At 42.7% G+C, this 144,179-nt stretch overlaps 1 protein-coding gene across 8 annotated transcripts; it reads right to left on the reverse strand.

Annotated features, from left to right (window-relative positions):
* Positions 1-10,049: 10,049 nt before the first annotated feature.
* Positions 10,050-85,699, reverse strand: epha7 (eph receptor A7). 8 transcript variants are annotated; one of them, XM_078093991.1, is made up of 17 exons: positions 85,384-85,699; positions 83,705-83,769; positions 82,511-83,180; positions 65,819-65,974; positions 57,741-58,076; positions 30,460-30,584; positions 29,187-29,355; positions 27,853-27,961; positions 26,352-26,407; positions 23,539-23,652; positions 22,908-23,093; positions 21,406-21,467; positions 20,956-21,165; positions 19,754-19,903; positions 17,224-17,417; positions 16,446-16,601; positions 10,050-14,801 (listed from the first exon to the last, which is right to left on the reverse strand). In XM_078093991.1, exons 1-17 carry the CDS (start codon positions 85,475-85,477, stop codon positions 14,687-14,689), a joined length of 2,967 nt encoding a protein of 988 aa, XP_077950117.1. In that variant the 5' UTR covers positions 85,478-85,699; the 3' UTR covers positions 10,050-14,686. The 8 variants fall into 8 exon arrangements, with proteins under 8 accessions (XP_077950117.1, XP_077950113.1, XP_077950116.1 ...); XM_078093987.1 differs by having other exon boundaries at positions 19,754-19,969; XM_078093990.1 differs by having other exon boundaries at positions 23,539-23,664.
* Between the last annotated feature and the right edge of the window lie 58,480 nt (positions 85,700-144,179).

Consider the following 144,179-nt stretch of genomic DNA (forward strand, 5'->3'; position numbering starts at 1 on the left):
AGTCCACTGAATGTGCAGAGTCATTAAACATGAGCATAATTTGCAGAGATACTGCACCACGTGTCACCAAAGACGCCTTGCCACACAAGCAGCCAGCTCCAAATCCAAAGCAGAGGTTGTTGTTCATCTTGCCTCGGATGCTGATGCTGGCCCTTTAGCATCATGCGCAAACACACTGTGCAACCTAGTTTACATTCAATATACCCCGCCAAGGTCATTAGGGGAGTTGTAGGCTATACATCATTGCCGGTGTCTGTAAGCACTCAAGGGGGCTGCCTGCTTTTTTTTTTTTCAAGCGCGGGCCTCCTCAGCTGCTTTTTTTACTGCATCGTCTCGCATCGTACAGCCGCTCGAACGAACCCCTTCCAGGCCAGTTTTGTCTGACAAAGGGAACACTTCTGCCCCAACGTGTGATCCAAATTCTGAGAGTGGAGAGCGGATTTTTTTTCCTTTTCTTTCTGCAGCCTTTTCCATTAGACCCATGGGGTGAACACCATCCTAGGATCAATAAAGGCCCCATTAGGGACCCCTATTGGGGGCTGGCTTTTGAACATCGACCCGCCCACCTCCGGTCGGTGAAGAGACCCTACGGGTCCCATTGGCCTGCTGCGGCGGCTCCTAAAGGTTGCATCCCTGCGCATTACTGACCTCTCACGCATTCTAGTGCACCGTCGGCATTACAGTCATTACTGGGATGCTGTGTACGGCGCGTATTTCCTCTGTGTTTATTTAAAATAAAGCTTCCTGCAAAGTGGGGACCGCCGAGCAGCTGTTCGCCACTACGATCGGACTATTACGCATTCAGTGTGAGAGCCGCAATGAATTGTGGCTGATTTTTAGAGGCTTCCCAGCGCTATTTGCAAATGTGCTTGTGCAGAAATAAAGCAGGGGAAAAGGGACAGCTGTTAACAATCGCTGTTCGTTTTAAAAATCTGCAGAATCCGCGCCGTCTAATCATTCCTAAAGGGAGGCATGTCACACACGTTATATATCAGTTTGTAAGTAATCTCTTGGCAGCATTTCCACTACAGCGGATGCATAAATACTCATCTATTATTTTATTTGCTCGTCTCCGCTCACCCAGGCCTTTGGGAATCCTGTATCTATTCATTCCTCCATGAATAATGCGGCACATCTCATGTCAGATGGAAAGATAATAGTGTCACAAAGCTGGCCCACACATCTCCGGCTCAGCACAATTTACAATAGGCCATTCTGTGATTCTCCCCGCCACTTCATGCCTCACATTGCTGCCCGGTGAGAGGGTGATTTGTTGCGAAGCACGTCCTGACCATACACAGACACACACCCACTCAAATCACTCTTGTTGACTTCGGACTGCTGCAATGCTACTGATCCTTCCTGATTGGACGGATTTTGCTCGCTCCCTGCGTCTCTGCTAACAAGATGCCACTGCCGCCTTGAGGGAGAATGAACTTTGCTCGTGATGAACCAGTTGTTTAAATTGATGTGCTATGAGAGCTTTTAAGAAAATGGAAAACAGACACGAAATATGACATAACATTTAACCAAATAAATGCATTTAGGAGCAGTGGGCTGATGAAGCGCCTGGTTTATGAACACAGGGTTTGGTGACACTCCAGGACCCCGGGGCGCCAGGGACCAACCGTTTATTTCACGCTGTAATATGTTAAATAGTGTATGGCTATAACAATAAATGTTTCTTATTAAAACATGACAAGTTGTTATGTAGTAATAATGTGAATACATTGTTATAATACAAACAACATTGTGTTGTAGGAATACACTTATGTAATCGTACTTCATGCTGAATAGCATATTTTTCATGAACAAGAAAGGTGTCTTGTTAATATAAAAAGTGGATAGTTATGACAATACCTTATCATAATTTATACATATTGACAAGATAAATACTATATTGTTATGATGAGATAACATAACCTGACAAGTTTATATATAGCAACAACATTAAAATACCTTAATATAATGTTAAATGTCTTGTATATAAATATATGTATTAAAGTTTTTAACTGTAAACTATATTATAACGTCATATCAATCTGTTTTTCTTTTCATGGCTTAGCAGACAAAACACTTCCGTGGACATCAATCGAGCATGAACATGAGTATATATATTCTTTTTGGGTGAAGGAGGTTCAGGTGGACCTACGGGATTTTGTCGGATTTTTTACGGAAGGATGTTACTTTATCTACGTTGAGTTATTCGGAGAAATACCAATAGCACGGCTATTACTTGGTTGGGAAAGACCAAAGTATATCTGCCGAACGGCTCCTGTGTGGTTTAAAAGACCTTACGTTTCCCGTTGGTTCCAGGCAGCTCAGCTGGTACCACACAGAAATCACAGAAAACAGCGCTGTTGCGAATGAAGAGGTCTTTTTTTTACAAAACTCATTCAGTCCGCTTTGAGTTCCAATCAAACCAAACATGCAGCACTTGTTATTGGAGTGAATACCAACATATAAACAAATCAGTTTTTTCCAAATGTCACTGCAATATTGCCACCCAAGTGAATCAGTTGAACTTTTCCAAAAATCCCCCCGAGGTGAAATAAAAGTCATTCAGTCTGATCAACAACAAAGGCTCCTCTGCAAGCATTCGAGGCCAGTAAAGATGGCAGCAATTGCTCAAGGCTTCTGTTTATTTTGTACCTGCTGATGATACAATAAGCCCATCACCATTTCAAACCGCATTACACAATTCAGAAAAACAAAATTGACTTTTGGGGATCCTTTTTGTGATTTGTGATCTGTGAAGTTCTAATATATTTTCTGATACCAGGGCTGTGGCTGACATCAAAACCCGACGTTGTGCTGTCATTAATCCCCTTGATGGTAAACAGATCTCATCGTTGATTTTTGCAGGTGATGTGGTCCTGATGGCATCTTCGGTCTGTGACTTCCAACTCTCAGTGGAGCGGTTCACAGCCGTGTGTGGAGCAGTCGGTATAGGGATCAGCACCTGTAAATCTGAGGCCATTGTTCTCAGCAGGAAAACGATGGATTGCCTTCTCCGGGTAGGGAATGTGTCCTCAAAAAAAATCTTAAACAAACCAGTGTTTGTTTAAGATTGTTTAAGACCAATGTTTTAGATTTTAGATTTTTCCAAATAGTAACCTTTTAGTTTGATGACAGCTTTGCACAGTGTTTTTACACTAACGGTTAAGAGTCAATTTGTGGAATTTGGTTGATATTACTTCTATATGTGTCCCGTCATAGTTTTAATGTCTTCAATATTAATGTACAATGTAGGAAAAATACATTGAATGAGGAGGTGTGTCCAAACTTTTCACTGACAAAAAATGGCAGGTTGTGGGGCAGCAGCCCACTTTTCTTCTGGTTGGTAACTTAGCTTTGACACAAATGTCCAAAAATATTAATTATTATTTGTATCATTATTATTATTATTGTAGCAGAACCCTATTTCTTTGGCAAAGATGTAGTGGACTAATGTCTATCTGAGCTGAGAATGACATCCCTCTTCCTCTGTAGTCTAAGCTTTGTACTAAATGGTCTCAATATTTTGCACTCCAGTTACCCTGGGTTGGCTCAAGATCATTAATCTTAATTTCATCATAAATCCTCAATTTTACACTATTACTGTGACAGATTTAGAAGTATGCCTAAGTACCATTAAAAAATAAGTTATGCTTCCAGTATTTTATTAAACATATATTAAAAAGAAGAAGTTGGTTTTCTTTTGAAATACAGTAAAGAATGAGACAAAAATATCATGGCAATAACCCAAACGAGATGCTACGCATGGATTACAACAAGACAGGATGCAAACACTCAATCCATTTACATGGCGGCTGTGGTCATGGTTATCGTGGCAATAATAAACTGTAATACAGACTACATTTATAGATTTCCATGTAGCGCATTAGTCCGTGCGATGGGTTCCACTCTAATGAGCGATCTCCCCGGCTGAAAGCCAAGCTGCGCTACTCTCAGCAAGGAAGCAGGCCAACGGCAGCGGAACCATCACTCACTGCTCCAATGTGTCTTTGAAGAAGCCGTTGTATCTGCCAAATCCATCAACCTTTCCAACAGAGGCATTTGCCAGCCTGTGAAACCGATCATCCACCTCGGGGATCACGGACCGAAGCGGGTGGGGGGATTGGTTGTGGAGCCATGTTTTATTGCCTCCTTAGAATGCTCATTGCAGGAAGGGGCCAGAGCCCCCCCCCCTTCCCTGCCATACAGACTACCTGATGAATGCAAGGCAAGCTGGGGCTTTTCTCAATTAACCCAGACACTTGATGAATCGGACTATAGCTGCAACACTTAATCAGGATACAATTTGGTACAATAGTAAGCAGAATGGCATATTGTATGTATCTTCCATGGAGGGCGTTCAGATTTGCTAGAAACAATAATTGAAATCTACTTGTGGTGTACTTATTTATGCATCCAGCCCGACCTCCACACTACGCAGACTTTACCGCTTCCTTCCTTCTTTATCGTCATAGCTATGTGGTCATAATTACTACGTCCACTGAAGGCAGGCCTGCACGTTCTTTTCAAGAGTGGGCATTGAGAATGCGCATGGAGCACATAGAAAATATAAGCCCCACCAGTGTGGTGGTAGCCGAACTTCTCCCAAACAAACACAAACACCGCCGCTTATTATTCACTCATTTTCTCTTGAGTTGCCGTTCAGATGCCCTTGTCACTCAGGTTTCTTAATTACATCCGCAGTAATTATTTATGCTTATATGTCAACTGAGAGTGCCTTCAGAGGAATTGCAAGTGCTTTGTACTGGAAATAATATTTACCCTCTTAATGATGAAACCAGTGAGAAGATTAAGCCAAGAGACAATGTTTGATTTTCAGATTATTTTGTTGACATCTGACACATGGATCCTGAGTAGCTTCATAGTAAGGATTACATACCAGATTAAAAAGAAAATCAAGGCAAAGTTTCGTTGTTTGGAGAATTTGAAAGCACCTCACCACCTCCCCACCACGGCACACATAGAGTTTGAAGAGCCCTGATGGTGGGCAGCAATGCCAGGGATGCATTTGCTGTTGTTTTAACTCGGAGTTAAGAGATTTAAAAGCACTAAGTACACATTGAATAGTAAAACCCTTTTTATAAATTGTCCTATACAATATGCATACATGTAGCTATTATGCTAAGTTCCCCCATTTTAAAGAAACCAAATCTATTAAAACCACTTACTTGACTTCCTGCCCGTGCATTTCCCCCCTGTGTGATTACCTTCCCTGATTAATTTCACCCTTCCCTGATTACCCTTTGTCCCTTTATGGGTGCCAGTTTGTCTCAATGTTTCATTAAGCAGCCTTCAGTATGTATACTCAGTGAAGGAGGAACAAGCAGTTTTGCAGATGCAGAGCGGAGAGTGCGGGTCGGGATGGAGGGTTTGACCATGTCCTGGATGTAAGCTGGACCCGATCCATTCACAGCATGGTACGGGAGCACCAATGTTTTGAACTAGATGCGGGCAGCCACCGGTAGCCAGTGAAGAGAGCGGAGGAGTGGAGTAGTGTGGGAGAATTTCGGAAGGTTAAAGACCAGTCGGGCTGCTGCATTCTGGATGAGCTGCAGAGGTCGAATGGCAGTGGCGGGGAGACCTGCCAGGAGGGAGTTACAGTCGTCCAGGCGGGAGATGACAAGAGCCTGAATCAGTACCTCCGCTGCCTTCTGAGTGAGAAGGGGATGTATTCTCCTTATGGGATACCGCAATTTTATAATAAACAGCATAAAGTACAAATGTAAACGATATATAAAACATTATTCACAATTTTTTTTTAACAGATGAAATGACTCGTTGTAGATGTCTCCACAGTGTTACATACCAGGGGATAATACAATGCAATTTACCCTTAATACCCTTTGACTTTAGATGTGTTTGTAACTACATCTACATCATTGGAAACACTAACATAACTTACCTGCAAATAGTATATTTCTAGGGTGTATATTGTGAAAGGTAAAGATGGAAGGAGTGGATAGAATAAGTCTGATAAGTAAGCAATAAGGTTGGCAGTCTCGGTTTGGATTGTGAAGCCTCGGAATAGGTTTTGGTGAAACAGTGCAATAGAAAAGAATGAACAGTTCAGACTGCACGCAAAGGGCCTCATCAAGTTCTCACATAGTCTTGTATGCACCTTCAGTACAGGAAGAATGTCCTACAGGTTGCTCCCATTTCCCAAACATGCAAAAAAACAACTGTCTGTTTAGCAAACACCTCTTTGGAATTAGAAACTTTCAACGATACCAGCAAAATAATGAGAATGGATTGATGCTCTCCTCCCACAGGCAAGTCGATGACTAAACTTTTGATGGAGCACCGAATCCTTTTTAGGATACAGGGCCCCTTTCCCCAGAAATCGCCTCCATTTTTCAAGACAAGAGCTACAGATGAGGCATGGAAACTGCACGTTTGCTGTAAATACCACATTATATTTCCCCAAAGGACACACCTGAACTGTGAAAAGCAAAGCCTTTCTTTTCTAAATGGGTCATGATCTGTTTTCCCTGTGGAGTCCCTGTGGACAGGTAAACCATTAGTCAGGCCTGCACGTTCCTCCTAATCAATTTACACAGTTTAAAACCATTCATCTCCATATCCCCGGTTGACTTCTATATTCGATGCAAAATGTCAGGTACTGTAATAATACCAAAGCGGAGCTCAGGATTATTGCAGAATTGCCAAATACAAATGATTTCTTTCCCTGTTATCTTCCTCTGGCAGTCGGCCAGGTTCCACTTTTTTTCTAAGGCAGTGCATCAGGTTATGGGAGAAATGTAGATGAAGACATTTTGATATATGAAGATCCAATATGCGATCCAGTACAGGGTGGTGATAAGCTAACAATAGTATCACAAAAGACTAATGGTTGTCCGCGATAAACCACACCTGGAATGGCTACGGCAGTACCTGCGCCAGAGCAGATGTGCACCACGTGCCCGACGTGCCTCAACAGTAAAATGGATAGTTACAACTTCGGGTGTTGAGGCGCTTACCACACAGAGCGCGTTGTTTGTCGCCCATCGGCCTTTCTGATCTGTAACCAAGATTCAATGGTGGCAGATGGGGGGCGTGGAGGTGGTGGGAGGCGGTGTGTGATGGGGTAGTTAACTTACGACGTTTCAATGTGGTGCTTCAGGCCACAGAGGGGGAGTTGGAACCTGAGATTGATGGCGTCTCCATCGCCGCCCCAGAGTGAGAGGAAGCACAGCAGCTCTTTTGGTTTCAAACCTGATAATATTTTCCTGATATTTTCAATAACCCACCCATCCATCATTTAGCAATTACAAAAAAACTCACCATTATTTTGTAAGAATTCATAGTAATTTGTTTTTTAAATCTGCTTCTGAGAGTGAATTGTTTTTAGGAATTATGCTGTACCATATTATATTACCTATTATACTGTATGATGACAGCCTCCAAAAGGATATGTTTTACCCGTTGTAATATCTAACAATAAAACAAATAATTGTATTAGAAAATCCATAATTTTTTATAGAATTGTTAATGAAGCTTTTCACATATATTTAAACTGGCATTGAGGTGGCATGACCCTTTAAGTTGGATGTTCTGATATGCTCAACCTGATACCAAAGAGGGAAAGGATCATCATCTACAAGCCTAGAGAAGGCACATTTATATCATATTCATCAATTGACTCAGGAAAGATGAAGACAATACCGAACCCTCTTTGTATTATGATTGTTTGGCATATCATGGATCAACAAAGCCTTGTGTACCCTGAACATCTGCAGCATGCGACGATGTGCAGATGTTCAGACCGCAGAGATAACATTTAACGCACATGTCTTTGGATGAATAATCGCCTTTCACAACCTAAGTGGACCATCTCATGTGGAATAATGATGTGAATGTAGCAAAGACAATAAACTTTTCCCCAGGCGGAACACCAAGTCTGTTTCCACTTACCAGTTGTAGTGGGCTTGTTAAATTTGCACATGAAATAATCTGAAAGTTTAAAGTAAAAGTACCACAAAATCTTCAATATTTTTATGTTGCGAGTTTACCCAAAATTCATGATGGACTTGAAATATATATTTTAATATATTCAATGTCACTGTTGGCAGATGGAAATGTCATCACTTTAAAAATACAAAGGCATGACACAAACATATTTCCATCAAATTTCATATTTCCATCAAATTCCATCAGATTTCAACTTGTTTTAGTGGAGCTATTTTGGGCTGCCTTGAATCTGGAGTGGTTCAATGGCGCTGATGGGAGATTTTCAACTGTTCATGTTGAGATTGAGGACATGACATGATCTTCTGCAAAAGAAATCTGCCCTCCAAACTCTCAAGCTACAGCATGGCTAAAGCCTTGGTAATATTTCCATAATGGACCCGGACAGCTATGAACAATCTATAGGTGTAGCAGTCAGGGGTGAAAGAATACGCTCCGTTACTAAGTACTGCTTTAAGTATTTACGGGGGCAACTCGGGAAATGGGACCATCCGAGGAGCACATTAACACACCAGCGTCCATCACGTATGAGTGCCATTGTATTTTTCTTTGAAATATTGTTCAAGAAAAAATTGTTCCAGTGTCGGTGTGTTTTGTGCCCTCAGACGTGCAGGTTTTCAAAAATCTGTTTATTTAGCCTGCTGCTGGCAAACAGAAACTTCTTATGTAACTGACTGTCTGATACCAGGCCTTTGAGGCTTTGCCAAATAGTTGTCGCTTGCAAAAATGACAGATAGAAATTGTTGTGATGGTTCATCGGTTTTATTTCAACAGCGTTACGGGGTGTGTGTGTGTGTGTGTTTGTTTGTGAGCATTTTTACTTACTTCCTTTGAGCACACATCGCCTGTGAACTGCTCAATTTTTGGCTTAAACCCTGTAACTTCTCTAATCCCGAAAAGAAGGATCGGGGTAAAGCAAGTCATTTCTGGCCATAGATTAGTTGACCTTTTTATAACCATCCAGTTTTAGATTTTAAAGACAACATCACAGTACTACCAGACCCTTAGACAGCAATACCTCTGCAGATGATCTATTAAGCAGGATAAGACTGCACAGTTTTACGCTAATGGGGAGGGAGGCGTAGCCACTGAGAAACTCATGGATGTAAGCCAGATTCATGTGTAATCCAAACTCATACAGAGAGTGGAGATAAATTAGAGACAGCACGTTGAGCCATTTCTGGGCTTACTAAAATAAATACAAAAACTGCCGAAAGATATCATCATGAGAGATCCATTCAAGCCTTGAAAGTAGTGGAATTTCTGGAAGATTAAAGAACAAAACAGGGCAGTGTGGATGAGTGTTTGGACAGCCTTATCGTGCATGCATGTGCAAACAAGCTCGTGAGCATGTCCAAACCGCCATGGCAGCTGCAGGGAGAAGATAAATAATAGAAAATAAGTGTTGAATACATTTCCTTCCTCATGAAACATTTGTAGAGCACATGTTCGGAAGACTTTAATTCCTGCATTGTTTACGTGTCTGATGGCATGCATTTTTTTCTTCATCCCTGCCTTCTTGGTGCAATGCTTGGCTTTTCTTTGCACGTTATTGCCGCCAACTGTCAATTAGTGGAATAATGTGAAACCAGCCACAGGCAAAATTATTTCATCGCCAATGTGTGCGCCACCCTTTCGCACACTGAGTATGTGTGTTACACTGCTTAAGCGCCGTATGTAAATGAAGTTGATTATGATGTGCTCTTTTTTTCAAAACAAAGACTCACTTAGATGATTTGCCCTTTCTGTGAGATAGGTGTGGAGGGAAACCTTCCCAGATTGCAATGAGGCAACAGTCTTATGGGCCTAGACCAGAATAAAAAAAATAATTATTTGACACTGTGCTCCACGATGTCTCCAGTGATGTTGTCTGTCTGTACTCATTACAGACTGATATGTTTGTAGTTAAAATGGAACATTTTCGACATTCGACTAAAAATGGAACATAAACTAAAGTAGTTGAAGTTGACAAGATGAACCAAAAAAACAATAGCTCATAAAGTGAACACAACATCAGGTATGCAAATAAGTAGAGATGAAAAAAAACTGCAAAGGACACCCAAAACTTCTATATAGATTGTATTATATTTCCAAAAATATATTTACAGTCTATTACAAAGGTTACAAAGCAAAAAGAATTGTCTATGTAACAAGAAATTGTCTAATTCAATGATCTTACAGTTCTGCTGTTGGGGAAAATACTTTTGACCAGTGGATATTCTCAATACTTTCATCACAAAAAAATAAATAATAAATTGAAATTTGTATTACTGTACAAGAAATTAAAAACGAAAAAAAAACAAAGTCAAAGTAAAGATGGTAATCCTATCAGCGGTCTTTGGTCCTAAATGAAAAAACTTTATGTACAACTAAAATCTTGATGGTTGACAATAATTACTCTGCAAGATAGAAAAATATAGTGCATTTTCAATGTATTCAGAGCTCTCTACTGAGTAATATGTGTAAAAAACAATATAAATAAAATGTACAAGTTTTACAATTAGTTCACATACAAAGATCCCCTCAAATCTAGTCTCCCTCTGACACAATCAACAGTGCTGCACTCTTTGGAATTATTCACCACATTGACCAAAGCGGTGAAACTAATTTCCAACTGCTGAACCACAAGATTTGAAAAATAACTTCATACTCTATCTGCTATTCCTGATTCCAACCTACATCCTGCAGTTTTTTTCTGTTTTACATTTTATATTTTTTTTGTGTGTTTTTTCTTCTTTTTTTGCTGAAATAGAGCCACAACTAAACTTTTCTCCTCCAGAGTTGAGCAACCTGAAGTTAAAAAATGTGGATAAAACAAGCTTAACAAAGTTCAAACCTCTGAATGACTTCTGGCGCTGAAGGTTGGGTGTTGAATTGATTGCATCCCTGGCCTTAATCTCAATTTGGCTCAAACTGCTGTTTCCACAGCACAGGAAAAAAATGAGGACAGAGGCATTCTACCCTGGGGTGTAAAGGGGCCTCCAGTGGCCCTGTCTTAAAACCCAAGCGTAGAGTGAGTGTGTCTGTTGGGGGTGCGGGGTGCGTGGGGGTGAGAGAGAGCGAGTTTTGTGCTGACTGAATGACTTCATGCCGGTATTCAATTCAAAGGTCTGGCCAAGGCCCAATTGCTGAGCTCTGCTGTACGGATAAAGGGCCCAATGTGTGTGACACAGAGAGGGAGGGGTAGAGCTCAGAGCCGGTCGGGGCTAATTCCTGGTGTCTCCTGACAAAGGTGAGTCCCGCAGTGGAAATGGATCCAACTCTATATCCACACTAAGCTGGATTATTCGGAAAACACAGTTTACGTGCAAAGTCAAAATGAAATCCACACCAGCTTTCTCAGGGAACTTTACGTTCACTTTGTAAAGGCAGTGAAGGTAAAGGTGGTAAAAGGTTCCATTGTCATCAAAAATGCTCCGAAAGGAGCAAAAGGAATCGCCAAACACTGAATTGTGATGATTAACCTTTCCCCAAAGCTCTAAACCTCTGACCTTAAGAGATTCGGATTTCGGTCCTGCAGACCAAGCAGTGGGACAACAGGTAAACAGGGCGTTTTGATGCCTTTAGGTCAGTGGGACAACAATGACAGCTAGATAAGCCTCCTGGTTTCTGTCATCACTCGAGTGTTTTCATATAGCCAAACTCAACATTAGAGCGTTCAAAGATGACTATTATCAGACAATGGATCGACTACAGCTACTTAGCAGCGGCTCATCAGTACTAATTTTTGAAAAATCCTACGCAACTATATGAATAATCATTTTTAAAAACGAATCAAGCGATAATGTAAATTACTAATTTAATGTGAATCTTTTTTGGATGTTTTGCTCCTATGCGATCTTATTGGATTTTGGAAAGTTATTTTAAGTTAAGGGTTAGGAAGAAGGTCAAATGGGCGTTGAGAAAAGATAAACCGTTTTTCATTGTTTTATAGATCAATAGATTAACTGGGAAAATATTTCATCATCATCAGATAATCAGCATTATTTTCCAATTCCAAATATGTCAGACAAAAGCAACAGGATGATGAGTGACCGTATGAAAGTTGGGGGGTTGGTTGTAGTGACGGTACTTATTGAGAACTCAAAAGGAACATGTAGGTGTCCTGGTAAAAGCCTTCAATACATTTAAAACACATAATCATCTTTGTCCATCTTCTACAACCACCATTCACCTGAGCCAGCGTTTGGCTGAAGGTCACCAGACATAATGAGGTCACCTGTTGCCCTGAAACCAGATGCTATCAGGATTCTGCGTGTCTGCTGTTGGAACATCACTTCTGACAACCCCCTAAAGTACATTTTGATGCTGGTAATGTTTTAATTCGACGTTTGAAGCTTGCCGACTCTTGCAGATGCGCAGGGCTATTTCGCTTGACGTTGGCTGTAGAAGGTTCTAAACTCTCCGCTTTGGGTCGATGAGGTCTGAGCGGCCCTCAGACAAAGGGGTATGATGGTAACATTCGTTTTAGGGTTGCCCCTTTATAGACTTCATTCAACTGTATCCAGACATGCTTGTCTTTGAAGTGTTTCCGTAAGTATCGGCTTATTCTCGATAACTGGGAGAATGAAGAAAGCTTGTATTGGTTTTACTTTTCGTCCGTGCTTTTTCTATGCATTCAATATGACAATAATTGAAAGAAATGACCGGATACACAGAAGTATCTCAGGCTACTGCAGCAGTAGAAGACATGGTTGTAATGGTTTTTCTCCATGGACACCACTCCTGTTTACGTGACAGCTGAATGAATGCATTTTCTTTTGAAAGAATGCTGCACTGAAAACATGGGAACGTTTTTTTTTTCTTTTTTGCATTTGAAGTGGAGACAGATGGCCTGGAATAGGTTGATTGGCTTTCAGCACATCATCTGCAAAGCCCCCTCATCTCTGTTCTCGTACAAAAGACGTATGGGAGAAAAGAGGAGCAATCTTAAGAGACACTTTAATGCATGTTCCGTTGCATCCACGACGCCTGTGAGGGATGGGTGGCGTGGATGCGTGAATAAATAAAGAAGCTGCATGGCATGTCTACAGATCTGTGGCCAGCGGCGGCGGGGGGTTTAATCGCACCATCTGCGTTTAGACTGGAGCTCCGTCGCTTGGTCCTGATTTCCAGAACCGAAGCCCCGAAGGGGCCCTTTTGATTTGTGGACAACGCCGTAGGTGTCGGAAGATGATGTCAGCCCGGCTAAGAGGCTACTTCTCTATGGTTTCGAATGGGGCCTCTTTCATCTCGCCAGGCACCCAATTCAACATTTCCGTGCCGTGTTTGATTTCCACCAAACGTTTTAGCATATCGTTTGCTACTTTGATGACTTGGCAAGGATGATTTTTTCCCGAGCACTTTTTCAAAATATTTTCCTGGTCAAAGAGGTACATTCCTTTCATTTGCGACGGTGACTGAGTTGTCTCAGCGCAGCACACACATGCAATAAAACCTAGCACCTTTAAAAAAAAAAAAAAAAACAACTCTTCAGGCAAGAACATTCTTTACCTGGTAATTATTGCTCTGTTTAGTCAGTCTCTTCACCGAACGTGTCACTCGTGGCAATAAATTGTGTTTGTGAGCTCCATTTCACCAGTTTAAATTTGCAGATAAAAAGACACTACAAAGGAGAAAAATAAAATAGTGAGCGTGTCCAGCCTTTGAATGAAGTGCCTAAAATAGTGGCAATACTTAATCTAACGCATCTTTTAAGGCAGTATTATGTCTACAAAGTTCTTGGATTCATTCCCATAAAAACTGTACTTGCAGCTTGACACTGTGCAGCAAAACAATGGAGGCTTCAGTTTGAATCAAATTTTTCAGCAGCGCTGCAGAAGCCTTCTCGATAACCATGTAACCGTTCTGCCTTTCCTGTAGTCAACACTAAGACTCTGATATAAAAGTCTTTTGATTTTGAAAAAACATCTCTCCTCCTCAGTGTTGCACCCTTCAGAAAAATCATAATAAACAAACCAAACAATTGAGAGATTGGAACCATGTTGAAAAAAAACTAAAAAAAAACTGCACAGAAAGGTTACTGTTTTCACTTCAACAGCACATGAAGGGAAACACGAGTCACTGCAAACAGTTCAAACAGTCCAGCAGCACAAAAAGTACCCTTTTAAATCTGCCCATAAAAACTTCCCTCTGCGATTGGATAAAAGAGAGTTTACCCTGTAGTCAAGTCCAAATAGAAGAGAAAGAGAGAAAACAAACAAAAACTGCCACGTGGGCCACCACAACCTGTCACTGTGGCAGACTAGTTAATAAACCAGTTAGAGAAATAATTGAAAGCACCGCAAGTAGACACATTTTTTTTGTTCTTTTGAAAGGTAATCCATTGCCTCGGTGTGGTCACTTAAGCCGTTCTTTAAATTAATGAAACAGAAGCGTCAAACTCTATTGGGCGATTTGATATATAGTAGAGTTCATAAGCGCTTCTAACAAAAAAACAAAAAGAAAGCAATGTCCAGGTAGTTTTTCTTTTTTTAGTTTTCCTTCTGCCCTTTTCCACTGTTTAGTGCCCCTTTGAAGAGTTGGACCACAATCCGTCACTGAGGAACAAAGGAATGGTTTCACTCCAGACACTGCCGGAAGAGTCTGACGAAACAGATGTCTGTTTACTTTGACTATTATCCCGCTTACGTCCCAGGCACTGCTCCAGATAAGTTCTGTTTTTGTTGTCCTTTAGGGTTTTGGGCCCGTCCGATGCCGTCCGTCACACCTGGATCCCCGTGCCGTGGAGGTGCAGCATCTGGGCTCTCATTGTCTGTATGCTGCTCATGATCTTTTTCTGATGGCCCACCAGCGTGATCCCCAAGCTCATCACGTCCCTGGGGAGACAAAATAAGACATCGTTCAATGCAATGGACCACGGTGATCACGGCCAAACAAGTTCCAGTTACAGCTTTAGCATGATTGTGAGTGAAAGGCACATACAAAAAAATATAAAAAACGCAGGAGGTATAATTCTCTGTGATCCATTTTTAACATCAATAGCAAGGACTATCTGAAGTTTGATCTTGGGAAGTATGTCTTGTTCATTTGAACCCTTAAGCATTGAATGGGTATGTAGAGACAAATATTGACATCTGATGGTCACTGGGAGTTTTGAGTAACAACTAAAGCGCAAGCAATAATCTGGGCTGACTCTCCGCAGCCGCTGTCAACTAGTAGGAATGCAATAAAAAAAAAAAAGGAGTTCAGACAAGTTTACAAGGCTTAAGATGAGGACACACACTGGATGGGAATGTTTGATAAGAACTGTGAAACATCATGCAACAACATAAAATGTGTGTTCCCGTTAACCACAGAGCATTTGGTCTGTTTTACATTGCTTTACATGAGATGAGATTTTGGATTGTTCGTGAAGTAAAACGTTGGTGCACGGTTGATGAGAGGCCCTCAACAAACTGTACCTCCATACTGCCATTATGGCTTAAAAAAATGTATTTTTAGTTTAAGCTATGATGAAATATAGCTTATACATTACATTGCAGGGCATTTAACTGACGCTTTTATCCAAAGCGACTTACATTACATTTGTAACCCATGGCTTTTACATTTTGCCCGGGGAGCAATTAGGGGTTAGGTGTCTTTCTCAGGGAGACTTCGACTTGGGAGATGGGGCAGCCAGGACTCGAACCACCCTCTGTACACCTGCGCCACGACGATATATGTACTCAGTATATCATATTCACTGCTGACAGTTACTTATTTAATATATTTGGAATTCTCAGAATGGTTACTTTTACTTTGAAGTCATTGTGATGTAAAGATTGATACTACTACTACTATTTATGGCGATCTTTAACTGAAACACAATTCCAATAAGTCAGAATTCACTGATTTTCATCAGTGACACCACAATAATCAAAACTCAATTGTTTAGGTCGGTTAGGATAGGGAGGAACAATGCCCTCTAAACCCCTAAAAGGTTTTTAATGTGAAACATCTGTTCATGTGTTTCATTAAGGGTATCAACGAAAAAAACGCTGGAAAACCTCGTTCGGATGTTAAAAATATATATATACAGAGTGTGTTTTCGATTGCTTTGTTGTCAAAGTGATGGAATTATTGATGTGGGAATGTACATTCCTTTGACTTTGTGAAGAAAGATAACTAGAAAGGACTTGAGCTTGCCTTTGCCGTCAAAGAGGCCTCCTGCTAAAAAATGTATAAGATATACAGTGTTCAATCATGGAAGAAATAAAGGATGGGTTATCTCCAAAGTTTGGTTAAATGAGGCCTGTAATTGAAGATTTATGATAACTTAGAAAAACTTTTTTTTTTTTGACCTTATTGGGTGGCAGCCCAATAAAACTCACTGGCCAAATGACGTAATGCAACAAAGTAGATTGTTCTACTCGTGTTGGGATGGGAGAGAAGAAGTGTAGGTGAGATCACCGTCTTAAGTGTGGCTGGTATTAATGTTCTCTACTGATGCTTAACCGCGTGAGGGCTTCATATCAACTTACTCGATTGACATCCTGGCCACAGATTCCAGGGAACTGTAGCCAGCCGCTGTGAAGTTGTCCCGGTATCGCTCCATCTTGATGGCTTCCAGCCACTCTCCCACTGAGCGGAAAGCGGTGAAGTCTGGTGTGCTCTGATCCAGCAGTGGACTAATTGGTCTGCGGGATGAGCACAGAATGATGTTTATGTCTCGCGTGAAAAGGGAAACGTTCCGCTGAAAACACAATCAAGCAGGCGACGAGACAGAGTGACGACCAAAGGCATCCAGCGGTGCAGCAAATTGCGAAAGGGAAAAATGATGGCTTCAATCAATACCTAAACTCACAAAGACATACAGTGTGGTAGTTTGCCTTGTAAAAATAGTTGTTGTTAATAACCTTTTCAATCCGATTACCGTCTCCATGTATAGTCTCAATAAAATAAAGCACTTTTTAACCAGCTGCAACTTCTCGATCTCGAATGGAATTAGCCGAATTAGATGAATTCTATAGGCACATGACAAACGTCAGAGAAAGGTCTGGAGTTCCCACTGCACTTTCAAAGAACCCAGAACTCATTACAGAGATTGATTTAAAAGGCCTCTTATTGACCATAAAGCCATGGAAGGTGCTTTGAGGTATCGATCCCCTGGGATTCATCTTTCATCTGCCAACTACAAAGGCTAAATCACCCGCTGGACACTTTAGATCATCCACTAATGCACTAAAGTAAAAGTCCAAATTCTTCATTGCATGAAGCCACATTAAAAAATTGGATGAATTGTTGTTGCTCTTTCCTTACCTTGTACATGTTCCCAATGGGGTTTTCAATGTGTTAGGGTTGCGGATCATCTTGTCAAGTATGCCGACTATCTGATCGAATTTAGGACGTTCGGCTCGGTCTTTCTGCCAGCAGTCGAGCATCAGCTGATGGAGGCCTGGTGGACAGTCCATTGGAGCTGGAAGACGGTAGCCTTCATCTATTGCCTTTATGACCTGGGAAATGCAAAATGAGTCATTGGTATAAGCTGTCAGTTTCTCTGTAAACCTGGCCCAAAACATTTCTGTGTCTTCCAAACCCCAGTAGCCTTTAGCACCTACCACATACTAACTCCAAACCCTGGTATCTATCCAAGCCAAAACAAAGGACGTGAGATCTAGCATGTCATGAATAAATTGACGTTCATTTTATAGTCATGTTAAAAAGGTTGTGCGATTCATTTAGACCATGCCTATTACTAAAATCAGATACAGACTCTCATTTACCAATCCTCATGAGACAACACATGCTTTTAGTTTATTTTAGTAGTGAAGCTCTCCTATTGCTGTACTTCGCCATAAAACAATTCAGTAAGTGCTGAACCTTGCGGCTAAGCTTTTATGAAACTCTTTATGTGGTAGCATTCTATTAAAACTGTCTTTATTTGGCTGACATTTTACATATAGCCTTCAAAAAGGTTACCTACCTAAAAGGTACCTTGAATGCAATGTACGTAAAAAAAAAGATAAATATGAACATTAATATATATATATATATATATATATATATATATATATATATATATATATATATATATATATGTTCATATTTATTTGTTGCGTAAATCTTTCCATATTTTCAGCAATTATTTCAGTCAGGGCTGCTGAGACGAGATTGACTCCAGGATGGAAAAAGGTGTCAAAACACTGAAACTGTTGAGAAAAATGCAAATAACGTTCTTTCCTGCAGCCCCCTGAGGATGTTTGCTGACATCTTGATGAAGTGCGAAAAATCCCTGACATTGATGTCTGGCAAGTAGCACCGCATACGGCTCTTTAACGCCCCGGCCATCTTGTTTAGCATTTCTAACATCTGATTGTTCCAAGCCTCTGCTTTGGAGCACCGGAGAATCTTAATCAGGTCTAGGCCTGGCGCTTTGGGTGCTAAACACCATGCAGCATTTAGGAATCCTGAGGACCGGCATAGACTCGCCATCTACCATCAATGAAAATGTGCCAAATGTCCGACAACAAGGGACAGCTTCGAGTGGTCCGGCACAGTTGGTATCGCTCAGTGGGAGTTGGCAGGAAGGCTTGCGACTGCGCTCAGAGAACTGCGGGTGAGTTAATCATTATAGCAATTTGTGGCATTTAAAAAAACAACAAAAAAAAAAAAACAGTTTTGGGACTATGCTTCCCGAGGGAGAAATGTCTGGGCAATGTCAGGAGTCAGCTTGTGGCACTTTAAAGATACAGTTTCTGATTCAATTACGGCACATAAAAGAACCCCCAATATAAGATGTTTCACAACAGTCAGGTTGGAGAAGATTTTAATTTTGTTTTTCGGTTTAAGAGCCGGATTGTTAGAGCTCCAATGTCTTGTTTTGATTGTGTTGTGCTTGACTGAGGTGTGACTTCATTAACTGTCTTTTATTTGAAAAAACACCTGAGATGTTTTAGGAGAGACATTCTCTCTTGCAGTAAGTGACTGTAAGTGACTTGCAGTAAGTGACAGGAGGTCTTTAGACGTATCATCAAGGGGTGTCAAAACACCTATAAAAGGAATAATTAAAGAAGTGCTATATAAACTTTTGCACTGCACTTCACAGAGGTATCCGCTCTCCTCCAGATTGGAAGAGAAAACATGAAGTCAAATCAATGCCTTTACATCCCAATGCCCGTGACAAATGCAATTCAGCCAGCAAAATACGCTGGAGTTGCTGCCTGTTTAATTAGTTCAACACTGCTACTCACAATGATTTCCCATTAACATAAGTCATTAGAAACTTTTAAGGACATTTGAATCAAAAGCCCCCTGCATGACAAGTTCTTTCAACTCCCGTTGTCAGGACTTCCTCTTTATGTGTGTCCCATCGCGTGGCTGTTTCTACTTCCAATGGATTCAGACTGCGTAATCATGACAACACTTCTTGAACTAATTAAGCGCAAGGTTACCGTCCCGGCCGGGCTGTTCTCGAGAGGGTCCCGCGAGACGAGTCTCCAGGCAGAACCAAAAAATGGGAGTTTGGTCCGTGATATTTATGTTTTAGTGGAATGACTTCATGAGAATTAATTAGGGCTGAATCATGGGAATATCCCTGCCCCGTTTCAGTAATAGTCAGTGAAAATAAAGGTTGTTCTCCCACACTGTCCTGATCATTTCTTTTCATGAGCAACACAGGATTTAGGGTTTAGAAACTCACAGTTAATGGAACGGCAAAAAGGCAAATTTTCTTCAGATCACTCTGCTTTTCTTGTTCTTTTTGTCTCTACAGTTAACTCTTTTGTTATGAGGTAGTCCATCAGCAGAATGACAAAGTAATTCAGTGGCTTCATACCAGGCAGTAACTTACATCTTGATTGGACATATCCCAGTAGGGCCGTTCCCCATAGGACATGACCTCCCACATGACAATGCCATAACTCCACACGTCGCTTGCAGAGGTGAATTTACGATACTGTATGGCTTCTGGAGCGGTCCACCGGACGGGTATTTTGCCGCCCTGTTCAGTAAAACGCAGGTCAGTGGCTGGAGTAAAGATCAAATGCATTATATCCTGCATCTTCCCCTAAAGACATCAATTAGAGAGAGTTTCAGAGTTACAAACATGGTCAAAAACACAAAACAAACAACAACTTCCCTAATAAACTGCCAGCAATTTCTAGTAAGGCATTCCTTTATAGGTTTTTTTTGGGCTTTAGTAATGCTTAGTTAACCATTTAGAGAGGCTTTATTGATTGATCATTAATAAGAACAACAATGTTGCAAAAAATTGGTGGGTTTGGTACAGTGCTGCAGGGCAACTAAAGTTTAGTTATTAAAGCATATGTACTATTAAAACTGCAGCGTAAGTGGATCATTGGAATGTATAAATCTCCTGACTCCTTAATAAATTGCAATTTCTTATTCATCTTCATTAGAAGGGCATCGACATGTGAAAAATGCCTTTACAGCCTCAGAAGACAGTTTGGCTTTTTTTTGTCAGCAGTAGTAACACATGCAACGATTTGATTCAGTACATAACACAACAGAAATAAGAAAACGCTAACAATGGAGAAGCTAGCCCCTGCCCGAGGAAAAAAAAAATCAATTAATTGAATGTCAATGGCCAGAATGACAATGCAATAATGTTCAACCACCCAATTTTTTTGATTTTTAATCACTTTTGTTTTGCTTGAGATTGGTCGTCCCCGAATAAATACAGTATTGTTCCATTTAAAAATGTGATGCTTAAAAAAAGCCCACAACCCATATGTTGCATTTGTAATAAACTCAGTTTACAAATGATCAGCGCAAGCAGACACATATTCCAACCCTCAATCTGTTCTTTTTAATAGCTTATTACTGATTTATAAAACGTCAGTTATTGAATCAATGAATTGAATGGGTAAATGGCGAGAGAGTTGCAAGTAGACATATCTTGTTTTGCAAATTAAAGTTCTGCTACTTGGGCGTGCACCAGTGCTCTATCTCTATGTACCGCCTGTGATTCGATTAGAGGATTCAGACAGGGTTCTGGCAGCAGAGACAGAGCAAGCGCTTTAATTGACTCACAGTTGTTGTGTAGACAGCCTCGGGATCGTCGTCGATCACCCTTGACAGGCCGAAGTCAGACACTTTACACACAAGATTGCTGTTGACAAGGATGTTTCGGGCAGCTAGATCTCGGTGGACGTATCCCATGTCGGAGAGGTATCTCATTCCCGCCGCGATGCCCCGCAGCATCCCCACCAGCTGGATGACAGTAAACTGACCATCATGTTTCTGCGCGGGAACACAGAAGAAGAGAAAACAATAAAAACACTGGGCAGGTCAGTCGTCTCCGGTCGCTGACCATGCAGGAAATGTAGGTCACTGCACTGCAGCAGCTCCAGAACAAGATTTATGATATTCACACGACGCACACATCTTGCTGCACACCGCCGGCTCTCTGGGACGCTCTCCAGCAGACGCAAGAGGAAAAGTTACAAGAGACGCTCACGCACTTCCCAAGGTGACACTCACCCTGAGGAACCCGTCTAATGAGCCGTTCTCCATGTACTCGATGACGATCATCACGGGCTTTCCTGATGAACAGAAGAGACGGAAAATAAAGGAGACGATCAATGGTAGAAGGATTGTTTTGTTTGCTCACAAAATGCTTCACAATAAACAACGATGCCGGAACTGTTCCAGAGTTATTTTTAGCCTTGTGTATTAGCTTTTAATTAAAAGTTACCATCTGCTCCTGTTTTATTACAGTTTCTAAATGAGAAAATGTTAAACAAGGACTGTGGCTAATCCAATCAGATCTAATATCACTCTGACTAGAACGCTTTTACGTCCCAAAGCTAAATATGCTTTGATGAAACTGATTGAGCAGCATTTTTAAGGGCAGAAACCCCAAGTGAATAGGGTAATACTTCTAATTAACAAATATCACCGTGAAACTTCACAAGCTCATCACTAACATTCGCTAAACAATTCATGTTCTGAAATTGCATGTTTAAAGAGAAATATTATACAATTTCCCAATAAATATTATACTATTTCCCAATAAATATTTGCTATATATATATATATCACACACACACACACATTTCCATCACAGGAATCACAGGACTTGACGTATTAGATTCAAAGGGGTTTTCACAGACAGGATTTGGGATATTTCTAGAGTAGACCACATTAATCTGAAAATACATCTGCAATACAATTATCCAATTTGTTTTTAGGGATACAATGCTACAGATCAGGCAGTGAATGATACAAAACTCTTGTGTAAAAACCTTCAGAATACAGACAGAAATTAGACTGGAAGGTTTGGTGAAGTGCAACCAAAGTGGAGATTGCAGAATATAAAAATAAATGAATTGTTCATGTCAGACAATATTTCGCGGACCGGTCGAGAAGGTCCGACAGGGGGGGGTGTAGTAGTCGTTGCGGGCGGAACGACCGACGGGGGGGTGGGGGGGTAGTAGTAGTCGCACGCTCTGTGTTCGCTGGTCGGCGAAACTGCCATGCACGGTAAAAGGACAAGAAAAACGGTGCCGCGTGGGGAATATGTCAGAGGAACGAGCGCACATAATTAGGAGAAAATCCGGTCAATTTTCGAAATAAAACATTTTTCAGAAAAAAATTATATATAAGCTTTCTGTGGTGCGGCCCGGTACCAATAGGCCCACGGACCGGTACCGGTCCGCGGCCCGGTGGTTGGGGACCACTGAACTAGATAACAAAAAAAAAGAAAAAAATTATTTAGAAGTTGCTAACTTGAAATGTATATTTATGAAATGAAATGTATATTTAAATACGCCAATTTTGCATTATCAAATTGATCAAGATCAGATTTTAGTAGAATAGTCAACGCAGAAAAATAAACACCTGAATGTGTACTTTGGATATTTTCTTTCCCATAATCTGAAAGAAGACACCTTTCGGGAAGCGAAAAAGCCTTAAAAATCCCCCAAATCCCCAAATTGACAAGTCCATGAAAAGGAATGTTTTCATATTTTCACTGTGATTACCTCTCGTCACGACTCCCTCCAGATGAACCACGTTGGGATGGTCGAACTGGCCCATGATGCTGGCCTCGCACAAGAAGTCCCGCCTCTGCTTCTCCGTGTAGCCCACTTTCAGCGTCTTAATGGCCACCGACACGTCCCGCTTCCCGGGCAGCTTGAGCCGGCCGCTGCACACCTCCCCGAACTCTCCTGTGGTGGGACAAGGCCGTTAGTGAGTGAGTTGTGTGTGGGAACAAAGCCTTTCACAATGACACATTTATTAGTTCTTTTTGAGAAAAAGCAGCTGTGCAGCGGTGGAATACAAATTGGTATTGCAACATCTTGTTCTACTCGGGGGAGTGTGACCAAGACCTATAATAAGACACACTAGCTATGCAGAGATACCGTCATTGACCGCATCTCTAACAAAACTCCATGTGGCAGCATTTTCTCAGCCGTGGAAAAGATCTCGAGGACTGCCTCCCCCACACGATAATTGCAGTGAACTTTTTTTTACCCCCCTTTTCGCAGTGGCACCATCAATATACAATGCATAAAGCTGAGCCAAAGTGTAAATATCTGGCTGTCAGAGTGATGTATGAGAGCACCGAGTGACTAAACAGCGCGGGCCGAGAGGAATCGGGATGGCGCTCACCTGCTCCGATAACCCGCTCAATTTTGATGCAGGAGGCGTCCAGCTCCTTGGCAAACTGATGGACGGCCCTGTTGGGGTCCTCGTAGGTCTCAGGGTCAATGTAGGTTTTGGTGCCTGGAAATTTAACTGTAGAAAGGTAAGAGGATTACTGTTATGAATAAATATGCACGCTACGCACCGGCGGGCACTTGACAGGGAAACGGTTACAAAGACTAGTGAGTCAGAGGGAATTACTGAGCAGCGAGCGGTGTGAAAAAATAGAGGAAAAAAGAAAAAGGGTTTCCATGTGAGAAAATCCATCACAAATGGAAAGATTTGAGTAACCCCGTAACCGGAGACTACCCCGCCAAAGAATAATGTGGTTATGCCGGTTCATCATGCTGGGTTGTTTATTGACACGTGACGTCTTTGTCCAGATGAGTGAGGTTGTTTACAAAGTAGTATGTACTAATTAGAACTATTGCTTAGCCATCTTTCATATGTTCAAGGGCACCTATCATTAAAAAAAAACACACTTTCTTCAGTGATCCATTAATTTATCCAATTTGAGCTTCCAAAATACTTTTTCTGACATGATTTGAACGTCCAGATCCAAAAAGGACCAAATTACTGTGAGCAGCTTGAATATGGTTCAACTATTTGAGTTCAGTCCCCTGAAGTCTCATTGAAAGAGAAGTTCAGTCTGGGCCACGGTAGAAAATTGCATCGCTCCAGTGTTTTTATCCCCCTGTAGCACCGGAATGAGAAGAGTTCATGAAGTGATGGTGAAAGCACTTTTTAACCAATAAGGAAAACAAACAAGGTTAGAGTCGGGCTAGATATGGGATGGAAGGGGGGGGGGGGGGGGTACTCTTTTAACAAATTAACAGCACATTGCAGTATTATGCACTATTAAGCAAACATGTCCACTCACGGGATTTTAAATTCCACCGGTAACAACACGACCTGTCGACTTTAAAATTTAATGAGCAAAGTGCAAAACCGCACGCTCATCCGGATCAAGAGACTCTCAACTCGCCGAAGCGATGCCGCCAATCCCAACGCCGCAAACACGGAATAAACGCATGGTGCCCTGGCGAGGAGGGGACTCCCTCCACTTGCTCCCATAATTGCTTAGTCGGTCCGAGATATCAGCGGAGATGACTTCTGGCGCTGCACGGCGGACAAATTGGGCCAACATGTTGGATTTGCCGTATCTGGCTTCTGTCGCCGTCGCTTGTCATTCGATATTGCTCGGCGGATGGCTCCATTAGGGCCAGACGCCGGTGTTTGGGTCCGTGTGTCTCTCACAGTTGTTTTCTTTCCCTCTACCCGAGCTGAGGTGGATCTGTCAGGTACTTAGCGTCGGCCGACTCGGACTCGCCGGCGCTGCCTCCCACTTTAGCAGTACGCACCGTGGCACCCCCTGACCCTTTTTGTTTCCAAATCAGCAGTTTGCCTACAGCCATGGATCATTACAACTCCACTTGGGGAAGCAGTCTGCAGCTGCATCTCCGGGGGCATCATTAGGGATAGAAGGGGCCTGGAAGGAACCCCTTCGGCTGAGCAAACAGTGCTCCAGAAGCTCTGGTTGCTCGCCAGGGGTGAAAGTAGATGGAAGTTCCTGAGTACTAACACTCCAACCTTTATCACTTCGTACTGCCATCCCCCCACTCTCAGCTTACTGCATCCTTTAACACACACACATTCGTTGTTTTCTGGGTGGCGCAGAAACAATTACTAATACTTCAAATGGTAAAAGTGCCACAGAATGAATCGTCAACTGAGGCCAAACTAAGTAAATCACGTTCTCTAAATAATTCCAGCTAACTTCATCTTCAACCTGCCCTGACCTGCTGTTGGTGTTGTTGGAAATAAGCTTGTAAAGCATCACAACTTATTTTCTATCCGACAGCTGCAGCACAAGCTAACAGGAGGCTAACTGTAGCGTTTTGGAGAAGCAGCACAAACAGATTAAAAAACCTGCAGACACAAAACAAGACGACGCTGAAACTATTCAGAACAAAACTTGAGTGACACTCGCGTTGCTCTTTCCCGAAGTAGAGAAGTTGTTCGTCAGAGACTGACATGTTAATGAGCTTGAAGTCGTAACAAAATATAATCTAAGAAAAGAGGGGTTGTGTTTGATTGCTTCAACAATATTTTTGCTTATTGTGATCTTTTCCCAGTCAGGAATTCGTTTTTGTCAATACATTTCGACAGCACATCAATGCAGAGCAAATTTTCGTGATAGGGTACACAATGATAATGTACAAACCAACGAACCGAGCTGTAAACATAACCTCCTTGGCCGGGGTCACTAGTTGTGTGTTGTTGGCAGCTGTGTCTTCTTGTCGAAATGCGGTTGTGTCGTGTTGTTACACCATGTCCTTGGGTTTGGGAGGCAAGCTGCTGTCCCTTGAGGGACAGAGGTTCCCTTTGCCTCTGTCCCTCACTACAACCACCTGAGTTATGGCACCCTTTTCTTTTTCTTTTTTTACGAGAACACCCCCCCCCCCCCTCCACGAGGTCAACCTCTCCTCCCTGACAGGTGCCCCTTTCGCTCATTTGTAGTTCCCCAACGCCTTCATCTCCACTGACTGAGTCCTGCCAACCAGTGGCAGATGTTCGCCAGATTGTTACCCGGCTCTGACCCGAATCAAATCAAACGCACATGCCTGTGGGGGCTAATGCTATTTTTGTTGACGTCTTTTTTTAAAAGCACCCCTTTCTGTTAGGCATGCAGTAATTGAGATACACCTGTCTACGTGTGTGTGTGTGTGTGTGTGTGTGTGTGTGTGTGTGTGTGTGTACAAGATAACTCAGACACTCACATTGGAAGTAGAGCTCCTCGTCCCCCTCCTGATCTGCTTTGCTGTACCCGCAGTGCCTGCACAGGAAAGGGGGAGGTGGGGAAGGGAAGGGTTGGTGGGTGGGTGGGTGGGAGGAGTGCAGAATCAACTGACTGTGCAGAGCAAACAAATGCCCTAAATCAAAAGAATTTTAAAGCGGAGTATCATATTAATGCATATTGAACATGGCATGCGCTGTTGAGGACAGTTCAACACGTCTTGTAATATCCATTTTTGCGATATTAACGTGTTGAAGGTTCCCTCGAGCAGGTGTTTTGCGGCACAAAGTTGGTCTCTGAGCATGACCGGGGGCAAAAAAGAAAAAAAATAGGTGGACCACATCTGAAAAGGTGGAATGAGCTGCAAGTGCTGGACATGCACTTATTGTTGATGCATTGACACATGTGCAGCATTGTATCCACTGCTCATTCTGTTCGACCAGAACTCTCATTTACAGGCTGATTTCACTGTACGTGGAGCTATTTTTATTTTGGTGGTTTAGTGAGTGGTCCTTGATTGAACATGTTGTTGAGAAAAGATCTTGGTTGCAGGTTACAGTTGTGACCGTCACCAATGGAATGATATGGAAATTATGTGCTGGAGAAAAATCATATATATATATTATATTATATGTGTATATATTTTTTTGGTTCCTGGAGAGATTCACACAACGGTTGTTGAATGACGGGCTCAGATGTGCATTAAACTCCCAACTTTGACTCACTGGTAGATAAGACCAGCAACTACATTGGAAAAACGTTAACAAAATATTAACAAAATAATATGCACATCGAACTTAAAAGGCAGGGTTTGTGGTTTCTAATCTGGACCATAGTATTGTATCCACGTAAGAAGTGGGTACAGTCATTTTTTTATTTGGTCAGTAATTGAGGGAGAATGCTGCAGATGGCAGCGGCTAAATGGGCTGCAATGTATTTCCACTTAGTTTTGTAAAACGATGGTTGCATTGTATTTTGTATGGTCTGAATTGGCCACCTTTGAGCCCATTTTGGCAATTATGCAGCTTTCAGGTCAGACGTATGGATCTTTATCTTCAAGGCTGATTCTAAAGAACTGCATTAAATGAAAGTTCTGACGAGGGGCCGTTGGTGCAGATGAGTGTGTGTGTGACGGAATGATAAAGACCCTCCGGATCTCACACACACACATGCAGAGCCAAAGCTCGCTTTTGCTCTGGAGGACTTGTCTCATAATGGCTCTTAAAAAAAAAAAAAAGAATCTCAAAAAGGGCTTAAAGAGGTGAGGATGTAAAAAAAAAAAAAAAAAAAAGAAGCATCACAGTTCATTAGCACAGCATGCCACAAGATGATGGGTGCGTACGTGAGCGTGCGTGTGCATGTGTGCGCGCATGTGAGGCAACAACCGCGGGAGGGCGCGGAGGCCCGTGATTGGAGAGAGAGGGCTAATTTAACAAGCGCAGACTCACAGGAGCGGAGAGTCAATGGGGCCCGCGAGAGCGTACCTTCTCCCGATGATGAAGCCGAACACCATGAACACCAGGATGATGGTCCCCGCCACGGCCACCACCGCTATGATGATGACGGGGTTCTGCTCGCTGGAGACGATCGCCGCTGACGGGACGGACACACACGGAAAAAAAAAAAAGAACACAAAAGGAAAAAAAGACGTTCAGTGAGAATTTGGGCACATCGAACCACCACAAACGGTGGGATATAACTTCGCCCGACAGGAGGTGCAGAGGATGAGGAGGAAGACGAGGAGGTGGGGGGGGGGTCTGCTTCTATTTTTGAGTCGTCCTCACACTTCACTGTTTCAGAAAGTGGGCTTAATAGACCCAGACGGCGGCGGCGATGCCCTTCATCTCAAACAAAGACACATTCAGGTTGGATTGTTTCCACGTGTGTGTGGGTGTGCGTGTGAGAGAGGTGGGTTTCCAAGTGGATCTACTTGGTAAGAAAGATTTTCTTTGTTTGCTATTGTTGTGGCCTGTTTGAGGAGGAAAGCAACAACATTTGATCAGTTAATCCGAGCCTTGATGGCACACTGATTTAATGTTATATACTTTTTTTGGGGGGGGGCTGTCATTTTGCAAGCTTCCACTCTGCGCTGGTCAAGGACACTCTGACCGGACTGCAAAACGTCTAACCTTGTCCTATGGACACGCTCTGCATGCGGCGCTACTAATCATGCAGGAGTTTGTGGATGTAGGGAAGGGGATGCACGGTGGTCTTCAGAACCAATGAATTAATGAAACTCAAATTCTCCCCCCCCCCACTTCCGAGAAACAAAAACTAGTGAGAGCGTTTCCACAACATGCTGATTCCCCTGTTGTGACATAGCACATGCACCGTGCCTGGGATTTGAATCAATCGTTGTCTCATACCTCATGTGAATCCGCTTCTCTACGGTGGATCATAATGCCAGACATTATGATCCTGAACAGCTCGGAGCAGCAACCCTCACCTACACTCACCGATAACACGCTGCGACACCCGGTGCAGAGCTAATGCAGCTGATTAGATTCAAACAAGGTTTATCCTCATGACGCCACGATGGCTCGTCCTTGCACTCAATGATTTTTCACATGACGTGTCGTCAGCACAAAGTCAAATGCAATTTCTGTTATTTCCCCGGGCTATTCTTAGCGGGGTTGGATACACAATGGGTTGCACTCGAATTTGGAGTCGAGAGTTTGAAAACCATGATAAATATATATATATATACACAAATAACATAATATAGGGTCAGACCGTAGAGGTGAAACACTGTCAAATGAAGCATAATTGAATGCACAAGTGAATCGAAAAAAGTGCGTGGTGGAGCTTTGAATGCTACCTGTGGCCTCCTCCTTGGTGGTTATCTCGAGTCTGGGGCCGTATGTACCGTAGCCTGCCTCTGTGAAGGCCCTGATCTGAAACACGTAGGCTGTGCTGGGCTTCAGGTTGTTCACTGTGGCTGATGTGGACTTGGACCTCACTGTGGAGTAGACCCGGTCTTTCTGATCCTGAAAGAGAAGCAAACCAGTTTTCATGAGAAATAGTATTTTATTTAATCACTTCTTCTTTGCCTTTTCTTTTGATCGCTGGACAGCATTAAGCAAACTGCTCAGATGTTTCAAATTAAAAAGATTTGAGGGGCAAAATCCCACTCCATCACGGCAGACTTTTAAGGTGACACATCGCATCAAATTGATTTGAAAAACAGCTCAAATCAAAGCAAATGGAACTGGAAATACTCAATACAAAATTCAAACGGTGCTGGGAACATTTGCCTGATACTGAATGAACCATATTTATTAAACTAACTTAAGTTTAAAATATATATATTTTTTATATATATAAAAAAAAAAAATTATATATATTATACACACACATATATACACACACAAATACATATATATATATATAAATATATAATATAACATTTATATCTCCATTCACTTTTTGCAAAGGGGCTTTTGTATTAGATTTTACAGAAACAAATTCATTTTTTTTACGTGAGCATATCTTATTTTCACTAGTTATCATCTTCACGGGGGTCCGATTGGTCAATGCTTTAAGCGGGGCTGCCATCTGAGCTCTGCCGCACTCCTAGCCTTTGATTTGACGTCCTTTCCCCCTCGAAGGGTGAGTTTTTCCTGTGCCGATGTGAGGGTTGCGGGACAGAGGATGTTGCATGTGTACAGACGGTAAAGCCCTCGGAGGACAAATTTCTGATTCGCGATTTTGGGCTATACAAAATAAATTTCATTGATTTTTCTCTGGGTTAAACCCGCTCCATTAAACCGTTGCTGTAATGTGTTCGGACTTGAAACGCAGTGACGGTAAAAGCTACGAGGAAGGAGAAAAGAGATAACAGCGACAGATTACTAATTCTGGCAGTGCGGCGGCCGCGGCCTGTGGGTGCTGGTGCGTCGGGGGGGCGGGACGACTGTAAAGGAGTGCGGCCTGATTAAAATCTTCTGAGCATCTTCATCCATTATTGCAATTACGAGACAAAGGACGCACTTGCGGGAGTCTGGTGAATTCCACTCGCAGTGGCATCGCGGATAGAATACAAAATGGAGAGTCTGCAGAAGTGAAGAGATGGTGCCTACTGTGGAACTCACCTTTTCGTAGTATTTGATTTCGTACTCTGTGATGACGCCGTTGGGCTGCCGGGGCTCCTGCCAGGAGAGCTGGATGCTGCGCTGCTGCACCTTCTCCTTGATGACCTCGCTGACCTGCGACGGAGCTGTTTGGACAAGAGCAGATCGATGAGCCGGGAGATGAAAACCAACTCTGCTAACATTCACAGCGACTAGCTTTTTAATGTGTTGCAGCCACTGGTGAAGAGGTGAGAATATGAAATTGTCATTATGTCTTGGATGTATTTCAACATCCAGCGGGAACAAAGCAGACGCCTGCTCTCCTCGACGACGGATCTGTTGAGACATCCTGTCAGAGGGAGAACGGTTACCTTCACCCTCTTCACACCGATTGTCTCCGGCTCTTTGCGTGACTCATTTGAAATGTCTGGTTGAATGTCTGGTTGCCTGGATTAACTGCTGGGGCATTTACATTTGCTCAATAGACCACACGCAGACACCCACACAGAGTTCCATCTTTTAGTTGTCAAGGTGAATGATAGTAACAACCTGAGCTGTAATTTAAAGGAGACGTTAGGCACATTTTCAGGTTCGTGCTTGATTCTGCTTGAATATGTTTACTTGATTTAATGTAAAAAAAAAAAAAACACTTTGTCTAAAATGTTCTGTGTTGGCATTCTCTTTAAATATTTACAGACCACGTTAAAATACAGAGAATTGCACGGCTTTATTATTTATTCATTCAGTGGATACTTGTATGTACATGTTTACACATGTAGAAAGGAGGGGCTGTTGTTGTGTGGGAACCACAGCATCAGTACGCCGCACAAAGCCATTTCATAAGCTTTAGCTAAGCTAAACATATATTTTTCAAGCGCCATCCGAAGGTAAAGTGTAGACCTTTTGTTTTCAGTGAAAAGATTAGTCTAAATTTTCAAGCGCAAACTTCTTCCTGGAAAGTTAATAGAAGCAGTTAAACTTGTCTGAAGACGTTTATTTCCGTGCGTCAGCACAGCGACTAGTTCTGAGCTCCTGGTTCCACCAGCATCACCTTTACTGCCTTGATCATAATAACCATCATTTCCACAGCACTTGTCTTAAAGACCGCAGTGAGAGAAAAATAGGCTTTTTGGCTTACTGAACCTCATCCCAAGGAGATGATTCTTGAAGAAAAAAAAAAAGAGTAATCTGCACTTTTAACAGCCTCAAAATCCATCCTGTAAACACACTGTGAAACCGTCATGAGTCACGCTGCTCTAGGGGGCAAAAACATATTAATTATCGCGTCTTAGCGAGTTTGAAAAGGCGTCCTGGGGAATACGCGAACCCCGAAGTAGAAGCCGCTTGTCAGTTGCTGTTCTTTGATTTCAGTTTTCCCGGGTCTCTCACGAACTGAAGACGTGCTTTTCACATGAAAGAGGAGCTCGTGAATGACGGAATTACACCAAAGGAGGATGTGAATTCGGTTGATTTTGGAGCAATCTGCAATTGATGAAACAGAAGAAGCTCATGTTTCTTCACTGGCATATGTATATTAACAGATCTTCCGCTTGTACAGTCTTAACCATGACGCTGACAACATCCACATCAGACAGGAGCCAACGCTCTTGTACCATGCCCAGTGACCCGGCACTCTAATGCAGCTTGACCCTAGATTGTTCTACGATGACCCTGCCACTAATGACTGCGGCTGGATTAAAACCTCATTAGGCCTCATCGGCATTCCTGACAGCCACGCAAACGACAACGTTCACCCAAGACCTTGTCAAAAAAAACAACAAAAAAAAAAAGAAACTTCTGTTGTGACATGTTCCTTAATAATCCACCCAAAACACGGGAACAAAGCATCCTTTCTCGGCGCAGGGCAGACGGACAAAGGGGCCGATTGAGTTTTCCCTCGCCGAGTCACAACAAGCAGTTAGTGCAGCTTAACCTCATCCAATTTGGCCGCTCTCTCAGTCCCCCATCCACATGGTGTCCTTGATATATGGACCTCTCCTAAAATGTTTTTTTTTTGCGGTTTGTGGGAACTAAAGGATTCTTCTTGTCTGTTAACTGCATTCATTTGACATTTGTCTTCATTCCCTGCAGACATTTTTTTTCATTCTTCTTAACACAGTAAAATGTTGGACTAAAGCAGTCGTTAAATGTTGATGCGTACTGACCCAATGGTCTGTTTAATGCAACATTAACAGGAATCAAATGATTGATTACATCACAATTCAATTTAAAGTTTACACAACAAAGTGTTTTTCTACTACTCTGTACTACTACCACTAGTACTACTGTAAAAATCAATAAAAAAAGACAGCATTGATGCCGATATTAGGGAGTACAAAAACAAAACTACTGATTTAATCCAAAACTGCTCCGGATTCCTGCTGATGACATGGTCCACCGATCAAACTACTAACCGCAGGGCCAGGTGTGGCTTCTAAAATATTCTCCCTTTCACTCCTCAAGCTGCACACTTCCTACGTTGCAACTTTATATGGTCTCAAACTACAACCATGGGACTAGATTTGGCTTCATAAAACCTCTTACACTTCCCATGAAGCAACATTGTCATGTTTTCGGTCAGACCAGGTTCTCAAACTATATTTGTTATGATATCTTCTTTCATTTGACCCTTAACTATATCAAGTATGCGTATAGTCTAATACAAAATGCACAATGTAAGGCTGACACAACAATATCAACATCATTGTGCTTGCAACTGCACAAAAAGGTTCTTGATTAACTAATTGATTAAGACTTAGTATCAATCTTTTTCTGTCTCCATCTTTGGCGTTTTCGTTCCTCAAATCCCTATTTGTATAAATCGCACATGAGCATATGAAACATTTCGTCAGCGGGTTTATTGTCCCGAGCCGGCGTTCAGCACGATGAGCCACCTTCCCGCACACACCTCCTTCTCCCTCAAGAGTGTGACTCAGGCTCAGGTAGCAGATCTGCCCCATTTACTTCCCCTTTGGCCCGCGGCGGGGGAGACAGCGGTGACTCAGCTCAGCCCCGCCCCAACCTTCAGCTCCTTTACCCCTGCCACGGGGCCGACAGTGAGCCGGGGTCCCGCGTGTTTCAACAGAGATCATGGGATCAGGGAGCGGTATTAGCAGACGTGGCGTACCGCGCGGGGCTTAGAGGGGGGGGGTTGGGAGGGGGCGACCATGGTTTGCTCGGAAAGGGAAAAGCGGGGTCATTCTTAAATTCATTTGGAGTTAAATACAAGTGAACACAACAGTAAAAATTCCTCTTGTGGCTTCCCTTCCTCCCCCCATCTTGGTTCAAAGTGACAAACTGGATATCAAGGAGACGGCACCATTCAGCCACTCTCCGACTCTAAGCATACCTGGTGAGCTTAGCGCAGCGGAAAATTGTATAATTGTCTCGCCCGGTTTCTAAGAGACTGTTTTGGGGAACGCCATTTGTGCCTTCATTTTGCAATATTAGTAAACCCTTCAGTGACCCCTAACACCTCCTCCTGTAAAGCTAGCTGATGCAGAAGCCCAGATGCCACAGTCTGAGTGTCTTATGAATACATTATCCTCCTCTTTCACTCAGCCATCGGATTTCTGGCCTCGAAGGCGAGGAGCGAGCGCTGGAGGTAGTTCATTACATAAGCATCTTTCTCCGCCTGCGTGCCTGCCTCACGAACCGTACCAGCGCTACGAGTTCACATTAATTACCGCTGTTGTCAGGACCCCGTCGCAAGTGCAGAACACTGTGTTTGATAGTGTTTTAAAGGTTTTTAATTTAAAAATAAGAGATTACAATGTGTCAGAATATAAAAAGAATCCTTTGGGCCCAACACGGGCACATAAACAAACGTAAGGCACGGCATCGTTTCAATTGAAACAATTGCCATGGAACGTGTTTGACGAAGAAGACTGTTCAGTGCGACACCTAAAGTGCTGGATAGAAACACTTCAACACGTGATATAAGAAATCCTTTTTAATCATTCAAACCCTGTATAGTTCAGGAAGCTGTTAATACACTTAAAGTCGCACTTTGCCGGCCGGCTCTGCATCAAGACTTTCACACATTGACAGCTCTTGATGCCTTTAACATGCTGCATAGGCGACGTTCAGTTTCCTAGTCGCCACTGCAGAGGTGAATATTTGCAGTTCTGGGGAGTGTGCTTGTTAGACTGAAGCCTTTTTCTCCCCCTTTCTCAATACATCATCTCCAGCAGCCCGTGAAACAAAAAGCTTTGGTTTGGCTGGCTTGACTCTAACGGGGTATGACATAATCAAGATTACTTTTACTCTTGTGTTGTGACTCCCATAACTGAGCAGACCAGACTGTTCTTAAACGTTGGCAGCTTTGAGGTGGGAAAAAAAAAAGGCTGTTAAAATATTACGGTATATTTTTTTTCTCCTCCATTTCCCATAATGCCACGAATAGCATTGTTCTGTGTATAGTGTTTGTACGTCTTGCTATAGATTGTAGCCTGATCTGATATAACCCTTGATGACATCATCACAGCTAAATTTTCTCAGACACAATGCAACCTGACAAAGCTCCTCCAGACCGACAGAAGAATGGTAAACTGACGTTTATGCATAAAACTGTTGGGTTTGGCCTTAAAAGTTGATGCCAGGCAGTTTGGCTCATGGATAAATAAAAACCACTTAAGCTGAAAATAAAGACTTTGCTCTGGCTGAGGGAAGAAGAATACTTGCATGGATTGTACGTGGGTTGCTGGATTTGAAAGCACGACCACAACATTCTCTCGCTATCTACTGTCTCAGAGTCCAACTGCTGTCTGCTCCTCTCAATGTAGTGCTCTCGTGGTGGGGGTCGTTTGTCTCTCCCAGGATGCAATTTGCATTCTAAGACAGCCACATCATTTCCAAAAATTTCATGCGACCCCCAGCTGTTTTTTACAGCTGGGATGCCTTCATATGTCAGTGTGTGGGTGTTTTCAGCGGTTTAGTTATCATGCGAACCCCCGTGGAAAGTATGTGTATATGTGTGGGTGGGGGAGGTTATCTGTACCCAGCTACTTTTCACTGAAGCAGCGGCTTAGCTCTGAGGGCCATTCATCCAGTGACAGGCTAAAAAACAGCATTGGGTTTAGTAAACTGCATGTGAGTACCACAGTAAAGGATGAAGGGCGATAATAGGCCCATAATAGGTTGCTCTGATGAATGTGAGAGGAACAGTCAGGAAGCCGCTGGCTTTGGGGCTCTACACGGCATCGCCTTTCAGCCGGCAGCTGCCGGCCTGTAACATGTCACCTTTGCATGCAATCATGGAGATAAAAAAGAGGAATGATGCAGTCATCATTTGTTCATGATCATTGCTTAATGATATTGGCTTTTTCAAAGCATTTTGAGGCCTTTTCAGGATTTTTTTTCAGTTCTAATAACACAGCTCAAAGAACCTCTTTGTTTAACCAAAGGCATATGTCTGATGACGTCGGCTGTAAAACGGCTCAATCGTTTAGGTCTTCTAGCCCATTAACTCAGCAGTTATATCAGAATAAGGTTCTTTGGTCCCCTCACTTCAAAACACCAAACCAACACCTTCGTGCAACAATACAATTCCTTTACAAGCTCGTCCTCACAAAGATCATGTGGATTGAAGCCAAATAACAGCCTGTGCCCATCAGAAGCTAATGGTACCATGTCTTGAATATTTTGATGGCCTGACCATTCCTATTCACCGCCAACACTTCTGGTGGAGGCACGCAGAATACCCTTGAACCAAGAGTGTTTGAAAATAGAGTTTTTAAAGAGCCCGGCAGAGGACAGAGTGCTCGCTGCATTACAATGCCGGTCGAAGCGGGGACACCTTTAGTGACCATGTGGGAGGGTCAAAGGGGGCTCCGTTTCAAAGCAATTAGCTGGGCCTGTTATGAATTAGGTCTAGGCTACGTCTTTCATGTTCCATAGGGCTGACAGCTGCAGAGGTGATGGGATGATTATTAATATATATATTACTGAAGCTTTCACCGCTGACAGCTCAACGCAGCCATCAGGTTTCTCCCTCATTATTTTCCAGTTTGAGGACCCTATATATGCCCATCAATTCTCTCAATCGGCAGAAAGGTATCGAATCCAATTGTCTTTGCCGCGGAGCTGTGTTTTTCTACTAAATTCTTTTTCTTAAGCGCTGCAGTCGTAGAGTAAATGCATTAGATGTCAATGTGAATTCCTTCCCCGGCTAATAGAATCTCTCCTTGAATTCTCCCTGCGCTCAAGCAAGTAAATGTTTCTCGGTGTGTGATTTGCTGAGTGCATCGCCCACACCTAACAGCTTAAGTATAGCCCCATGTGCTGCCGCCGAGCCAGGAATCAGAATCACAGTGGAAGGTCAGTGGGGGGGAATTGCATTCATGCTACACCGACAAGCACACATAAGGTGCACTGTGCATGATTGCCCCTCCAATGCCTCCTGACAAGGAGTTCATTTTAACCCCCGGTGGTATTTCCGCACCCCCCCCCCCCCCTTATAATATCAAAATGCCATATGGTGGTGGAACAGATGCAGAAATCACGGGTCAGCTTTGTTGGATAATTGTCCAGCCAGCGTGGACCCCACTTATTGACGAAGCACTCAGCTCTCCTGTGTCAGTGTCCAAATTAGGGAGCAGGGCTGGCAGCCTATCATCCGCCACTCTCATCACACTCCCTGATTTCTGCAGCCAGAATGGGGATTCTGCAGTCGGGAAGTCTATTTTGTCTTCACGCAGGGCGCGAATAGAGTCATCTTGTCTCCCTTGTAGCATGGGCGACATTTACATAATCAAAATCTAAAATCCATTTCTAGGGAAACCTTTCACAAAGGGACAAGTGAAAGGGCTCACAGAATGTATATGCCTAATTCGGTCGGGTTTTGACATAAACATTTTCACCAGATTGCTGCTCTATGTCTGCTTTTTTATAAATATATATATATAATTATATTAGAAGATATTGCATGTCAATCCAATTGTGATAATGTAAACCACATCAAAAATAATGTACTGTATTAGAAATCTACCTTTACATTCACATAGTTACACTGGATGAAATGCTAAAGAAGCAAGTTAATTGTTGCTTTATGATCTTCGATTATCTATAATTATAAGTCCTGTCATTTCTGGGTTGATTACATATGTACTCTAACACAACATGTGTATCAGTGTGCTACTTTTGAGCGTGCGTACCAAACATACAGAACCATATCAATGTAGTCATGGGGGAGCCCATCCAGCCCTACAATGTAGAAGAATTGTCTGCTATATTTACCAAAAGGATAGCTACCTAGCTGGGGTCCTGAGAGCAGATTATCTGACCACCACACCTTCCTACGGTCAAATGGTTATCACCTCAAAACGCTTTGACATTGGGACGAAACATTCTAAAAGATACTCGAAAAGGTCCATTTGTTTCAGAAAAGATTTTGTCAGATTTGAAAGCTATTAGGAAAATTCTGAGGTAGACCGGGTCACACATAGAAAAGGTTGCTTCCAATCGGCAACTGTATGTTGAAGCAAAGACGGTCACCAGCGATCAGCTGACTTCAATAATTATCAGGTGTGAGCTGTAATTTCCTCCTCCGCCTCGCAGGAAGCAGGTCACATTTCAGAAAGCCATAGTGATCAGCTTGACAGACGGCGAACAGCAGTATGACTCAAAAGACAATGACATGGAATATGAATTAAATGTGCACTGCAGCATGATTGTGCCGCAGTACACTGTAAACATAGCACAAAAAGTAAGGAGCTTGGGATTAGGTTCATTATTTCTCAATGCTTCGTAGCAATGCATCATATAGAGTTGGACAGCTTGCTTATTTCCCTTTTAAAATGGTGCCACATTTGTCAGGAACATGCGTGTATGGGTTGCGCCCATGAAAAAATAGTCAAATCTGCAATCGGCCTGCGAGGTCTGCCGTGACCGGCCAGTGCACGTTTGCTGTCGGCTGCAACCTGAACGTGTGGAATAACGTTATGTTGAGCCATTAGTCCAGATTCTGCCTGGGTCATAGGGTCAAACTGTCGAGAAGACACACAGAAGGCTATGCTGATTGCTGCCCCGATAGAGTTACATCTTTTGGTGGTGGCAGTGGGATGGTGTAGGGTGGAATAGCCCTTGCAGTATAAACAAATCATTGGAGGCAATCTCAATGCAGAGATGTCAAAATGAGATTTTTCAACCAGTGGCCATCCCATATCTCCTAAATCTGGGACCGAACTCTATCCTGGAGGTCAATCAAGTGTTTCCTCTGCAGACATCAATCATCCAATCCACCAAACAACACCGAACACGAGTCAACGGCAGAGAGATTTGGCAAGTTGTTAAATGGGCACAACCCACATTCTCCGCTCTGCTGCTTATCCCACAAACGCATGTTCCATACATATGTGGCCCATTTTAAAATGAAAATAAACAGGCTTTCCCAGTATGAGATTTATTGGCCCAAAGCATTATTACAACATAAAAAGAATTGACCAAAGACAATTTCCTTACTTTTTGTGCTATGTTTATTTTCCACGCACGTAAAACTGAGGCCCTTAATTTAAGATCCTCCACCGCTCACGGAGGAAACGCGTAGCCCCAGTTGTTTGTTATAAGCACCTCCCTTAGGCTGCCAAATAAGACCATCTGTTGACTTATTTTAGCCATCATAATTATATTGACAATACACAGCAGGCCGGCATATGGGTGCACCGTGATGTGAGGGCGTCGCGGCAAGAGGGAGCAATATGCTTTGAGGTGCCGGGCTTGTTTCAGGGAGGTCGCCGGGAATGAAACGACACGGTCAGAAACAGAGGAAAGAGCTTGGCGTGTTTGTATATAAAAGTCGTTTTGTGTTTGCAGACTCAAACGCTTTCCATCTGAACCTATTTAATCAGGCTAAATCCTCGCTGCGAGACGGCCGATGCCTTCATTGTCAAACGTCCTGAGATCGGCGAACATCCATTGCCCAGACGTGCCTAATGAAGTCGTGAAAAGATTGCGAGCTTTGTTATAGTCCTGCTATCTAACTCCTGGCTCGGTGAACCGACCGTCAGGGGAGAATGCGCATGGGGAAACAAACACATAGACGCAGGCCAGATGAGAAATGAAACCGCTGGTACTTGTTATAATGTACACGCTTGGCGTTGCTTATCCGCCGCCTCACTGACCTTTCTGCCTTGAGCAGCTGCGAGGCATGTCTTTCCAAATACATGGCCGGGCTAGGCAGAGATATGCGTCTGCATACACAGTGGCTTTATCGTTTATCTTAATAAAAGCAACACTACGGAGAAAAAAGAAAGAGGCGGTGTGAATATCGAGGTGGATATTTTCGGGAGATGCTAAGCAGCCAGACGGCCTTCCCCACCTCTTAAATGTCAAAGCACAGCCTGAGGGGGCCCCTGGCGCTCCATTCTGACGCCCTGATTGGACATCTGAGCTCCACGGGGATAGATAAGCGAGATAATTCGCGGAATTCACAGTGCTGCGGAGCGATGGCGCACACCGGTCAGGATCCTGAGGCACTGCTATTATTCCGAAGTTTCAACCCCCATGGTCGCACTTATCTGCGGCTTCACACCGAGGCAGCTGCTCCCCTTCCCTTATTATAGCCAAATAAATCTAATGTTTGGCATTGGGCATGGGAAATATTCAAATTACAAATGAAAGCCACCGCTTTCTGCGTAACGCTGGGACATAAGATCGCTGAAGGCGAGCATCGCAAACATCCGTTGATTATAGAAATACCTCTGTCATCGGGATGGTGATCGCATTAATCAGTGCCGGTATTCTCTTTAATCAGGATCTTGGACCGGCTGCGTGCCATGGAAATGATACCCACGGCCCCTCCAGCCGCCTATGTAATTTTGCACAGTCCAGTCCAGCACGCTGCTGATTGCCAACAGTTTGAGGCCAGGCCAGCAGCTGTCGGAGACGCCATGCGGCTAAGTCAGATCAACACCCGAGACAGGTCGGACAAGCACTGGAAATGGCCCTGCTCGCACTGCCGTGGACGGTTGGGCAAAGGGGCAGAATGTACTTTGCCCCGGGGGGGCTGCGGTCAGGTTGCTGAGCACCTCAAGTCCGTGCCTGATGAAGGGACAGCTATTCCAGCAAATTGTGTTCTTGATGTTTCGCGGCATCTCTTTCTAGAGGGATTGTCCTCATGTCAAAAGTGACAACAAAGCAGTTTGAGACAAGAACCAAAAATAACTAAATGAAATCAAAGCTGTTTAATCACACTCTGCAGTGAAGTTTTGTTCAAACCAACAAACCATTATTAAATATCTGCTTGCGACTAGAATGTAATTTATGGAGTTAATAAGTCACAAAAGCCACTTCATGTTCTGAAAAGTGCCCTAACATTGCTTTGGTTCTAATAGCCGTCAGTGGGAAACTACTCTCACGTCAAAAACAAGGTAGATTCTGTGATAGTCTAAAAAAATGACCTACTGTTTTAACAATTAGGTGTTTGCTTACATTGTTTTACTTCCACAAACTATTTTTACTACTTGTTTACAGTGTATAATATGGACGTTCAAGGGATACTAACAAAAATGTTTTATACAGATCCTTATAATCAGGTGCAACTGCAACACTAATACAATTCTCCTGCTAAATTAATTTGAAAGCGCCGAACAGGGCAAGTCGTGTTCTAGGGTTAGAATGCTAGTTGGTATCTGGGCCTCTCGGTAAAGAAACTAAACAACAAAAGAAACAAATAAGTCATATGGACAGCTGAAACCAGAAGCAATGTATTTATATATATAATTTGTAAAAAAATTGTGGAAAAAGTGTTAATCATTGCAATGGAACATCTCGATGAATCAGTGCCTCCTTTTTGACATTTACGTCTATATTATAAAATGGTATTGAAAACTTGATCACATTTCAATCACATTTTTTGGGGGGGGTTTAGCAATGCTACACCGATCCAACAAATGTCTACTTCCAACCTACCAACAAACACTTCTGTCTGAGAAGAGAGAAAGTGCTGTGCGATGATGGCCGGGAAAGTGTCAGACTCATTTGACTGCACTCTCGGTTCGAGTGGACCGAGTGTGTCCGTCTGCAGGAACCCGAGCGTAGCCAGAGTAAAGGCACCCGGTGATAAGGGAGAGCACCGGAACGCCCCGCCGACTCAGCAGCAGTCTTGTAATCAAGGGGACGACCTGATCCTGGCAGCCACACTCATGATGAGTAACCCCCCCTCCCTCCCTCCCTCCCTCAGGGCCAGACACTACAGACAAGCCTCCAGCCAGACAGCATGCGGGAGAAAAAGAAGAGATTGCACAAAAGCCTACTTAGTGACTGTAGTTTTGGGGATTGGCTTTTTCTATGTCTGTCATCAGCGCTGAGTTTTTCCATCACTCATCTGTCTGCCATGAGCTCACTTGACGTCTTCTTTATGCGCAGACAAAAAGCAAATGACAGGACATGAAGGGAACCAGAAGGCAGCGCAACAACGCTCTCGCAACTGGGTGTGTTCACCCCTCGCGCACAATAATAAACACAAGGCAAGCTTATTTGTCCCAGGGGAGCGCTTTTTAAGGTTACAGGCAGGTTGTGTGTGTGTGTGTCACTGCCTGGAAAAGTGTCGTTCCGTTCAGGGATTGACCTCCCGAGCCGCGTCTTTTCTTCTTTACGTTCTGTTAACTTATGGAAGCAGCGAACGGATGGTGATTAATGGCCACCACGCACAGGCAGAGACAAGCAGAGACTTCACCTCTGTGGGACTTAAGTGGGATTTCCACACAACACACAAAAAAAAGTAAACGTGTTGGTTTGCCACAACTCGCTGCTTGTGACAATTGGTGTGGATCAAATTCATAACTACGATTTATTATCAGGTGTCACGGAAAAGCTGTTTTTGCGGTGCTAAAAAGCAGCCGAGTCTAACGAGGGCTGATCATTTCCAGACTCAGGGACATTGCACCCCCCCCCCAAAAGCCTCGGAGTGGCTTTTTTCAACCGAAACTGCGCTGAGTGATCGGCCGCTTCAGGAGACAAAGCCAGCTCTCAGGTTGCCCGGCTGAACTCGGCATGGATCCCCCCCGGCTCCCTGTGCCCTAGAAAAGACATGTCCGCTGTCCTTTGTCTCACCACTGCCCCCCCCCCCACGCCACACACCTCCAGCCAGCAACAGCTTCCAGGGTAAGTGACTGGTCCAATCGCCGGGTACGAAGTCAGATTCACGGCCCGGTCATGCTGGGACACCTGCTCAAAAAAGAATGACTCTTTCCCATTGTATACTGTGAGAGGGCGGTTGGGGGGGGTAAAATGGTGCCAGGCTTGAGGAATGACCAAATGTGACCTCTGATCAGAGACAGAGAGAGAGGCAAGGGATCGATGAGTTGGGAGATGTGGCTGCTCCGATCTGAAGGGATATTCTACCCTGATGCTCGAAACCAAGAGGTCAGTAAAAGCAGATATTTTATATTTGGTTAATCTTGTAGCCCCGTCTTGAAGAGGGGCCCGGGACAAAGTCACATTGTAGAACCTTAATGGTTTTAGTCAACATTGTGCCGTTTAGACATAGCCAATAAGTGTTAGTCAAGAGATTCCTTTCATCAAAATGTCCTCCACATCACACAAACCAAAGGCTACGTCTTCACACGGTTTGCTTTGCTCAACAAAGCCAGAACTTATTACATTTGCAACTAGAAAGCAGATATAATGCCATATCTTGTTTTCAAAATGAAAAATGACGTGTGGATTTGCCCCAAAATGTGAGAAAGGTGCACGCAACACACACTTCGAAAAAGCTTCCCGTAAATTTGGGCCTAATTCTCCTGACAAAGACACCGACAAGAAAAAGGTTCAGCAAAAACTTAATCATGTATCTAAAAAAAGACATGAAGACAAAAATGGTGTGGCGTATGTTACTTTTTAAACATTCAAACTGCACCTTCAGAAAAACATTTCTCATTGGCAGCTGCCATTTTACACCCACGCCCAACAATCATAAGGGATAGATATCCAACCATAGAGGAGACGGCGGATTGTCCAGCCGCAGAAGACAAGAATCTGTCACAGTCACACGATTGTTCCCGTTCAGGGTTGTGACTTCACTCTTTTCGTCCCCATGTTGCTCTCTGCACCTGTGCATAAAAAAACCCCACCGCTGACAGCAACCAGTTTACAGCACCTCTCAGCTGGGTTGTCAAAAGTCTAAGGAATGTAGGAAATCACCTTCTCACAGCATGGTTGAGAATAAACTGTGAATACCACCCCCTCCTCCTCAAAAGACACTAAATTATAGATCCATTGATGTGTTGGACATGACAGCTTGGCAGAGCATCTGCAGCATGGCATGTTCCTTTAAAGCTTATGTTTATATTCATGAATCTTAGCAGAGATGTTTATTCGGAAAAACACTTGGAGCTTCTTTGAACGTTTAGGTTATTTTCTGCGGAATCATTTCGCTGAAAAAAAGGCAATTTCACCGGAGTGTGTGTGTGTGTGTGTGTGTGTGTGTGTGTGTGTGTGAGCGAGTGCTGCGTGAACAAAGCCACATTTTTGAACAGTCTGAGCGGTGACTCACTATCATTATAATGATGTCATTATTGTGAGATAATTAGCGGTGAAAATGTATCTCGGGAAACAATCTCAGGTTCTACTTTCCCCATCCAGCAGAGGGTCTCCGTTTCGCTGCCAACCATTTATTGCACTTGATAATGACTTGTCTCTCTCTTTTGGGATGGTTACAAGAATTTACCTCACAATATCCGCCGAGATCACTTTGCCTTAGTGCGGGTAATACAAATAACAGGCGCCCTAATGAGATGTCAGAGATCATCAGTGAAGCCGGCGAGGGACCGGCAGCGATGTATCGAGGTAGGCTTCAGAAACACAACTGTGAGCTGAGCAACCTAATGCAGCCGGTGCTCTCAAGGTGGCTCCTTGTGGCATTAAACAATAGAGTTTTTGTAACAGCTCTATTAGCTGCACAATATCTTCTCATTTTGTCTGTTTCGTGGCTTTGTGGTGAGCTTAAGGAGGGTGGCTTTAAACAACAGAAGCAGGGAACAGTCTGCAGTATAAAAATGTAATGAAAAACGGCAGGCTGAGCAGATGACTCGCTCTCCCGGAGAAGCCTCTGGAAAGTATTGTACCTCCTTGAAGTCTGATTAAAGTTTGCAGATTGGCCAGACAAAAAGAGGAAAGAAAAAGACTCAATCTGTGCCCATTTTTTTTTTTGCTGCTTTCTATTTTCTTTTGCAAGGGGGATGAAAAACAGGTACCAAGCTGTCAAAGTGGGTCTTTAAAGAGAAGAAATAATAATACAAAAAGAATAATAATATTGTACTCTGGTCAAATATATTCCCAGCCTCCACATGGAATTCATCAGCAGTCAATGCCTTGAACACATGGCATCGACGCAACTCCCATTAGTCACAAGGGGACAACGGGGGGAAAAAAAAGAAAAGAAAAGCTGAAGCCTGACGTGCCTTAATCCTTCATTATTAAACTCAAGAATTTGCTGGGACTGATCCTGCCTAGAGAGCTGGCCGCTCTGAAGGGCTGCTGCGGATCCAGCAAGTAGCAGCAGCAGGGGGGTTGAGAGGGGCCTGGGGGGGGGATTCCACACTAGAAGAAGATGGACCGGCAGCAGTGGGGCGCACTGTGGCCCATGTAGACCCCCCAACCAACACCCCCCGCTGACGTGATGGAAGGTGGTTCAGAGTTTACATTCAGCATTGAGAGCTTTTGGTCTGGTATCAGTAGTGCAGACATCTTGGCACGAAGGTCATGTTTCCATATCGCACGATAGCAAACACTAAATTACACAAATAAAATGACCTAGAAAGGTTTCACAACTGGCCAAAAATATACGCCATCAGCAGAATTAACCAAAAATCAGGTTCAGTGGCAGGAGCCTGCGACCCCCATATATTTGTCTAATCTAATCATTGTCCTTTCGCTCACCTGTTCATCATTTATAAAAGCAGGGAACTTGCTGTGTTTGAGTAATGCTCGTTCACTTGTGCTCAGTCTTCACTGAGGTTTTCTGCAGGGAGGCTTTAGATGGCTTTGAATTGTCTTTATGTGTCTTTTCTTTCCATCTGAGATGTTGAGCGGCTCCAAAGAAAAGGATGTCTACTGGTTTAACGACTTCACTAACTAACTAAGTTGATTTTTGGCTCAAAATGAGAGGAGATTGATGGCAGCTGAGTAAAGGGGCCCAAACAGAGATCCTCCCTGATTGGTGATTGGCCACAGACAGCAGGTGTCGGGTTATTCGGGGTCATAGAAGACATACAACTGGTTGGTCCGTCTGTGCCTTTTTAACTCTCTAGGAAAACTGCAGAAAAGTAGTAGTTATGGTGACAATAATTAATTTTCATCTCGTTAATTATCTGAGGAGAAACCAAAGTTATAAACCCGATGACGGTCGATGTTTCTCCTTTTTATTGGCCGGTCTCTTTCTTGTCAATTCTTACCAACCCCACATAGTAAACATCCTCAAGCATCCAAACCAGACCTGTTTGCACAAAAAGCTTTTTATAAAAAGTAAAAAATCCAAAGCAGCCTCACAAACTTTCGTCCTAACATTAAAATCCAACATACGTTTGGAAAGGATAAGAAAGATGTCAAAGTATTCACTTGAGTTAATAGCTCAGAGTTTATTAGGAGAGGAACAATCCAAATAGTGAAATTGGGCCAAAGCTGCTTAACGTTGTGGGATCGCAAATTGAGAGACGAAGCCCGACATCCCGATTAGAGGTCGACAGCCAAGGTGTCGCATCATTGTCTGCCTTTGTGTATTGGTTGCAGGATTTGCCACTACTGTAATTGGTGATCTCTGTTTGATAGGCGGGTGGGAGAGGGAGACAAGGCTTAAGACTTAGTGGGAGGGCCGGGGCAACAGTTTGCTTTTCGGGGTGGGGGGTCAGGGGGGTTGCAGTGCTTTTCCCCAAACCTCAGTCCAATTACCCTCGGAGGGGACAATGACAGACAGTGGCTTTTGCCACTTTATGTCAGACGTCCGGCGTGTTTGCTTAGCGTAGCTCTGATCCACTTTGTCACCAGTTAATTGGAGACCAGTGAGGTATTCTGATGCAAATGCCAGACGTGTTCACACAATTTAAAAGCAAGCTCTACCTTCAGTTATTATGAGGTGTGAGAAAGGAAAAAAAGAGTGGTGGCAGGCCGGGGGCGAAGCGTTCCCCTCCCGCAGCACACCACGCATATGATTTCAGTGTGTGTGTGTGTGTGTGTGTGTGTGTGTGTGTGTGTGTGTGTGAGGGGAGGGTAGTGGCTTTACAGTGTGCATGCAGTCGTCTCAAACTACTGTCAGATTTTGCACACTGAATTCATCCGTGGGTTATCAACTGCGATTTAATTTTCATCCAGACAGCCGAGGATGTTATCTGTAAAATGTCAGATTAACAAGCCCATGAAGATGAAATGCATCCAGGCGGTGCATTAAGTCACAGAATCTCACAAGCTGGATGTAATTTAATTTAGCATAATAATCAAATAACGTCATGACATTAATAAGTGATTATCTTTCTTCCTGAGCACTACAGGAGTGTTTTTACAAAAAAACTGCTGGAAAGCACGGGGGGCTTTTTAGAATCCAGTCCCTCCATCAAGACACTTACTGCCAAAGTACACCGGTCTCAACACATTGTGACATACTTTTTGGCGGCACTCGACGGCAAGTCGCCAGTGTGTTGGGGAGGCGATTTGGGAGGAATTTACAAATTTAATTAGCTTGGTCTCTAAGGACACAGGCTCTTCCGAATTTCATTCAGATGTAATCTTGCTTCCGAGAATATATTTCAGCACACGTTTCTCACAGAGCGGTAGCTCTGCTCAGTGCCAATGCCATAAGACACACCGTAGACTCTGGCTGCTTAGTGGCAGAAGAAATGTAAAAAAGAAATATAAAAAACTTATTTGGGGGAAATTTACCCTTTAACATAGCGTAGCTTCGTCCAGCTCCAGTCTGCTCATTGTGTTGTATTGATAGTTACCCAGAAGGTTAGCACATCTATGCTAGGCTGGATAATAGTGCATTTGGAGATGGCTCTGACAGCTAAACTGAGGGAGAGCAGGGAGCAGTGCTTAATGTAGGGAACATTCTGGGGTCGGAACTTAGAGCTATTTTGGTGCAGCTGAAGAATTTTGATTTTAATTTCAAAACATGTGTATATATAAACCTATCCGTATAGCTTTAATAGATCAAAATGCAATAAAATCGTATTATGCGATTCTGGGAAGGGTAGAAATACATTTAGTGGGAAAGCAGACAAAGGCAGGTTAAGCAAAACTGCAGAGATGTAACATTGGAAAAGTATCCAAGGGTACTTTTCAATCTGTTTCCTACAAACATGCTTTCTTTTCCCAGAATCCCTTGCATCCCTCCTCTGCCGTTCTCCTTAAGGTTTCTTCCTTTTCTCCCTGTTGGGCTCCATGAAATAAAATTAAGCAATCCATTTCAAGCCAAAACAGGTTGTTCTCTTGCACTCGCTCTTTGTCCACCAAAACCTGGGTAAATGGGCAATCATTTATCCCCCAGTAGGACTCCGCAAGTGCACCAAAACACTTTCCACAAACTCTGTCCCGGCTACGCAGCTGCATGAGCAGGGTGAGATCATCGGACACAAAGGGACCGTTGGCCGCGTTACCCCTGTCACAGCATCACTCACTAACTTCCCCGAGCCCAGATGTGAAGCCCATCTGCTTCACAGCCGATACCGATGTCCCTTTTGCATCCTCGATTGCGGTAACCTTTGAACTGTTGTTTTATACCTAATGATTAAAAGCATCCCGCCAGATGGCCATCATTCGCCCGCTCTGCTTTGACAACAAAAAGGATTTTTTGATGAGCGCTGGTTGTAAAGCAGAAGCCGTGCAGCCGAGGAAGCTAGCAGGTGTGCAGGACCGTATCACGTCTCGATAAGGCCCCTGAAAGAATCGAAGGCGACAGCTTTTGAGGGTCAAAAGGTTGTCCGTAATTGCCAGCGGCCTGTTTGAGTTGAGGAAAATGGACTTTTGGAATTTTTTTTTTCTTCTCCCTTCCTTTCTCCAAAGCCAAAGTGGTCTGCCACAAACTCATTATGATTTCCAAGTGTGATGATCTGAATAAAAGGGGAGGTGGGCGGGGAGGGGGTGAAGCAGGGGGTTGAAGACATAATTAGTTTTCCTCACTGCAGGAGACAGTATGCTGATGAGACAATGAAAGACGGGGAAAAAAAGTCGAGCTGTCAATCTCCCTCGATTCTTTTCATCTCACAAAGCACTGTGCCCCCCCCCGCAAAAAAAGAAAAATCCCAGCGCACCCTGCAGCAGCAACGTGAGTGTGCTTTATGCAGCGCAAAGCTCTGCCAGTTGCACAACCAAAAGCCATTCCGCAGACCTCGGGAAGGGAAGACGGAACAAACGCTTCTGAAGAGGACGCTCTCTGGCAAATATGATCTGGGTTGTGCAAGAAGGGAAAACAAATTTTTAACACTGCAAATAAATCCAACGCTGGAGTCCATCTTTATGGAATGTCTGATAACCTTGACCTTCAGGCATGTATTGAAAGCCAATTTACATTGGCAAAGTACACAATTATGAGTAATAGGACTCAGTATTCATGAGACCTACTCCTACTTAAAGCACATCTCCTTTTAAAAAGGGTACTTTTTTAAGACATCACATGATTGATGACATGTACTGTATGCAAAAAAATGGGGCATTTGGGCGGTGTATTATAATGATCTGGTGACATGACAAGGGGAGCCACGTATGAATGGCTTGTTCTGTCACATGTTTTCTTACCCAGGCAGCCTAATGAGATGTGCACAAGCAGAAATAAAGGTTCGTTTTTCACAGTATGCCCCTTTTAAATCAATGTTCTCTACTAAACGGTTAAGGCCCTTTACAAAGAGGCTGCTACATTATCCATGTCAAAATAAAGGTGCAATTTCTGTTCCACAGACAAATCTACAAAACCCTTGGCTGGCTAAAGGCTCAGGCAGATGTTGCCTTTTCCCAGTGTGTACGATCGATGGAGTCCTACTAACACTCACTAGGCTACAAACAATCCCTCTGTACCACCAGACAAAATACCATCGCCTATGGGAAACAGCGATCAAAGTTTAGCTATTGACTTGGGATTGCTTTTGTGTGTGTGTGTGTGTGTGTGTCTGTGTGTGTTTTTTCCAGTAGGGGGAATTCACTGCTATTGGGCACCTACGGCGCGCAGCCCTGCTTGGCTTTTATTACCCCTGGAAGTCCTTTTAACTCCTTCAGCAGGAAATGAAACACTCAAATGGCTCGATTGCAAAGTGCCGTAGCCATTTGCAGCCAGGGGCGTGACATTCCCGAGCATGTGTTCCATATAAAAAGAGACTCTGGGAGTCACAGGTGCCTGCTGACAGGGTGTGTGTGTGTGTGTGTGTGTGTGTGTGTGTGTGTGTGTGTGTGTGTGTGTGTGTGTGTGTGTGTTTGTTTGTTTGATTGAATGTATATGAGAGCAGAGGGGCAGTGCAGGCGAGTGAGTAGATAAAGTGAGAGAAGGAAAGAAAGTATTTTGGTGTTTACTGAGGCCTTACAGTCACCCGTGGGCACTGAGCGGAGAGCTGCTGCATTCCAGAGCCAGCTGCTGCCGCTGACCGCTCAACGCTCGAGAACACACAGAAGAACGCAGAGTATGGACGTCGAAGTGCAGTTACGAGGATGCTGATTTAGAAATATGGTGTCTTTTTATTTTTTTTGTCTAAAAAATCGTTCATATGAGCTGCTGGTGCTTTACTTAATAAACAATAATTATTAACATAGTGAATTTAAATGTGTATGGTCATAAAGTTTATCATTTCAAAAGGAAAAAAACAGTGAAAGTTTCTTCTAGCGACTTCCAACCTCTCTTATTGTTATTATTACTATATTTTGCTAAAAATAGGGCAGTTCAGCTCAACTACTGTGTGCTGCGAGTGCTTCACAAAACACTGCGAAATGTGTGTACTTCATCTGCCACAGCATTCTGACTACCTCAATTAGTGGCACTCACTGAGAGACATTAGTACGTGTCCAACAAACCTGAAATGGAATATATTAGAGTTCCATTTTTGTCGACAGTGACATTTCTCATCAACTTCCCCTCAGGTCTGTAATTTCACTGAGCGAATACTCTGAGCTTGTGATCTGTCACCCGACAATGGTGGAGGGGAGATTGCTCAGGCACCCACATCCATAGTCTGTTCAACATTGCCTTTTGAACAGGATGCACCCCAAGTTGACTCCATATATAAAAGCAATTCATTTAATTTTCTAAAAGTTTAGATCAAAATTGCATTAGAAAAAGCCAGGCTCAAATTGTAATACCTCTCAGTAGGAATCTGCTGAATACATATATATATATATCATAAATAACTAGGAAGGCACCTGAATGGTTTGCTGTATATACTTAGTGCAAGTTTTTGAAGATTTCTGGCAGTATGAAACAAAAACTAATATTTCTGACTGGGAAAACTGAAAAACTGGTATGTAAAGTGGCACGGCCGAGGATCGGAGACGTCTACAGTGTGTGATCAAAGCCTCCAGGGACATCATTGACAGTCATCTACAGAGCAGATATTGATGACAGCCCCCAAAGGATATAAAAAGCTCACACCCACACCAACCAAAGCCTGTTCACCCTGCTGCTGCCCCAGAGGGACGGAGCAGATGATCAGTGTCTTTAAACAGCCGCCCTGTGAGGTGAAGCGTTGCTTTAGTGGACTGTCACTCTAACCACCAGGCCAGACAGCCGCCAACATGTAAACATGTGCGAGTCTAGTCAAACATTTCAATTTCTGAGCTTCCTGCTTCTTGTTTGCACAGATATCCTTGTTTGTTTTGTAAAGGGGTAAAGGATATCAGAGAATACACAAGCAAATGTATCCCCCAAAACATTGATGAGTGCGGCAATGCTGGGTGAAACTTGTTTGGTGGCCAGCTAATGCAAAAATAAACATGTATGTGCAGATAAATTCCAGCGGCTGACGTTTCTGTCGGGAAGGTAAAACGTGTTATGATTGATAAAGAAAAAAAAATTGCCTCTATCTCTGCTGCCTCGGAGAGGTCTGAATAATTAAAGTCGTGTCTTGTCTGCTTTGGGGGAACCCAGCCCACAGGACAAAGCTGAATGTGAATCAGTGCTCTTTTTAAACTTCCACATATTCCCAACTGGAGTCGAAAACATCAGATTTTTGCAACTTTTCAGTCAGCTTTCAGAATGAAGTAATATCGCTTTGTGCAAATGTTCCAAATGAATAACACGGCATGGAACAGGGTTGGAGAGAGAGTTTCTGTTGACATGGATTAAAATAACCCACAGAAAATGAGGAAGAGTTGAAGGAAAACCTCTTCCCACTCCTTTAACATGCTATTTGAGGGAATATGGTCACTGTTATACCAACACCTGGAACAAAGGAACAAAGATATATTTCTGCGTCCAAAATGCACATCTTTAATCTTAAAACACTTTCTGCCGATGTCTTGGATTTCTTTGTTCTAGATGCTGACTCGCCCTTTCTTTCGGTTTTTCTGTAATATTGCCAACCCTATTGCAGGCTGCATCTACATCGCTGTGATCCCCGAAAAGTTGAAGAAATGCAATTCATTACATTGCTGAGATGTGAAAAGACGGCTACAGCTATTTTTGATTGATGGTTTGTTGATATTATTGAGTTTCTGTGGGAAAGACTAGGTGTAGGCACAATTCTATCCATACTACATGGTAAACGCCAGGATACAGACCCCAAGACGAAAGGTATCTTTTGAACGTTCTGGATGAAACCCTTTGAATGTGTGTTTGGTTTTTGGTAGAACCTCCATGGGTGGATAATAGGAGAAACCCTTAACTTAAAAAGTTCCTGTTAGCATCCTTAGAAGATTGAAAAGGTTAGAACGATTCTGGATGGTACCTTTCCCAGATTGTTCCAGGCACCCAATGTTAAAAGTGGAACCATGTTTCTAAGAAGTTCTGTTCATAATGAAAACCTTTTGGGACAAGTTGGGGAACCATATCCGGATCTAGTTAGCACCTTTTTGTTTCAAAGAGTGCACGTGTGTACCACATTTTGCTTGGTACTGGTGATGTTTTCTAGCACTTTTAAGCAACACTGGAGTTCTGAGGCACAGAGGAATAAGAAATATCAAGCAGTGATTCACCACAATACTTGTTGGTCATCGAGAAACACTCATTGTTTTTAATCTTGTTGAATTGTAATCTTGTTGAACAATTGTTTGGGAAGAAGAAAACCTGTGCTGAATACCAACAAAAGATATCTGCCGCCCTCCAAAGCGGCTCTGGTTGCGCGGGCCTATTCTTGACGCGGCGCTGCATGGATGTGTCCTTTCCAGTGCGGCGTAGCAGTCCGTCGCTCTGACAGGCTGCATGCACAAAGAGAAAGGACTGTCCGATGAATACGATAGGGAGCAAGTGAACGCCAGCTTCTATGAGGGACGACCCATTCAAGCATTGGAGTTTCTTGGAGGAGGGTAGGGGGGGTTTAGGGAGTCCGTCTGCCAGCAATAAAAGGCTGAAACAGGATACTTGGTGAGATTAATTACCACGATAATGCCATTTAAATGGAAAAGTAATTAAAGTGCACCTTCCATGAAAATTATTCATTGCTGAAGGATTGGGTGACGGACAAATCAGGAGGCATTTACAGAAAAGCTACAGGTTAAGTGCTCCGAGCTGCTGCTCTGAGACCACCACAGTTTTATTGCAGCTGTTGAATCTTACCGCTTTGCTCTGCTCTCATCAAATTACTGTGAGCATGTGGAGCTCGGTGGGGGTAAGGGGGTGAAGAGAATGGGTTCCCAGGTAACGTAAAACCCGGGACAAATGCTACAAAGGAGGATCTGCTAAACTAGAAAATGACACTGGCTGGCACTGGTCAGAGGGGACTGCTTGGAATCAATCAATCCTTCTGTTAGGGGCACCATGGCAGATAGGAACACTAAATGGGATAAATCAATGGCCGTATTGTCCGTAAGTGTTACTTTCACAAATTACAGAACATTGTTCATTTAGGGATGATTAAGTGTCAATAACGTTGGCGTATAGATAACCGATGGGGGTGTCCATTTGCACCCACCGAACATTTATTATTTAAATGATTTTTCCCCTTAAGTAGCGGTGAGTTATCATCGAACCACGCAAGAACGTCTATCGCTATCTTCTTTTCTAAGCTTCAGACACTCAACAGCGGGAGGACGGCGACGCTCACATCAACCGACGCAGGGAAAACACAACAGAAATGTTGGCCTCGCACTCGATGAAGGCCACAGAGGATTTTCTTGTTTACCTCAATACCTTTCCCCTTTGCATTGAGCGATTTCAATGAAGGGAATAACCTGTTGTTCTGTTGGAATGTTTGATTAGTTTTGATCTTAAGGGGCGACTGCGGCGGAACATCATCTTGCATTCACAGTGTTGCAAAATCAATGTAGTGAAGGATGGCTGGAAAGGAAAAGAAAAGAAACCCCAACAGCCCCGTTGTCACTGGACAAAAAACCCTAGCAAATGAACACAATCATTGGCTTTTGTACTTTGTGATAAAGGTGACTCTCAGCATTCATTACTGGAGACGAATGTCTCTGCAGTAGTCACAGGTATGTATGGGCAATGGTTCAGAGAGCTGGAAACGTGACAGCCGCTTTGAAGTGCTCATTTTGACAACTTTTCTGCCACGATAGTGTGAGACGTGAGTTGAAGAAAATATATAATAAATTATTTCAGCAACACATTCTATTGATATGCTCTACAAGAAAACAACAAAATATATCCAAGACAATTAAGTCTTTCTAATAATCACCAACTCTGGTTGGATGTTTGGAAAGACAGCTTGAACAATAAACAGATGAATAGAAGAAGTAACCGGCGTAACATTTTAATTGTTACAAACACGTCTGTGTCGTGATGCCAAAAGTGACACACCAAAAAAACTAAAGACGAAAGTCTTTAGTCTTCTTGTCGTACATTTTGTAAAGAGTCTCTTAACTATTCAACACATTTTCCTATTTAAATAAATGTACATGCTAACTTTGGTGGGAGCAGGAATCTCCACACTTCAGTTACTAATATTCTTTGACAGTCTTGAACCATAGAAATAAAAATGGATACATATCTCTTTAAGTCATTCTCAAAGGTTTCAGTAGAAAACACTTCTTTTTTTAATTGAAAAGTGAGAGATGACAAAACTATGAAGAATATTCTGCAAGCATTGCGAAAAGGGGTCAGAATCCTGAAAGACGTCTTCATCTTATCAAGGGTTTTGGAAAGACAACGAGGCATTTCTGGTCAAGACTTGCCGCAGTCTAAATAATGCATTGTCTGTGTCACGCCCACTGTTTTCTGCTCTGACTCACCCGTGGAGCCTGTGGACACATCACCGCACCGCTCAACTATTGTACAAGTTGCTATCTGAGTGTAACAGGCAGTGCGCAGCTGGCTAATGCAAGCAGTCAACATTAAAATCAATTTCTACTTTCTTTCACCCATTATATTGTTCATACCTCTTGCTGATCACCCCTAAACCCCATTTCATTGTTGGTGTGCACACGCATTCACACACGGGCCCTATAGCCATTCCCATAACCAATTTCAAATCCTGTTGCTGTGCCCTTCCCCACAGCGATTTCCCTGGCATAGAGATGCGAACATCCGCTTGAATAAATATTAACGCTTGCTCTATGAGCGGTACTCCCAAGGAGTGTGCTGAAGGAAGAAAAAGGGCCTGTTTACAAGTGTGCTTGAGGAAAGCTAAGTCACGAAGGGCCTCCGAGGGGCGGCTCTGCGGCGCAGGCGACTCACAATGGAGTGCTGATTGAAACCGCTCTTAACTTCCAGCGGACGGCGGAGGCGAAGATGTCGGAAATCCTCAACATGGCGGTGAAAAAATGAAGAGGGGGAAAAAAAAGTATTTTCAACCGCCGCACGGACGTAGCTGGAGAAATCAAGCTTATGAACTTGCAGCCTCCACTTAAACTCATTTAAGACGGAGCTGAGAGGTAATTAGGTTTCTGGGAACAATAAGCACTCAGCACCTCGTGTTGCAGCTCCAGCCTGGCCTCGCCTCTGGTATAATTAGGGGAGGTGTGAATTCCTCATCAGATGGATCGCCATCTGCATTCACACACTGCGCGTTCATCCCCTCCAGGCCCGCCGCCACGGGTCCATGCTCGCAATTACCATGCCGTAGGCAGAGATGGGGAGCTTCTCTTTCCTTTTTACACTTTTTTTTTTAAGGTTCGTTCGGTGCTATGAAAGGTTAATCAATTCTGAATGATGAGCCAGAAAGGTTTTAATAATGCAGTCATTCTCTTATCGAGTGGTCCTGCACGCTCGCTCAGGAAGGGCCGATGGTTTTTGGGAAGCTCCGGAATTCCAATTACAAAGCGCTCGAGCGTTCCCTAACAGCCTAGAGAGTGCCGGACACTGTGAGGGTCCGGCGGGACATTGAGCTAGGCAGTGTGGAGCTAATGCCGGCCCAAGAAGGGAAACAAGAAAGACACATTATATGTTTGTCAATATCAACCGATTGTCTGGCGCAAGTACCTCTCACAGAACTCAGCAAGTGCCCCTCTTTTGGAATGACCTCATCCAATGGCGAAAAGTTTTGTTTTATAGTTACCAATACATGTATAGAGGTTATTAAAAAAGTAATTAAAACAAGTAAGAGTGAGTATCTTTTCAGATGGAAGCCCTGTGCCCATTTGAGTCTCAATTTAGGGGTCTTTGACACAAAACATGGTTGAGAACAACTGCTACAAAGATATCACTCTGTCAATTGAACCGGTAGAGTGAAATAGATGCTTTCCCAGAGGGAATATAATTAGTCTGTGGTTTGCCCAAATACTAAAAGATACTTATAAATAAGTATAAAACAAAGGCAGGTTTTTTCAAAAAAAATGATCACATTTACAAATATGGAATGGCACATACTATTGGAGATAAAAACGTAATGTAATAAGCCAACAAAATTATCAGCTGCCTCATCTATGCTAACCAATTATACTGATTACAGTGTTAACGCTCTTTAAATGGTGCCACTTACTCAAAATAATAAACATGACACCATCTTGGCCAAGCACGCTGCTTGCCTTCCCGACGGCTAATGGCTAAATATTCCACCGGGTTAGCTGAGTAATTGTCTGTTGTCAGCGTGCCACGTATAATCACGAGTGACTCTCAAAGAGCGCAGGTTAATTGTCGGCCTATTTCCCGCCATCCCTATGCCCTTGGCCAGGCAAACCCTCTGCACATTCCAGCGCGTGTCTATGTCCCGGATCTAGCGCGGTGAAATGCATCATCCCCGACACCGCATCCAACACTCTATTCATTAAAATGCCTCTTTCTTACTCGATCTCTCCCAGATGTGGCGGAGATACACTACGTGCAGTAAAACATTTTTTTGTTGCAAACCACAGCTTCTGCAGATTTATGGTGGGAGCGCAGCTCAACACGACATTGAAATGATAACGTGAATGGACAGAGAACAGGGGTTATATATCCAGGCAAGGCTAAAGTTCTTCTTTTAATCACTATAGTCAGAAGACTCTTTTGGGTCAACTGCATTTCATGGATGGCCAAGCATGAAAGTACAATCTTGTTGGGTGGATCCATATAGATAATGACTGAAAAAAAGGACTTTAGTTTGTCAGCATTAAAATACAGCATTTTAATTACGCTGCACTCCCTAGAAATACAACTCTTTGGGTATCACTGGGAGACTGCACCTTTGCTAAGCTAATAATGTTGGCCACAGTAGCACAGTACACTAGTTTTGGTAATATGCATTGTGAATATATTCCTGGATCATATCCGACTATAGTCATTAATGCTAATGAGGAATCATTATGATCGTTTGCATATGAGATGTTTCCTAAATTAAATTGTCTATTGGCCAATGCTCGCTCAGCTGGAGCAGAGGATGAACTGTGCACGGACCGGTGTGGAGCGTTCGCGGCTCGTTTCAGGAGTATGTCATGGGATATGGGGTTTTTCACTTACAAATTTATTTTTATGGGAAATTTTTACTGAGATTCACATTTGTTTTTGACGCCCCCCACCCCAGGAGGCCGCTGTTCATGGCCTGTGTGAAATCAAAAACTGACTTGGACTTCAATAATCCAACAAACTAACGTATTTTAATAACATAACCAAGCTGTTTGGTTTTAAAGTAATTTATTGCGGATTTAAAACTGACTGTAATGCGGAAGAAACTTTGCGTATGAAGTTTATTTGTATGGGAATTTAAATTTTGTAGGCAGCCAGCAGATGTAAAAGTTACATCTTAACACCTTCCTTTCTTTTTGTGTACGTATCCAAACCAAAACAAGTTACTGTTTGTAAGAACCCTTACCTGCTTGTCCCGTAGCGATGCTGACCGCCGCAAACAGCCTCTGCGTGCGACTCAGGTCCGACACGCCGTTGACCGCCTCCACCTCAAAGGTGTAGTTGGCGTGAGCGAGCAGGTCCACGATGCTCACGTAAGTGTCCACTAATCCCGACTGCGCCGGAGAGTATCCTACGTTCAGCCCACACGGCACACACTCCTCGGGTTCCCAGCCGCAGCGCCGGCATACCACCCTGTAGGTGACGTCGTTGCGCCCACCCGTGTCAGCTGGCGGGCTCCACTCGAGGCTGACGGTGGTCTGGTTGATGTTGTAGACCAGGTTCTGTGGCGCGGAGGGAGGCCCTGTCAGAGGTGGACACGGAGAAAGCCAGAATGAAACAACGGAGTGCCAAGGAAGGTGACAGCCAGGAGTGTGCAATGACTGAGTCTGTGCTCTCGCTGTGCTCCGAGAGAGAAAAGACGGGAAAAAAGCCACACACACACACACACACACAGTGCAGGACATGCCAGCTCCAGCCCTGGAGCAAAACACTGACACTCAATTATAGTGAGACTGCTACAGGTAGCCCACACTGAAAGGAAGTCCGCTCTGGCAGGCACAAGGTCAGTGTTGGAGGGCTGATAAATGAAGGAGTGCAGCCCAGAGTTTCAAAGGTGGAACCATTTCAGTGTAGAGTTCACTCATCTTATTCTGTTCTTGAGGTCTAAGTGTTGAGGATGAGAAACACCGTGCTTCTAATCATCAGTTTCCTGTCTTTTAATGAGTCAGGAGGACATGAATTATATACATCGATTAGAGTCACACAGCTTAAAGCTGGGGAAGCGATGGTGCCCTCTGTCCCACCAGACCCATCTTCAAACTCAGCCTTTGTTTGGATTTGAAACTAAACCCCTGTACATTTTCCTGACTGCATCGCGCACGGCTGTTTCCTGACTGCCCCATCGGCCGTTTTGACAAAGATGTCATGAGCAAACATAGCCGCTGCCTCATCCAGAGGGACTTAGGCGTTTTGATTACGTACCAATTCATAACAGCATCCAATCTGCAGAGGCAATGAAAATGATTGAGACTTGGTTGGTCCCATGGGGTCGGCGGGGGGGAAGCACCGTCCCTCCGTAAATCTTAAAAGTTCTCCAAAAATGTACAGCTAACACAGTAGGAAATGTTGCCTTGGAGAGCTGTATCATACATGCAGTACACTTAAAGTTAATGTCCTCCAAAAAAAAAGTCTCAAAGACCGACCACAAGATTTTTGAACAAGATTTAAACCTGGATTATCACTCCCCTGTAACTGCCGTGTAGGGTTTCACTTGAGACACTGGCGAATAGCTCCACGCCATCAAAAGTGTTCACGTAACGACAGAGAGCTTCTCTCGTAAAAACAATGAACAAATTGCTGCTGCCATCTTTTAAATTGCAGGCCGTTGGCTTTTATGGCCCCAGATGTTGATGAATTAACTCCCACCCACCCCAACACAGTAAAGATTATATGACTTGTATTCTTTGTTTATGAATGTGCAAAGAACATCTTCAGCCTGTTCTCCGGGACTGTTAACGGCTCTGTTTTTCTCAGGAAATACTTGGGGAGGGACGTTTCCACTCGCTCAATTTGTCACATTAACTTGGGGTCATTGATATGCGCCGGGCCCAAAACCGCTAGCACAATATTCAGGGTCATTAAAACGGCACTTAGGCGGTTTTTTGCCCTGGTCTACCCTTTAGAACCGAGGGCTCAGCGGGAGGCATCCATATTCATGATTATCCAGCGAGATAACAGACTGTGGACTGAGAAGATGAAAGAGCCACCTGTGGCAGGTGAAGCGCAGAGGAGAGACTGCTGATAGCGCCACTCAACCTCAGCCTTGGAACCAACAAATCGAACCACGCTCTCAATCTTCCACGCAGACAAAAGGGAAGGGGGGCGCCTCGACACGTCCGCACACCTGCCCTCCCCTCCTGAATCTTTTATCCCCGCATTTCCATGGCCACGGCGAGCGCTGATAAAACCTCATTCCGCCCGTGCCACTCTCGTCGGGGTCTCAGGTGCCACAGATCAAAGCGGCGATACCTCGGCAAAACAAGAGGCGAGAGGAAATGAGAATGGACTGACCCTGGATATGTGTGACCTCTCGTTTCCTTATTTTTTTCCGGGTGCACTCTGCCTTGACGGCTTTCTTCTTTCTAAAGTATATTTCAAATGATGTCATCTTACATCCCACTTGTAAGTGATCTGGTTGCAATCGGTACTTGATCACATGGAAGTGACAATGTAAATAGAACCTTTCATTGTGATCCGATCGATCCACATGGTCTACAGCGGCTAGGCCTCAGAGGGGGGTCACCAATGCGATGCGCGAGGATCGGGCGCTACCGGGTGTTTAGCAACGTTCCGGCAGGCGGGTGGGTTGAAATGACCAGCGAGGTGTACTTTGCAGGTCAAGTGCGGTTGTTTGGTTGACGCTGATTGGTTCGATTACGTAAACCCAAGAGCCAACCTGTTATTAAAGCTCGGAAGAATGTTCAGAGCTCAATCAGGTGAACGCTTCATCCGCTTAAATCATATTTGGATGAAACCGAGGCACAAAACGCATGTCAATGCAAGGTATGAAGGACATCTCCCTTTTGGGGTGGAAGCGTAGAGGCTAGGTCCCAACAAGTTGTGTGACTTATTTAGTAAAAATCAAACCCATTAGCTTCAAAGGGAAGTGACGACTAGGCTGTGTTTGAATTTTTGTCATTTATCATGTGTGCATTGTTACACGAACAACGCCACAAATGCTTTTCCAGAGAGACTGTCTGAAAGGATAAAGTTCACATTGCAGAGAGAAAGAAAAAACAAAACATCCGCTTTTGTTTTCAGTAGTAAAGGTTACAATCAGGATTCCTTCCTGGGAATAAAATGACTGCACTTTTTCACCGCGATCCGCAGTGGTGGAAACATTACATCTTGGATACACATATTTTTGCGATGCTATTTTTCTATCGCCTACACAGAATGTCATACAGGCGGGGGAAAAAAGTATCACGCTACCCTCTGCTTCCTCTGCCTTGGCGTCATATTGGTTCTAAGAATATGCTCTGTTTGGACTTTTTTGCAATATGAAACTCTGCCCCCACCTCACCTACAGTACGGATTTGGACTGCAGCTTGAGACCTCGGCTGTGTGTCTGTCTGCTCATTGGTTCATCGCTCTTCTTTTTTCTCTTTATTTTGTTCTCTCATTGCCCCCACTCGTTCTTATCTTTTCGTGTTCCCTTCTCTCTCAATCCTCAAGTATCATTTCAGGGATTAGTCTGCCGCGGCCTCTGCAACCTGAAATGTCTCAATCACTTGCTGGCTTCCCTCCCAAATGCTGCCACTGTGTGTTTTTGTTGTTATGAATATGGAATAGGCACAGTTTGTCCTGCTGGATCATTTGCATGCTAACGTGGGGTAGATTCAGTTGAATAAAACAAAAGTACCACAGTGCGTAAAGCTGGTAAGGAAACAGACCTCGTCTGCACTGAAGTATTCGCTACATCTAATAATCTCCCACATAGAAAACAAAGTGTACCATCGGATCGTTTGTAGGTCACGTTTCAAAGACCTGAGAACTCTGTGCGGAGTTGTGAGACCTGAGTAAATCCAAGCTTAAGAGAGAAGAATCTGGCGCTTATCTGCCTTGAGAGGTGCTCGGGGGCTGCCTTAACCCTCCACAGCCTATTAGCCAGCTCTGCTCTAATTGGGGAGCGGTGGGGATGGGGGCGGCAGGGGTGAGTGGCATTCAAATCGCCCATGAGGTAATCCCGGCTCTACAAATGTGTGTTGCCAACCCGGCAGCCGTGACCCGGCCTGTAATGATGCGGCTGCAGCAGGACCAGCAGGAGGGGATGAAAAGCCCTGAGTTGTTTCAGCAGAAAGGCCTCAGAATGTCGTCGTTACAAAAAAAACTTCAATACCACTCCAGTGCCAAGCTCAATCCAGAAATGGATTTGCCGCTTGTGCGAGCTAAAATTCAATTTTAGCATGGACATTGTCTTTGAAAAATGACCACTGCAGTTGTGTGCAGGAGTACTTTACATGGACTCCTAAATACCACCCCATATAAGGAGAATTTGGATGTGAGAGAAGTTGCTGCAAACCCAAATTTGCATGGCCTTTCGTAGCTTTGATGATGAGTTAGATTTTACACGTGCATGATCTTAACGGGGACGGAGAGGCTTTATGTTTTGATCAAAATCATTTCTGATCATTACGTCTAAGTTAACGTTATTTTATCAATGCGTAATGACATAGAGGATTGCTTGGGTTTATTACAATCTGGGACTTAAGTTTGTAGTTTTAGCTTTCAAGTACATAAGGTGAATATGTACAGACTAAAGGAAATTATGAAGTCTTTATATTTATAATAATAGATGGATTAATCTCCTTCTGGCCATAGTGAGTAACTGAGGCCCAGACCCCTGCAGTCCTGTCTGGGCCTAGTGTCAGTTTTGATTTAGCATTTGTTTGTCAAAAAAAGTTTGAACCTACATCATTAAATGAAGTTGCTTTCAATCCAAATATAACCAAAGCAAGTGGCAGGACACCTCCCATTTTAACAGCAGGCCCTCATCGTTGGTTCATCCAGCGTGTATGCTGAACTGTGGGAGCCCTTTCACAGTCCCCTAGCAACTCCAGGCAGCACGAACCCTCTAACGCACGTCGCAACTTGTTGAGGTGGCACATTTTTATGGGGCTCCGCGGGTGGGGGGTGAGGGAGGGACCTCTCACAACTACCCTTCTCAGCCCCAAGCATGCGCCAGTGCCGCTCACAGCTGTTGCATGATTGATGCCCACTCCCCAACCTGTCAACGGCTTCTTCCCGGGTGTATCCCCTGGAGAAAACGCCTCACCATGGCCACCCCCCCTGTACATCTCTTCTTTTCTCACAACTTTGCATGGGAATGGTGTAGACAAACCTTCCAAAAAAGACAATTTCATCCTTGAGGGCCCCCTCTCCTGTAAAATGCAACCACACGGTAAAACGATGTATCTGGAACTGCATGTTTTTGCAACTTCTTCCCTCATCTTTATTCAGCGCCGATTTGGCTTTCTATGTCCCCACATTACATCTTTGTCTCATTATCCCCTAAATCCGCATAGACACTTTCTTAATCTCTGTGTGCCAGAGATCCATCAAACTGTTTTTCTTAGGCCTATGATATGGTGGCTTTACAAACTCCTATATAAAAATTAAAAAGAATCTGTCTATTAGGCTATTTGTAGAGGCAGTGCAAATTCATTTTCAATTACAATTCACTCATGGTCTGGATAAGACTTGAGAAATAAGTAAATCACAGAGTCTATTGGTCACAGAGACTTAATCCAGCCATGAATGAGGAAATGCACGTACAGAAAGGCGTAAAAAATAGGAAATTGTGCCGGGTGAATGAGGGCGAGAGCGAAGCTATTCATACAAGTTGAAAATACATATTTACATAAAATGGTATAGGGTCATCAAGTGTAGACCCGAACTTAATGAAAATGAATAATGGAAAGTGTGCATTAGGCAACTTCAGTAATTACTAGGCTACTTGGCCAAGGTGATTACCCAGATGGGGAACAGCCAGAGGACACTGCAAATACGTTTCTACTGCAGGCGAGTCCTGCCCTTGTTCAGCGGGAGACGTACGAGTGAAGCGTTGTGGTTTCCTCCCCACTACACAGCGAGACTGCTAGTTTGTGGTCATTGCCAGGCCTCAAATTAGCTTAGCCTGAGTTATGTCCTTGTTTGTGTCTGACGGTGATGGGCATGGAGTTCAGCAGACAAATCTGAGCCCTCTGTAATAACTTTATGTTCCAATTGAGGTCATAGAGTTCATTGAGACAACGACTCATTTACAACTTTTGCAAATGATTTCATCCGACACCGTGAGACAAAACTAGCTTTGCTGCCGCTTCATAACTTTTTTCTCAACAGCAGACGGCCGAAAGTGACGGTTTTAGGATAATGGACGGGATAATGCCTCTTCAGCTGCTTTAAAGACACCGTCATTAGGACGTCTGACTCAGAGCAAAAGGAATCTCACCGCAAGCAGACAACAAACATCTCGCCTGCTGAGCTAGACTGTGTTTCTGTCTTTGTTTAAACCATTGAAATGTTAATCTGTGACATGCTAAGAAAGGACAGGTGGCACTGAGCCATTGTTCTGCAAGTAAGTCTCTGCACTAAATTCCCAAAACAAGCCCCAACATAAGAGAGGCAGGTTCCTGGTCAACACTGACAAGACCCGAGTCAAGTCTGGAAGCTCCCCAAGCAAGTCTCCAGTGAGGTCCCAAAGCTAGACAGGCAACTTCGACTCCGAGACCGACATGTTCAGAGTCGAGACATCAATTACCAAGTGAGGAAGGACAACTCCCAAGTAAAGACTTAAAACCACCACGTGTGAAGTCATTATTATTCATTCTTTGAGCTACGGCTAAGTCGATGTCTCAAAAAGGTAGTCCACAAACCAAATGGGTGACCTCAAGGGGACTATGTCCACTTCTTTGATACAGTCGTTGGCATGACGGTAGCAAAATGTGATTTTACTTTCAACAGCAATTTAAAGAAAAAGTGTAGTGTGGGATGGCACTATTTTTGCTACTTTGGTGGTAAATCCAGCCCAGAGTAGCTAAATGCAAAAAGGAAATGGCTGACTCCCTGGACAGTCCTGTGGGGGGGGAGTAGTTTGAAGCAGACCTAAATACTGAGCATTTTCCTTCCAAGTTGGTCAAAACCTAAAAACAGCCAGCTGAAATGCAGAACAGAAGCTGGATATTTTGATGGCAGATAATGCCTGTGGGAAACCATACGTCAGGTCTTGTTTTTTATGTTTTTCTCAACAGTACACTTTCCCTTTAATGAACCTGCACTCCTTTTCCATACAGTAGTAGACTTCCGAGGCCCATGCCAAATCATTTCTGACTGAAGAGGAAAACGGAACACACCTCTGCGCTAAAAATGTGTTGAAAATAAATGGAAAAGTTTGGCAGAAAGGAGCCTCTTATGCATGACCTTTACCATGGGATATTTAAAGGATCAAATTCATACTTCAATCCATACAATGGGCTCTTTAAAAACTCTGATTTAATGCATCACTCTGCGTGTCTTGCGACGTTCCAATGTTTGCATAATATCTCACCAGCAGTGTCTCTCCGTCACACACACACTTTAGAGATTCTGACGTGGCCTACTTTGGGAGACCTCGCAAAAAAAAGACGCAGTGCTCGGAATGAGAACAAGGAATGCCGGTTTAACCTTGTAGGCATTTCTTTTTTTGTTTCTCATTCTTATAAAAACGCTGCAGAATAAATGGTTTCACTCCTAAGAAAATAATTATGAAAAAGGTATTAAAAAAAAAGGAAAAGGTAAAAAAAGAACAGTGTGTGTATTTAGCAGCCAGAAGCCTGAGAGTCAATCCAGGACTCCTGTGATGCATTATCAGCAGAATGAAGCTGGCACGCGGATAAGCTGCAGAGATTATGTTGAGGGGTGCTGTTTACCTCCAGAGATAAAGAAGAGTGCTAACATCGCCCTGCTGGGGTGTGACACTCCCTGTTGCACAGTAGCTAGCAGGACAAAACGAGAGTGGAGGGGGGGGCACCTCTTAAAAATCTTGTTTGGCAATGTATTTGGAGCAAATCAGCCTTACCCCTTTTAGACTGATCACCCCCCCTGCCCCCCCTCCCCGCCTGTGTAAATAAGCCATCAATGGCTGTCACATAAGCATGACACTGGCCAGGACAGATGAAGACGCAGGCCTCTGCCTCGGCCGCCGCTGCCGAATGTAATTGCAATCTTTCAGACGGGAAATGGCAAATTGCTCCTCTCATCATTAGCAACCAGCTAAGACGGAAAGCAGACACGCGAGCCTGCAAACATAATTATAATGACACACTGGGAGGCAGAGGAACTGCCACGGAGCACATCTGGGGCTCTTATGAGGCCAATGCGGACTGAAGGAACAGGTCTGCCGTGGGCTCTGGAGTGCGTGTGTTTTTTTTCTTTTTCTGGTCCCTGCTTGAATTCGCATCCCAACGAGCGCTGTGTTTGGCATAGCAAACGGAACGGATGACTCACTGGTGCAGGCCACAGACGCGGGGTCCGAGAGCGCCCGGTAGTAGCCGTCCTCGCAGTCGCAGCGCCAGGAGCCCTCGCGGTCGTTGAAGCTGTGCGCCGGACAGCGAGAGCACTGAAGGTCCTGGGAAGAGGACTTGTAGAAACCCCGGCCGCACGCTGTGGAAGGGGAACAAGAAGGATGAGGTTAAGGCCAGGAGGGAAAAGAAGACATTCTCTTTTTGCACCTTTATCTGTTTATCAAACCAACTAATTTGGCCTTCTTCAACACCATACAATTTTTTAGAAATGTCCTTGTGGGTTGTCGTACGATTGTAAAGCCTTCTCAGGCTGTGACACAAAATAATTTGGATTGAAATGCCGATATTGGTGGAAAAAATATTGGTTCAAAGTTGGATTAGGACGTAATGACTAAGCGGTCAATAGAGGGTTAAAACGGGCATGCTGGTATGTAAAACTAGTCAAAAGTTATGACTGGTGTTTATATATGTTTTACAGTGGAATTTCCACTATTTCTATTTAGTAAACCATAGGTAAGCTGGATTCCCACGCCATTATATTCTGAGACAAACGTCTCCAGGCGATATTTAATTCAGTCCTGTGCAAACACAGCCTGGAAGAGTTATAACTTCAAACCTGAACACCCATCATGAAGAAAAGAGAGGCATGACCGACCAAACCACTATGTTGAACCACACAACTTGAATGAGCCAGTATTTAGTCTCAACCTGCAAACTGAGGGATGCAGGGGAAAAAAAACAAAGCATCCCAAATCTCCTGTTGAGGCATCGGGAGAGGCTGACGAATCCTCAGGTCAGCGGAGGGGGTCCGACTTGTTTATGACAAGTCCTATCTCTGAAAGGAAACATTCTTCTGAGAGATGAGCGTTTCCACCTGGAGGACGAGCTGCCGCATCGTTTCGACATTTTTAACCGAGACAACCCCGATAAACTGACATGACTAATCAAGGAGGACTCTTCGCTGTCCGTGTGGAAAACATTGACCTCACATGGTGGCCTCCTGGGTGAGTCCTGCGTTTACTAGAACCATCCATCCAGATTTGTAATGCTAGAAAAAAAGAACACAACCCAGGTCAAAATGATGCGGTTCCATTGCCCCGGAGCGTAGCTTTCAGGAGAATGTCGGACTGGTCACAACTACACACCTACACCCAAATTGTTTACCGACCATTTCTCTTAAGTTACAAATAATTGCCATGAGAGGGAGGAACGACAAAGGAATTTAAATGGCATGAAACTACTGACTCGTAGCACCTCGCACGCCAGTGCAGAGTAAAATATCTATTCTGGGTCTGGCTATTTCCAACTAATCCTCAGTGACCGCCTGTGTGTGCAAAACGGAGCTCAGCCTGTCGAGTGAAAAAAAAAAAAGAAAAAAGGCTGCAATCCAGGCCACAGATTTCTTCAACAATCTGCAAGAAATCTATACTGGATTGGTCTGCATACAAACTATCAAATTATACAAAAAATGCATTTTTCATGAGCCGCAGGGGGAAATGAGTAAAAGTGGTCAAACCCGGGTCTCCCCCTCCATTACAGATCTGGATTCAGCTATTTCTTTATTTCCTTTTTTCCCCCAGGCCAACGCCTCCTGTGACAGGTTCCGGAATAAGAGGGATAAAGAGATTTGAATTTTCTTGTCGTACCACTTCCAGGGCGGCGTGAAGAGGAGGCCGGGGCTTTCTCCGTTTCAGCTACATGAAAGGCCTGTCATTCTCCATTTATCGCACCGCCACGGCCTTGTGGAACAAGACCCTTCTCGCCTTTTTTTCCCCCCTTTTCTTTTCAAGACATGATTTTATCTCTAATCTTTCTTTACCTTTCCAAGCCGGTAATTGGAAACAGAGGCGCGAGGAGGCTCTGCGAGCTAGCGAGGGGTGTCTCGAATGCTGACCGGGCGAAACGTGGACACAGAGTGCTTACTCGTCATATTGAGCTCCTTTTTGACGCATGTTTCACGTCTGATGAGAGAAGGCATTTTGACGGACGGCGAGAGAAGACGCGCGTCCGATGCACGGTGGAAACGCTGCCCCGGGGGATGTTGACGGTGAACCCAGAGGGCTTCATCCCGCAGGTTAAAGAACGGCAGGCCGGGGCCAGTTAAACGTTCCAGCCAGCGTGTATTTTTGCAGCTGGGTTTCTGAAAGCTCATCTGCTGGGTGATGCGACCACCACCACTCCAGCAGACAAGAGCATCCAACACTGGGATTAAGACGAGCAGAATGAGAATGAGAGCGGGACAGCCGTCTAAAATTAACTTTACTGGATAACAATTTATTACCACATAACTTTGTGGCTTTAAGTGGCATTTGTGTTATGCCTCCCTTCCTCGATGCTAGTTTCAAACCCAAACCAAAATTAGAGTGTGCATTTCAATGCCATTGCAGCTTTTCCCCAAATAATAACCAATACAGTTATACATAAACATATAAACTAATGAATTGTTCATCGCCAAGTTTCCTTTTTTTAACTGCAGCTGCTAAAGGCTATTGTTAGTGGGCTTTCTTTTATGAAACTTTTGTTTCAACTTGTCAAAACAAACCCACTGAGAGAATGTGCAGAAGTTCTCTAAACTTCAGAAAAAAAGATAATGTCTTTAACATCTTCAACAACTACAACTTCGACTGTCAAAAATGGTCAACGCTGGGGGCAGTATCGCTTCCATTGTCTACGTGCACCAGGCAGAAGACGTTTCTGAAGTTGAACGGAGCGTGGGAGAGACGAAATAAGCGAGAACGAGACTTTCAACAGTCTGGGAATATTTCATCAGCAAACCAAACCAGACAGGACATCTGCAAAACAGAGCTGGCGTTTCACAGCAGCACTGCGGCAACGCACAAACATTTTAATACGAGTCTGTCCTGAAGAGAGGCTTATGCACCCTTCAGATGGCAAGAGTCTTGACAGAGAGCATCATTAACATGCTTGTCACTTACATGATTGCTATGAGTGCTTGAGTTACTTTCAAAAGCACATTTGCACTTTAATGTTGTATTTCTAATTAATGTATTTATTCCAATGATTACATTTGTATTGACTTTGTGTTACTAAAATACATTTGAAGTTTACATTCCAACATTTCAAGTCATTATTTTAATTTGCTATGGGAAATAATTGTTAGATTAGTCAATTAATCAAAAAAACTGTGAATAGATTAATCAATTAGGAAAATAATTGTTAGTTGCAGTCTTATCCAGCACTGAGGGAGAAAGCAGTGGACGGACAGTCCTGCTCAAGGCGTGAAGATTCATGTCTCCACAGGGTCCTTTACATTATGTTATCAGGCGCTTCTAATAACAAGCCTGATGAAATACCTAAAAACTGACCGTTTGAGATTCAGTCTGGTTCATAAACCACATACAGAAACAACACTGGCACACCAAGAGATGCTTTTCACCACATTTAACTTAAAGCCCAGTCGCTAAATGTTAGCTGTAGGTGAATGGCATTCTCAAAAGGTTCAGAGCCAGAGGCCTATCGTCATCAAACTAAGGCAGGAAGTGGCATGGTATCAGCAATAGCTTTAAACATTGTTTAAAAAATAGTTAGCCCTCTGCAACACAGTAACAGAAACCAAATGTTTTAATTGACCGTTACTGGTGTCGGCTAATCAACTTTAGGCTTGTTTGCAACCTCTAATGTTATATTGTTGCCTCATAGGACTTTACTGTTGCCATGTTCACCCATCTAAATCATTACACCAAAATAAGAGCCTGTTCCTCATGTAACTGACTCGCCCTTTAACTCCAGCAAAACACTGTACATTTTCAATGCTTTTTTCCCCTAAGGGCTTTCCAGCAAAATCTCATGTGGTTATCAACGTGTCCGACTGGGTTTTGGCACCCAGGAAATGTTTACAGAAGCAACAAGGCGGCAAATGAGGCCTCAAAAAAAATTGAATGTCTGGTTGACAAGGGGACAAGTAAGTGCTGCTGCTGCTGCAGCTCTCTCCACCGCTGGCAGAGCATCGAGTGACAAGTACAAACACAGCCGCCCAGGCCCGGCAGCTCACGCTCCCTTCCTGCTGGCGACTCTCACGTTCCTGGCACCAGACTCTGAAGAGAACACCCTTAGTCCGAGATGGGCCCACGATAGCGGGTGAGAGGCTCTTTGTCCAACGTCCCCCTCGGCGGCACTTTTTCTTTCTTGTGGGGAATATCTACCAATGTGATCGCACCCAATCCACCCAGGTGGCAGCTTTCTAAAAGCGACCAAATTGAATGAAAAACCTTATTGGCAAACGCTGACGCACAAACATGTCAGAACGCCGCACTGAACTACTTGCACTGACTTTGACGACAGGGAAACGCGGTGTTACATTTGTAAGGATCAAGTGCATAACAAATAAAAAGGGGCCCTGTTTACGCAAGTCTGGCCGTCTTCTGGCACAGATGAAGTCGGCCTAATGGTTTGCGCTCGTTGACACTGGCGCTTTTAAAAGGAACCTCAGCGGCAGACACAACAGACGGCTTATATACGACTCTGATAAATTAGTCCGTCCTCAGAGAGGCGGGTTGAGGTTTTACAGAAAGAAAAGGAAAAGAAGTCTAACATTCTAGCCAGCTCCTACAAGCATCTGTAATGTTCCTTCCTGCGGTGAAGCATTGTGATTGAGTGAGGGTGGGTGTAGGAGGGGGGGGTGTAGGAGGGGGCGACGCGCAGCAGTCAGCAATTTTACACGGAGGGGGGGGAGAGGAGTCGGTTCATTGGGAGGAGCGGGAAAGACTTAATCAAATGCTCCTGTGACTTTGGTGTCTCAATCACAGCACGCACACACACTGGCCCCGAGAAATAAACAGGCTCCTTATCTTAAGCACACACACGCACATGAATGTACACAAGAAGAGAAGACAAAAAGCTATCTGGGTTTTTCTAAGAACTGTGTTTATTCCTCTCCCCCTCTCCACTCTGAGCTTCTTAACATTCTTGAATCGCGTCCAGGTTCTCATGCGCTTTGGCAGTGTCATGACACTTCGGGGTGAGGGACAGAGAAGGAGTGGGGCGGCGAGGGGGCAGTGAGTTACCGTTCATGCCTGACATCCTGGCCAAAATAGAAAATAATTATTATCCTTGTTTGGGAGATGGCGGTTTCTTTTTTAGTTAGTCTGGCCCCTTGGCTGACTGACCGGATCCCGCATTTTAATTTCAGTGAGGCTTTCCAAGCTTTCGATGTATTTGCTGGTTAAATAAAGTCAAATATGGGGAACAACGCTATGATAAAGAGTTGCAACCTCCAAAGTAAGACCCCACAGCTGTCACCCAGCTGTAGCATAGACCCGAGAACGGTTAGGGGGGGGTTAAGCAAAAGCATCCAAAAAAGTGTTGCAAGTGTCACTACTCAAAAATCCAATCAAGGTCACAACCCTTATTACGACTGAGCGTGGAGAACTCTACAGTCCGAACAGGACAAGGATATTGACCCCACCCCAACCCACCCCACCCCAGCCATGTCTCAATAATTGTGTGTGGGAAACTTGGGAGATTCTCTTTGATTTTTAACAGACCACCAGAGCCGTAGTGCGAATGACTGGTGTGGCCCTTTCTGTCTCCACAGTTCTAGCATGATGATTCCTGTCAACCCGCCCCCCCCCCCCTCGCTACTCTCCCGTCCAGCCTGATTATGTGTTAAATCCGCCCGCGTGTGGGGATGGATGTGGAAAGAATGCGTGAGGGAAGGGGCCGCGGAGACCCGGAGGGAGCGACCTGGAGATAACGCCCCATTAGAGTGATAAAAGAGGCACCGCGACGAGAGCGGCCGACAGGTCCGACGCGCGGTCCCCCCCCCCCCTTCTCCTCCACCGCTGCTGATGAATGCCAGGTGGAGCTGGTCAAGAATGAAGGAAACGGTTTATTTTCTTGTTTAACTTTTTTTATTAATCCTTAATCGTAGCGGAAATGTCTTTATGAATATAAATATCAACTCAGGAATGAATACACAGGCGTCACGATCCTGTGTTTTATTGGAGTATGTTTGCGTCTTACTAATTGAGCTGAACAAGTCTGTTTGAAATGTTCCCGTACCACAATCTTTTGGTGTTCCGGCCTTTTCGGATGCCATCGGAGCCATATCTGTGTCTAGCGTCAGGACAAATCTAGGCTGACGCTGCCGAGGGAGCTCATGTTTGTGCTCCTTGGCGGATGGCGATCTGCCCATGCTCAAATATTCCAGTGCTGAAAAGCTGAGCCGATGCGGAAGTATCTTTATTTTTTTCTTCATCATGGTCCCGTGTGGAGTAAAATAGACCAGGGTGGGCTTACTGTGATTGACAGGTTGCTACCTGCTATGTTGCTGTCATTGGTTCCACAAAGCCAAGACGATGGAATCCAACATGTCGATGGACAAAAACACCCAACAGGCAGTAACACGTACCAGTGGGTGACGTGATGGTGACTTCTTTCACTCTATATGCTCCGGTGCAACATGTGGATGGCGCCTATAACTTTCTATTAAGCTGCGATCCATTGTTAATGTTGTCATAGGCGTTCTCTGTGATCTATTTCAAAACACCCTGTGTACCGCTGAATGTTCAGACAACCATGAAACGCTGTTTAAAAAACAACTTCTGCTTCATGTTTTTTTTTTTTTTTTTACTTCAAGGGCATGCAATTAGAGACCGTGACCAAGCGTTGCGACTATAAAGAGAGGGATGTTCAACGCTCAACGCAGAGCTTATTCCTCATGCGATAATGCAGCTCGGGGGTCGAGTGTGTGTGTGTGTGTGTGTGTGTGTGTGTGTGTGTGTGTGTGTGTGTGTGTGTGTGCTGCTCTGATTAGATTTGACTTATGTTCTTTGCCTCCTATACATGGTAGGTCTGGGTGTGGATGTTCATCAGGCTCTGATCACTGGCATTTTATGCAGGCTGAACTATGGCTGCTTCATTTTTTTCGTGGACTGAAGCCAGTGGTGTTTTCCCCTACAATGTAAGCGGCAGTACATCCTGTGAGTAATTTCAGGGCAACACAGGCAGGCAGACCTGGGATGGAGGGGGGAGGGGGAGGGGGGGCAAACACAACAACTCGTAGCCTAGTGTATTTCTGCTCCTTGAAAAGCCAACGGACACCTCAATTGATCTCGTCTTGCGGTGGATGTGTGGACTTTAGTAGCTGCAGAGGTTGGAGGAGGAATCAAGTGGACCTGGAAGGAAGACGTGCGTTATTTATTGAGCTGCAGTGCCGGCTGACATTTATCTTTTGTAGCTCTGTACCGTCTAAATAGCGTTCAGAGGATTCTGATATCACACTTGATATCTTGTTTTTGATTTGTCTGATCACAGGAGCATCAAAGTAAGCAGGGGAAGACATTTCTTTTGAGTGTTTTCTGCAACCTCATTGCAGAGTTCCAAATCCCACTTCGTTCTTTTTTATTCAATAAAAACACTCTCGGCAGCTGTTGTTTCTTTTTGCCAGCATGCTAATCTCCCACCTCAATCAGATTTTTTTTTTTCATGGGGCAGACATTCTTTCAATGTCAAACCCCCTTCCGAAAAATCAAGTTCATTTCAAACAAGCAACGCGTCCCGGGAGGCGGGCGCCGTAGGAAGAAGGCGACCTAAAAGGGCCCAGTAAGTCAGTTTGAAACGGTTCAGCATCTGATGTCATAGTGTGCTGGATCCTGCCTCCACCCCACGCATACTTGGAATGACTCTGTCTGGCTGCTGCTACACTCCACACATACAGACAACCGGCCCATTCATCCGAGGTACCTGTGCTTAGCGGGAGATAAGTAGCTTTCCATGAGAAACAAAGAGAGAAGATTAGCATTCCCTCAGACTATGTTGGAGGGCATGCAGCTTTGCCCCTCTGAGCAGGGAACACAGAAAGAAGTGCCTGCTTGGTTGTTCGCATTAAAGATCAAAGCCAGACACTTGATTATGTTTTATTCCAAAGTGGAGATAATGCTGCCACGTTAGTGAAGGTACTGCCACTGACTCGACAGAGTCTCTCTACAGAGTTTAAGCTTAAATTTCTTTCAAATTACCCTCAAAGTGAAAGAAGATACTACACAGAGTGATGCAGTATTGTGTCACTGACCTTTATGCTATTTTAAGGTCTTTGACTACATGTCACGCAGCAGTTTTATACGGACTCTACCTCCACCTTATTGACATTTTATGTGAATGTTCCAGAAAACCAATAAAGGTGTTCAATGGTGTTCATAAATCTCTGTCTGGAGACAGAAATCCCAGCAAGAAATAAATCATGTCTTAAACACTACTACATGGACACCTGCCCTAACATGTTTTTAAAAAGGTTTGTTTTGTTAGTGGGTGAAACAACTAAATAAAGAGTAAGGCTGGGAATAACTTAACCTCAGGAAATACCAATATATATATATATATATATATATATATATATATATATATATATATATATATATACTGAGAATATATAATATATATATAATTATATTATATATATTATATATATAATTATATTATATATAATATATATTATTTCTTTTTTCAGTAACGTCTTGAAATAGCGGGACACAGGCTTTTGTGTTTTCATGTGGACTGCCAGAATAATGCCAGTTATTTCCCATTTCATTTTGAGGATACATTCAAGACCATCAAGCAAAGCTTTGAGTAAAATATAAGGATGAAAGACTATCTCACAAAACACAGCTGCTTGTGCTGCGTTGGAGTCTGCGCAACTCTCTGCAACTTCAGTTGCTGTCAACAACACCTGTTTTCTCTCTTTCACCTTTGCTGCTAATTTACTGTGAGGATTTGGCGGTGGACAATGAAGGGCATTTTGAGACGAAACCCCCCTTTACATCTGTGAATTTACTACTCACTCCGTCTGAGCGGAAGCCACATGGAAGATCTGCACCCAAAGACCTCCGACGAGGACCCGCACCTTTCAGCCATCAGCGGCGTGAGCTCTTTGAAATGGAATCTCATTGAAGTGGAAAATGTCCCTACCTAATCATCTTTTTTTTAGTTCATTTAACTCGCATAGAAACAGGAAAGGGTAGGGGGGGGGGCTTAAGGCCCATGTCTTATGGGTATCTTTACTGGATAAGGTGGTCAGCTCAACAAAAAAAGGGAGTTGTGCTAGAAGATGGGGAAGACATTGCATTCAGGGGATGAAAGCAGGTCCTCCAAAGGTCTGAGCGATCCAAAGCCCCCTGCAGCCAAAGCCAAATCGCCACTGAAAATATCCCCAGTCAGCAACTGAGCATTAAGTCTGAATGGTGCCAATGCCTTCCATCCCACACTGACCCCACCCAGCCTAATCCACCCCCCGCCCTCGGAGAACTGTGACTGAGAGGAATGGAACAATGTCGTACTAGCTGCTCGTCACCGCTGTGGTCAGGCCTCCCCTGACACACAAAGATGGGCTTTTTGGGGACCGAACAAGTGATCAAATGTCCTTGAAGTCAATGGCCGTTGATTATATATGCTACCCTCTTGGTTGAATGCACTTATTGTAAGTCACTTTGGATAAAAGCATCGGCTAAATGAAGATATCAGGGCTTTTAAAATGGACAAGGCATCAATCCATGCGATTTAGTCGGCTGGGATTAATGCAATAAAATATTTTATACTATACTATATTATATACTTCCGGTGTTCCGGATTGTTGACCCCAAAAACAAAACCGCCGACAGTGGCAGTAATTGAAGTTGGGGAGGGTTTTTGCATTGGAGGTAAAACAAACAGAAGTGCGACATACAGTGGAGAGCTGTGCAGAGTAATTCCTCCACGTGTCAAACAGAAGAGGGATGAGTGGCAAAAGAAGCACTTTACACACTGCTAGGCTAAGCTAGCTGCTAGGCTACTTCCATCTCAACATCTACCCTGGGACGCACACAGTCTGCAGAGGACTATCCAGGTGTCCCTAAAAGACTGTGGTTTGGAAAACGTCCTGGCTAAATGTTGGGTGATTGTTGCCACTTCAAACACAGACGTCAAATGATGGAGAGTTGAGAGCACAGCAAAGTGCACAAGCACAGCACAAACAGACGCTGGTTGAACATGTTTTTCTGCCATGGAGATGATCACGTGTGTAGTGTTTGTGTTTAAATTACAATAACTGCTTTCTAAATTGATTATTCTTTACTTGCCAGATTTAGTCTTTAGTAGAAAAACAAACTTAATAATGATTAATTGCGATTAATGAATTTCAAAATGTGCTATTAATTAGTTAATTTTTACGTAACAGTACGTGTTAAGTCTCGCTTCCTATGCTCTTGATATCTGTGAAAAAAAAGGTACTTTATATGTTATCGATTCAGCTTTTAAAGTAAGATTGAAGCCCAGGATTCTGAGGCCTCCCAGAGGAGCCGCTCCACCAACAACCAGGGGCCCTTATCCGCTGCCACCTCCTATGTGGCTGGGCCCCGGTCACATATCACTTTCACCCTCATGCCACAGGGACGCAACACGGAACACCGAAGACATTGTCTTCTGACAAGGAGTTTGCCTGTTTCTGCTTGCATTGCCACTCAATCAGTCAGCGGAAAGGCAATTACCAAAAACAGACATCTGTGCCACAGTTTGGATAGCTAAAAAAAAGAAAAGTAAAAAAAAAGGCCAAAAGCTTTGAATTGCAAGAGGTATTGAGGTGCAGATCGATGGAGATGTCTGAACCTGTTAGTGCAAGAGGAGATGAGGGCCGCCGCACCGTGGGGAGGGCTCTTTTGTCATGCAGGGAGAGAGGAGGGGGTCGAGTTTGGGGAGGTGACTCTTCTGGCTATCAGGGGTCAACTGCTGCGATCATCCATCTTCCTTCTTGACAGTGTCCTGTCAGCCGAGGCGCTCATGTTACTAAACACAACGGGCAGGCCTCCATTGTGGCGCTGCATTGGTCTGCATCCATGTGTAAATGAAGTTAATATTCACTGACCTCCTGCATAGCCACATGTGGACCCCTGTGTCACCTTGGAAATAACACTATCTGACGAAAAGTCACTGGGGTCTCTCTTTTTTTGGAGGGAGGGGGGGTGAAGTTGCTCACCAGCATAGCTGATAATATGCCCTTTGTTTGTGTGAGAATGAGAACTGTTTACTTGGATTCTGTCTATTCATTGGACGGAGCGAAGCGCATCAAATTTGGACTGGCAGGTCAGATTCCAAGACCTGGATACTGATTAGTCATCACTCCGTTTTTTGAAATAGCAGATGGCACAATTTGCCCCTGAAAAAGACTTTTTGCACAGAGAAATAACGTCAAACTCGACACACATGCACATTCTCCCTAGGTAATAACAAAATAATCCACCTAGCCCTTCATTCATGTAACAATGTTTGCAACATGTTGAGAGCATATAACTAACCATTTCAAATGTGTAAAGCTTGGATTTGACTAAATCATGTTCCTATCTTACAGAATTTGTAAACTCTGACCGACAAGCTAATTGTAGTCATTTTGAATTGGACTTCTGAAGTCTGAATATAACAATACATGGCATGGCACGGTACAAGGTAATAATGAGTTACATTATCCACTTTTCGTACAATGTATGTATATTTAAAGTTATAAAACGATTGTTCAATAAAAATGACTTTGATCACTTTTGATGATTTTTGATGACATCGCTTGTTGCATCTACATAAGACACCAACATTTTAGCCAACATGTCAGTATTTGTGTTTTCAGTTATTTGTAATATTATGCTATTTTATTATCACTGAAAATGGTCTTAAAATTATAACAATATAGTTCATCACAACTTTAAGCTAAGTAACAAAAGCTTTGTTGTATCTGGAAAATGTACCCATTGCGATTCCTTTTTGATGCGTTTCTATGGGAGCAGTTGGAGCAAATTATTAGTAATGATGGTATTTGGTCTTTGTTTCATGTGAATGTAACTTTGAGACAAATATTTACCCAGCCAAATGATTTTGTGAATTTTTTAGGCTTCCAAAATGAGCCATTTTGACAGGGAGGCCCGATCCCTGCTGGCACCACCTCAAGCTAGTGTATCCCGGGAAACAACTTCTGCTTGCCTTTCATTAAAAAAGGGGGCAAACAATGTGAAAATAAAAAAAAATATGGGTTTATTACAGCACAATAAAATATTTTTCAGACATTCTGCCATCTTGTGAGGAGAGTACTATGGTCTAGTTTCCGTAATGAGAAGGCATCCCAGTAGTGCACAGGGATAAGAAGTATTTTCTGGTCATGAAGACAAGTCTAAATTCTGTTGTCTGTAAAGCAACTTCAGCTAAAATCTAACAACCTTTTAGTTGGCATTATTTTTTTTGTTGGAACCATTGTTCCCATTGGTGCAGAAACTTGCTTTGAAATCACTACGTGCGGTTATTCGGTGGACAGGACAAAGAAAAAGCACAGAGACATTGTATTTCTGGGGCAATGTGTGGAATCAGTACTAGGGTAAGGACAGCTTTTTTGATAATGGGGGCAGCAATAAAGTAGCTGCTTAGGAATGATGACAAAATACAGACAAATTAATGAACTGAGAGAGCTGTCACAATTTTCATAACAGGGTAATTGAAGGCAAAATAATTAAGGATAACAACGTTGTCACAGTATGTGCAGGAAAGTCCATCTTTTACTTTTATTGTTTTTGTCTTTTTATAAAATTAACTCAAAATCCAAATGTGTGCATGATTAGGTGCTGAAATATTCACGCAATATTCTATATATGTGTATTACTAATATAATAATATGTCATGTATAAATACATCCGACCATCACAACCTCCTCACATTTCTTGGAATTCTGGAAACTTAGTACAAGTACAAGACTCAAATAATTAAATCTGAAAAATCCTCCAAATCTCATGTTACAGAGTCCTCCCCTAAGTGATCAATTTTATTACACCGCCAACTGTATTGGAAGGAGCCTTCCGAGCAGAGAATAGCACATCTGTGGCTCTGACTGGTACCTGCCAGCCCAGGACAACGAGGAAGTAGAAGCCCTGGGCTGTGGAAGAATGCTACTCTTCACAGGAAGCACACACTGGCAGTGACGGGACAAGCTCCCATCCATCGCCAATTTATTTCAATCCTGAGTGATTTAGGTCCATTTGGGCCTCTTGTGGATTCAACTCGCACCTGTCATTTGCATAATTAAGCTCCGGAGCGGTTGTAAAAGACAGCCATTTGGTGTATTAAATTCACACCTTATCAATCAGGGGGAGCGCCAAGATGCATGAGGACCTACTGTCTCTTGGCTTCCTGGCTTCATTTGAAATGCTAAATGCAGCCTTTTCTCCCCTGGCCCGGGACCTGGGACTAGCAGCTTCTTAGCTAAAGTACACGTTAGTTGCCGTGGTCAGACCTTTGACAGCTCCCCCCCTCCCCTCCTTATTGCGTCCCCCGGGGGCTCAAATCATCAATCAGTCCCCTACTAACTTCTGTCCAACTCCCTGACAGTGGAGATGGATGGTGCCAGCGTCTACAGGATGCTGTATCCTCTCATTAATTCTCTTGTTAGCATGCACCGATAGCAGAAAGATAGAGCCTTGTTTTATCTAGTTTTCCACCAAACAGACGCCTCTCGCTTTCTCTGGTCGAGGGTCAACAGTTAATCATTTCCCAGCCACTGGTTACTTAGTGCCACAATGATGTGATGTGTCAAAATCGGACAACATACATTCCCGGGATTGAGCGGGAACAAAGACGCCAATGTCCCCGCACAAGGGCCCTCTCTCTGTCCCAAATGACTCCGTGGCTCCACGGCCGCCAGTGGCCAGTGCTAAACAAGACCATCGGATGAATGGGGGCTATTTTCCCAGCACGCACTGCTCCGCAAAAGGCTGAACCCGTGGCAGGCTGCGGGGACACTTCAACTGGCCTTTTTCAAAACCCATTACACTGATACCAGTGAACGCAGCAGGCGGGGGGAATGGGGTGGGGAGTGACATTTGCTGCCAAAGATTTGCCACACAAAGAGTTAAAGACAGACAGAGGGGTGGGTGTGGGGGGGTGAAAGAAAAGGGGTCCCTCATTGCTGACGGTGATGAATGAGTGGATCACTACACGTTCTTGCGTCCACATGGGGGGGGGGCTCTCAAATGACATGACTGACAGCTCAACTTGCTTCTCTCCACCTGCACTCGCCCCCAGGCGGCATTTCTTTTAGTTGGCGGCCATGTTGTAATCACAGGACATGGCGCACTGCTTGGTTGGATGGTATATCGTCCGAAAATCAATTGCAATACAAAATATTATTGTAATAAGGAAATTTCACTACCACTGTTCTAAACATGATGTAATATCGCAACAATGGAAGAAAAGCCTTCCAAAGGGCAACGGACCTTTCATTCCAAGGATAATCGGACAGTGAAATTGGAATGGGAAAAATATCCTTGTAAAATGGGAGTAATATCCTTAATAAATTAAAGAAATCAAATTAAGCCGAACAACTGGCACAATAAATGAAATTGACTCATACAGCGCAGAGGTATATAACAGTAACTGCTTAACAGACAATATCCTGCCCATCCGTAAGATGGTAAAAATAAGCATTAACACATGATGCAAAATATCAATTGATTGGTTCTAAGTTAGATATAGATAACAAAGAACAACACACAAGAGCCGTAGATGAGAGGACGATTACGTAAAAATTAATATTAAACGATGAGTGAATATACTCCTTATTCTCATCCCCCCCCCCCCCCCCCCCTCCTCCACCTGAAGTTGTAAACCTAGGGAAAACACTGTATACTTATTGTCGCTTTGGAAAACAGCGTCTGCTAAATGACATGTAATATATATTTATAGTATACTTTATAGTATATACTAACAGTAAGTATGCTACTGACAGTTAATATATTGTCAATTTGAAGAAAAAAAAATTGCCTTAGCGAAAGGTGGTCAATTGTTATTTTGTGTGTTTTTTTTAAATGTATCTGTTGAGGCACTATTTAGGCACCGCTATCAGAAAACACCCAAACGATAGAACCCCCCCCCCCCCCCCCCCCTATTGGAATTACGGGCTTTGCATTAACTTTATCAAGCTCCCTTTTTTAAAATCTCAAAATGATTTATCTGTTAAACAAGTTTACACGGTTGCATTGTTACCCCTCTGTGTTTTGGAGCACACTTCGTCTGCTAGAAGCATACTGAGCCCTTTATACTAAAGGTGCAGCCTCACCCTGAGGCACCACTATACAAAGATGTGCTAACACAAGTTGGTCCAAGAGTCCAAATGTCAGGATTTCATTTTTTTTAACAGTCACGGATACTTGGACTGTTTCGTCCAACGGCAATGGCTCTGAATGGCTTTTTGGATTGTGCTCGGGGAAACTACTGAACGGACGATTTAACCTCAGTGGAGCCGCTGGAAGAAGTGCTGATGCTGCACCGTGATTCTCATTTTATATAGATTAGCTACCCCTTAATGCAAAAATGCCTCTCCTGCCTCGGTGGAGATGAAGCTCATAAAAAGGTGCATTGTCAAGACTGGAATGTGATCCTCGCGCAGACTTTAAACAACCTGAGGGCCGGTCTGTCGCACTGCCGTCTATCTCTTGGTATTTGTTTTAGATGACACGCAAGCAGATTGATTAACAGGGAAACAGTCCACAGTTCGCAGGGCTCTCCGCATCAATACACGATGAGGAGCGGTGGCTAGGATGCCTTTGCAGTCGGAGCTGTTGTTTGTTCTCCCGGTGCATGCAAAACCGTGTGCTTTCTGCCCATTGAGGTGCGCAACTGTATTTTCCATCCATACATATTAAAATTACACCAAAATATAGAATTAGCTCCTTGCGGTTGAACCAGGGAGAGTCTGGCTAACATCGCAGACGATGCGAGGCGGGCCGCGTTGCTCTATATTACATGACCTAATACATTTCATTAACGCACATCCCTCGGTAGGGTCCCTAATGGATGACAGTGTGGCATAAAAGCTCGTCTGCTAGGGACACTAATTTGTTCTTAGACACATTCCATTCAATTATTGCTGGCTGCTGCTCCTCATAAGCTGCTTAGATCGAGGTTGCCCAGCAGAAGAACAAATAAAAGCTTGGCTGACAGGGCAGGCCACTTAAGTTGTGTGACCCCAACTCAACCCCCTTCTTAATCCACATTGATTTTTATCTTTCAAGTCAGGTGCCCGCTGGAAACAACCCTTTGAGTGACAGTGAGCACGTTATTGTTAATTGTAGCGGCACGATAAGGCACCGCAACAAGGCAGGAGTGAGCTGCGGCAAAGGCTGTGTTTGCCCTCCCCGTTATGCTTCTTCATAAATATCCCCGAGGCCTTAAATGCCAAAGAGTGGACGGCTATTTGTTTTGCCTCTTTGTCCTAAGTCGTTTCGTTCCGGGGGTGGAACAATACGGAATAACATTGGCCGTATTTCTTCTAGACCTGTTTGATTGTCCTTGTTCCTTATCAGCGAGGAAGACATCAGAGACGTCGGGCTAAACTTGAGTTGTTGCTTAATCCCAGTGTCAACACTATCACGGCAATAACGAGCCTCGCCATCAATTAGCACCTCTGTTATTACACTGTTAGGCCTCAGTATTTTTTTCTCAATATCTTTACTGCTGTCAAATCAGCTGCTAAAATCTCATTTGCCAACAAAACTATGGAGCCAAATTGCCATTCACATGCTTTGCCTAATTATATCTCAAATATTCTTCAATCCAAGGCCGCCACTGACACATTTCTAAAAGCTAAGTTGACACAAAACAACTAAGATAAAGAAATAAAATTATTACTGAATAAAATTTTTAAAAAAGAGGTACTCACGTTCACACGCGTCTCCTTTCTGGTGAAATCCAGCCTTGCATATACATTTCCCAATGGGCACGAGCCACTCCCCTTCGGCGCTGCAGTGCATCTTGGGAGAGTTGTCGGCCTCCTCCTCAGCGTCGTTCACGCACACCCCTTCCACCTCCACCAGCGAGGAGAACTCCGACCCCGTCACAGTGTCGGGGAATGTGGCCAAGTTCTCGATGATGGACCAGCACTTCTTGTAATATACCTTGACCGAGACCAGGGCGATGCACGCCCCCACGTCCTGGAAGGCCAGGTAGAAGCCCCGCCTGGTCAGGGGGCCGATGATGCGCACCTCCGTGTTCAGCTTCATTTTTCGCTCGCCCAGGTCGCCCTGGGTGAAGCTCTCGTCCGCGGCGATCGTGTCGATCTTCACATACTGGTTCTCCCGCAGGCTCCGGCCCACCTCCGAATCCGTTTCCTGGTAATACAGATTGAACGTCTCCTTGCAAGTGCCCACCACACCAGGCAGGCTGTTACAATCCCTCAAAGTGAACTTCAGTTCCACAAAAATTCTCTGGGCATTGCCCTTCTCTATCCAGTTAGTCCGAAGCCAGTTGTTCTGATTGGGCTCCATGACTTGGCACACCTGGTATGTGCGAATGGGCGTGTAGTTCTCATCCAAACCGCTGATCTCTTCCCACTGGAAAACAAGCAGACGGTGTTGAATTAACGCATCCACTTGAGGAGATTGCCAGAGAGATGTGAAAGACCCTAATGACTGGCAATCGAAATGAAGGTATCTACTTAGATATGACTGTGGCGATGGTATAAGCAATATAGTAATTTCAGACTTTTTCTTTTCTACTGTGCAGTAAACGGCCGTGAATAAAGGGGCATTAGCCCGTTATCGCGATAAAATCCCTGACGAAAGCCCGAGCTGATGTGTATCTGCTCCTGTTCACATTACTTTATAAGTTTCATACATCAGACAAGCACATCGGACATGGGTTGCCCAAGGCCCTTTGTCCTCCGAATGTCAAAAGGCCGGGGGAACATTCTTTAAATTTGGAAGTATCTACCATTGGTCCTTATGTCTCTTCCAAAACGCACTCCTAAATATTATTATTCCTGTCACAGATGTGAGACATCGGAGAGGGAGCTGGAAGAAGAAAAAGGCAAAGATACGGAGCGCACCAGTGTGTTGCAGACATTCCGCGGACTTACCCCATTGGGAGGATAGGAGATCCACTCCAGGTCTGTCTGCTGTGCCTTGGAGTCCAGCAGAATCACTAGTGACAGAGAAGCAAGAGGCAGGTGGTTAAATCTCCCCGAACACCAGGACTGCGTATTACTGACAGGCCACACATCGATACCTATACCCCGTGACCTAATTCCTAACAGCAGCAGCTAAAGCTAGAATATATATATATATATATATATATATATATATATATATATATATATATATATATATATATATATATATGTATATGTATACGCACACACACACACACACACACACACTTGGATATATATGCAATGCAGCACACAGGTCCTCGTGCCTGCGGGGGGAACTTTTTGAGAGACAAATGAAGACACTGACAGTGCGCTAGGAGAGGATATAAGGAGCCTTAAAAATCCCCACACGCGCATTGGAACGTGCCGGAAATCATTGCGCGTAATATTTAAGCCTATTTCTTTTTTTCTAAGCATTCATTTATTACAACCCATTCCTGGGAATGGAAGTTGTGGCGTTAAGGTCAAAGCTGATGCCGCAGCTGCTTTATTTCATCCCGACGCGTACACGGCACGCGCGCTTCAACTACGGAACATGTCCAGCTGAAAAGAATTCTCCGATGCGCCTGTGTCCTGTTCCGGAAGCGTTTGGCAGAGTTGCGGCAACCACGGCGGGTTCTTTTATTCTCACCAAAACATTAAGTTGTTTAATGTTTAATATCAGCAGCTAGTTAAAATTGTGCGAGGGGGGGAAGCGGCCAGGACGCATGGGCGAACATACAATAATATGTGCATATACATTATGCGTTTACAGGACGCTGAGATGGAGGTATGCTTAAATCTCGCATTCTAAGCTTTGTGCGCCGGGGAGCTAATTGATATCCGCCACAACATCCTCAGCGCGCACGGTAAGCACGCCGTAGGTCTCTAGGAGAGAAAATCCATACCTGTCCTTGTGATTTTCTGTCTTTACGCACGCAATAATTAAGATTAATTTCATCACAATCCCAGCGATGATGTTATACATCTATTTTCTTATGTTCATTTTTTTTATAGCTTTGGCTGATCAGTTTGGATTGTCTGGTTGCAGATTACGGATCCGCATCCCACCTTCCCTCCCCCCGGCAAGACACAGACAGTTAAGAGCCGAGGCCACTTTGAGGAGGAAATAACCGTCCAGAAAACTGCGTCCAGTTTGGGAAAGCCCACTCACTCCCCGGGAGGACGAGCTTGGCTCGGGCGCTGATTTTAGCCTGCACACTTTTGTCGTAATGGATCCTTAATCTATAACGAGTTGTAGCGATAACGCTGAAGTAAAATATAATAAACACAATGTTTTTTTGAAACAGCAGGTCCCGCGTCTATTATCGTGTTTGTTGCCGTGCGTAACAGCCCCGAGAGGTCGCTCGGCGAACCGACCCGGGAACGTGGCGCTGTCATCCCCCGCACATCCCGGCCTCGTCCGACGGCGCCGGGTTTAAAACAAAAAAAATGAAAAGCGACATCCAGATATTCGTTAAAGCGTCGGCGTTGGTATTCAAAGGGGATATATGTATAAAAACAAAGGGAGCCCCCCTTGGTGAATTGTGGAAACCTCCGTGTCTTCACGGAGGTCTTTCCACCGACGCGACGGGGATGAGAAGAGAGTCCAAACTTTGGGAACTTACCTTCCTTCGCGTTCTGTGCTTCTCCGCTGTCTACATGACAGCACAAATAAAGACAAAATATAATCCACAGACACGGGGTGGACCAGGAGAGCATGGTGCTGCCGCGGATTTCTTTCTCCTTTTTTTCTCCTCTTTTTATTAATCTAGACCGTAACTCTCTGTGCCACCGCGTCGCGTGCTTCCCATTGACGACACTGAAACCGGCTGTATGTACAACAGCCTGCTGCTGCCCTCTCAAATAGCGCCCGCTGCCGCTGGGAGGAGACTGTGGCCGCGGCGGTGTCCGTCAACGAGACGGGCGGCGCGCTCCTCCAATGGGGGAGCGGAGAGTGAAAGCGGTCGGGGAGACTGGGGAGCCAATGGGCGCAAGGAGGTAGATCTTTTCTTTTCCAAGGGGGCGGGGAGTTGGTTGCGTGCATGGCGGAAGAAATGTCACAACTTCGTTCGGATATATTTTTGGTACGGTTGTTCTTAACACGCATACGCACGCACACCCACACTCCTTTAGAAGCGTATAACCAGAGCATTGTGGGAAGGCTAGAATACCGCCTATGATGCACAATGAGCCCCCACAGTGCACAAAGTTTGTTTAATTGTAGTTAAATGTTCATCTTGTTCATGCTTTTGGTCCTTTTTAAGAAAACAATTTCACACAAAAATGTTACCCATTTAAGGCGTTATGGTTATTTTTTCTATTTTCTTTCTTACTAGTACTGACACAATCAAAGCCCACCTCTTCTTGATTCATATGACATTTAATCACATATTCAAGACTTTTTTTTTCCTAGTAGAAGAACAGTGGCTAGGAAGAGGAGGAGGAGGAGGAGGGGAGCTGACCAACCTGTCACCGAGGCAAACCAGAAGGGCTCATCAGAGACCGTAGACCTCCCCCGAGGCCTTCAAGCCCAGTCTTCCATGATATGCAAATCTGCAACCGTTACTAACTTATATGTAAATATACATTTGCTGAAAATAACGTGAATATCCTCTGCCAGTATCAATCACAAACAAATGCAGTTATTGCTGTAAATGTCCAAATGTCACAAGTTTTCAAAATTTCAAAAGTTACTCAAAGTCTAAGCGTCTTATTGTTGTGTTCTGGAGGAATTATTGCCAATTTTTTATTTATTCAAAATATATTTAATGTTAGCGCCAAATCTGTGTAAAAAAACTGCATCAATAATTTTTTTGAGACATTTCCCATTTTTCCATCCATGTCCCCCTAAAAATATCTATTTTAGGCTCTTCGGTGAATCAGTTAAAGAGTTTTACGACAGAGTAAAAGTTTTTCCATTCTGCTCCTGCATTCTAATTTGCGACAGTGTCTTTAACATTTGAGCCGAATGGCGAGACACTAAATGGTGTTTTTTAATCCGTGGAAGGTCACCTTAAGTGAGCAAGAGTCCCACTGAGACGACAGCACCTGATTCATTATTGCTCTGCTGCTTGAGAGACTTTCACGGAGAAGATGGAGCAACCGCCGGGGGTCCTGAATAACAAACAAAGAAAAAACAACAACAAATAAACACAATTAAAAAGTCTAAAGTCAATTTCCAACTTTCGTGGATGACTTGAAATATCACTTAAAAATGTAAGCACAAAGCACAGCTCATTATCCCTTTACCCATAGAGCATTTGTTGCAGGTCACTAATTAATCTCCATTACCTCCCAACAAGCAAAACAGCTGTAATTATCGCCACAAATATTGATTAATAAACTGTGTACATACAAATGGACAGAAGGAGACAAGGACTCCCTTCAAGGTTTATTTACCTCTGCATTTCTATATTTGTCTGTTTGTTTGGCCTGTTTATTATGCAAATTACCGCTAATCCTTTTTGCCCTTGATACATTGCCGAGTCCTGCATGAAAGTGTTGAACTAATGATTGTCATATTATTCGGCATTGATGTAACCGTTGTCACGGTCAACGGTAACAGTCTGTGACACCATCACTGTACCATTATCAGTCAATTTATTACAAGTTTGGTTCTTATCTTATGCGTTTGTCCATTGTTCCCTTAGTCTCCGAAGTCCTCTGTAATGTTTCTGAGAATATGGGGATTTTAAGGAGCCGAGTAAACATTACAATTACATCATACCAAAGTGAAGACGAATGTATGTTCCCAGAGATTTGTTCAAATAGTGGACAAAGCACAGGGTCCACATTGACCCAGAGTAAAATATGTCTGTCTCTCTGAGCCACGTGGTTTCATCCCTCTCCACCGGTCACTCCCTTTACACTGCACAGGCACACACATACACTTTCACTTGTCACTTTCTGTTTGCGGGTGCACTTTATTTTTAACTTTTTATTTTAAAATTTTATTTTTTATTGAAATTCTTATTACGCTGTTGTTTTGCACTATGTTGTCTTATCTGTCTTGCTGTCCATTGTCTGCACCAACCGCCAAGTCAAATTCCTTGTATGTCTAACATATATTGGTAATCAATGTTCCTGATCCTGATAACCCAAAGCCAATGGGGCACTAGGATAGACCTGGTTGTTAGTGATCAGAAAAAATCGATTCGAAAAATTCGAAATCAGAAGAAAAACTAAATCCGAAAGAAATACGCTGCTTCTTTACGCTGCGTAATATTTGTGTTATGTGTGAAGGGACTAATGGAAAACATTTTATATTCATAAAAATGTATTGAGGTACACTAATCGCAATTGACATGAAACTGCCCTTGTGACAAAAAGGTAGTTATCCTGGCATTTTTTATTGTCAGTAGCTTTTTATATTTTCAACTCAAGTTATCATGAACACCTAATAAACAGTCATCTACGAATCCTTGTCTTATATGCTGAAATTATTGATGTTAGCCAATTTTTTTAGTGACCTCTAAAATGGGAAAAAAATACACCAGATGGATGCATGAAAAGAAAAGAGAACAGGGTCAATAGAAAACCATTTAATAAGTTAATAGCTGAATAGCTGGCCAGAACATATGAAGCGGACCTGTTTACTTTGCAGTATAACTGTGAAAGATCCATGGTACACCAATGGCAGCACTGCTGTTAACCTTCTGTCTAGTTCATCTTTTAACAAATCGTGCGAAAAATGACATATCCGCGTAATAAAATCATGGCGTCTGTTTCTTGTCCCTTCTGAATTTTCATGTTCCTGGGTTTCATCAGTGTCCTCGTTTATAGCTCCTTAGCGTCATTGGAAGCTGTCTGTTTCGCATCATTGTACCTGACCTAAACATGCTCGGTGTTGCTGTGGCGTCCTCTAATTAAAGGCCTCATATGGAAGTGACACTAAGCATTTAGAGCTCATTACGCTCGGCACCGAGGGTAACGAAGCCGCCGTCATCCAGCCTTATCACTGCCAAATTGATCTGCTAACAGTGGGCAAAGCGAGATTCTGCAACATGTGAAAAGTTGCTGCCGGAACTGTGATGCTTTTCGTGCCAGAGCTTCAGCACCGTGGGGGTGGGGGGACATTCTCAAGCTAATTTAGGTCCAACGGGGGCTCTGTCACACCGGGCAACAACGGGCAAGGGAGTACCCGTAGGAAGACGCAGCTGTTCTTACTGCAAACTGTGGACTGACACTCACCTAATGCACCCAGCGTGTTTAGGACTCCCAGCTGTGTAGACACCACGCCAAATGTATCAAATTTCTTTAATTGTATGTTTTACAAAGAATGCTTTTGAGCTGACCGTTTATAATAGTTTGGAAGCTCCTGTCAAATTCTGTTCCGCCATGTTTTCTGTGTTGGATTTGAACAGAGACCTGTAATACAACCCTTTTTAACAACACAGGGGACAAGGGGAAAAGTCTTCGTCATTGCAGGGGACCAACTCTTCTTTTGTTATGGAGGAGATGTCAAGGATTGGATCAAACGTTCAATTCCGATAACAATGTGTACAACTGTGAAATAGAATCCACACAGACAACCGTTGAATTTGTTTTCCCTTTCCAGAGAAGTCTGTTAGACATTCACCCGGTGTCCTCATCAGCAGGCTGCACTTAACTCCTCTACCAGTGTTTCCTCCCCTCTAGGTTCAAATTACCCGTCTCAGACTGCTGCTGAGATGTGTAAAGAAGTTATGTACACAGTTGTATCTTGTTTCCGTGCACCCTTCTCAGGCTGTGTCAGTAAGTGTCGTCCACAGCCGGTGGGGCTGAACCAGGCGTCCAAGGTGGGGATGGGGGGGGGGGTCTGAAGTCTGCCTGTCAGACCATTCCCACCCCCACCCCGGAGGAAAACACCACTCAGAGCATTAATAGCAGGCATGAGAAGTGGCCCAGAGGCCCCTCGTCAAATGGCGGTTGTTGCAGCCAGGCAATTTGCTTCTTTTTATAGATCGGTAATATGGAAAGGCCGTCCCGGAGGAAATCTCAAGTGTTGAAAACTCAACTGGTATTGTTGTGGGGCAGCTCAAAGCCATTTGCACCTGACACCATTTTTTTGTTGATATAATCACATTCCTGCCAGTGTCGGTCGAAGCCGGTGAAGTTTTACAACGTAAATCACCAGAGAAGACTAATGACGCCACACAAAATTTCCCCTGTGTTTAAAACTCACATATGCCTTGAGTCACAATTAGAAAAATGGGTTCATCCGGATACAAGGAAGCACATCTGAAAGTAACGTCTCTTTGTGATCCAATTAGGAGATTCAAAGAGAGTGTGGTTGTATTTGTTGAACAGATTTCTGTCTGGAATGTTGCTCTAGTTTCCTAAGTTGAGCAGGCAAAGTTTTTTTCTTAGTGTTGCGTCTTAGTTAACAGGTCACAGGATGTGTGATATTGCAACTTTGTATTAGGAATATTTCATTGCAAACTCATTTTTTCCACAGCACGAACATAAAATATGTATTTTTGCTGTAATTAGTAACAACTGCAAGCCAGAATGAAAAATGAGTCGGCAACAGAACTAATGGAGCCTCAAATGACTCGACATTCTCATCATTAATAAAAGTAATAATTGAAGCCACGACGTATCCAAATTAAAAACAAAACCACTCGTTAAACCAATCATTAAAATGCTTGTTAGATATGGCCATGCAAATGGAAATCAAAGGACGTTCTAATCAATGGGCCTTGCTCTCATAAGACTGCGGTTTTACTCCCGTTATTCCAGCATCATGGCTCTCTTTTGGGCTTTTCAGTGGTCCATAACGGCGGGATTGTTGAAATAGTTTGTTGACAAATGAAGATGGCCAGACGTCCACACTTATGGGTAACATGTGGTCGACTTCACTTCACATCATTCATGTGTGGAGACGCGGCTGGCTCTTCCGCCGTCTTTGTGTTGTTTGTTTATTTAGGACTGATTAAAATGGCTTCCGTTTTGGTCGAGACATGTGAAAGCGAAATGGGGAAACGCAAGGAGGCGAGGAAGTAAGGAGCGCCTGTTTTAATGCATATGTGTCACTGGCTTATTTTAGCGACAAAAAATGACAAAGCTGTAGCTGCGCTTGATTGTGCGCCTCAGATTGCTTTTTGGAATATCAAGCTTTTCAGACGAGGCAGTCACCAGCAGTTCACAGAGAAAAAGGCAATAAGGTATTGCATGAATGTGAGATTAGAGTTAATTCCAATCATTCATTGGTGCTGATGACGTTGGTTTATGCCGCTTTGCCAGTTACGCTGGACATCTTATTTCCTATTCACAGCACATGCTGTTAATACGTCCTCTGGCGATTGTTGCAGCAAACAGATTTCTCGACATAGGGGCCTTTCCTCGTTTAATAACGCTTTTTTAAAGTTAGAAAAATGTCACTGTGAAGTAAAAAAAAACATTTCATCATCGGGCCGTTTATCGCAATTTGTTATGAATATAAAAATAATGGAAATGAGCACTGAGTTTGAGCTTTAATATTGCTATTGGCCCACAATCCGAGGAACTGCACACACAGTGTAGTGTTTGGATTACAATGTTTCGTATTGCCCTGCTCAGGTACACAGTAAATCAGACCTACTCCAACGGTATAGCGTCCTGATCCAAATGCAGCAACAGCGTCCACTTACTTGACCGTGTCCTACACATGAACTTCCTCGGAGCAGAGGGTTCCAGTGGCTTGAAAGGGAAGAAGGAAACTCTCCTCCACTCTGAAGGATGATATAGGCACAAAAGGTGTTTTATTTCACTGTTTCTCCAGCTGCCCGCGCTGAGACGCCGACAGCTTTCAGTTTGGGGCGATGTGTCTCCCATCGGGCAACGGCTGTCCAACGGCTGTCCGCTGCCTGGACGCAGCCTTCAGCCATGCTGCCTGTCTGGCACTCAAGGCCCCTGAGAAAAAGATGCCCTCTCTTCTTTTTCTTCTTTTTTTTTCCACGATCGCTCTTTAATCAGCTGCTTACACAATGGTCTGAGCGTTTAAACACACAGATGAAAATGTTGTAGGACCTGGTATGAGAAAAGAAAGCTATGTGTAGTTTGTTTGCCATCATTTGCACATCCAATCGATTGCTGATTACTGTGTATCTGGACATTCCTTACTAAGGAGCGTTTCTGTATTGTGGTGAAGACAAAATTGACTCCAGCCCAAGATGAAGAACAGATGTCTAAGTAAATGAGGATGCTGAGCAAATATTAATTACTTTCAGTACGTTTAGTTTAAAGGATATTAATGCAATGCCCCATTGCCTTCAGAAATTCAACAATTTTTTTCGCGGGGTTTCCCTTTGCTGAAAATATGCTTATATGGTTTTGCAAGATTCCCAATCTCTTCATCACGACCCGCAGTCTAAAGTAAAAAGAAAGAAAAAAATATAACTATAATAATAAGGAATAATAGTTAATATTCCTTTCCTCCTCGTTTTGACAAAACCAACAAGTTATCTCTCCCGAATCTTCAAATATGAAGCTTGAGCAGATCGCTCTTGTTTGATCTGTGACTACAGAAAAAAAATGTTCTCCTGGATATTATCTGCCGCATTTACAGGAATGTTTTGTTCCTAATGTTGAACAAGGAGTGAACATTGATTTATTCATTATGTAACTTGCGTACTGCGTAAGATCCTTAACAAAAACAAACTTAGCTGCTTAATATGAAGACAGAAGTTTATTTGCCAAGACCAGTGCTGTAGTGGTAAAATTAGAGGTGGGTAAACTCTGAATTTTGTGATCATACAGACCTCGACGCGATGCGAAGCAACGCAACACAAAGCATCGCGACTCTGAAAGGCTGTCCTGGCTATATTGCATTATGTTATCAGTAAAAGTCATATACAATGCCAATGAATACATGTGTTAGTAGTTTATTAAATTTAAGAAAACAGTAAAGAAAAGTATGTCAACACAACATAACAACAGAATTGCAGATTAAGAACTATCTACATACGAAGTCTCTTTTTTACAGTAGTGCCCAGAGGGTCTCCTTGTCCTCCACGTCAGGTCCTGCCTTGCACAGAGGAGCCATGAACCCCAGAACACGTTCATGGCTCCTCTGTCCTTCTCCTCTCTCTATTCGACCTGGTGTTTCTCCTCTCCCTGTGCTCTCTGCATCATTGCCTGTCCTCTCACTGCCTGAAGAAATATGTTGAATTTAAGAGTTAACCAGTCAATTACACTGACAACATAAGATAAAAGAAACACTCATGTCTATACAGCATGTTTTTTTTCACATTGAGAACTGACTTGTTTTCCAATCTACGCGTCACCAGGCGTTTTTCTTTTACCGCCCGCAACGACTACTACCCCCCCCCCCCCCCCCACCGTCGGACCTTCTCGACCGGTCCGCGAAATATTGTCTGACATGAAACCGGTCCGTGAGGTAAAAAAGGTTGGGGACCACTGGGCTGATCCACAGCGTGTATGTGCCTCCTGGATCCTGATTGGTGTCGCTGCTGCAGCCGCAAGGCACTGATTGGATGCTCACAGACCGTAATACGTATGTACTACGGCGTTTATATGTTCAACAATAGGAAACGTAGTCTTAGCTGTTTTAAAATTACACCAAGTTTATATCGGATTATTCCAACGGAAGAATACAAGGCGCAGGGAACTTTGAGGTGCGTAAACGCCACTTATAGGTGCGTAAACGCTATTTATAGGTGCGTAAACGCTATTTCCAAATTCTATGCGTAAACGGCGTTTACGTGCGTTTACCCTCCACTACAGCCCTGGCCAAGACTGTATGCATGTAACAAGTATTTATTAAGTGTTGCTAACTTTAGTATGAAGATGCATGAAAAAAAGAGTTTTGTAAAGTAATATAGTAATTGATTTGTGAAGATACTTCTAAATAAAAAAATAAAAGAATTGAACAATGATGGTTGTGTGCATAAGACCAGGCTTAAGCACCAAAGCCCTGCAATCTCACTTAATACATCTAACCTAAAAGTGAGGAATAGCTTCATCCTCCTAACGAGTCAGAGGAAACATGTAGAATCCTCAGCAGGTCTCAGATAGGCCCGCAGCGATGCTGCAGCCTCTGGCTGACACTCGCTATCATTATAACATCAATCGCTACTCGCCTCCCTTAAACTCCGGCTGCAGTACATCAGCACTGACTGAGGTGGAATACGGGAGCAGGTAGTCATCCTTTAACACCGGCCACAGCCCCCGCGCATGTGTGCGTGTGTGTGTGTGAATATTAATGAGATGCCACTGGCTAGTTCCAAACTTTACCACTCGTCATTAAAAAAGCACACCTGCACTTTTGACTCCCGTTTCCGTTCTCTTTGCCCTTTAGGGGAAACAAAAAAGGATTATGTAAGATTTATGGGGATCGGCCCCATCTGTCCCCAGACCCTTTTTTTAATCTTATGATTCAAGTAATTATTGGTCGGTGGAGGAGGAGGAAGAGGAGAAGGGGAGGCTGGAGGAAATGCTCGGTGGATCATGTCTTTGGAGCAGAAGATGGACAGCATTCATTCGGCTTCTACTACATTCATATTGAGCTTCTTCATCATACTAAACGATTAGGTTCCTCACCGGGTTATGAAACAGTCTCAATGATATACTAATGCTTCTATATGACAAACAAAGTTAAACAAGAATATCAACGTGAAGAATGTTTCTATTTAGTTTTTATTGATGGTAACACTCAATTTGACAACCTTACTCACTTACAACATAGTAAGTGGTCGTTCATTTTTTTCTTATCAATTGAAATGAACAAATTAAATCCCATCGTTTAATTTAATTTCATAGTCTCCCTTTTACAACCAAAGCATTTATCTGTTCATAATCGCTGGTTATTTTGCCAATATATTCAAGATATTGTCAGCATTTAAAGGTTGATGCATGTTATAATTAAGCTGCCAAACAGTTTATAAAAAACAGTATATTGATTTTCGATAAGAAGCATTTTTATTGGTTTTGTTTCATTATCATATGATATACGTTATACCAAAAGTTACAGTAGGATTTGCTTGATCAAAGCTATTATTTAAAGCTTCCGCAAGTGACTTGAATTTCATTTTCATTTTGCAAGTACTTGTGGACAAAGTGGTAGTGTTCATCAGCACCAGATCAGAAAGCTTTTCAGCTTCTTTAGTGCTACAGAGATTGTTTTATGTTCCTCACGTTAAATATATTTACATGTATATATAGTTACATTGTTGAGGGAAGTTTTTTCTTCAGTACTGTTTTTGAGAGATGATCATTTTCTGATACAGCGACCAATCTCCATGAACTCCTTCTGACGGATATGTAAGATGTGCCCTGAAGCCTCTCTCTCTATTGACCACACTGACCTTTGAGAAGCTCCACTGCAAACAACCGTCAGGCGGCAACAGCATAATTTACATTAGAATGAAGACGCTTCTGTTGTAGCGTTGTAATTTAGCCATTGACCATGTTTACATCGGCATTAATATGCCGCTGGCTTACTTTGAGGCAGCAAGAGGTCACTGTTGGGTGCCCACATCCCTGGGGGGCTGAATTAGCATGCGGAAATATGTCACTTGTTAACTTGGGTGACTTTGGGATCCGCGTGTCTGTCAGAACCTCTGAGGCAAGACTTTTGTTTGGGGGGGGGGGGGGGGGGGGTTTAGGGGTAGTCACACTTAGATACTATGAGGAGTGTATTTGAGAAGTGTGAATGTTTGGTTTGGTACCATTTCAAAATGGGAAAATATTATTGGCAACATAATAACGCCTACTTTACCATACTTTAATTCGCTCTAAAGGAAGTTAATCCATTAACTTTTTATGTTTTACCCTTTCTTTCACAATTATATTGTGGCATTATGCTAGATCCTTGTTGGAATGAACAGCATCCCAAATTTACTTTATTTGCATCTAAAATTGGTAGTGAGAGTGAAGAAATGAGAAACTGGATGAGACAGAAATCTCCAAGGTCTTCTAAAAAAAACACAGAAGAAGAAAAAGCCAAGAAAAGGAACCAAAAAGGAAAGAAAAGTTTAATACCAAGCACAAATGAAGGATTACAGGGAGATTAAACAGAGATGCAGGCAATTATATGAGAGAGGAACAGAGTAGATGTTCATGTTCAGTCAATAAAATTATATGGAATTAAAAATGAAATTAACATGATCTAATATTTTAACAATTCATTTTTTAATCATAAACAAACTAAAAGAAGAAAAAGTCGAACGGAAAAACTTTTCGATTAAAAAGTGAGAAGCGTAAACCCTTTGCAGCCCATTTTTAATGTGTTTGAGAGTAGGTGAGGATTGAAACCGCACATTTGTGATTATGTGAAATCTGTCTGCGTTCCCGCTAAACCGAGAAAGACTGTTCATCTTCCAAGGTCTGCAGCTTGGTCTCCTATTCGCTCTGAAAAAAAGCCTGCCGACATGTTTCATTACTTTCCTATACTAAATCCATATGGATTTGCACCTTTCAATCCATTAGAGCTCGCTGTCACCAAACATATCCAGTGTGAAATAGTGTGAACCTCATCACCTTCCATGTTTCCTGCGTAAATCCTACCACTGTGCATATAAGCATTTCCAATATGTAACTATAAATGGGTTTGTTAAAGGCTGTTATGTGATGTCGGGTAGCGAAAGACCATCTAAGTCATCACCGCAACAAAGGAAAAAAATGCTTTTTCAACAATGAGAAATATGCATGTACAGTGATCCCTCGCCACTTCGCGGTTCACTTATCGCGGATTCGCTATTTCGCGGATTTTCATAATGCATATTTCTCATTGTGAAGTTAAATCAGAATGAATTCACCTTCTTCATATGTCATCAGCCAATCAGCTGTTATCCAGCGTTATCGGCGGAGGGGAGCAGTTAGCATCTAATCAAACGGTTCATCGCCGACAAGAAGACGACGCCGATCTAGTGCCCTTGGTAATTATGCAGGGAGCAAAGTCTGCAGTATGCTATGGAAGACGTTGTCTAGCATGTGAAGCAAAAACTACTGACATGACGTCATGCTAGTAAGGCCACAGAGTGTGGACAATTTTGTCAAAAGGCTGGTTTGAGGTTTCAGACTTGGTTGGGTTAATGCATTCAGTTGTGTTGGTTAAGGCGATGGTAGGGGGACAAGGGTATGCATTGTGTCCTCACAAAGATACAAGGATCTGTGTGTGTTAACCAGAGGATGTTAGAAAAAGACACTACGCCATTCTCTTTTCCTAGTTTGTGTAATCTGGATGAAATTGATTTAGTCTTTTTACGCGTTGGAAGATCCAATCATCATTAAAGCGTAAAGCTTGTCAAGGAAACAAATGGAATTGTCACAGTGAGATTCTGATGCCATGTGTGAACTGAGGTACTTAGCGCCGTCCACTTTAAGTCGGATCTTGAATCATCAATGAGGCTTGGTCGTTGCTCATCGGCGTCTGACATGGACATCTAGCGTGAAATTACTGGCAGCATAATTGATTTCGAGGGGATGTGTCTAATGAAACAATATTTTTTGTCAAAGGGAAACTGCTGTTGGAATCCGTTGATGAAACTAAAAGAAAACATTGATGTTTTGTCGTTAGTCATGTGACTATTGTACAGTAGTTACGTACGTAGCACCAGGCTTCTTTCAAAGTGGTTTTGTTGGCCTGTGAATAAAGATGCTTAAATTAGTGCATTTCGGACCTATGGGTATGTAGAGCAACAAAGTTTGAAGTGGTTTTCTTTGTCTAAACCCTAACTTACTGTACACATGAATGTCTCATTATAACCATTATCTCAGTATGACGCAACCGACGTATCCAAAACTGCCTCTAGAGAGGAATGTAAAGTGTCATAGTTTGAAGACTATCGAAACTGACTTAGTTGCTGTATTTGATGCATTGGTGTGATAATGCATTGTAATGCCGGGTGCCTGTGTGAGTGTTAACGGTAGGCGTATTTGATGGAGATCAGACGTGTGGAGTTTTGTCTCATTGCAAAGAAGGACCTACGGGGAATGGACAATGTGGAATTCAAAGATGGAAGCAATAAAAGAGTGACAGTGTGATTTGTGACTGAGACGATGAATTTTATGGACCTAAATGTCGGACCCGGGAAGAGATAAAGACACCGATTCAGTTTATGATCCAGAAGATGCTCAGAAAAGGCCAGAGAAAGCTTGACCACGATCGGGATCAACAAGACGGGGTGCTGAAAAGGAAATCCCAATAATCGGAAAAGCCATACTTCATACAATGCTATCAGATAATTAAATCTCTAAACAATTGTGCCTCCCATCGTCTTCCATGTCGGATTCAACATGTAAAATCGAAAACTGCCACTCCGGCGGAGGACGGGGCGCTTTATTTCCAGGCCTATTGCAACATCACAGTACAATAAAGGACAATAAAAAACACTTATTACTCATTCCAAGCGCTTTGCTTATTAATAGCCTCCATATAACAGAGGGCGTGAAAAACGCACTTTATGGGGCCGGCACCGTTGTAAAGTTATATTTGCCGTTAAATTGAAACCCTGCTCCCTTGACATAATAGATAAGGCGTCAGAAAACCATAATAAGTCATTTCAACAGCTCATCAACTTTGCAGTCGCCGGCGGCTTGTGGGCGCTGCTCGACACTTTTGTGGCTCGAGGGTTAACATTGGCTCTTCAAAGCCGCAACACATGAGTGACGTCCCGTGGCAGCTATCAAAACACATAGTGGCCAAAGCATCTCTCTCTCTCTCTCTCCCTTTCCCTCTCTCCACGCAGGTTCATGAAGATGAAGGGAGGAGAAAAAAAAGCCTTTATTTCATGATTTTTAAAATAATGTGAAGCTTTTCCCCATGGTAGTTTCGCACAATAATTGTTTTTCCACACCCTTGGGCTAGTCATCAGCGTAGCTGCCACATCACCACATGATATTCATGATAATCCCATTAGTCCCTCCGCTACAGAGTCCCACTTCAGTGAGAGTTTGATGCTGTGGATACAGTGGTTTTTAAATGTGTCGATTGCCTCTTCGCCTTCTTGTTAGGGATCTTTCTAGATTTACAGCTATTCCTATTTCTGATGACTTCAGGCAACAGTGGAGCAGGCATGAATCCAAGCACTGCACATGCATGCTGATCAGAGTTTTGCTCCTCCTCCCTCTGGGGTGAAGACATCCTTTCAAAATACATGCATACGTGCATACATGGCTCTCAGTGGCCAAACAGAGCAGCCCATTGTGCTTTCATATATACAACAGAGTCAAGAGTTTCCCCTCTGTATGGTTTATGAAAGAGTAAACGTGTTGCCTCCACAAATATACAGCTAATTGAAAAATGAGTAGAAGCACAGCTGTGATTCATTCACACATAGCCTAAGCATAAGTGTCAGCACTGACCGCTGCTGGGGGAAATGTTTTACTTTTGACCAGAAAACGAAGATTGTTTACACAAAGCATTTTTGCTTTCATCTAGGAAAGACAAAATTACATTAATCCAGATATATTTTCAATATGAATACATTCCTCATCCTGATACTTGAGAGAATACAATACACAGTACAGTTTGCTAATAATAAAACAATATATATTTTGTATTTTAATTTGCACAAATATACTACCATGAAGTGTAAAAAAGGTAACTTTGTAGAATAGCATTGGAGGAAATGTGTGCATAAGACATTTACATTTACAATTTAAAAGTGTTCACCACTTTGGCTGGAAAAAGCAAAGAACAGCCTTTACACATTAATAAATTATTTAAACTTTAATATCAATTAAACATCTGCTTGAAACAAGTAAACACCTGCTTGCAAAACAATATAATTGAATTGAATGACAGAATTGGCAACAAATCAGGAACAATCTGATCATTTATACATTTCTGTGAGTGTGGTTTTCTCGTAGCTAATCATTATCCATAAAATTCCTCATTCGTCTTCAGTGCTGTAGTGGTAAAATTAGAGGTGGGTAAACTCTGAATTTTGTGATCATACTGACCTCGACGGGATGCAAAGCAACGCAACACAAAGCGTTGCGACTGTAAGGCTGTCCTGGCTATATTGCATTATGTTATCAGTAAAAGTCATATACAATCAATGACAATGAATAAATGGGTTAGTAGTTTGTAGTTTATTAAATCTAAGAAAACAGTGAAGAAAAGTATGTCAACACAACACAACAAGACAATTGCAGATTAAGAACTATCTACATATGGAGTCTCCTTTTTACAGTAGTGCCCAGAGGGCCTCCTTGTCCTCCACGTCAGGTCCTGCCTTGCACAGAGGAGCCATGAACCCCAGAACGTGTTCCTCTGTGCTTCTCCTCTCTCTATTCAACCTGGTGTTTCTCCTCTCCCTGTGCTCTCTGCATCATTGCCTGTCCTCTCACTGCCTAAACAAATATGTTGAATTTAAGAGTTAACCAGTTAAGCAGCCTGTCAATTACACTGACAACATAAGTTAAAGGAACACTCATGTACTACCTATGTCATCATAAATAGCCTATACAGCATGTTTTTTTTACATTGAGAACTGACTTGTTTCCTAATCTACGCGTCACAGAGCGCGCGACTACTACACCCCCCCCCCCTGTCGGCCGTTCCGCCCGCAAAGACTACTACACCCCCCCTGTCGGACCTTCTCGACCGGTCCGCGAAATATTGTCTGACAACGTGAGGTAAAGAAGGTTGGGGACCACTGGGCTGATCCACAACGTGTATGTGTTTACGCACCTCCTGGATCCTGATTGGTGTCGCTGCTGCAGCCGCAAGGCACTGATTGGATGGTCACAGACCATAATACAGCGCAGATGAACATGATTCAGACTACGGCGTTTATATGTTCAACAATAGGAAACGTAGTCTTAGCTGTTTTAAAATTACACCAAGTTTATTTCGGATTATTCCAACGGAAGAATACAAGGCACTTACAATACAAGGAACTTTGAGGTGCGTAAACGCCACTTAGAGGTGCGTAAACGCTATTTATAGGTGCGTAAACGCTATTTCCAAAATTCCAGAGGTGCGTAAACGGCGTTTACGTGCGTTTACCCTCCACTACAGCCCTGTTCGTCTTCACTCGTCATTTAGTAACAACTGTCTAAATCCTAGATGAACTGACCAAGAAAAAAATAAACCAGCGACAGTATGTGGCTTTTTTGCCTTTATTATGAATGGACAGGAACAAAAACAACTTTATTGTATTGTCTGTAACAAGACAACTGCAAATTGTACATTGGTCTTTAGAAATCATTTTGACCAAATTTGGTCAACACTTCTCACTGGCATTTAGTCAAAGCACACAGAGCACAGATGAGCCCAACAACAGGGCATTGCTATTGAGATGTCGCATACAGTCCGTTGCTCAAAAACAAGGGCAATGCTTGTTGTTGTTGTTGGACTCTAGCGGACCGTTCCAATGTCACCTTAAACCGCTGTGACTATTCCAAGTTTAACTGCGTGGACACAAGACTCCTCCGGCTTGGTATTCAACAAAAAAGTAAGCATACAGTATAATCAATAACACCCCCTTTTAAAGTTCTCATTGTTTCCCTTCTCATTCTTCTAACAATACAATTTTCATGCGAATTTTAAAAAATAAAACATTGACACATTAGTCCTACCAGACAGTTCTTCAGCAAGCCATCGGGCTCCTCACAAAGAAAGGTAGACCCGTAGAACGGTAGACTTTCTGTGGGCAAGCACGTCAGTTGTCTGAAAAATAACAATTGGACATAAAATAAAAAATGTGGGGGCGGCACGGTGGCGTGGTGGTTAGCACCGTTGCCTCACAGCAAGAAGGTCCTGGGTTCGATTCCACCCAGTGGCCTTTCTGTGTGGAGTCTGCATGTTCTCCCCGTGTCTGCGTGGGTTCTCTCCGGGTTCTCCGGCTTCCTCCCACAGTCCAAAGACATGCTCTGGGGATCAGGTTAATTGGTGACTCTAAATTGTCCGTAGTTGTGTGAATGTGAGTGTGAATGGTTGTGTGTCTCTGTGTAGCCCTGCGATTGGCTGGCGACCAATCCAGGGTGTACCCTGTCTATCGCCCGAAGTTGGCTGGGATGGACTCCAGCCCCCCCGCGACCCTGTGTGCAGGATAAGCGGTTAGACAATGGATGGATGGATAAAAAATGTGTGCTGACCACAGTATATAAGGGGTAGAACACCAAATAGTGAGAGACCAAAATTTGTATTTTGGTACTTCTTAAAAAAGTGGAAAGATGATTATGTGTGTGTATGTGTATCTGTTTGCTAACATTCACAGATACATGCCCACTAGCCTTAGTTACCTCAGAAGATGTCCAATTAACTATACTAAGTTTTCGCTACTTCAGTGGATTGCACTAATGATTGGTAAAATGAGTTCAAATTTTTTCAAAGGTATTTGTTGACTTAACTTTAAAAAATGTGTTTTAGAAACAACAGCTGGAAGCTAAATATGGTAAAAAATAGTTAGAATTACATTGCTTATATATGTCTCCATAAGTTTGTTGAAATATCCATTTTAAATTGTCAATATATTTTTATGCAAGCATGTTATGCTCAGACGGAACGGTGGCGTGGTGGTTAGCACTGTCGCCACACAGCAAGAAGGTCCTGGGTTCAACTCCGTCCAGAGGCCTTTCTGTGTGGAGTCTGCATGTTCTCCCTGTGTCTGCGTGGGTTCTCTCCGGGTTCTCCGGCTTCCTCCCACAGTCCAAAGACATGTTCTGGGGATCAGGTTGATTGGGGACTCTAAATTGCCCGTAGGTGTAATAATGTGAGTGTGAATGTTTGTGTGTCTCTGTGTTAGCCCTGCGATTGGCTGGCGACCAGTCCAGGATGTACCCTGTCTATCGCCCGAAGTTGGCTGGGATGGACTCCAGCCCCCCCACGAGGATAAGGATAAGCGGTTTGAAAATGGATGGATGGATGTTATGCTCATTTTCACGTTACTACTTGAATTCTGGGTATTTGCAAATCATGATTAAATGTTTTAAAAAAGGTACAGTTTTAGCGCCTGTCTCTTTCAGACCCCCTGTTGAGAACCATAGCTATCAGATGTTGAAATAATTCTGCATGCAACATGGAAAGAATAACTGATTCTGAATAGATTTTGGAGTTACATGTTTCCAACAGAAAATAAATGCCCCCTTTAATACAAAAGCAAGAGGTTGAGGTAAGAATTTTTAGTGTGATTGTCTCAAAGAGCTGTGGAACTTTCTAGAATACATAGTCATTATGCAAAAAAGCAACGTTCCATTTGAATGCGTTGGAAATTATCAATGGTATTTTATTCTTCACCGCCATCTTTGATTTCATGTAATCCTGGAGATGGGAATGCTTATATCTCAAAGCAAAGTTGTTGTTTTCCTTCTTTTCTCCGTGTTCAGTTGTTGCCTTCGTTTCTCGTTTTTCACCTCCTGACAGGTATCGCTCTCTGCATTCTCTTTTGACCTGTCACCGACACTCAAGCGTGAGAAGTGCAAAGTGTGATAGTGGGCGCGTTGACTTTTTTGTGTGTCTTCACCCAAAGAATTTCCATAGATGGAGGAGTCTCCACCTTCTCTCTTGTTGTTCATTGCAACTCATTATCACTTGTTTAAAATATCACATTTCCCATGCTGATATCTGTCACATACAATTGTTGTTGTTTTTTGAAAGTCTCACAGTACTAAGCAGTTTGGACATCCCATCAGATTCCTGTCATCTTTATTTTTACCTGCAGTTTGTCATTACAACAGTGGGAGCACATGCTCGTAAATGCTCTAACGTCCGTCCTAACCCAATGGATTTTAATAGATTATGGCAAATACCAAAAATCAAGTAATCTGCCTATGAAATGTTCAAATGTAGGTGTTGGGCATTTTACAGACAGGTCATAAGACAGGTTAACGAGTAGGACACTAACTGGGGTCCCTGTTAACAACCATCAATTGCAATGCATTGTTAATAATATTCATTTGATGCTACTCACCCAATTGGACATTATTGTGATCCACCAGACCTTTTTCAATGGAGAAATTCTTTCAAACTGCACCTTGTTGAATATTAATTGAATACCCCTAATGTACATGTATCTTTCTCGTTGCTAGGTGTGTATACCTTTCTGTATATACCTTTTTAACTAAACAGTGGACCAACAGGACCAACAAAGACGGTTCTGATGAGTCTATCGTGCTTCACAACAATGAACAAGGTAAATTACTGTTGATGTCAATGGTCTTGTGACTAGGAGAACTCTTTAAGAACATATTTTGGTATTAATTCATTAATTTGGTATTAGTTGATGAATTCAAATAATTGTCCAAATGCCTATTGAATTTATATTTCCTTTTCAGCGTACGTCACATAACATCGTGCTGTTTAAAGCCTAAAATGATCAAGTCCTCCCGTGCATCATATTTCCATCTTTGTCAATTGAAGCTCGAGCCGAGGAAATACCTGTGATTACTGTGTCGTTATGAGTCATTTATGCCAGGAATAAATGCGGATTGTAGCTTTCCCCAGGAAATTTAGATAATGTTATGTGTGTGTTGTGTTTTGTAGCGCTTTTTTCATTCTTTTTAGTTCAGTTGGAAAGAAGCATGCAATGAAGCGAAGGGACTAAAATCTAAAAGAGGCTCTAGTTAAAATGCCCTGGTGGCTCACTTCATGGCTGGTAAGTACATATCGAGTGACAAACATTTGTGGCTCTTTTTTCCCTTTCTCTTTACATTTTGATGCACTGTGAACTCTATAATAAAGCACAATGTCAAAATAATGATCTTTCAAAAGAAATTGAAGCAACTATTACATGCAACAAAGTAGTTTGTTCAGTGGATCTGTCCTTCCAATTCTTTGTCCATGAGCAGCAATCCCAACAGCTTCAGGTCAGATTGCTCTGGAATCTGATCTGGGTTTTTAATGGTCCCAAGAGGACAACTCTTGGTAATGTTGGTGACCCTTAATGACCTTTAAAAAAAAAAAATCAAATTCTAATAGGTTGATTGAAATGACACCAATGTCAACATTCATGCTCCCTATAGAAGGGTTTACTTAAGTGGGAGAAACCCTTTGATTTTCATGGCCCCATGGCAATTCCAGCATTGACCTGCATAGTATTCCATGAAAATTGTCATGTCAACGTTCATTCTTTACACTTGTCTTAATACCTTAACAAAAAGAATGGATTGCGAGTCAGTGTTCCACATTGACCAATTTGACTTAAGAAATGTATTTTTAGCAATTGAGTCCCTTGTTCAAAGTGCAACAGTTGATGATCACACCACAGAATGCGTTGTATTATTGTTATTATTGTGATGGTTGCCAAGTAGGCACATTTTTCGGCTTTTACAGACACCGTCTTCAATTCAGGCCAGGAGTGAAGAGAGCCTAAGATATTTTCTACTGTTTGAGTGCATACACGCAACAATCTTCTCTGGATTCATATGTTGCATGAAATTAGCAAGGGACAGATCTGACTTTGGCAGCAAAATGAAGCCAGATTGGTTTTCTTGGATGTTTTCCACTTCCCGCTACACAATTTTTTAGTGAAAGTGTGCTTATTATAGCTCAGAATAAAGGATCTCATGCAAGATGGAGGATATCAATATGCTCAATATTTGTTGAACTATTAAGTATATAGCAGCAGCCAAATGATGATGACTGGGAAGCAGCCAGCGAAGCAAACATGCAAATGAAACTTTAAAAATAATTAAAATATATTGTGATTACACATTTAATTATACATAAAACATTGTTTGTGCTTGTGAGTAAAACATGCTGAATATCACATTCAAAATAATCATTGCTTACTATTGCCATTCATAACCACTGCCGTATGGTTCCTTGTAGATGAGATCATTCTAAATCAGTGAACATTATCACATTTCTTTTATTGCTCACTGCTGTAACAAATCATACATTTACCCACAATTGATCCATTTTGCAGATGGGTTGGGAATTAATAAGTGCACCAGAATATGTAAATTACCATCGTTCCGTCAGGATTTCCCTGCTCTTCATACATTTATGAATGCATTACTTATACTTACCATTGCTCCCCAGTTTTTTTTTTAGAAGTGATAGATTCTAGTATCTAGTTGTGGTTATTAAAGCTTGCACACTGAGTTGATGTCAATGTCTGTGAGAATACGCATTTCTCTGCTTCTCATAAAGCACTTCCTAGGTTTTTTTTTTAGGGCTGATGCATGTCCACCCATAGCACCATTTACAGCCATCATCAAAAGCATGTGCGAAAAGGGAAGTAGCTCTTGTCCATCCAGACCACTAGGTAGGCTTTACATATTGTATTCAAGCTGTTACCAGCATAAACACTTCTGATTGTTGACTTTTTTAAATGTGTGAATTGATATCAGTAGTTTCAAGTTCTACAAAATTTGGAAGCCAACAGGACTCTTTCAGAAAGAGAGCATCTAGTAAATTATGTAAATGTTTGGAATAGATAAGAAAACAGGAGTGTTTATTTGAAAATAGTTTGAGGACTTTTACAAAGACAGCCACACGTTCTACTGGTGTTTCCGAAATTAAGAACAACCATTAGGCTGAGAATCACCAGTTAACACGCATACATATTAAGCCAAAATACCTCTGTTGATGTGAGCTATTAAAAGTTTAGTCTGTGGGAGTGTTGACGTTCTGTTGATGAAAGAAAGTAATATTGTTTTTAGGATAAAGGATGGATGTCATTTCCTCCCAAACTGCAGGGTACATAGAAGCTTTTCAGTGAACATCAGTCACACGCCTGTTGCCTAGCAGTTAGAGAACGGGGGGTTCAATACTTTCAGGACAACTTCCCCATGTCCACTGGACACACTAACAGCTGTAGTTCTGTCCAGTTGTGGCTCAAATCTATTCATTTCTGCCCCCCAGGAGCACAAGAGGAAGTCTCTACATGCACTTGAGCATAAGCTTTTTAAATAACTCTACTCAGCGGTGCATCACTCAACCTGTCATCATGAGCATGCTGCTGTGCCCTGTTTATGTCCTAGATCTGAGTCATGTGGAATACATATATGGGTCGACGTTGTGTTTGACTCCAGTCTGGACATGCATGGACAGTGGATGATGCATTTAGGATGCGTCTCCTCAGTGAAATCTCATTCTGACTCACTTGTCTGACACAAATCCATCAGTGAGAATGTGGCTGATTGTACAGGATGTAACAGGAAAGTTAAGGTGTTTCTATTAATTTATCTGGTTGAAGTGTTTGACTCACCGGCTGTGCCGCTATCGTGTGAGAACAGCAGATCCTGAACATCCACGAGGGATGCTTTATGGATAAACAATGACGTACGGTATCTGCAAAAGCAAGCAGCTACATGTTTGCAGGGATAAAAACACTTTGTATATTTTCCACTTTTGCCAGGTGGCTACAACACACTGTAGTCTCACATAGAAAAACGTGTATATGTCTATGTGTTTAGTTTTAACAATATACACCAAAAACTGAAACAACTCACATTTGGTGAAGCCAATTTGTATCATATATTATTGCACTTGGGTAATGAAAAAGACCAAAAGACTGCCAGGTTTTCATCTGACTGCTCCAATGAATGGTTCCAAAGTTAAAGGCCATAACAGACTTTTAAGATTGATTATGTGAGAGTACTTAAAACTTTGACCTAAATACCGAATAGGATTACGTCTATAGCTGATTTAGCTTGTTACTAATTTCATTTTTACTACCCCCAAATTAAAGAGGCAATCAATCTGTATTTAACATTTTAATAAACGAGTGAAAGAACAAACAGCACTTAATCTGTCTGAGTAGACAATGATTACTTCATTATGCACACTGCTGTCAATAAGGTTTGTCAGCCCACTCCATAACATTGTTTCTATTTGTTCAATTAATTCACACTCCAAAAAACTTAATGAAAATGATGCTCATCAGGTTACAATAAACATGATCAAATAAGTAGAATAGTATGTTTTGGGTGACTCTCGGGTGAGTGTGTGCGTGTGTGGGTGGGGGGGGGGTGGGGAGTGGACAGTAAATCAACCGCTGGGCTTGCCTTATCCTAATGCATGCACTTCAGAGGCCTTGGCGGCGTCTGCTAGACTGGGCGTTCTGGTCCAAACTCCCATTGGTCACATGGCACTTATCTCAGAGAGGATTATCATTAACCTCCGCGTACCTGACAAATTCCTCGCCAGGCTCCCTCGTCTCCACCTAATTATCCCCATGTTTAATTGGCTAGATAAATCACTGTATTGCCGTTAACAACGGTGTCGTGCTTTTGACTAAATAAGCAAATAAGGATATCGACTCCAGCAGTCATTGGGACATATTGCTGGAACTGCAGCACATGCTGAGATCGGATACTGTAGATTTCCAGCAGGTTATGAATCCCAAGCACTGCAGGGCTGAGGTGATTGGACCAGTGGAGAATTCACTTCACTGAGGTATAGAGTGGGTGTGAAATTATAATGCTGTGATAGGGTTTTAGAGATTAATGTGGGTCCCCACATGCAGTTTCAGTAGCAACAACCACTTTTCGAAGATGCAAAACCATTAAAGGACAGTCTGTTTTACATAATGGAATAGTTCCCACACCCCACATATTAAGGCAGGTGAGGATCCAACTGGGCATCTACCATTTCCCCTCAGCTTATTGTTATACCTGACGCTAATTTCCCTTGTTTGTATTCAATGTCAGTGTGGGTAGCTATTTGATAAGTTCTTTCAGCCTATAAATGATTTGTATTTCTCATATTATCACTATCATTATTATATACACTATTCACTAACGCATTTCTAAGCAATATCCCTATATTGAATCTGTATTTGAATTTGAATTATTATAAAATAGCAGCTTGTAAACATATCATCGCTTTGCTGAAAGAATTCACAAAAATAAGAGTGAAATGCGAGTCTCTTAGAACTCCGTCGCGCACTGAACAGACATCAAGCGGGTAAATATGTTGTCAAGCATGAACCTGAAATTCCAAGGGCAAGATTTGAAGCACGAATCTCGTCTCGTTTCTCTGCTGCAGCAGTTTAAGCGTGAACGGCCCGCGCCCGGGCGGATCGGGTGATTGTGTCAGACGCAACCCTGCGGTGCACCCTGCTCAAATACCTTTCTAGATCTGTCACAGATGGAACCTGTGTTTAATAAAGGCAGTGTGTTGTCAGCTCATAACCAGAAAGAGGTTGTCACACCATAACTGCTTATCCAGTGGGATTTTCTTGCTTCCATGCGTCTGCTTAAGATTCCCTTCATGATGAGATTCCTCTTTCTGTCTCTATGTGAGTCAGGAAGTCCAATCCTTAAGCGAGCAGCAGGAGTTCTGTTCTGTCTGGGAATATATGTTAGGGAGTAAATTGCTTGGACACATCATTTAGAAACTATGTCTTAGTGATAGAAAGCAATGAATAAAAATCAGAAGCTATTACTGTCCAGAAGTGACCGGTTAAGGACAGAAGAGGCTCTTTTAATCCATGTAATGGCTCATTGACTTTGACCCTAGGGGAAAAATATTTCTAGACATGGGATGAGACCCTTTATTACTTAAACCAGAGTTCCATTAATAGCACAATCCAAATGAATCTACACCTCTCTTTCCCTAACATTACTCTCATTCTGAGTGCCGCAGTAGCTGTGTGGTTACAGCGAAATTCCAACAACGGGAACTAAAAAAAACCTTCAATCTTTGTTTATCGTAACAATGTATCGGCAGGATAGTGGATGTCTTTGAGCAAAACACATAATAAAGTCATACAATGCTACATATAATATGCAAAAGATCAGTGAGATCCCCTTTTTGGGGATTCTGGAAAATACCCTATTCCACGCTTATCTAGTTTGGCATTTGCCAGCCATCCTCCTCACAGAGAGACTGTCTATTTGAAAATAAGTCACCCGTAAGCCGCTATTTCCGTTAATTTGAATGGCATTTAGGATTCCTTTAACTGCCTCAGACAAAAGAAAACATGTCGAAGTTTGTTTTAATTATACCAAACAGGTGTTGCAGAGCAAGATATAAAAAACGTCAATCGCATTTGCAAAACAATGCACATAATGCGGCACATTTGTCCGTCATTTAAAATACTGCATAATTATGCCTCAGTTGAATAATTCTCCATAATTACTCATGCACTGATGCTCCACAAGAATGAAGGAGTGTGCAGTAAAGCCATGAGCGAGGAAGTCTATCCTCTGCAGTTGCCATCCAGTCTTTTTAACCTCCACTTTGAGAGGCCAATGTATTTGAGTGTGCATTGTGTTTTGGAATCCTCATTTGGACGTCACATTGTTGGCAAAATGCAGTAAATTATATCAAATCAAGCTAATGAAAAAGATTACATTGAGGCGAGGTGAAAGAGGTAGAGGTCTGGTGCTGCCCACATCAGCGTTTACCCTCCTCGGGGTCGGCAACAGGGTTGCTGTCTTCTCTTTTCTTTTTATTCTGGCATTAAACAAGGTTTGGAGACAGTCGATTCAAATGCCTTGAAAGCCATTCATTAAATACTTGAAAAAAAAAATGTATCCAAACTTACGTTTAAATTAAATGTCTTGTATTTCCCCTACAGCAACAACAGAGAAACTTCTGATTAAACTGTTCTTTTTCTTGTCATGGTAAAAAAAAACAGATGAATTCAGGTCTATTTGGCCTGGAGAACCTGCTTCAGCCGTGGTCAAGGTCCAGTCAGTTTTAGGCAGTCCCACAGGACCCAAAAGGTCTGGCTGAGGTGTTTTCAGCCCCAGCATTGTCAAATTTCTGATTCCTGTCTGGTAGAGGTAGAAGCAGACATCCCTGTTTTTTTTCCCTTCCCCTCATTTTCTCTCTTTGAGCAGGTGCCAGCACCTGAAGGTAAACAACATACAGGAGGGCAGCGGGGTCGGACCAGCGTCTGGACTCAGACTCTCCCCACAGACCGAGCCTGTCAAAGCCCGGCTTGTCTGGATCGCTGAGAGAAGTTGAGCCTCCGCGGCACCTTGGCTTGACACCGCATCAAGTTGTGGGGCAGGGACTGTCACGTAAGGGGGGGGATGGGGCGCCTACCGATTCACGGTCTACGATTTAACATGCAGACCCCATGCGGCAGGGCTCATGTTGTGGATTCCCCTCCAGTCAAAGGCTGGCATTGCTTCCAAGGACCAAACAGCCGGGCAAATGAACCTATAATCTCCCAGTCAAAATATATGGGCAAGGGTGGAGAGGACAGGGGTCTCTGCTGGTATGGGGGCTGCCCAGGACATACCAAGGTTGGGGACAAGCAGAACTCCAGTATCAGCAATCTCATCTGCAGCCCTGCAGGTGCCTTTCCACATGGCAAACTGCTTTGGAGGCATGCAGGGCTGAAAATAACAGTGGCCGTGTTGCTGCTGCAGAGCAGAGTAACAAAAAATAGAAATGATCAGTATCAGTGTGCGTGTTATGGTAAAACATATGAACCCCCTCTGAATTGGCGGGGATACAATACATCGATTCACCACATCACCTGCATGTCTTTTCTTGCTCATATTTCTCACAATTTCTCTCGGATACACAGGCTGATCTTCTTGAAGATGTTATTTATCACAATACACTCCAAAATATGTTATATGGCAAGTTCAAAACATTTTTTTCCCCTCAAAGTAGTTTATTTCGTATGGTGAGTCAGTTCATGTTCTTTTTTATGTCTCCCCAAAAAATCATTAAGCCTTCTTGACAGAAGCATTACATTATGATGACCACGGTGACACTACTGTAAACAACTGCAGGAACTGCCTGAACAGACCACTCAGCAGGTAGTAGCCTGGACTGACATGGGCCACCCCTAAATCTGCTGGGCCAAAGCAGCAGCCTAAACTAGGATTGGCTTGTCAAAAAAGCAGACAACAGTTTCACTTCCAACTAGTGAAATACATTAAGACAGTGCCCCTACGCCTTATATGTCACTTTAGGTTGCCCCCGTAATTTTTTTTACAAGTGACAGGGATGACGTTTTAGTTTCTGCATGTTATATAATATCTTTTCATAGTAAACTTCAGACCCGGCTTTGCTTAGTTTCTAAGTTTACTTGCACAACAAAACTACTTAGAAGAGTATTTAGTAAGGCTTAGATCATTAAAAAAAATAAGCGAACGTTGAATAACAAAAATAAGATCTCACAGATATTACGTTCAGCTCAATTTGTGGATTGTTTGCATGCTAAAACGTTAAGGTAAGATCATGAATGTGGAACACATTATACCTGTTAAACTTCAGCTTGGTAACATTAGCATTATGAGGATGTTTGCCCACTGATGTTAACATTTAGCTTAAAGCAATGCTTTGAACAGTCTCAAACAGCTGCTATCATGGCTTTTTAGTTTCCTAATTTCTGCCAGATGCTGAAAATATTTCAGTTTCTAACTCCTACCACACTAAATAAAACATCCTGACTTTACCAAAAGCTGTTCTCCTTTGTCCTGTACTACAGTGTCAGTTGTGCCGGTAATTACAAATGAAGAACTCAAATGACAATCAGAAAGACGTGGTCATTTATGATGTGACATTCTGTAAGAATATCTATAATCAGTACTGAAAATACCACAAACTTCTTACTATTCAGTATTACCTCGTGTCTGAGTTGGGCAATAACAGGACTTAGGACAAAGGTACATGGAAAAACGCTTAAAGTCAAGAAGTCATACATTTATGTAGTAATCAGAGCTTGTAATATGGTCTCAAAGCACAGGCTCCTGCCATGCAGTGTTTGTATCTAACCTTGAAAAGTAATTCTCAATTTCTTCAAAACCCACGTAATGAATCAGATTTAATCCAAATAATCTTGAATCATGGCAGAGTATGAAAAAACAAAAAGGTCAGGGCAGAGAGGCGGTCGGGGGTTGCTGGGTGGGACTAAACACAGCAGACTTTCAGACAGGATATTGCTTTTGTCCTGTGAGATTTCTTAAAGTAAATTTCTAAACACAATTAACCAAGACTTTCTGCTAATTCATTAAGAATCAGGTCCCTCCACCTGGCCTTCACCACAGGATACGTTTGTATCAACCTACGTTGATAGTTAACTGCAAACTTAATTCTACTTGGCATGATCAGATAGAATAAACTCCAGCTAACGGATCTGGTCTCAGAGGAGACCTGTGAAAACCTCTATAGTGGGTCTCTAAGCAGAAGTCAAATATCCCGTTTTCCTGTGCAGCTTAAATTGCCAATGAATACATTGAACTATTCTTGTGGTTTACAAATAAAAAACATAACCTTATTCAGATACCTTTTAGGAGACAGAAAAGCAACAACAAGTAGAGTGTATAATTCATAATGTATGCCATCACATTGACCCAAAGCCAGCTGGAGCTCAGCTGAGCCTTCTGGCTGCAAGTTAGCTTCTCCATTATGAAATAGGGCATACCCTTTCAAATTGTTAATCATTCTGTTATTCTGGTAAACAGCTCTCCACTTTCTCCACTATGTCCCACTCAGTTGAGAATGAAATGCTAAACAAAACGGCCCCTCGCAGTTTGTCTACAGGCCGATGCAACCCAGATTAACACAGAAATAAACCCACCAAGTGTGAAAAGTATTGCACACCATGAAGATTAAATAACATCCACTTACTGAGACCTGTAAAACATTGCTGCAACAAAATATTAAATCAGGCTTCATACTTCATACATCAAGAAAACTGACAAGAGATCCCTGGGTCATACAGTACAATTCATAAAACATGTCTGAGTAATACAATAACAAGACGGCATGTGGTAATATACAAAAGATACATGTTCTGATAGCAAATACATAATTCTTGATACTTAATATTCTAAACCAACAGTGGAGTGAATAAAAAGCTCTAAACACAATAATATCCTATAATTTTATTACCAATAAACCTGAGTGGATTGTCTCCAAGTTGTCTGTATTAAAAATGTCAATAAGCAGAATTATTGTAACATTCTTAAAATGATTCATTATATATGCCTCCTAGCCAACACCTCCCATTTCACCACTTCCCAAAAATAATCGATTGATGAATGAAATCTCAATTGCATCCACCTTATGAGGCTGATGTTAGGCACGAAGATGAAACTGCATTTTCACACCCACCTGCTAACACTTGTTGTAACAAACAAATGTTGACTGGGTTTAACAGTGTTTTTATATATTTTTTCTGGCAATGTGCATTATCATGATGTTTCCTTTGATCTTTTTTTATACTTACTTTTAAATATGGTAAACATTTTACATTTTACCTGATTCATATTTTGTTGGAAGAACAAATGTAAACTTTTGTTTTTTCATCGCAGCAGTTGATGTTTTAGCATAATAATAACTAATTGGCACTAAATGAAGCTTTTGCGAAAATTCAGTCAGGAAGACTGGACAGGCTGTGCCGTTCCCTGGTGGCCTCCTCTCTCCCTGGGGGTGCACGGCCAGCTGATTAGGGGCGGGTTCGGGTAGTATGAGACGTGGGTGTCGTTACCGTAAACCAATCGCATTGGTGCAGGCAAACGTTAAAAACTATTCTCCTCTCTTTTGCTGTCAGTTGTCATTTCAGCACGCTCCAAAGGTGACCCGCCACCACCCCTGACACCTCCAATCTACAGCAGAACCCGGCATATCAGGAGAGTTATGAAACTTGGGCTCTACCACCACCACCACCAGTGTCTGGACTCCCAAAGGGGGGGATATGCCTCGTCTTGGCTCGAGATCCCGGCCCCTGGTCTATCCTGCGGCAGGATTTAGTCCAAGCCCCAAACAACTTGCAATATCATATTATGTTATATTAAGGCATTGTTCAAATTTCAACAAGTCTCTCCGGATTGAAATGCTATCAAGTACTGCTCAGGCTGATGGGAACATCATTAAAGACATGTATAGTTTTGGGCATGAAGCAAAGTACATTTTTCTACTGATATTTAAGGGTTAGGGTTACAGAAAAAGTCCAGGAACCACCATTAACAATGGCATACTTTCTCTTGAGAAAATATCCGTACCATGTAATATGGGAATGTACCCAGTTGTTGCAATACTACTATCTTGACCGAAGTAGTGGATCTGCAGCCAAGTAAAGAGTTATAAACTTCACTTCTTACATCTATGTGGGGCAATCGTATTCGGTACTGAAATGGTGTAACGGGTTTGATTGTCTGGTGACTTAAACCAAGTATTTAATAAGAGTGAAACCAAGCCGTGTGCAGATTTGTGTGACGCCCTCATTGAACCTGTTCCAGACCTGGGGTTTCAGATGTCCTCAAGGAGAAAGTGAAGCAGCAGAGTTTCCAATCCCGAACTAGGTGCCCACTGGCATAGAATGAGAGAGATTACGGCTGCTTGTAACATCGTGGACTGGACAAGAACCTCTGCCTGACCTTTTTCACAACCCTAGTGGGGCAATTGTCCTGCAAATCACTAACATGGCAAGGATAATGTTTGAGCAAGAGCTTAAAAGCTCAGGGGGCCTGCAGGATGGTACTTCATGACTTATTAGAAAAAGAATGAGACGTTGTGAATAGAATAGCTTTGTCCAGTCCCACCCTCCATACGGTTGCAGGTGGCTCCCAGGCTCACCCCTTTGCCATGATGCTTGATTAGTTTGTCATTTTGTAAGGCATGTAGGAATGCTGACAGCTAAAGTCTGTGAATTGCACAACTGGCTGTATCAAATTATGTTTGGTTATCTTTTCAGTAAGGGTTTGTTCAAACTCTGGAACCTTTTTATCATCTGGATTCATTTGGACAGATTATGAGAACACATTTTATTTGGCAATAGAATTGGCTGACACTAAAGCTTTTTTCTCCTTTTTCTCTGGAACATTAAGACAAAATATTCTGCTTTGCAGATTGTTCTATTAGAAAATGACAAATTATATTTGTTGAAAGGCAGCCTATTGTTAGGAGGTGTAAACTAAATATCTTTGAATTAACCAAAATAAATGAAAGCAGAAATCTTCTCCTACACTGAAATATTAGGAGAAAATGAAGGTGAAAAGTCAAAGTATGACCCAAAGCATCTATTGTAAACCTTTGCCATTGTTTATAGTTGGACTTATTGGTTCAACCACAATCTGCCATAGGGTTTGGTTTCCCAATGATGGACTCTCAAGAAAGTTGGGTCTGCTCCATGGCACAACAGGCTAAGCTTTGGGATGCATTGCTGTCACCGGAAATCAACCCTCGTAAGCAATTTGTCTTCAAACCTATGTGGGAATTCTGTCTCTTAGTGAAACAACCCTGATATCTGATTGGTCAAGTCACAGACATCACAGGGGTCCCTCTGCTCTGGACGACAGAGCTTCCTCAAATCAGCCTTTCCGAATCAACTGGAGTCGATGATAGGATTATGGATTCAGGCTCTCAGCGGTTAGGCCTCTCCAACCCAACGCTTCCTGGACGAAACCTTGTCGGTGGGACCCATTTTCTAGCTGCTCCAGAGAAGTCTGGCTCCGCCATTCCTCACTTCGGGCCCAAGCAGCTGACCAAGGAGGAAAGCGTCCTCTGCCCTTCTTGGATCCAGCTTGCGTAATAGAGAACATGAACAGCTTTTGCGGCACCAAGTTTGCAAGATCCCGAATCATCGCATCAAAGGACACAGTGGGCATCAAGTAAACAAGATTTGAGGAAACTGCAAACCCTATCAACGCACAGTAAGGTTATGTCTGTGCAGAAGTTAGTGAACCAGAGTCAACATTCAAGTGTGAAATGTAGTTGCAATTGTGAATAGCTTTTCAGCAAATGCATGTTTTCCACACTAAGATCTCAAAGGGACAAATTACCTCATAAGATATAGGTCAGCTTTGTGAGAAGGTTACGTCTTCTTGAGCCCAGATGAAGGAGGGAAATAGCAAGGAAATGTTCAACAGTAGTGTGGAGAACGGAAAGCAAACTTCTGTTTGGGTATCCGCCTGAACTGATGGAATCTTGCTCTAAAATACAAGGTGTCATGGGCATAAGAGTACAGAAATTGTCATCTGATAGCAGGGAGTTGATGCCTGAAAGGCTAAGCACCACAAGGGGAGTGTAATTCCCAGTCTTCATCGATGCTTAAAGTCAGCTATTTCTTCAAGCATGTTTAACAGGTATGAACACCAGAGAGGTTAAATGGCCTGAAGTAAGTCCATTATGCTTAGCTAAGGTTACAGACAGTGATCAGATTTGTTTTGACGTCTCTTCAATGGCCAGACCGAGCGAGGGGAGATTAGTGTGCAGGTATTCTGCCTCTTCAGTGCATACAAGATGCTCACGTCTGCAGAGCGGCTGTCATGATTGTCTGGCTGTGTAGTTTCACAGCCCAAAGCACAGCCTCTACATCCTCACCATGACATGAATTTAACAACAACCCCCAAAAATGTGTCTTTTAATGGTTTGACAGGTGATATGACCTAGTTCATTGCCTAGGGTTGATCTCCACTACAATTTTCACTAAAGTTCTGCGCTTTGGCTGCATAGCTGGGGTTTAGACTGACTGACGCACTAGTGATGAGTTTTTAACGGTTTAAATTCAATTTTATATATATATATATATATATATATAACCAAAGGTACAGGTATTTTTTTCCAGGTATTTTCACGTCTTTGGTCCACAGTGATAGCTCACCAATCATGGTTAGATATCCATGCTTAACAAAGGATGAGTTATAAATACTCACCCCTTTTTTAAGAACCATGACATGTTTGGCTTTTAGCAACATGCCTTTAAAACTATTGGATGGAATGCCATGGCATGTGGCTCAGTGCCTCGGTTTGTGACTAAATGCTTGCATAACTAATAACATTCCTATCTGACTGCTGTTTTTTGCATTAATAAGCAACTATCTCTGCCAGTGTTGCCACAAAATAGTACTCTTCAGTTTAGTTCGATACATATTGAAATCAATGTTTTTGCCTTTCTATTTGGAAAAAGTGAGAATAGTACTTGGTACCCGCTACTTTGTTGTAACACCTCGGAAGATTTTCCGATAAGGCTGAGCTGATGTTAGCAAATGTTCAAACCACTGAATGGTCAGAGGGAATGGTCAGCGCTACATGGGACATGTTTCACACCCTTGGAAAAACCAACCTACTTCAATAACGACCACAATTTTTGCTTCAACAACATCCAGATTAGTTTTGATAGATATGGCCTTCAACTGACCAAGTGCAGAAGATGTTCTGCTTGCCTGCTTCTGAAAGGATTCAGAATACTCTGTTGGAGTTTTTCATGGTAGTTTAATGCAGCGGCACTACGGCGCTCAGTTACAAATCCTCAAAAACTGGCAATAATTTTCTGAAAAGCAACCCTCAAATGTGCTACATTAATCAAAGCTCAAAGCTAATCTAAAGGTCCATTGTAGAACTTAATTGGTTGTATGAGGCTCCCACGTGATGACAAAAAATTAATCCTAAACTCATACCATCATTCACTCTTCATGACAGCATTGGTAGGTCTAAAGGGTTAAGATTTAATGTGCATTCAAATATAAAGTTATGGGGATATATGTCTGACTGTCTGCTTTTTTGTATGCAGATATTTTGTTATTCATAACTCCAAATAAGAGTGCAGGGTTTGTGTTTGTGTCACGCTGTATTATAAAGGGTCTACACTGCAGGGTTGGCCAGAGCGGCACACATCAGTGCAGGCATGGTTCCGTGTTTCTTCTGATCTTCTTTTTTTTACTACAGTTTGAGATTAAAATGCATCTAAACTGGGCCTGTTTCCCTTCATAATTAATCCATCACCCAAGACACTAAATTAGAATATCAATTCTGCAGTGAAATATACAAGATTAATTCATTAAACATCTGTTTGTGTCTTATTTCAATGCCCAAGGCGCTGCTGTGCACTTTGGCCGAACCCAACATTTCCTGATAATGAGGCTCTTTTTTTGCCTCTATATTGGTATCCAATATGTGCGTGTGCAAATGTGAATACTATGGATGCGCGTGGGTGGATGTTGTTTGAAGTTGGGATCAAACTCACAATTAACGTAACAAACAACCTTCATTTGGGGGATGTGCGTATGAAAATATAGATTAAAAAATGGAAATTCTGTTTAACAAAGTCAAGATCTTCAGATCTTTTTTGTGTGTGTAATGATTGCGGCGAGTTAAAATTATAGAAGAAAGGACCTGAGAATGTTCAAGTTAAGTAAACAGTGACATCCCAATCTCTCTGCATTTCTCTGCAGTCAATTGAGATTACAGCCGCCATATCCCACAGAGCATAAACAGCTTAACTTTAATGTGTGGATAAGCTTTTGACAATGGTTCTTTTGTGGAAATAAATACCAGCTGCATATTCACAATAACCTTTTGCCCATGACCGAAGAATACAATCACATGAAGCTCCAGAACCGCAGATGATGGAGGCAGCAGTTTACCACTGACAAATACAGGAAAGTGACCCGTCGGGTGGCTCTGCGTGCCGGTTGTGATAGTGAGCGGTAAGGGCACAGAGTCTTTGCTGCAGAAGCTGCAAGTCTCAGCACTTTCGAGTTGATGTAGCAGCAGAGGTTTGACGGGGTGGCTGCCCGAGCCCCAGTGGGCTGTTTGTTAGTGCAAGGCATCTGCTCTGTTTGTCAGAGAGATGCCCCTGGCACTGCACCCGCCTTCTCCACCAACACAACACTGTGCTGCGTGGCAGCAGGTCACCTCTGCAGGGCCTATACAGCATCCAACTACACACTGAGAGAGAAAGAATGACATAGAGAGAGAGAGAAGCTGATTCTTTTTTTTTTACATACAGATACAACTGTGTTCTCCTCATTTAAAGGGGCCATTCCAATGTTGCAAACATTTTTTTTTACATAATTCTGTAGGTTCTGAGTAGTGTTTCTCATGATCTGGACATTCAATGTTTGATTCAAGCACATGTGTGTGACATCAGATTTTTCCTTCTCAAAACATTTTGTTAATGATATTCTACAGAAATCTAAACAATATATCGTCAATAGTCAGTTGCTTAGATGTCGGTGAGCCGGCTCCCAGTTTGAAGAAGCGGACAGCAGTACCATCTCAAAGGTTAAGCAATTTACTGAGGCTAACACCACGTTAGCTTGAAACAGAAAGTCACAAAATAACTCAAAGAAACTGACAAATCTTTTTAGTGTGAGACCACAACAACAACTGCCAAGTTGTGGCAGGGAAATACCTGTTTGGTCAAAAGGAGTTATCTCTGAATAGAGAAAAGATAATGACCTGAATAATGACCAGCAAAGGGTTGTCTGATGATCAATGAAAGCAGTGAAAATATTGTCAGTCGCATTATCTTTCTATTAGATAGTCATTTTAGAAGGAGAAATGAAATCGACATATAGCTCTCTTCAAAGCCACAAGACCACAATGAGAAAAATGTATTTTTACCTCACAAAATACTAGAGGAGTATGAATAAAAAAAACTCTTAATTAATTAAAAATCAATTTCCAATCGTCATGGTGACCTCGACAACAATGGTGACAAAATTCCAAAGCACACAACGAATGGAATGTGTTCGAAAGGCCTGATATCTCTGAACATCCAGACAAACTACAAAAAAAAAAAATCTTTTGTCAATATGTCAAATATATGACATCTTTTGAACTTTTAACAATGATTTGTTAATGCAAGCATAAGTATTAAATGTGAAAAGTTTGTTGGGACTTGGACTCCATCCAGCCGTAGGATAGACCAGGGGCTGGCATGCCGAGATCAGATGAGGCATATCCCCCCCTTCCAGTCCAGACACTGGTGGTGGTGGTAGAGAATAAGTATCTTTCGATATGCAGATTCCTTTGCTGATTGAAGGTGTCTGGGGTGGTGGTGGGTTGCGTGAAATGACAACTGACAGCAACAGAAATGAGAACAGCTTTTAACGTTGACATCCCTGACGCGATTGGTTTACAGAAACGGTGCCTCCACCCTCAATAATCTTATGGCATACCGACATAGACAGCCGGGCCCCCTAGGGCAGGCATTAGCTTCTCCGGTCTTCCTGACTGAATTTACGCCGAAGCTTCATTTCACTCAAACTGTTTTTACAGGGAGCCAGAACCTCAAGCATAATAACTTGTACTCTGACTTTCAAATGTTTAGTCAAAATCTTTACTATTCTTCATAACTTTCTATGTGAAGTCAAAGTAATGAGAAAGGTGTCACTTGTGCAAATGAACACAGGAAGAATTATTGTGCAAGGGCTGACATTATGCAACACTAAAAGACTAGACAAAACGTATCAAGTATATCAAAATGCATTTGGTGATTATGTTTATTTGAAGGCACAATAGAAAGTGAGAACACGTAACTTTTCAAAGCAGAAGAACAAAGGAGTGTGCACACGACTAGTAATACACAAGTCAAAGTTGAAGCAGATAGTGCACTAGTAAAGTATGATGACTGTTTGAGATAGAGAGTTTGGCTCATACTTTTACAATTTGTCTTTGTTTAATCTTCAAAAAAATTGTTTTTATTGAATCACAGGCTATAATGTACAATGTGGGTGTCATGAAGACTATTTTCTCCACTTCAAATATTTAATTTTTTCCGGCTTTAACGTTAGTCAGTTTCGAAGAAGGGAAAGTTTACTGTACCATCTAACTAATTTTAGAGCGTACGTTTGGGTACTATTGGTTTTTTAAAGTGCATTTGACTCCCAATTGGCTGCGGACAAGGGGAGACTAAGGGGACCTGGTTACAGGGCCCCCAGATCCTCCCTGGTTTGCCCCAGAGAGCAGATGACAATGTATGACAGCTCCTGGTTTCTTTGTACGCTCTATGTGTACTCACTCTCCAGAGATATTGAGGAAGGCCACTATTTTATGTACTGGAAGTTCTATTCCTTATATACGTCTACAGACCAACCAGTCGCCTAAAATAAATATGTAGGCGTTGTATGTTTCTTCACACATGTATATGTGCATATCATTCTCAATGTTTGTGAAGCAAACATATGTTTGATATCCACTTTGCATCATACATGTACAATGTAAAATTCCTTCTAACTGTGAAACAATCTATTGGGTTTTGGGCTTCAAAACTACTTGGTTATGATTTGAAGAAACAACATTCACATCACAATATTTTGATCGAGATATGAAATGTATTGTGGTATTAAGTATAGTTATTCTACAGCTGTTGTGATTTAATGTTAATGTAATAAACTTATATAAACATTCATTTGAGAAGTAAAAGCTTTAACCATGTATCTAGTCAGATTTCTCCTGTTGAATATGTAAATATCACTAATTATACATTAATCTTTATATATATATATATATATATATATATATAAATATATACATACATATGAAAAATATATATCCTGCACAACATTTCCATTTAGTTTGGTCTATTTAAGATTTTCTTTTTTAATACATTTTTGCAGTTTTGCATCATTTTTTCACGTGATTTATGTATTTTTTCTTTGGTCAGCACACGGTTGCAGTATGAAGAAGAAGAAGAAGAAGAAGAAGAAAAGGAAGAAAAAGAATGAGTTTAATTGCCTGGTGATAGTTCATAAGTTTCCAAAAACTTGGTGCTAAAATTGTGATGGTGTTGAACTCTTTCTTTGCATGCAATATCTATCGAAGCTTGACGGCCTGCAGTGTGAACACAGGTTGGAGTGTGTTGCGTAACTTAGTAAGAGGCGGGAGGAACAGAGAGAAAGAAGCTGTGGGAGTGAAACCATGCACTGGGGGATTATATTGATCCAAGGCTGATTGCGTTGCAGATTGGCCGATCCGATTCATCGACCACGCACATCATCGGTGGGAGCGATTACGGACCAATCTCCACCAGCTCTGACGCCGGGTCTCGCTTCGGGCTTCAGCCGGTTGTACATTCACAGGATTGGAACTGTGAGCTGGCATGTAAGGAAGAAAAAAAGAAAAAGAAAAACAGGATGTCCATCTGGCATACCAAGGACACGCGGGACATAGCAAAGCCTGGACCAGAGGCCTCTCGCTGGAGGATTGAGGGAGACACGTCAGCATCGTTCACGCTTCGCCGACTTTTCGTCTGCTTTCTCAAGAGTTTCTCTGTGAGTGAGCGTGGCTGGAAGGGGAGGGATGTTGGAGGTTGGGGGAGGGGGGTCCAGGTCACAGGAAACACGAAAGAATCGCAATTTGCGGCCAGAGACGTGTTCGTGTTTCTCACCTGATACTCTTGATTTGCTGCACAGTGACTGGATCCCTTCCTGCTCCCGTGTCGGCCCGTCACCTCTTTACTTACACCTACCTGCTCAAACATGTCCAACTCTTTGGCTTTGGATGCATATGTTTATATTTCCCCTCAGCCCCTTCATCCAAACTGAAAATAATCTGGATCAGCTTCCAGCAGTTTTTTTCTTACAATAACTAAATATGCAATAGGTTATAAAACAAACAAGCCCCCCTGCAGTTAAAATTATAAACCATGCTAATTGTTGTCCCGAGGTAAACACCAAAACGATGCAGAAATAGGCGCGCTCTGACAGCGAGGGGATTTAATCAGCACCGTTGTGGGAATCTGTGGGGTTTCCCAAAAACAAAGCATGGCTTGAGGCAGTGGTGAATGGATTCATTCCTGTCAGACAGACAAGCTGTATGACACACATTTGAGATGACTTCATTTTATTTGTAAAGCTCACACTTTTATTCTCTCTGGGGTTTGCACACTACAACCAATTAAAAGGTCTGCATGGCCAGGTCTGTGACAGTGGTGTGGCAATGTGTGAACAATTACACCTGAATGTCTCACACCTAGCACCGGAGTGAAGGGAGCTGTACTCCCCCTCCAACATGTTCTCCAGTAATATTCTCTTTATTACCACTTAAAAAGAGATTTCGAAAGTGCTTTAAACCTGCATTTTTTACAAAGGCCGTCCGGTGGCGATTATATAGAAGTCAATAAAAAATGAATAAATTACTATACTTCTCACTTGATGAATTTCCTGAGTAAACCCTGTGAACACAAGTTCAAGGTCTTTATTTCTAAGTTTCCAGTTGTCGTCAGTAAAGCATGATATTTCAAACATAAAGCGGTAGTAGATGAAAAAGCAGGGAATGCGTGGCTACCTTGATAGTCCTCAACCCCAGAGAGGTGTCTTTGAGGATAGAGGTGTACCGATGCATGTCCGTGGCTCTCCTGCCTAAACCCGCACTCGCCTGGAACAGTGTACATGAATGGTCATGTTATATGAATTCTGAGAAGTGTAAAACAGATGATTTCTAAAACGCCTCATTAAAGGCTCAAAAGCATTGAGGAGCGGCTACGCATTCAGCCATAACAAAGTCTTTCGAAAGAGATGAATAGATAAAGCTGCGGAGCCTAGCGAAGTTGCAGGCTTGTCATGATCATCCTGTTTGTTCCTTGTGAGAGTGTGTGCTGCTTCCTTGAAGGACATGTTTGTTAACAACCTGTCCGATCGGGTGACAGCTCTTGTTTCTTTTCTTCCAACGTCTCAGAAATTAGGTAGGAAGGAGGTCAATGATACAAAAAAAAATGTAGTGGAATAATTCTTGTGTGTGTGACTTTCTAATATCCTCCCAATTTCTCCAAATACAGAGATCAAATGATCACGACTACAAAGGGGAAAAACATATGCGGGAAACCAGGGTATCATGCTGTGTCGTACCAGGCCGCAAGCATCTTGCTAACGTTTTGCACCACTGAAAGCTCTTGTTTGTTTGAACTTCTTCCCTCTGAACTCTCCCTTCCTCCATTTCATCACCTCTCACAGAGTCGGCACATTAAAATAATTTACACTAACCCTTCGCGTTAAATTACACCGAAGCCGAGAAGCCTGTCTGTGCATGTCTCTCTGTGTTGTTTGTCAACTCAAACACAGAGATCATTTTGATTCCGTTCATGTAATCACAAAATATGGCGGCGGAGTCAGTTAGCTGCTAATTTACTGCTACGAAGCCGACCCTGACCACTGACCTCCTCGTGCAAGGAAAGACAGTTTCCCCACAACTATAAATTATCACATCACTCTGCATCTAACATGCTCCAAGGCAATTGCCTTGACCCGAACTATCTGTATGCCTCCGGACCTTTTGCCTGTTAATCTTTGTTTTCACTTCAGTTGACAGCTGGTCTCTTTCAAGAAGCATCTCTGTCATTACCAGCAGACCATTGATACCATCAATCAATCAAAACAGGATCTTTCCAGTTCATTGGTTTTAGTTTCATAGTTTGGGCTATTTTGGGGGGTTAGTAGTGACACGTTTAAATACAAAGATAGTTGCCAAGACCTAGAGACCAAATGAAATCAATAAAGAGGATGGACAAAAATACAAATACAACCATTGTTGATGGTAGTATAGTGCACCTAGACATCACGCTATGGCGCTGTAGGTACCGTTTCAGCACCAGAGTCAATTTCCGCTGGTCACATGAATACTTTATTTTCCAGGTTCTTTGGAATGTTCAATTTCCATGCATACAACATTTTAAATATGTCTAGGTTAGGTTTGGGAGAAAATTGCAGTTAGGGTTGAAATAAGTTTAGTTGCTGGGTAAGATGTCAACATTCATTTTGTTTCGTAGTGGTCTCCTGTGTGAAAGTTGTAGATCAATTTGACCCTTCCATCGAGTCAACATGACCCCAGTTAGCCAAGCCAACCTGAGCATGACACAGTTGGTGTTACAGTTTGTATCGCAGGGGATGTGTTCCGAAACACAAACTGTGAGCATCAAAGTGCACACTGGCACATACTACAATTCAGTGCGCTGTAATAAAACAACAGTATCAGAGCACCAAGCACAGTGAAAATATGACCCTATATTTTCATTACAAGAACTTCAAGCAACCTTTCAAGTTGTCAAATAGAATTAGTCAGAAACCAATGGATTCTAACAGCTTTAGTCAGGGATCCATCCTCTATCCTCCTGCACCGTAGCTGCAACTGCAACTACAACAATGATTGGATGTTTTCAGCTACAAAACTGGGAATGAGGAAATTTGCTGTGTGTATCGATGATACAAATCAGCCAATGCAATGCAACATTGTTGCTTTGCTGGTGTTATACTTGTTTTGGTCCGAGACATGGCGTGTTAGATTTGGGAAAGAATTCTGAATAATCCAAGCAGCAAGGAGGAGTCTTGTGTGAGATAATCCACTCCAAAACTAAATAATTGCTCCCTGCTTAATAATCCGGCAGCACATTAGCACGCATTAAACCACCACCATGAATCTATCCAACAAGCATGCTGCAATTTGCTTTGAATGCAAGCAAAGCCCTTTTCATCTGAAATTAAGCTCCGCCAACTTCCTGCCCTTAAGTTAACATGTGGGAGGATACTAACAGCATCCTGATTCGGAATTATAATGTACTGAAACCATGTGAAGCAACAGCACGTTCCAATTCCACTAGCAGAGCTGTTCTCATCTCTTCTCGTACTAATAGTATTTTGAAAGGGAAATAAGTCTACTATGCAGAGAAACACATGCTTTTATGCAAGGCGAATTCCCCTCCTCTATTAAAAATATCCAAATTAGCAATAAGCTAACAATCAGTATACGTAGATAGCATTCACAATAAAAACGAAACCCCTTAAAATAACTTCAAACCACAGGGAGAAATCAGGCTCGAGTTCATTAGGTAAGTCCGAACTAAACTTCCAAACTAGACCAGTGGCACCCATGTGGTGTGAGCTAAAATTACTCTTTTGGACAAAAGGAGTCTCGTGACTTTGAAGAGAACATAACTAACAACTGTGAAAGAGGGTAAAGCAGTAAAAACATTCTGAATATAGCTGCTGTCTTTTTCTCCAGCCTGGGGGGGGGGGGGGGGGGGGTGCCAATTGCCATCTACTGTAGGTAACACACTGACTATGGATAAGTACCTCAAAAGACCCTGCTTCAAAGGAGCCAAACTATCCTTTTAAGCAGACCTTGAATCAAGATTATTTGGTCAAAGTAGTTTTTCAAGGTCAAGGATGAGCTTTCACAGTGAAAGAAATATGCCCAATATAAGCAAACACTGTAAACTCTTTCTTATGCCTGTTATCAGCACAATGTCATTTGACCTTAAGTTAAGATTATATTGTCAGAAGTAGTTGCTTCATTTTAGTTTTAAGAACCTGACTCCAAAAAGAGACACCACATTTCTGAAAAATATTAGAAATATATGAGCATCACCCGAATGTCTGTATTTCTGGGGTTTTCTTATGCATGTGTACCACGTGAGCATGTTTTCTATCCTCCCGACTCACTCAGTGTGTGTGACTGTGTGTGTTTCCCAGGCCACCCAGGGAAGAGAGATTTCATTAGGCACATTTCATCCCAGTGATATCAAGAACTCCTTGACCTCCTTGACCCTGCAATCTCCCACACAGGCTAAAAGCAAACCCAGCACGCAGACACACACAAACACGCACACACCACAAGCTGCACAACTGAAATGAATAAAGTTCAAAGCTGGTTTACTAAAGATCCCAAAACTTTTGGATGTGATTCTATGAATGAAATTGCTAGAAAGTATTTTTTTTCTTTTACTTCCCACTAAACAGATTTCTTTGCCATTTCAAACCAGAGGAAATCATATGAGTCAGAGAATGCCCATCAGCTATTCTCTGGTTACAGTGTTGTCTGTGGTGAACATTTATTTCAGACTTTCATGTGGCTGGAACTCAGCCTCAGGACAAAACCTCCTTATTATGTCCTTCCACACAAATGCGCGACTCACAGGACGGCGTTTAAACGATTGGAGGAAAACAATAGCCATGGAGAAAAGGCAAAGTTTTTTTCTGTTGTCACCAAAGGGACTCACTGTAGTGTTTGATTTCAGCCTGATAGGCGATCCTCCTGAGGCACACAATTAATATTTAACTCGATAGGCCAGAGAGGCTTGCTTTGAGCAAAGGGAGGACACAACAATAGAAGCAATTTAAACGTGCAAAGCGAAACTATTGAAAAGTGCAGATCATAAGTCATACGAGCGATTGAAAGGAACCTGTGCGCCAGGCTGTGGACTCCACATTCAATGTGCCATTTTATCCCCTCTCCCCTATCCGTTGCTCTTTGTGAAGCATGCCATGTTCATATCCATTACTCATACGTGAAGTGGGACTGCATGCCGCCTCAGAATAGGCCATTCTCCGGATGCCAGATTCAATCAGGGAAGTTATATTGTTTGCAAATAAGTGTAACGCCTGTAATTCCACCTAAATTGATTATTCATCCTTTGCTGACCTCTGACCCCCTTCCATTCCTTTCAACTTCTCATAAGTGAAATCCAACACATCTCCTACAAATTATTCTTGTAAGCTCCCCTGGAGAGTCTGACGTTTTGCCCTTTCCATGCCCAGTCATACGGGGAAGTAAACATTCCCGTGAATGAGCGACACCGCATTCCAGTGTTCAGGTTTGACCCAAACAGAGCTGCAGTGAAAAGCGCATGTACAGAAAAGATGCCCACCGTCGTGTTTGAGCACAGGAAACCTCTTTATGCATCACTTTAGTTTAACCTTTTAGACTGTTATCTGGTTGGTTCTCCATTCATATTTCAAGCATTCTTCCGCAGCTCCAGTGGTTTTTGTTTGATTTGCCCAAGTGTTATAATATCTGTCCACTTAATGCAACAGAAGTAACGAGCATCTGAGTGAAATCATTTTTGTAAGCGAAGAACACATTTATAAAAATGAGCCAAATTTATGCCAAGGGTGCTTTGGAAAGAGAAAGTGCCTTAAACCTGCATTCTTCAGGTGTTAATGATCAGTGCCATGATCTCTAGTTTCAATTTCTCTTCAATACATCAGGATGTTCATTTCAGAAATTAATGTGACATTTTGAGTATTTTTTTGAGGAATTTACTCAAAAACATGAAAACCATAAATTCCAGGTAAAACGTGCCTTAAAATCATATCCCAGACCTGTCAAATTTGAGTTTTAGTCATTTTTCAAATACATTTTTAAGGACTCTAATTGACGCCAAGTACTAAATTGATGTAAGTTTAGTATGCAGAGGAAGAACAGCCTATTGACTGGTTCAACCTGTATAATCAAAAAGCCACTGCACACAGCAGATGTGTGTTTCGAGGAATTCTCTTTCCTCCCCAAAAGAATTCCATCTGCCGAAATGAGCAGATTAGCTGTCTCTTCATGTGAGATTTTTGCAACCAATTAGCAATCGTGGTACCAGGTCAATATTTGCATTGGCTGATATATTCTTTTCTCCTCTCGCCCCCTCTTTGTTAAACTGTCAGAAGCTGATGTCTTTGTCAGGGACGTTTCTGAATAGCACCAGGATCAGACCCCTCCACCCTCCCGGCCCCCAGCCTCTAGCTGCGGCAAGCAGCTTTAAAGGGGATCCGAGATATAATTATGGGAACCTTTTAAAGTTGCCATCGGCTTCAGTAGAGATAATTGAAACAGGCTGTTTCAAGGAAGCATTATCTTGTCATTTGTGCAAAGTAGTGTTACCTTTTTAGTTCTCCAAATGCTTGCATACATGGGTGTATTTACGATACAAGAAAAATCCATTCCTCCACCTTTCCTATGAATTATTTCTTCCCCCTGGAGAGCTATATATTGCCCAGCCTTCTTCATCTCAAATTCATAGGCTTTTACTGAGGAGGAATTATGGCTTTGTGATGTCTTCCTCCTTTATCTATTGTGACTTCCTACGTGTCCAAGACCGTAAACATTTTTGCAGCCGCTCTGTGCATTTGAACCGTCAGGCAACCACCCTTTCTCACTCATCCCCACTTTATTTCTATTCTTGTGGCTCTAAAAATATCTAGGGGCCACTAGATCCCGCCACCAAGATCGGCCGGTGTAGCACCGAGAGGGACATGAAATACGCCATTAGATTACATTTGAGGAAGACTGATGAGCAGTGGCGGGCTACACTGAGTGTGTGTAAGCAGTGCAGAGATATACCTCATTATAAAGGAGCCGTTTTTAAGAGGAGGGGGTTGACTCTCCCCTCAAAAGGAACACCAGGGACAGTTAATACATGACCAGAGGCATAGGGTGGCAGATGCTTGCCAAGGCCGGGGTCATGCGGGGGAGGTAATGGTGCTAGTCAGGATCACAGGGGGGATTTGGGAGGCTGGGATGGAGCCAGTTTTAACACATGGGGAGACACGGAATCAACCGCTGATAGGCTAGATTGACGATAGTTTCATTTGTTTGTCCCATTACACCAGTGACACCAATTTCTGTCTGGCATCAAATTCTCTGGCTTTGGTTAAGAATAGAATTGTAGAAATTCTGACACAAAACTAGTCCCATCAACATTCACCTACAAATTTGAATTGACACTTTTTGAGAAAAAGTTTGCAATAACTTCCCGCTCACAAATGGTTTTCACTATGCAAAGTGAAGACGGTAACTTTTTGAAATTTGTTATGACCAATATACCTTCTCAATCACTAGTGTAAAATCTGCTTCAATACTGCATGATATTCATTTCGTAAAATATGGTCCAGTCGACGATGACTACTATTCAGAGTGGCTATATTGTGATTGACACAACCAGACCGTTGTCTGTCCAACGCAGTTGTCCTTGTTTTCATCTCAGAACTTAAATCCTTTCACAATGTGTTTTCTGTTCATGAAAGTGAATTGTCACATTTTGGTCAACCTAAAAATGTTGTATATTCAGCATTTGGTTACATTCTCCTCCCAAAACTCCATAATTTCATGAGACCGTCTGGTTGCATGGACCAAAAAAAGCCAAGGCCTCATAAGAGCAGCCGACTAAGGCTAATGTCACACTAACTAAATTGACTACTTATATGGAGTCTATGGGGGAAATGTCTTTCGTTTTAGTGTATTCATGCAATATTCTGTTGTATAAGGATTTGTTTCTGTTAACGAATGTAAATTAGCAGTTCGAAAGGAAATGTGTACTAACATTATTTGCTGTATAAGGAGACGCTGTGTCCGACCCCCAGCTCCTCCAATTGGCATGTTGGGGATTAGGTTGGGTCTGGAACTGGAGTCGAGAGGGGCTTGTTGGAGAGGAACTTTTGGAACGCGGCGGCCCACAGATGCTCCCCAAAGAGCCGGATAAGCCCCTCTATCACAGACATAAGCACCCACTTCAGTCTTCCTGTACTTGGAGAGGAAAATGCAAATGAGAGGGCTGTTCTCTGTAAATAAACAAGGGCTGGATTTAAAAAAAAAAAAATCCTATTCGGCTGTTCATTCAGGAAACTCACCTCAGCTGCCTAATGGGTTGGATAATTTGTCTCCAATTTAGTTTTTGCAAGACTCGTGTTTGTGTTTATCTCATAGCGCCTGTTTGGAGAGGGGGGTGTTGAGGTGGATGTTCATCTTTCTACCAACCAGCTGGAGCCCATAGACGCTGGACAAACCGCCCTTCTCCTTTAACTCCCCCTCAGCACAGTTTCTCAACTGCGAGGCCACATCCGCCAGCTCTCTGGCAATGTGGAAGGCAGTCATTGCGGGAACAAGTGATTTTTCTTTCAGCCTGGTTCATGGGTCAATTGCTCTCTCCCTTTCTATTTCGTGGCAGAGTTGGTGGGATTGAAGCTCGCCTTCAACCTGAGCTCTTCATTCCCACGCATTCTTTGGGGCTATTGAACCCCTCCGGAGCCTCACAGTTTGCACTTGTGCTTTTGCAGCATTGTGTTTTATTTTATTGATCCTAACGAGGCGGCGATTTGTGTCATCCGAGCAGGCCGGGCACCCTGTTTTGTCGGAATTGATGTCCCCTGCCATCAGTGAAAATCCTTTCTCAGTAAAATCTTTAACACCCCTTGCTGTCCTCTTATTGAATAACTGTCAGCTGCCTTTTGATGACAGAGTTTAGGGCTTTTTTCTTCTCCTTAGCCGCAGAGGTCTCATCACATACCGCCTCAATAAAGGCAAATGTAGAACTGGCCATGAAAAAGCATGGCTCTGTCCAATTGTTTTGGTTCTTTGCGCCATACGTGTCCTTTGCTCCATACGTGACAAAGTGTAATGCTCTATTAATGAGTGTTGGGGCCGTCCAGCGTCCTAGGGTTTGTCGTGTCTCTCAGGAACTTTAAACAATGTTTTTTTTCCACAATGTTTATGGTGCTTTTGCAAAGACAAAAACAATAACAGGAGACAATAGCGTTTGAAGGAATACTCAGCAATGTATATATTGAGCATTAGGCTTTTACGGTGGTCCCTTGCTATTGAAAACTGTTAAGAGTATGGATGGATTAAGAGATTACGCTGCCAATTCAGAAGGGAACTCCTGTAACACTATCAAATTGAAGAACACTTTAAACAATACAATTGAACCAAGCCGGCCAACATAGTTTTGCATTATACGTACGTTTGTTTAACCCCTCGCACTCAAAATGGATATTCTCGCACAATATTCTTATACCATGTGATTAGCATAGGACATAATGTAACTACTTTTCCTGCAGGCGTCATCACCTTTTCATTATCCACGTAGGAGTTTCATCCAAATGACTCATTTTTTATTTATTCAACAATGATCAAAATCATTGATAGGATAAGAAATATTTGTGGGGCTTCTGGCAGATTTTATGGATTATAATCAAACTGTCGAGTTTGCTATTCCATTTAAGAGCTTTACCAAATTATACTTTTCGGTCCTGGCTGCACGGAGTCCATCCTATTATTACTGTTCAAAGTACTGATGTAGTACTGCATCACCAGCAGCACTGCATTAGTTCCTGACCTGTGAGATTTAAAAAATGACCTATTTTGCTTTTTCTTCATACTTTTCTTTATATATTGATATACTGCCACGATCACTACTTTCCACACTGATGATGAAAATATCCCCATCCTTTTTCCTACAATACACCATCCTCCCATGTGTCATACTCCAAGGTTTCTTTGAAGCTAATTTGACAATGACGTCCTCCGTGATGAGGAAAGGCGCAGGGAGTAGAATAGGTAGGAGCCACGCTCACAAAACACATAAAAACAGAGCAAAGAAATGGAGGAAGGGATTGGCGGTGGCACCTCCAAAGTCTTTTTGTTTCCTTGGATATGGTTGCTGCGTTGAACTGTGGAGGAAAGATAAAAACACAAAATAGGTATTTCATAGTCAAACTTAACAAATTAATAAAATTTGCAGAACTTAAGTATAAATATTTATAGTGCAAAAGTTATTGGGGCTTGGAATACAGAGGCGCAGGTGAGATAAAGCATATCCCCCCCCTTTGGGAGTCCTGATACTGGTGTGGTTGTTAGAGAACAAGTTGCTCCAATCCGCTGATGTGCCAGGTTTCCCGACCGACTGGAGGTGTCAGGGGTGGTGGAGGGTTGCCTCTGGTACAGGCTGCAATAACACATGACAGCAACAGAGAGGAGAAGAGTTTTAACGTTTGATAGCACCAAAACGGTTGGTTTATGGAAACGATACCCCGGTCTCGTTGGCTAATACTAAACAAGCCCGCCCCCAATCAGCTGGCAGCATTCCCACATGGAGAAAAGAGGCAACCTGGGAAAGCACAAAGCACAAAAGCCTGAATTTACTAAATTAAGTTAAATCATTTTTACCTCAGAGTGTTTTTGAATCAGAATGGCAAGTACTGCTGATGGTCCGGTGCACTTTGTCAGACCATCGCGCTGACTCTCTGCACGTTTATTCAAGCACATGACCGGTCCAACTGGGCCCACTCTACGTCTCTTCATGTATTGGACAAAGGACAAAAACAAACACCCAAACCAGGTTGGAATGGATCCATGGTGTGCTGATGTGGGTCAAGGCATAGTGCTCCTTATTGTTTGCGGTTTTATCCCGCATCGCACGCTCCAACGCAACAATGTGAGGTGATCCCTGACGGAGCTCAGGGCACAAAAAGAAAGAAAGTCAGAGCCCTGAGTCATAGTAGGGAAATATTTTCTCATCCTGTATTTCTCCTGATGTATCTAGGGGCTAGAGGGGTCAGTGTCTGTTATTACCTCATCTTGTCCTTGTCCCCCCACATCCTCCTCCTCAAACCTTCCTCCCCCGCCTAGCACTGGCCCACACTTCTGAAGGCCTTTGTGTAAACACAGCTGCGTTGTTGACTTTAAAGCCTGATGCTTCTTTGAAAACTCCCTCCCCCTAATACATTGGAGTGTATGCCCCCCGCTCACACACACACACACATTCCCATTCTGCTCAGCAAGAACACAGATGAATGCTCCACCAAACAAAAGCCCAGCCATTAAATTGTATCAGCCCCTCCTACCCCCCCCATACCTCCCATCCCTGAAAGGTAACAGGATCTCCTTGAAGCTCAGGTGCAACAAGTCGCACTCTGATTTAGGATCGTCAAACACAGGCAATTTATGCACTGTGTACATTACTGATAGCAAGCTGCAACGTGTTCACACAGGAGTCCTCGAAAGGGCAGATTATTTGGGGACACTTTAGCTTGGAGAAGAATCTCATAAAAAATACTTTAAAAAAATTAACAGATACTTGTTGTTGTGTCTGTGTGTGTGTGTGTGTGTGGGGGGGGTACTGTACCTCTTGCAAATCCAAATATATTAGCTTTTGTTTAGTGAATGCAAAAAAATGAAACAACATGGCAACAGGTGTAATCCGGGACGGGGAAGGCAAAAATCAATAGGGAAAGATGACAATGTTGACTCTTTACATACAACCTATGATATAAAGTACACCAACATTAATGTGTTTGACAGTATTTAATATTTCTCTGGAGGATTAATAGAGAAAGTAATCATGCCTGAACCAAAAACATCCATAACCTTGAATACTATATAATATTTTCATTATTTATAAACAAAAAAGTGAAACACGGATGTAATGCAAACCGAATCATGTCGTTTTGCTGCTGAAATATAACCATGAAGTGTGTTTCCCAATTTGAATTACATGTTTACAACTGCATGCGCAAATATGCAGCTTTGTCAGTCATTGCGGGGATGGACAGTGGGACGAATCAGTCTCAGTACAGATTAAAGATGTTAATGATAACATATTGTTATTATAATTTAAGTGTCTTGGATGTCCAAAACTAAAACGTTTTGAAAGGTTATTCGTAAATGTTCAAATGCACAAAGAGAATTCCATTCACCTGCAACATCTGTGAGATAATCCAATGATTCCTTGTGGTAAGAGGGAGAAACTGATGCAGAGCGGCAGAAGTGTGCAAGCCATCCACAGAAATCAGCTCTGATTGTAAGTCTTATTAATTAATAACATCACAGCGAGGGCCGGGGCATTAAGCGGATTACGGGCATACTTGTAAACCCACACAATCTACTGGATATGAGCACTCTCAACTCGCGTTTGGCTGCAGGACCGGGAATATATGTGCTCAGTTGAGTTAAACCTTCCCCATTCAAATCCCCGCTAATTTGACGGTCCTCTATACTCTCACATTTGGTTTGGCCAGGGCCCACAATGATTGATGTGGCAGAAAACCTTACTGGGAGACGCTGCATGTTGTGTTGATGGTCCACTTAACTCCATAATCAGGTGGAGGGGTGTTCGTGTGTGTGTCTGTGATATTGATTGTCCCACTTTCTTGTCCCCCTTTTTTTAAAGCTCTTGCTATGTTGGTGTGTTGGATTACCTGGTTGGTTATATCTCCCCTTCCTGCAATGAAATTCCAGATTGCCCCATCCTCAATGGTCAAATAAATTCTTACAGAAAAAGAAATTGCAGCTGCGGGAACCAAAATCGATTTGATTTGGAATTGGGTCTGCAGCGACGCTGCCTTTGCAGGCTGATATTTTATTCAGAGCTACTGACACGTCGCGGAGACATTTGGGAAAAGCGATACATGTCTTTTAGATATGAAGTTGTTGTGCTAGCTGCCTTATAAATCATGACTCCTCTCCCAAGCTTTCTCATTGCCATCCGGAAGTGTTAACATCTTTTACAGCTCAATTTCTTTTCCTTTTTTTACTGCAGCTACTGTTGCCTGATTGGCCGCAGAGTAGTATGATGGTTGCCTCCGCCCTATTTATGTTTTTTAAAGATGTAGAGGGGAAATGTGAAATATGAAAGCTATGAAAAATGTGGAAGCTCAAGAAAATGCCAGCTGTCGTTTGTGCCGTTATAGTGGATGAGGCGCGAGAAGGCTCGCTGAGACAGAGCGTGTCATGTCAGGTGTTGAGCGTCCAACCGCGCGCCGTCTTGTTTTCACTCGCGATCAGTCATCAACGGCGGGGGCGACGCCGACAGCTGCCAGTGCAGGAATTCTCTCTCAATCAACCGGTTGAGGTATTTTGTAGAATTCAGCTCTTGTGCCTCCTTAAAAAAACATTGGTTTAAAGCTGGTAGATGTGTTGGTATAATAACGTAATTGTGGTTCAAAAATGCTAAAATGAGGTAAAAAGGAAGAACAAATCACCACAATGTAACAAATTGCTGTAAATTTACGGTGCATTTCTAACGGTATCTTACAGTATGTCATAATATCTGTAACATACAGTTAAATTTCCATCCCTTGCTTGTAAATTAACAGCCAATGTCATGAATAAACAGTTAACGCTGTCAATTTACAATAATAGCAGACTACCGTAATTTAACTGCATGTTAAATATATTTTATGAAGTGGTGGAAATACACATACAAGTGCAGTGAACCACAATCCACCTACATCTGTTGTAGGTTAATGTATGGAAGCCCATGTCAGCCACTGAAAAACCGGTCCTCTAAGTCATCATAATGAGATAGTATCTCATGAGATACGATGATGAATTTAAATTACAGGACATTACTATACATGCAGCTGTTACGTTTATCCAAAATGCCCACAGGTTTGACATAATTTTATGTGGAGTAATCTGGGGTTAGGTGTCTTGTTCAGGGACACTTGAACTTGGCACAGGGAGCAGCCAGGATTCAAACCGCCAACCTTGTGCTGCACAGCACACCCTCCCTATCCCATGTGACGCCTTCGCCGTCGTTTCATTGGCCGGAATGTAAAGATTATAAATATTTGTATTATTCAAAGTGTTCATTACCTGAAAGTCATTTGAGTGTTAATCGTGACCGACTGCTCCTGAACGTCACGTCAGACGCGTAATCTCAGTTCATCCATAACACCTGTCAGTGCAGTTAAACATCGGAGGAGTTTCTCATTGCCTCGTCTCTCCAAGTAACGTTGGTAAGTGTTATTTGCCTAGCATGATTAACATTCTCCTTCCTTACATCTTGTTGTCTTCCTCAACTTTGTAATTTTAATATTTTACCAATGACAGAGTTTCTAAATATTTAATTTTGGTTTGTTTTACAGAGGCACTGGATTAAGGACGCCAGCCGTTTGCTGTGGTCAATTGAAATTGTTCCATAGCATATTGTTGCAGTTAGTTTACCTTGTTCCTAATGATTTCATGATTCATTTTTGTATTATTGAATACATGAGGAATATTTTATGTTTTGTTCTTGGTTACAAAGGTCTAACATTTTTTTCTTAAAGGCAACTAATAAACTCCAACCACTATGACCGAAATGAGTTTGGTTGTCTTTCTTTAATTTGTGAGGAATTAAATGCAAAAGTATAAGGTTATAAGTAAACGGTAACACTCTGGTATTTATAACACAAAAACAGTAATCGTATGGTAACAAACTAATCCAATATACGACAACATACCGTAAATTACGGTAGGGCACTGTAAATAAAACACTAGTGTCAACTGCCAGTAAATTGCAGTTAATTCAGAGTAAAATTTGTTCAAGTTTACGGTAACATACAGTAATTAATTTTACAGTAGCATAATGTAAAAACCATTTACGGTATTATACCGTAAAATAACGTTAAACTGTAACGTGGGAAAAATGTATGTCTATGTACATAGAAGTGAAAACAAAAGTGAAGTACAATGCACATTGCTAATTTGACCTAATTTGCTTTCCACGGTACTGTGTATATATTCATTTCCTGTTTAGTGAGTTATTCCCGACATTTGGCCTCCACCTTTTTAGCGATGTGGCCATGCTTTGTCCAACGTCATAATAATCTCGTAAATGGTGGATAGTAGGAGAAGCTAGAGGTCTAGCACACCTAGAGCTGAACTTTAAATGTCAATCAGCCTTCATGTATCACAGTGGTTTCCCCACTCAATTTCTGATGGAGAAATCAACATAGAGGAAACATAGTTTACTGTTAGTTTCAAACAATCATACAGTCCTTTGTTGCTCTTCTGAGGTCAAGACCACATTTTGTCCTTAAAATTTAGCAGAAGGCGAAGCTGAACATAAAAGTTTTCAGTCTTGTTTTAAACGTGGTCAGAGTTGGGGCAAGTCTTAAATCTTCAGGAAGTTTATTCCAGCTGTTTGTTGCGTAGTAACTAAATGATGCTTTCCCATGATTTGTATTTACTCTGGGAATCACTAACTTGGTGTCTCCTGATGATTTTAAAGACAGGAGAACTACATAAAGTATTATGTTATGAGTATTTTCATTAGCCCAGAAAAACAAAAAAACAAAACATACATGGGGGTCACATTCTCCTCGAAGGCCAAAAAGAATCCACCGGTATCAGCTTCCATAAGGGTCTGATTCTGTATCGGGTGTGATATCACCGTCAGCAGCGTTTCCAACCGGATGGAATATTTAACGGGTTTGATGTACGGTGGGCCACCACATCCGTGCGTGTTCCCCCCCCCGGCACCAATGAAGCCTGGAACTCTGGATCTGGTGGACTGGAGGAGGGGTTGGGTAGGGGGAGATCATCAGAGAGAGGGGTCTCCCGGGTCCAGCCGCGACAGCCTGCAGGAAGGAGGCTTGCCTCGGCGGCCGTGATGACCAAACGCGGCGCTGATTGGACATCTTGCATGCATTACGGAGGGTTAGATGATGCACTGTGTCCTTCAGCCCAGGAGATCCGATAACAAAGCCGAGCTGTATAGGGTAAGGCGATCCCGGCAGCAGGCCGCTGCCTCTGCTCCCAAAGAAACACCTCTCTGTTCCACCGCCGTGAAAGTGGAGACCTTGGGATGCACACAATAAAGAGTCGCATGTGGACGCGAACATGTGGAGAACAGGTATGGGGGACAGGGGAAGGACTGTGTTGTGAAGGTCCTCGGATGGAAGAAAAACAGGGGGGGCGGAAAAAGGCCATTTCAAAAAATAAAACTCAATGAGAACTTTTTCTCATCTCCTTTCATCAAATATTACCCCACCTTATTTCCTAATTTTGAATGCATCTTACGGTTTTTCTTTGGTAATTTCTTCATTTTATTCATTCACTAAGTTGTCACACATATTATATTTTGTAATTTGGTATTACATTTTTGCACAATCCTGCACAGAACATGTTTAATACTGTGATATCAGAGCAATTTCAGATCTTTAAATTACATATATAAATAAAAAAGCAAAAAATGGATTTTAACAAGCATTAAATTAGAAGTGAAAAGCACATTAAAACACACACACTGCATTTCAAGCCATATTTATTTCAAGACATTATCGGGAGCAAGGACGTATAATTATTGATTATGTGAATAATGAATAATAATGAATTCAAAGAGAAGGCACCTTTCTTTCTTTCTTTCTTTATTTACGTGGTCTTCAAGTGACATAAGGACTTTTTACTTACAAATTGCTCTGCGTGGAAACCTTCAATGGCCTTTACAACCACACAGTCCCAGAGAAGAAACAAAAGCAGCACATAAATAGAAACGTGCAGTTAATTTTTCTAACCTACTGTATAGATTTCACATCTATGACTGCTGCTTTCTGTATTCCAGCCATGCAGAGGCGTGACTAGAAAGATATACTGTGCATTTGATAACTGCCTCATGATTTATTTTGAAAATACACTTAACATCATTGATAAAAAAATAGCTCAACCTGGCCTAATCCCATTTGCTTATTTTTCCTCCTGTGTGTAAAAGGTGTGGACCAGCGCCCTGAAAAAAGTCAGGCTAACAACATTTCAATATGTTTTTTCTTTGTGGGGAGGGTTCAGACCTCATGTCTGTGCAGATGAATGGTCGCTTTTGTGCTGAGAGAGAAAACCAGCCTCTGGCTGTAATCAGCAGGCGACACTTTGGTTTATATGTGTCGACATTTTTATTCCTGACAAGATCACGTCACTTGCAGTGAGAACAACAGCGTGAGTTACGAGGTGTACTTTGTATGGAGCCCGTCTTTGGTGCGTGGGAAAGACAAATGGCGGACGTACAGTTCCCATCCAGAGAAGAAAAGCATCCAGAGAAGAAGAGAGATGGCACGTCTGGCAAATGATCATGTGGCACGGAGCAACAGATTATGTTCAGGGGGAAACAAAAGGTTGTCTCTACGTGGAGATTTGTCTCCTGGCTCTGAGCTGACTCCTTTGCAAGGATCTATTGTTCTGCTGCAAAGACACAACAAGCTCACTGCGACCAACGGACCCCTCCACCTCCCTCCATCAAAGAGGTGCATGATAAGTAAGTGCTCTCCTGCACAACCACCAGTTAACTCAATTCAAAGCGGGATTGGTCTCTTTCTTCTATTTGTTTCCCAGAGAAAATACAGTCACACTATGCAAGTGTAGATTTCATAAGACTTGAAAGGAAAGCTTTATCTGTTTATGTGTTACTTTATATAATAACAGGGCCGCTGCAGTGAGGGAGGGACTGATTTTTGGGTCATTAAGCTTCTCAAACTTTTGTAGACAAAGGGCCTAATTCAGATTAAGAATGACAACCTCCAAGCACCAAAACAATATACTGGGCTGTTTAGCGGTGAAATGACTCCGTCAGCTGTAATTACCAAACTAATTACCATAGCAACATTTTTTGAAATTGTTATCCATGTTAAAATGAAGCACTGAGAAGTGAAAGCTGACGTGATTAGTTTTCTTCCAAGAAATCATTACATGTTAGAGGATTGAAGAATTAGAGGCAGACACGTCGGGACTTATTAGAACGAATCAAGCAGCAAGCGTATTTGGTATTTTCTCAATTGTTTTCAAATTTTTTCCGTTTCTGCACATCCAGGCTGAAATACACCTCTTGAGCTTTCAAAGTAAAACGACTTCAGCATTTCTGTCAAAAGTCTCTGAACAAGGGTTTTTAGAGCTTGGGAGTTCTGTCAGAGAGTGGCATAAATGTAAAGGTTAAGTGCTTTTATACAAAAACGTTATAGTGTGGATGTAGCCTTCGAGGGATATTGATTTGGTTGGATGGGAAAGGTTCCATTCTATACCTTTTTCACATTTCCAAATTCCCCAAATCCCTCTCTATAATCAGACTAAGTCAGGCAACCTGCCCCTAGTTAGTCAAGGGTGGACACATCAATTAGTTAATTTACTTTAGTCTAATTAGTCTAATCAAATTAAATATTACATTAAATCAAATCCCTTTTTGTGCATTAACGCTGGTGTTTTTCACTGGCAATCTGGGCTGAGGGGGAGGGCCTTTGACTCTCCTCCTAAAACGTTTGTGGGATCAGACACTGTAAGGGTGGAGTAACATATCATTATGTATAGTTTTTTTTTCTCAGCATTTGAATGATAAATGTCCCTATTATTACCATGTTTTAGAGGGCTTATCCCTGGGTGGTTTACCTCACCCCTATGCAGTGGACTAGTCCAATTAGGGTGGGGCCAGGTGAGGCAGTAAAGCCAATATACTGGGCTGGTGTAAAGTTGTTGGAAGCAGTCTGCTCTGTTGCAAGGCTGCACGCACGCACGCACCTTTCCTCAATTTCATTGGCGATTCTGGTCAGTATAACCTTTATAAATCCTTAATGTCTTTAAATATTTTTTTAGTAGGCTAGGATTGGTAATTCTACACAGATTTATTTGAAACGTGTCTTGTGGAAAAAAACAAGTCCTCTTCAATGAAAGGGAGTAGCAGCTCTACTTCCAAAAGTCAAGATGACGACACTGATGGCCTTTCCCTTCAGGACTATCCCCAAAGCCACTACCCTAAAAGTATCATGATGAAAATAATGAAAAAGGCCATTTCTAGTACTCATCTGTCAAGCCAGCTGATTGAGGAGGACTGGTGACGAGAAATTAGCACATAATTGCTGTCATGGTGGAATGAGAATTTCGACAAATATATATTTAAAAAAGATTGCCCACACTGACTTGAATCCATGTGTTGTTTTCTGACCAAACTACCGCTGCCCTTGGAGTATAGTGTTTCTAATGACAGTGCACTCTGCAGTAGAATTGGGGAAGTGGCAAATGCAGCCCGTCATGCTGCTGTTGAAGTGGTTTCTGCGCTGCGACACACCCCATCTATCCCTCAGGCTCTTCATCCAGGAACCACGTATCAGCCCACCACCACTCCCCCTCATCCTTCCCAGCCAGCTCTGAATGAAAGAGAAAATAAAGAGATCTAAATGTCAGCGGGGAGCTGAGTGCATTCCTCTCGCCGTGTCCCCAGACCGGTCACCCAGAACAACTTGTGATCCTGGGACAAAGCTGACAACAGCAGGTGGCCATATAAAGAAATGTTCCTCCCAGAATTAGATCTTATCCCAGAGAAGTACCATTGAGTCATAGATAATACGCCCCCCCCCCCCACCACCCCCTACATTTCATTTCAATTTCTTTACACAACGATGCTTTTCATCTTGACCAGGGTGAGATGACAGGGCTGCGGCTATGAAATAAATGGGAAGCAGTTGAAAGGCGGAATTATCCCCTCGACCTGCAACATTGCTTAGAATGTCCCACTGTTTCCATTGATGGACATTTGTGGCATTCTCCAATGCAACGGGAAAAAAATATTTTACATACACTCAGACACACAGTCACACAAACAGAGACAAATACAATCAGACAGGAGTAGTATCTATCTTCTCGCTCTCACACACACACAAACTTTAATCCAAACAGGGCTGGTATTTTATAATTTCATCTCTTCTGTCTCATTTTTTCCGATCCTGTTATCTAGGGGGCATATAAATGATGCATGAGGATGAAAATGTCACCCTCAGAATAAAAAGGAAGCAATTTTGTTGTTTTCAACTTTCTGCCTTAGTGTTTGCTGCTTTGCAGTAGTGAAAGGCCAACTGAAAGAGCCAAGCACTTCAAAGTGATGGGCGCAGGAGAGACATAATTCACACTGTGTGATCCGAACTGAGTTATGTCTAAGTGACAACTGACTGATCAGTCGCAATTGTAGCTAATTCTGGATATCAACGTTTCACAATTGTACCAGACATTACTGAGCCTTCAACTTGGACTGACGCTTGCAATAAGATAATCCCTTCCATTAAGTCTGCTGTTAAGTCGCGGGAGTCTCATTTTCAGCCATGTTGTTGGTTGTGCAAAGTGCCATCAGAAACCTGGAAACAAAGTTAGTATGCATCGAGAAACAAAAACTTGAGTAAACCAGTTATCCAGGGAATCCGATCCGTCGTCCCCATCATTCGAGAAGATACCGCAATGGGGCCCAAGACAGACCCGAGGGGTGATGATATGATTAAAACCTGTAAAGTATGTGTTTCTAAATGGTTCAGAATTGAAAGAAATAAAAAAAAACTCAGGAATATGGGTTATCCAACAAAGCGAAGTCATGGAAACTTGTCATAAGTAATTATGACTTTGTGTGTTTCTCAGCAAAATGATGATGTATTGTAGGAATTTTGCCTTTTTGGGGCCTTTTTCATATGCAAAAAGATGTTAAATTTGGCATGCATATCACGACTGGTGAAAATTTGAAAATTTTGCGGCCTTGCATCTGGGTATAAGAAATATCTCTATAGTGCCTCCTAGAAATTTGAAAAGTATCACATTAGGCCAGTTTTTCCGCCCGGTGTCCGATTTACTTGAAATTAGGCACTAGATTTTCCGCCATTTTGAATTTTGTCATAAACACATTTTGGCCCATTTCTCCTAAATTCTGTGTCACGATTGTCACAAAATTTTATGTGGATCATTATTATAAAATCGTATTGATATCTTGTGGTTTTGAGGGGTAATGAACTTTGCAAGGGGTGTAGCTTAATCTGGCAAGACAAATAATTAACTAATTAATTGGCCTGTCCTCACCAAAATACATGAACATATGTAAACATTGGACCCCTGAACACACACTAATTTTTTAATAATATTTGAAGACTTGACTTGAATATTTGAAGGCGCTGCAGTTAATCGTTGAAAATCTGCCCTTTTAGCCTATTTTTTTCAATTTTTAGGGTTGTAAAAGACCGAACTCCTCCCAAAGATTAGTTCACCAATGTGGCCAGTCTGGTCTTTAGACCTTTGCCTTTAAAAATTGCATTAAGCTTGAAAAAATATTAAACTATGTGAGCATGGTGCTTTGGCAAAATACTACAATTTGCCATGAAAATTGAAGTTGTTTAAAATCGGGCAAAAATGATCTAAGCTGCTCCATATTTCATATTTCTAGTGACCTCCTTACCCTGTAGACATCCATATAATTTTCAATATCAGTCATAGCGCCACCTGGTGGCAACATTAAGTTACATGGTTTTTACATACTTTAATCACATCCCTCTAAAATGTAGTCAGAAAAGACCTAAGACCTTGATAATGTTAGTTTCCAAAAAGTTACTCCCAGTTTCCATCAACGCTGTTAACGACGACTGACTCATGGACGCTTTGTCCGACGGCCGCAGGCGTTCGCAGACACGTTTATAGCCGTCCAGCCAGTGCCCCTACGTGCGCGAGTAGCAGGCACCTGTCCATTGCTGCTTGCAGCTTCAATTGGCGTTGTCTCTTCTCCTATCATACTTCTTTTAAGCAGTGTCGCTGTGTTCCTAGACAATTACAAAAAAACGGTGGTGGCCAAAACTTCCCAAATTCAATCAAAAAGTTACATTA

The sequence above is a fragment of the Gasterosteus aculeatus genome, chromosome 18 (genome assembly GCF_964276395.1).
Source record: "Gasterosteus aculeatus chromosome 18, fGasAcu3.hap1.1, whole genome shotgun sequence".
Classification (NCBI taxonomy): domain Eukaryota; kingdom Metazoa; phylum Chordata; class Actinopteri; order Perciformes; family Gasterosteidae; genus Gasterosteus; species Gasterosteus aculeatus.

Excerpts from the sequence above, each read along its gene's own strand:
- epha7 (XM_078093984.1), bottom strand. The coding sequence starts at position 85,477 with ATGCTCTCCTGGTCCACCCCGTGTCTGTGGATTATATTTTGTCTTTAT. Across the intron at positions 29,356-30,459 it reads AAATCAAATACTACGAAAAG|GATCAGAAAGACCGGGTCTA; the intron begins GTGAGTTCCACA and ends CTTCTCTTTCAG. Across the intron at positions 17,418-19,753 it reads GGGATATGTCCAATCAAGAT|GTCATAAAGGCAATAGATGA; the intron begins GTAAGTTACTGC and ends TGCATTTCCCAG.